The 144,179-nt window shown below is 37.1% G+C and overlaps 3 protein-coding genes across 5 annotated transcripts; all 3 read left to right on the forward strand.

Annotated features, from left to right (window-relative positions):
- The first annotated feature begins 8,243 nt into the window (after positions 1–8,243).
- Positions 8,244–27,089, forward strand: DUSP19 (dual specificity phosphatase 19). The gene is made up of 4 exons (XM_044242494.1): positions 8,244–8,661; positions 14,513–14,559; positions 20,817–20,969; positions 25,972–27,089. Exons 1-4 carry the CDS (start codon positions 8,436–8,438, stop codon positions 26,209–26,211), a joined length of 666 nt encoding a protein of 221 aa, XP_044098429.1. The 5' UTR covers positions 8,244–8,435; the 3' UTR covers positions 26,212–27,089.
- Positions 27,090–27,106: 17 nt separating this feature from the next.
- Positions 27,107–32,664, forward strand: LOC122902661 (tigger transposable element-derived protein 1). Of its 2 annotated transcripts, XR_006383838.1 has the most exons (3): positions 27,107–28,883; positions 31,069–31,144; positions 31,242–32,664. XR_006383838.1 is itself a non-coding variant. In XM_044242495.1 (2 exons), exons 1-2 carry the CDS (start codon positions 27,107–27,109, stop codon positions 31,080–31,082), a joined length of 1,791 nt encoding a protein of 596 aa, XP_044098430.1. In that variant the 3' UTR covers positions 31,083–32,664. The 2 variants fall into 2 exon arrangements, 1 of the variants encoding a protein (XP_044098430.1); XM_044242495.1 differs by having other exon boundaries at positions 31,069–32,664.
- Positions 32,665–50,269: 17,605 nt separating this feature from the next.
- On the forward strand, positions 50,270–86,001 carry NUP35 (nucleoporin 35). Of its 2 annotated transcripts, XM_044242496.1 has the most exons (9): positions 50,270–50,378; positions 53,635–53,805; positions 56,860–56,987; positions 59,381–59,447; positions 78,085–78,226; positions 81,000–81,069; positions 82,521–82,649; positions 83,703–83,867; positions 85,347–86,001. In XM_044242496.1, exons 1-9 carry the CDS (start codon positions 50,339–50,341, stop codon positions 85,422–85,424), a joined length of 990 nt encoding a protein of 329 aa, XP_044098431.1. In that variant the 5' UTR covers positions 50,270–50,338; the 3' UTR covers positions 85,425–86,001. The 2 variants fall into 2 exon arrangements, with proteins under 2 accessions (XP_044098431.1, XP_044098432.1); XM_044242497.1 differs by lacking the exon at positions 83,703–83,867.
- The last annotated feature ends 58,178 nt before the right edge of the window (positions 86,002–144,179 follow it).

The following is a 144,179-nucleotide window of genomic DNA, read 5'->3' on the forward strand; positions in this document are numbered from 1 at the left end:
AATTTTTCAAAATTATTTTTTTTGCTGTTACAATGGAAATCTACAAAAATGGGTAATAGACTATTTTGGGATCATTGTTCAGAAGTGCATTTATCTTAGAAATGGTTACCATGGAGATGAACACATGCTGTATGACTCTACAGCTTGTGAGTTACCAGTCATCTATGCTACTAAGACATAAATAGCCATACACACAGATACATGCACACCAGCCCATGCACACATGCACCATGAAGTCCTACTGTTCCTCTCTTTTTGTAAAATAATAATAAAACTCCATGCAGTGCTGATCTCTGATGGTGAAAGGACCTGCAAACTCTAGACATTTTAAAATGTTGTGTTGTATAAAGACATAAAATCACTTTTTAAAAACACTGTAACAATAACCTTAATCAAGCATAAAGATTAATAACATACTTAACATATAAAACAAATAGTGAGGCCATACGTCCTAGATAGCATTCCTCTTTAAAGTAGAAATGCAAAAATAAGGAAGTACAATGGGGTGACTAGCTGCCTCAAAAAGTAGAGCACATGACTCTTGGGGTCATGAATTCAAGTCCCACGTTGGACGTAGAGCTTACTTAAAATATATATATATATTTTTTTAAATAAGAAAGTAAAAGAAACCCAGAGTATATTATTAAAAATTTATTAAAGCTATTGTCCTAACGCATTTGATAGTATTAATAATTTATTAATATATTATTAATATTAATGACAGTTATTAATAATAGTGATAATATTAGGGCAGAGTTTTCTGGCTAGTCTTTCTCTGTCTCTCTTTCCTTTTTTTCATTTGTTTCCTTCTCTTTTTTTGGTTTTGCTTTTCCTTCAATAAATACAATTTTTAAGATGCTTAAATTCCCAAGACACAGGCCAATTTTGGAGATCACAAAGGTATATATATAAAAAACATATATAATTATAAATAATCATTTATTTATTATTTATTAAATAACATATTTATTTATATTAAATAATAAATATTAAAATAATAATTATTATGCTATAATATAATGTTATAATGTTATAATATATAATATATTAATATATAATACTGTACTGTTGTATATAATAATATAACATTATATTATATTAATAAATATTAAGTAATAAATTTATTATTTATTATTTAGATATTAGATATAATTATTAGAGATATATAATGTCTAAATAATAAATAATAATTATATGATAATATGGTATATAATAATTATGTAATCATATATCTATTCATATATAATTATATAACCATATGTAGATTACATAATAATTAATATTATATGTATAGTATATTTTATATATAATACAGATATTCTATATTCTATATAATATATAAATACTTTTTTTAAAAGATTTTATTTATTTATTTGACAGAGAGAAATCACAAGTAGATGGAGAGGCAGGCAGAGAGAGAGAGGGAAGCAGGCTCCCTGCTGAGCAGAGAGCCCGATGCGGGACTGGATCCCAGGACCCTGAGATCATGACCTGAGCCGAAGGCAGCGGCTCAACCACTGAGCCACCCAGGCGCCCCAATATATAAATACATTTTATATGGTAACTATATTATATATTATATGTTATATATAATTATGTAGTGTATGATTATATAATTTTTATTATAATAATACATTATATAAACTATAAAGTATATATGTTATTATATATGATATTTATTATATATTATATTTATTTATTTATTTTTAAAGGAGAAAGTGGGGGAGGGGCAAAGGGAGAGGGAGAGACGAAATCTAAAGCAGTCTCCATGCCCACTGTGGAGTCTGACATGGGGCTCAAGATCATGACCTCAGTCAAAATCAAGACTCACTCAAAATCAAGACTTAACTGATTAAGCCACACAAGCTCCCCACAAACTTGATTGAAGTTAACTTGTTTTTATTTATTTTATTTATTTGTTTACTTTTTAATAATGGATATTTTCTAATCTTCAAAAAACAGGAGAAAGGATAGTGAAATTAACCTCTCTCCCTCATAACCAATACCTAGCTTCGGTACTTACTGACCACAGATAATTCTGTTTTATTTATAACCCTCCTTCCTCCATCATTTCAAATCAGTTCCATTAGCCAACAAGAAAACATCATCCTCCATAATTTGATTTTTCAACTTTTCTTGGAAACTTCAAAGGTCTCTTTGTGAATAGGGTACAATATGAGACCCTAAATTTAGTAGTGTAAGTAAGAATGATTAGAACTAGAATAATAAGTCTTCCTTGAACATTCAAACATTGAATACACTGATGATTTAGCCACATTTAGCTTTGAAGCACTGCTGGACTCTTTTTTTTTTTGGTAAAGATTTTATTTATTTATTGAACAGGAAAAGAAAGAAAGCATGGGAGAGAGCACAAGCAAGGAAGAGGGGGCAGAGGAGAGGAAGAAGCAGGATCCCCACTGAACAGGGAGCCCAATGTGGGGCTTTATGCCAGGATCCTGAGAACACAACCTGAGCCGAAGGCAGAGAGACGCCTAACCAACTGAGTCACCTAGGCACTCCTGGATGCTTTCTTGGGTAAAAAGAATCTTTTCTTAGGCAGCATAGTTAAAATTCTTAGTCTAATTAGTGTATATGTACTTAAAGGAAGAAATGAACCTTGATTTGTTTTATAGAAACATAAGAAATACACATTAAATAAACAAAACAAAATGAATTTTTGCTTTTTTTCCCAAGACAGCAATTTTGACATATTCGATTAGTAGATAAATACTCTATACTTGCTAAAAGAGCATGCAATAGTTGTATGGTACAACTATGGAACACTACATCATCTTTTACAGTCTTTCCATAAAAAATGGTCATGTAGAGTTTCTCACTATTTGCTCCTCTTTTCAAACTGAGGCATCATGTAGTTTTAGAGCTGGGGTATATTCTTCATTTGAAAAATTAACAAAATCCAAAACTGAGATCAGCAGCAAAAGATCTAATATAACCTTTATTCCCTTTCTTATTCTTATTTTATTATTTTTATTTACTTATATGTTTTTACTTTTACAGCCCTAATACAGTAATATTAGACTCATTGCAGATATGCCATAAATACTTGTTGGTTGATTTGTTTCCTAGTAATAAGGTTTTGAACCACAAAAGTGGTACAATAATGAGAATCCACATTCCTGCCATGTTACTGATTTCAAAAATTACAACAAAACCATATTTTTTGAGGAGAGAAAAGAAATTGATGAATCACAGACCTGTACTACTGAAACAAATAATACACTATATGTTAATTAACTGAATTTAAGTTAAAAAAGAAGTTATTAAATTAGTGACAGATTATTTCCACATAATGTAGGAAGAGTTCAAGTACTGAAAAGACATTTATAAAAGTGTACAGAAAATGTGATATTCTTTCTATCTGTGTGATTACCAATTACAAATATGCAAAAATAAATTTAAGATGATAGAAAAAAGTGTATTACAAAGAATTGAACTCTAAACTTCTAAATTATATCCTAAACTCTCTTTCTCCAGGCTTTGAAAAGATCTCACTTGTTTTGGACCCTGTGAGATCCTTAACTATTATATTAGCTCTATAGCCATGTATATATAAACAAAAAATCTTATGTAATCAAAATGCTCCAGTAACAAATTCATACAATAGGCATTGTATCTGTAAAGAAAATTTGCATTCAAACTTGTTTCAGTTGAACTGATTTTTTAAAAATATCTTTAAAAGCTTGCACAGGGAACAGTGCCATAATCACGAGAGAAGTTTGGATTTTCTCTGTATTTATTTCAGCTTACGTCTGCACATTCTCAGCAAAGTGCAGAATTGAGACAGTTAACTCAAGCCCCACACTGTAATGCAAAGAAGCTTTTTTATTATTTACTGATGTTTTTGCCCATGTAAGTCATATCTGAATTACTTAAGATTGCATATTCCCATGATGATTTTATTATATAAAATGCCTGAATGTGTTATGTAGTGGGATGAATGTGGGCATTGGGATCCAACAGATCTGAGATTGAATACTAGATCTATTGCTGGCCAGTTCTTTGCATTTCAATTACTTTATCTAAAAATGGGATTTTTGTGAAGACAGGAGATAATACTTGGAAAATGCCTAGTACAGCGCTTGGTATAAATACTCTAAATCTGTTAGAAGGAGAAATTATACAGGGGGCACAGGAACATATTCCAGGGTGTATTCACAACACATTTTCCCTTTTTGCCCAGCCCAGGGCCCCTTAGTCCCTGTAAGGATGTGCCCCCTCTTTCAGGATAATTCTTTATCAGTCACGTCCCAGCAAAGACAATGCTTTCTCCATGGATGAAATGCTGCTGAGTTCTCCCTCTGGCCTCAATCTCATAACTTTTTGCCTCTTCTGTGTCTTCTACCAACAGTCTAGTCCTGAAAAATTGGTGTATCTCTCAATTCCTCTGCATCCAGGCTAACTATGTGAGCCCTTAAGTATGAGATTTGCCTTTAAAGAACTTTTTGAAAAATGACGTAGTGAAGTGGAACAAGCATTAACTATTAAATCAAGAGACCTGGGATCACAAGCACTGTGCCATTAGAAAGATCAGTTTACTTCTCTGGACCTTGGTTGTTGTTCTGTAGAAAGAAGGGCTGAGCTGGGTAGAGTCAGTGAATAGAATCAATGCTTAAGTGTCCAATGTTACTGCAGGCATGTTAGTATTATAGTATAATCAGCAGGGACTGGAGCTATCAATGAGAAACCAAGAATTCTGCCTGTCCTCTGTGGAATAATGTGGTGCAAGAGCATGGGCTTTAGTGTAAAGGTGGAATTGTATTCAGCCTTGCTATTAGAATCTTACAAAAAAACCCTAACTCTGTGACCGAAGGCTAGGTCCTGAAGTTCCAAATTAATTGTAACTTTCTTTAAAAACATACTAGATATTATCTACCTCATTGGGTTGTCATGAGGATTGAATCAGGTATTATTCATACAGTGCTGGGACATAGCATCTGTTCCTGTTAAGGAGGTCTTTAAAGCCAGTAACAGTGCTCATCTTCATCTTAATCAACACTACCAGCAGCATGTGACAGTTGATCACACTGTCCTCCTTGAAACACATTTTTCATTTGTACTCTCTGACTTCTCCCTCCTTTTTCCCTCCTATCTTCTGGACCGCTCCTTCTTGGTCTCCTTTGCTGGATCTTCCTCATCTTCCTCACTCCTGAATGAGGGCATACATCAGGCTTCTTTAGCAGTTTTCACTACTAGATCATCACATTTAGTCTCATAGCTTAAAAGACATCTTTAGACGATTACTCCAAAATTGACACCTCTGGCAGAGATTCTTTTTATGAAGTCCAGATTCATATGTGCAGCTGTGCACTTGACATATCTATTTAGTTGATTAATAGACATATTAACATGTCCCAGACTGAACTTTTCATCTCCACATCACCCCATATGTGCTAAATGGCAAATCTTCTCATTAGTTGTTCAGGCCAAAAATCCTTGTAATTATCCTAAGCTCCTCCACATTAACCTGCTAATAAAATCTCTTGGCTTGTTTCTTATATATATATCTAGGATATGACTACTGATACTTCTCCTTCTGCTGCCACTCTAGCCCAAGCAACTGTCTACTCCCACATAGCCCCCTAACAAATCTCCCTGCCTCCATTTTATCCCCTCTCCTCACAAGCAGCCAGAAAGATCCTTCTGCAGCCTAAGCATAATTTCATGTCATTTGTCACCGATTGGGTTTCCCTGGAAGCGGACGGAGGTAGGGTTCTGGCATGCAGGACTTATTTAAGGATTGTCTTTGGTATCGACTTTTGTGGTAATGAAGGGAAGGATCAGGATTGGGCAGACAAAGAAGTCAAGAGGGTATGCATGACCAGTGACGGGCTTGGCCAACTGTATGTTGGACTTTAGAGCTACAGTGCCCTTCAGAGTTGTTTCAAATTGGGCGAAGACGGCCAGACCTTGATGCTTCCTTATCAGTCAGTCACAGATATGGTCTATCCTGCGAAAGGTACAACCAAAGGCAAGGCAGCCCTCTGCGGTGGACTGTCAAAAGCGCTCCTAGACAACAGGCATTCACTGAAGGGGCATCCAGGCAGCACAACACAGGGTCCATCTTTTCTCCACCCGTTTCCCCCAGGGGCTTCCCATGTTACTTGGGATAAAACCAAAGTCTTTATCATTTTTCTCTTGACCTCATCTTTTCCCTCTCTTCCCTTTACTCACCCCTAGAAGTCACATTAGCCACCTGTTAAGCTTCTTGTGTATCTCCATCTCTTTCCTCCCACCAGTACAATTCTGTTTCAGCACTTGCCATTTCTTCCATCTGCAAGGTTCTTCTCCCAGATGGCTGAGAGGGTCTGGTGCTTGAACTTTATTCAAATCTCTGCTCAAATTTCACTTTATCAGAGGGGCCTTCTCTTACTGGCCCATAGCAAATAGCATACCGTCCTTTCACTTTGTTCCCTTATTTCACTCAATTTTTCTTTTTAGCACTTAAATCATGACCTAACATGGTTATATATTTATTTATTGTCTGACCATCTGCTCCCTCCACTTGGATACAAGCTCTATAAAAGAGGAGACTTTTATTTTTTTACTCAGTGCTATATCCCCAGTGACTATGACAGTGACTGGTACAAAGCAGATACTTAACAAATATTCATTAGCTCTAAGTTTTGGGGAGTTGGGGCACTATTTCAAAGAAAGTAAGAGCTAAGGCATTGGAGTAAAACAAATCTAGGTTTTATTTGTAGTTACAAACTTAGGAGCTGTTAAGTATCGGATATATTATTTGCTTTCTCTGCATCTGAATTTGCTCATTTGTAAAATGTAGATGATTATAATACTATATTTGTAATAGACTTGTTGTGAGATCAAATGGGATAATGTGTAAAGCATCATTAAGCACCTGATGGATAGCAATGAGAATCTAAAAACTGCCTGCAAGCAGAATTCCTGGCAAGTAGGAAGAGCTCAATAGTTGACAGTTTTTATTGTTGTATGATAAACATATGGAGTACTGTGTGGTTAGAATTGATTTTGATGAACCTGTGATTGTTTAAATGGGTGCAAATAATTTCTTCCGTTCTTCTTTTTAGAGCATCTTGTAGATAGCCTGGGCTTATATTTCACTGTTCAACAGGGAGAAATATGGTTTATTATTTTTTAAAAAAGATTTTATTTATTTATTTGAGGAAGAGAGAGAGCGAGCGAGCCTGACAGAGTATAGGTAAGAGGGAGAAGCAGACTCCCCGCTGTGCAGTGACCCGGATGTGGGACTTGAACCTGGAACTCCAGGCTCATGACCTGAGTCACAGGCAGTTGATTGACCAACTCAGTGACCCAGGCGCCTGAAATTTGGTTTCCTCCTACATCAGAAAACTTCAAAACAACAAAAATTCTGAAATGTAGTGCAACTTCTTCACTTTATACATATGTAAACATACATTATGTGTAAGACCATTTAAATTGCATTTCAAGTGAGGTAAGGAAAATTCGCATTTAATCTTGTGATTTCTTTTGCAAAACAAACCGTTCTTTTGTAAGCAGAATTATCATTCCCTAACTGATCTGTTTTATAAATGTTTATGTCTGCGTACCCGTTTCTCTGAAACTATATGGAAGACTTGAAGAAACGCCTTACAATGGTCGTATGTTCACTTCACAAAGGACTCCACCCGCTGCGAAAACAGGCCAAAAGAAAAAATTAAAACAGTTCCAAGCTATCCTCAACCGTATGTAAGAACTCAAAAAAATTAAAACGAAAACGCACTTTCGTGGGTTTATCTCACAAACTGGAACAAGCATTTACACAACAAACGCTCTTGCTAGAAATGGCAGCAAGAACACGCATAAAACTACTTTCGAAATCTACAGCACCCCCGCACAAATTCTATAAGCAACAAACCAAAAAGAGCCCCGCGAAACAATCCAGTTTATACTAACACTTGTTCTTCCACTAAAAGCAGCTGCTATACTTCCTTCAACCCGTTTGGTTATGGTCACAAGTGACGCCAATCCAACATAGCCAGAAAATGACTGCATTTGAGAGCGAGGAAATACCCGTCGTCTCTCCAATTACGTCTTCTATTTTCCCCTGCATGAATAATAAAGCTAGATTTAAGCAGCAACAATAACAAACTCTAAGCAGATTGTTGGAGTCGGTGGAAATAATGCAGATTTTCGGCTGACCGGAAGAAGAAACAGCAACCAATCGGGGCTCGCTTCTCAATGGCCAATTAAACTTCGCCTTACTTGGTCGTGCTGAAGGGAAACGGACCTGGAAGTCTTTGTCTCCGGTGTGTGGCCGCGATCCCTTGGAGGGGATTGAACACCTGAGGCTCTAGTTTTTTTTTGTTGTTGTTTTTTGTTTTTTTTTAATCTGACGGTGAAGGCACAAGCAGTTCCGGCCTTTTCCAGTCTTGGCTGGATTTGCTTGTATTTTGTTCTTAGCCACTGCTCATGTAATGCACTCCCTTAACCAGGAAATTAAAGCGTTCTCCCGGGATAATCTCAGGAAGCAATGTACCAGGGTGACAACGCTAACTGGAAAGAAAATTATAGAAACATGGAAAGATGCCAGAATTCATGTTGTGGAAGAAGTAGAGCCGAGCAGTGGGGGTAGTTGTGGTTTTGTGCAGGATCTTAGCTTGGACCTGCATATAGGTGTTATTAAGCCATGGTTGCTCCTGGGTGAGTATATCGATTTGGCATTAACTTATTGATTCCTTTTAGCGACATTACTTTATCGGTTTTTTGTTTTTCCCCCAAATGTGTAATATTCTTTTCTATCAGCTATTCTGTTGAAAAGCTGAAATGTTTCCTTTTTTAGATTTGGAACTTCCATTAGCTGGCTGGTGATGTTTCTGCCCCACAATATATCCATAAGAAGCATGGATTCTAGTACCACATGGCACCTGGCATATGGATTTTAGAACTTCTTATCCTTTTTTTTTTTTTTCCCCCGTCTCTGGAGGATGGCATGTTAATGTTGTATGTTCTTGGATTATAAATGGATATAGCCTTTAAAATCATCAAATTAGAAAGAATGCTTTTATTAGGCAAAACTGTAAATAGTAAGGGTTAAGGGTATGGAAAAGTTAGTACTTGAAATTGCCGAATGTTTGTTTGCTGCCTCTGCTGTTACAAATCATGGAATGCATGCCTCCTATAGCCACTTCTATCGAAGTACCTGGTTTTGGAGTGTTAAGGAGAAATTGTGTTTTCATTTCATAGCTATGAATTTGATAGTTTGATAGTGAATTTCTTGTATTAGGAAGAATATTGTTTCCCTACATAAAGCACGGTTGGCAAATAGTAAATGAAGCAGTTATGAAAAGCTCAAACTTGTTAGCTTGGCAAGAATGTGGCATGGCATTCTTTAAAAACAAAATTAGTGTGTTCAAGAGGATTTGAATTATTTTTCATTTGTGAATAGAGAAATTAAGACTTGGAAAGATTAATGATTTGCCAGTATTTATGCAGTCAAGCCATTCTTTTTTTTTTTTTTTAAAGATTTTATTTATTTATTTGACAGAGAAAGATCAGAAGCAGGCAGAGAAAGGAGGAAGCAGGCTCCCTGCTGAGCAGAGAGCCCGATGTGGGGCTTGATCCCAGGACCCTGAGATCATGACCTGAGCCGAAGGCAGCGGCTTAACCACTGAGCCACCCAGGCGCCCCAGTCAAGCCATTCTTGAGTAGAAAGAACACTGAACTGGGAGTCAGAAATAGCCAGGTCCTGTTGTGAAGTGCACAGTAGCATCTTTTAAAAAAAAACTCGGAAGTAGAGATTATCAGCTCCATTTCACAGATGGGACCTGAATTTAACAATAGTCAAATAATTTGCACAAGGTAACACACCTAGTAAATAACAGAGCTGGATGGACATCAAGCTCAAGTCTGATCCACTCCTGCCCTGCATTGTCGTTTAGACTTCCTCAGGGAGTCCAGGTTTTCAGTCCTGCTCTACCTCTTGGTAGATAAACTAGCACAAGTCATTTGTTCTTTCTGGTCCTCCAAGAAACCACCTGTAAAACTAAAGTAAAGTTGTCTGTTTCTCTCTTAGGTTTATCCTGAGGTGGTGAAAAGTTTCTGAAACAAATTAATTGCAAGTATACATATGAGTTTTTATTGTATTATGTATTACATGAATTGCTACATGAGATATCTTTCATTTTAAATAAATATTTCCAACAAGTTTCTGAAACCCCATGAAAATCAAGGGATCATTTAATTAGTCTAAAGTTTCACCCAGGACTTGCACACCATTTCTAGGAAAGAAAATACGCCCAGGCACATTTTTCAGTTATATGGCTTCCATTGTAGTAATAATGATTTAAAATTCTGTTGTAGAATTTTAAAATATCATTTCACTCTCGTGAACTTTGTTTACGATTTTTTTTTTTTTTTATCTAGACTTAATCCAAAGTGAGCTGATCAAGGCAGTATTCTCATATTGGTATTGGAGCCCTTCCCAGAATCCTGGGAGAGTTCTGGGAGAGATTTCTGAAACTAGACCTTATATGGTCTCCTCTCTGGACCAGGAAATGGGATATTTATTAGGTACACCCTCCTTTCCTGTGAGAGGTAGATGGACCCTTTTCTGCCTAGTTACAAGTGCCTTATTCTTGAGGGACGCATGAATGATTACATCTTAAGTTCTTCCACATGAATGATGCAGGGGTTTTTTCTGACCAGACTGAGTTTCTCTCTGGAGATGGGGGGATTGTTTCTAGGTTACTTCAAAGAGCTTCCTTTATCTCTTCAAAGCAGCACAACTTCCACCTAGGACTATATAAAATTAATTTTTGTTTTCTGTAGGGAATAAAGAAAATGAAGCTGTAAAACTAACCTTTTTCAGTTATCTCATAAATTCAGACCAGCTTCTGCATTTCAAAAATCTTATCTAGGCCCTTGAACTATCAAACAAGTTGACAAAAAGATCGTAGCATTTTTGTCCTAGGCTTTTAATATTATATTTCTACAACAAAATAACTAGGACTTTTCTTAAAACCAACTTACTTTGTAAAAGTAGAAAATTTCATTTCTCTTGGGTAGTTGAAAGGTACATGTATTATTTGTCATATATATATATATTCTGTTAAGAAGTCCCAACTGGTGATATTTGAGGTCCTCTCTTCAATTCTAAGTGAAAATCTTAGAATCTTTTATAAGGGTATGGAGAATTTTTGATATCTAGGAAGCCCCGTATTCTTGGGAGGTGATAATAAATTAAATTTGTTTAGCTCTTTTATTTTGTGTAGTTCTTCCGCAAATATTCTTTTACTTTATCCTTATAGTAATTTATGCTCCTGTGTTTATTCACTTATGAATGCACACTCCTACAAATTTTCTCAAATAAAACATTTCTCTTTTGGATATCATTTCTTTTCCATTGCAATAATGGTTTGTTTTTGTGATGATGGCAATAGTGATTTATAAAAAAAAAAAAAAGAAAAGAAAGAAAATAGTGATTTATAAATTAAGACATACTACCTCAGAATTTATACAATAATTAGTACTTTCATAAAAAGAATCTCTTTTTAAAAAAAATATTTTATTTATTTATTTGACAGAGAGATAGCACAAGTAGGCAGAACTGGCAGGCAGAGGGAGAAGGAGAAGCAGGCTCTCCACTGAGCAGGGAGTCTGATGTGAGGCTCGATCCCAGGACTCTGGGATCATGACCTGAGCTGAAGGCAGAGGCTTAACTGACTGAGCCACCCAGGTGCCCCCATAAAAAGAATCTCTTAAACAGTAACAGATGATATGTATATTATGACGGCAAAATACTATAAATACCTCTTTATATTTCCATAAGAATCCTTGGCCAAATAATGAATATTAGTGGCTTGTAAGTATCAATGTAAAAAAAAAAAAACAAAAACCTGTAAATTGTTATTATTAGCCCTCTTTGTTTAATTATTTCCTTATACATCAACTTTTTAATTATTTTCAAAACTATTCATACAGTAAAAGTACTTGGTATTTAGTTTTATGAGTTTTAACACAATTATGATTAATGTAGCACTGTTAAAATAGTAAAATTCTTAAAATTGATACTTATTTTTCAATCTCAAGGTAGTTTATAAAAGAATAACGTTCTACTTTTTCAGAAAAAAAAGGAACACACACAAAAATAATACATTGTCAGGACACCTGAGTGGCTTAGTTGTTTAAGCATCTGCCTTTGGCACAGGTCATGATCCCTGGGTCCTGGGATTGAGCCCCACATCAGGCTCCCTCCTGTGTGGGGAGCCGGCTTCTCCCTCTCCCTCTGCTGCTCCCCCTGCTTGTGCTTGTGTTCTCTCTGTCAAATAAATAAATAAAATCTTTTAAAAAACAAAAAAACAACAAAAAACAATTGTCATGATATATGATTTATAGTATTTATTTTTTAATGTGTCTTTCCAATAAAAGTTCAACACAGGACTCTAACACAAAGCAGTCACTTAAAATTGGAGAAAAGCTGATGTTTATATCTAGAATTTAGAGAGAATTAACTTGAACTGTAATACTACCAAGTAATAAATGAAACGTACAAACCAATGACCTGAAATCTATTTATGCTGACTAAAATTGTTTCCCCACCTATTAACACTCATAATTTTCTTATTGTTTGAAAAGGCAGAGCATACAAGTTGCATTTATTTGGCCTCAAGGATACTAATTCTGTTTCAATAGAGTTCATATTCTGGAAGTGAGTTTCAAAATGTAGCAGCCAATTCTGAAATGTAATCAACCTGTTGTGTTTGGGGTGTGTGTTTAATGGAAATGATTGAAGTATCCAGCTGTGATAAATATAATAAAGGCAATCTAGTGTTAAAGAATTTCATTCATGCATGCTTCCTTTTTTTTTTTTTTTCCCTCTTTAAAGAAACAGGCAGAGTAGAATTAATTGTTATTTAAGAGAGTATTTACATTTAATTTATTTGAAGCCATTTCCCCCCTGGAGATGGTTAGAACTTCCTGCATAAAATTGAACAATTATTTTTTAAAATTTTTAATTTAAAAGATTTTTATTTATTTATTCGACAGACAGAGATCACAAGTAGGCAGAGAGGCAGAGAGAGAGAGGGGGAAGCCGCACCCCCCCCAGCCCCCCACCCCTGTGCAGAGAGCCTGACAGGGGGCTCGATCCCAAGACCCTAAGATCATGACCTGAGCCGAAGGCAGAGGCTTAACCCACTGAGCCACCCAGGCGCCCCCAAAAATTATTTTTTAATTATGAAGTATTTCAAAGGTATAGACAGTTAAAGACAATAATATGACAAACAACTATGTATTCAGCATCCAGCTTTTAACAGATGTTAATATTTTCATAGGCTGACATTTAGGAATAAACTTAAATGTAGGCTCAGTAAGGAAACTGAGTTTCAGATTACAAGGAGACTACTGGCTTTTCAGCTACCTAAAATCATAATAGAGGCTGGCAGATTCCTTCGGTAAGGTAAGAAAAATATTGTGCGTGGAAATGGATCCTAACTTAGGAAAGAAATTCTTAAAATCTTTAAATAGTAAATGTCCTATTTTTCAGTTTCAAATTGTTTAACTCACTTTAACTGGTTATCTCCTATTTGGACTTGCTTATTAGCTAGAGTCCTTTTCCAGGTTTGGTAGATCTGGAGAGCCAACTTTGACAGGAAGAAATGGTAAAAGAGGGTAGCCCTATTGGTACACGGAATGTGGCTAGAATTCATAGACCAACAGTGTTTGCTCTAAGCTATTGGGTATTCCCAAACCAAATGGCATTAAGTTTTTTTGTGGATGGCTTTTTAAATATCCTTTCTTAAGTTACAAAAGAAAGAAATATTTATTGTAAAAAAATATAAATTAACATACAGAAAAAAATCACCTGTAATCCCACTGTAAACATTTGCTCTATGTTGTTCTTTACTTCCTGTCCATTTTTAGGCATTTACATATTGTTTGTTTTTATAAAAATAGATTTTGTAACCTAATGGTATCACCACCTAATATATTGAGAATGTATTTCCATGCCATAGATACTCTTCTGCAATTTCCTTGTATTTTATTTTTTTAAAAATATTTTTAAGTAAACTCTACCCCCAATGTGGGGCTTAAACCCATGACTCAGATCAAGAGTAACATGCTCTACCCACTGAGCCAGCCAGGTGCCTGTGCATTCTCATTTTTTATTTCTTCTTCTTTTTTTTTTTTTTTTTTTAAGATTTTATTTATTTCACAGAGAGAGAGATCAGTCACAAGCAGGAGGAGTGGCAGAGAGAGAGGGAGAAGCAGGCTCCCCGCTGAACAAGAAGCTAGATGATGTGGGGCTCTATCCCAGGACCCCAGGATCATTACCTGAGATGAAGGCAGACACTTAACCAACTGAGCCATCCAGCTGCCCCACAAGATGAACATTTTTGAGTGAATATTTCTAAATTGCCTTTTAGAAGGTTGGATTGAGGTCCTTCCAAGTTGCATATTTAAAATAAATAACTAATAGAATTGCAACAAAAATTAGTTTAAAAAGTTAGAATGATTATTTTATGTTCAAGATGATATGATTTATTTCTTATAGGGTCACAAGATGCTGCTCATGATCTGGATACCCTGAAAAAGTACAAGGTAAAAAAAAAAATGCTTCAGATCTGGCACAATGGATAAGAAGTATTTTAATTGTTACATTTATTCAGGAAACTATTAGTCCATATCAGACTTGGGTTTTTTTTAGATTTATTTATTTAGTTTTAGAGAGAGCACAGGGAGGGGCAGAGGGAGAGGGAGAGAAACTTCGGTAGACTCCTCACTGAGTTTGGATGTGGGGCTTGATCTCAAGACCCTGAGATTGTGACCTGAGCCAAAACCCAGGAGTTGGATGCTTCATCAACTGCACCACCCAGGGGCCCCCACTTCAGAGTTTAATTGATAACATTTTTGGCTGTCATTTTAATAAAGTTGCAACAGTTATTGTACCTAATTAAAATGTGTGGATTTATAATCTGTGTTTCCAATTTTATATTCTCTCTGTCCTTTCATGTATTCTTATGAACCGGATTTCGAAGCATGTTTTCTTTTTAGATTTTTATTTATTTATTTATTTATTGATTGATTTGTCAGAGAGAGAGAGCGAGCGAGCACAGGCAGACAGAATGGCAGGCAGAGGCAGAGAGAGAAGCAGGCTCCCCGCTGAGCAAGGAGCCCGATGTGGGACTCGATCCCAGGACGCTGGGATCATGACCTGAGCTGAAGGCAGCTGCTTAACCAACTGAGCCACCCAGGCATCCCTCGAAGCATGTTTTCTTACCTCTATTTGTGTAGTTCCTTTGTGTAGGATAGACTTTCCTCTTTTTTTCTTGTCCAAGACCTACCCATACCCGAGTCCCAACTCACATAATCACTTCTTCCCCAGTGCTATCTTTTCCCACCCTCAACTATGTGATTTATTATTTCAGAATTTACTAAAAAAATTTCAGCCATCTATTTTGTCAAACAGTATTTCAGCATCATGGAGTTGCTGTGGTTTGTAGAATGCAAGAGGTTTTTAGTCACATGAAGCTTATGATTTGAGAGGCATAGAGGGAAGAAAGACAAATAAGCAGCTTTACTCCAGTGTATTTTGTGCTTTGATGGGGAAATGCAGGTGCTGTTGCAGAGCATATGAGATGATGCCCTTTGTCCATGTTTGTTTGGATTGGGTTGGGGATTATAAGATCAGGGAAATCTTCCTGGAGGGAATGATAACTGAAGTTGGCTCAGAACGGCATGGGGAGGGAGCAGACAGAAAAGTGTTCAGTTAGGAGAAATGCTTTGTTTGGAGGCCCAGAAGAGAAAGGTCAGTGCTTTCAGAGACGGAAAAAAAAAAAAAAGTTCAGGAGCGCCTGGGTGGCTTAGTCGTTAAGCATCTGCCTTTGGCTCAGGTCATGATCCTAGGGTCCTGGGATCGAGCCCCATATCAGGCTCCCTGCTCAGCGGGAAGCCTTACTCTCTCTCTCACCCCCCTGCTTGTGTTGCCTCTCTCCCTATCTCGCTCTCTTTCTGTCAAATAAAATCTTAAAAAAAAAAATTAAAAAAAGAAAAGTTCAGTAACCCAGGAATTAGAGAGTGAGAAAGAAGGATACCAAGAAACAAGGCCAGACATGTAAGCAAGAGTAAGATCATTAAAGTCCATGTAAACCAGAGTAAATGCTTTGGACTTTTCCAGAAGTCTTTGAAATTCTTTACCCAGGGGAGTAATAGGATCAAATTTGCAATTTGAAAAGTTCTTGTCAGAGGCATTGTGGAAAATAAATTGGAGTGTTGCACAAACTAGTGTGGAGAAACTAAGTTAGGGGGCAGTTGCAGTAACCGTTATAACTGCCTGACAATAGAGATAATGGCCTGGAATTGCATACGGTTATGAGAATTACTGTATCTCCTAATAGAATCCATCTTAGATGGATTAACATAAGTAGAATAAGTTTCAAAGTCTTGTTTAGTAAGTTAATATTTCTCAAGGAAAAAATGAAAAATTAAAGAACTGATAAATTCATTCATTGGCAAGTGTTTCATGATCTATCCCCTCTTAGGGTACACCAATTCAAATTTGCTTTCACCCTGGTGATGTGAATCAAGCAGCTGTTTAAAAGATCCCTCTGAGGGTGCCTGTTGGTTGATTCCCTCTGTTGGCTCACTTGGTTAAGTGGCTGCCTTCAGCTCAGGCTGTGATCCCGAAGTCCTGGAATTGAGTCCCATGTTGGACTCCCTGCTCAGCAGAGAGCCTGGTTCTCCATTTCCCTCTGTTTGCTGCTCTGTCTGCTTGTGCTGTCTATCTCTCTGTCAAACAAATAAATAAATAACGATTTTAAAAATTAAATAAAAGACCCCTCTGCCTCTGTACATGTGACCGTTAGAGGCCTAAAAGAATCAAAGGTAAACTGAGCAGCTTAGTTGAGGGTTTATTGAAAAATTTAGTGATTTGGCAAAACTAGATTATTCTCTTAAATGCATGGCACATTTCGAAGGGATATTCTAGGACTTAAGTAAAGTGCTATAATTAATAGAAATTCTCTTACGGAGGATCATTTCAGAAATTTCAATAGGAATTTCATTTTAATGTTTGGATATAGTAATAGTAGTTGTTTTATTGGTAAGGTATCCAAGTGCCTGGTGTGTGCCCTTTAAAGCACTGTGAAAGATGGAAGGTTGAGTATAACATAAAATATTCCAAGTTACTTACTGCTGCATTGTTCATAATAGCAAATCATTGGAAACAACCTATGTGTTCATTGATAGTGAACTGTTTAAATAAACAATAGTGTACTCTCACCTTAGAATACAGTATAGCTATATAAAAGAACATCAGGAGAAGGGTCTGTAAATACTGATATGAAAAAATCTCCAGGATAAATTTAAGAGAGAAGGGAACCCAAGGTGTTGCCTTTGTGTCAGAAAGGGAATACATTATTTGTCTAAAGATGCTCTAAAAGATCTACAAAAAACCAAAAAGGTGGTTACCATTAAGGTGGGAGATAATGGAGTAGATAGGGACATGGTGAGAGCAAGATTTCTTTATGTTTCTTTTTTATAATGTTCTGATTTTTTAACCATTTTCAAAATACAGGATTTATTAAAATTGGAAATAAGAATGCCTAAATGTGAGGATTAAGTGTGATAACTTATATCCTGGCACATACTAGGTTCTCCATAAGGGGCTATTACTGTCCCTGTTGCAGAAGGCTTCCAAGAGCAATCACTGTTAGGACCTCCATAACTACATTTTGGAAGTATGCTTAGAAAGGGTTTTAGACTGGATGCCTATTACCACCACCACCTGTGACCTAGTACCATTCTTTTTAATCAGAACTAATCAATACACATGTAAACTGCATTTCCCAGCAGTTTCCCAAACTCCCCAGGCATTGGTAATCCACAGTATTTGTAAAGCACTTTTACTTTTCAGCAGGTTTTCCCAAGATTGTCATTTGTTTTTCTCCATAATCCTGTGAAGATCTATAGATAGTGAGAGGTGTATGTGTTTGCGCTTGTGCATATATATATGCACATGAATACATCCATATATAAAATTCCTCATTCCTGGTTTTTTGGGAATGTACAATACAGTTGTAAAGACAAGGCCAACACATCGATAATGTAAAACATTGGAAGCTGTTACATAATTAAGGGCAGAATCATAATATAATGCTGGTCAGAAGTGTACTGGCTGTGAGTGACTTGACATAGATAGGACTTCACTGGGGAAAACAGAAGGACATTTCAGACTTTATCTTCTAAAAATATTTTTACCTTTCTAGTTTCTCCTGTCTCCTTATTTAAGAGTCTTTCTTGAGTAGACATATGAGATGTTTTCTGTTTTTCTTCCACAAGGCAGTTAGGTCAGTAAATGGCCTATGGCCTGTTTTCATAAGGCCTAAATCCTGGGTTGGGAAGCACAGAAACCCGAGTAAGGAAAGAGAACGTGTATAATGCTTTAGGGGGGTCTCTGGAATCTGAGGGCGGAAAGTAGCTATACTGGAGAATAGAACGCCATGCAAGATGGTGCTTCTCTCCCACAGGCATCATGGCCCCTCTCTGCAAATCTATTATTATTTGGGAGCAGAAAATTTTCAGCTTCTTTGAGCACTTAAAAGAAAGTGGCTATCTTATAGCTATCAAGTTTGGGGATCAAATAATTTGGTTAGTCTTGTTTAAGTTGGGTGTCTGCCTGAATGCAGTCAGCTGTACTAGGGGGAGGAGTAGGGCACTGTCAGAACCATATCTATGAGAATAGTAGGGGCAAGAGAGGTAGAGCTGGACACATAGTCTAAAATATGTGTGAAGTACATGAAAATACGGAGATCAGGCAAAACCTAACACCCATGTTGAGAGAGAGAATAAGAACAGTGAAGCATGTCATAACAAGAAACAGTGCCTTATTTTCCTGATCCATTTTACTTTTGGAATCTTTTAACTGACTTTCCACATGGCTCCTTCCATATGCTTGGTAGGCTGTAGAAAAGGAACTCAAATGCACAGATGGAGTAGAAGTTTGCTTTTGTGTATCATTGGAAAGAAAATCTTTCATGACCATCCTTTCAACCAGACTCATTCACTGGAAGCTCTGGGTTTGAGGCCCTATGGCATTGACATCTTTTAAGACCTCACTGAGTGGGCGCCCGGGTGGCTCAGTGGGTTAAGCCATTGCCTTCGGCTCAGGTCATGATCTCAGGGTCCTGGGATCGAGTCCCGCATTGGGCTCTCTGCTCAGCAGGGATCCTGCTTCCCTCTCTCTCTCTCTGCCTGCCTCTCTGCCTACTTGTGATCTCTCTCTGCCAATTAAATAAATAAAATCTTAAAAAAAAATACCTCACTGAGGGCGCCTGGGTGGCTCAGTGGGTTAAGCCGCTGCCTTCAGCTCAGGTCATGATCTCAGGGTCCTGGGATCGAGTCCCACATCGGGCTCTCTGCTCAGCAGGGAGCCTGCTTCCTCCTCTCTCTCTCTCTCTGCCTGCCTCTCCATCTACTTGTGATTTCTCTCTGTCAAATAAATAAATAAAATCTTTAAAAAAAAAAAAATACCTCACTGAGTGATTCAAATGTATAGCCACTTTTTAAAATTAACATATAATGTATTATTTGTCTCAGAGGTGCAGTTATGTGAATCATCAGGTTTCACAGCAATCACCATAGCACAGATCCTCTCCAATGTCCATAACCCAGTCACCCTATCCCTACCTTCCCACCCCTGAGCAACCCTCAGTTTGTTTCTTGAGATTGAGAGCCTCTTATGGTTTGTCTCCCTCCCGATCCCATCTTATTTCATTTTTTCCTTCCCTACCCCTACTACTCCCCACCCTGCCTCTCAAATTCCTCATATCAGAGAGATCACATGACAATTATCTTTCTCTGATTAACTTATTTCACTTAGCATAATACCCTCTAGTTCCATCCACATCATTGCAAATGGCAAGATATCATTTCTTTTGATGGCTGCATAGTATTCCATTGTCTGTATATACCATATCTTTTTTATCTGGTCATCTGTTGATGGACATCTAGGTTCTTTCCATGGTTTGGCTATTGTGGACATTGCTACTATAAACATTCAGGTGCACACGCCCCTTCAGATAAATACCCAGTAGTGCAATTGCTGGGTCTTAGGGTAGCTCTATTTTCAACTTTTTGAGGAACCTCCATACTGTTTTCTGGTGCGGCCACTCTTGAGAACCATCGTATTTATAATGAATGTGAAGGGAAATTGGGAGATAGTTACTGAAAGGGAATTGTGTTATTGATATACTTCCCTTATTCAAGTTTTTTATATGGCTATTCATTGATTTTCCCAACAAATATTTTAGGTGCTTTCTGTGCTCAGGTCACTGCTCACTCACAGTGCTTACTTTTTTTTTTTTTTTTTTTTTGACTCAGAGACAGAGAGAGATCACAAGTAGGCAGAGAGTCAGGCAGAGAGAGAGGGGGATGCAGGCTACCCGCCGAGCAGGGAGCCCAATGCGGGGCTCCATCCCAGGACCCCGGAATCATGACTTGAGCCAAAGGCAGAGGCTCAACCCACTGAGCCACCCAGGTGCCCCTCACAGTGCTTACCTCTATAACAGTGAATAAACCAAACATGGTCCTTACCCTCTTGGAGTTTCTAGTGCCATCAGGAAGACAAATAATCTCAAAGTGGGGAGAGCTATAATTAGGGTGGGTAGAGGGTGCTATGGGAATACAGAGAATTAGCACTTCTGGTGAGGGAGGTATCAGAGGCAGCTTCCTGCACATATTATTCAAGTGACTTATGCTTAAATTGTTTATCCTTGTTACAAATCTCAACATCCCATTCTCTTGCCTAATATTAATTCATAGCTAAGTTTTTAAAAATCATCTTTTTTTTTCTCTTTAAGGTGACTCATATTCTCAATGTTGCATATGGAGTTGAAAATGCTTTCCTTGGTGACTTTATATATAAGAACATTTCTATATTGGATCTGCCTGAAACCAATATCCTGTCTTATTTTCCAGAATGTTTTGAATTTATTGAACAAGTGAAAATGAAGGTAAGTTTTGTTTTGATCCATAGTTCTTCAAAGGCAAAAATTTTAAAATACAAGTCCATTATTCAATCTTTATAATGAATACATAGAGAATCACTATGAAATTTCCCCCCAACAATCTTTTTTTTTTAAAAGATTTTATTTATATATTTGACAGAGAGAGATCACAAGTAGGCAGAGAGGCAGGCAGAGAGAGAAGAAGGGAAGCAGCCTCCCTGCCGAGCAGAGAGCCGGATGCAGGGCTCGATCCCAGGATCCTGGGATCATGACCTGAGCCGAAAGCAGATGCTTTTACCCACTGAGCCACCCAGGCACTCAGAGATACTTACTTTTAACATTAATTTCTCATCTTCCTATAGCTTCCTGAGAAATGGTAGGAGATAAAATTCTCCACTTACTGAATTTTCCTGTGTTTATATGTACTTAGATTTCCTTCGATGGTTTATAACTACCTGCTGTCTGACCACTTCGCAAGATAATCAGATGGAGTATGGGATGGATGCTGCTGTAGTTCTTTCAATGTATTTATGAAGATTAATTTGCATTTTTATGGGTGTGGTAGGGATAGTGAATTTATGCATTTTTAACAATAGAAAATTATAGGGTGCTCTAAAGACTAAATGTGTATTGCTTTATTGAGATTATATGAAAATGCTGATCAGAAGCTGTCCATTGGTTCTCTGATTTTAAAAGACCAACAGATAATCTCCTACTTCAGCTTTGGTAATAGATCCAAGTTAACACTGGGCTTCTAGGTTGGCTGTTACCAGTCATTATACCTTGAAATGAGATCACTTTTAGTTAGTATATAATTCTTACAAAGTTTATGTGACATAAGTAGATGGGAATGTAGAAGCATTTACAGAGAAAAGTTAACTGTCCTGGGGTACCTAACAATTAATGACACTTAACATCAGAATCCAGCTTAGTTGAATCTGGGTAATGATTTCCCTTCTACCTTTTCTCCTTTCTTTTTTTTCTTCCCTCGCCCCTCCTTCTTTATATTTAGTAAAATTTACTGAATGCTTTACATGTCCAGCACTGTTCTAGGTGCTTTCCTTTAGATTATCTGGAAGATATAAATCTATTCAACTCTTGTCATTCAGCTTTATTTAGTAGCGGATATTTAGATAAAAGAAGAGGAGGAGGGTTTCTAATTCAAGGCCTAATATTGGCCAGTGTTTTCTCTTATGAAAACCTTTATAAAGTCTAGATTATAACATTCCATTGTGTCAGTTGTGATAGTGTGAAAAATAAACATGATCATGTTTCTCTATTAGCTGCTTCTCTAAGGAGATGTGGAATATGCCTTAAATGGTAAAAGAAAAATGTAGGCATCATCCATATGCATATTCATATTTGAAGACATGTACATGTTGCAAGTAAAATGTGGAAAGGGTAATAATTACAAGTTTCCTTTTCTTGGGTTTCCTAAAAAAACAGAACCCGAGAAAAAGATTAAGAGCTGGTGCTTCATTTGAAAGAGGAATCCCTGGGCAGTGAGAGTGGGAAGAAAGGGAGGTGACTCAGGAAAGGATGGGAAGCTGCGAAAGGATGATGCATTTCCCTTGCTCAGCACGACTGCACAGGGAGCTGCCGGTGAAATAGTTGGGTGCTCAGCAGGTGTACCTCTTTTGCTACTGAAGTCATTCCGGCAGGGAGGACAAAGAAACTGCACCACTGTACAGACATTGGGAGGGAGAGAAGAGAGAATTCATCTGGCTCTCTGTCAGCTCCTGTTCTACACGATCAAACTTTGCCCACGGGGAGGTAACTAATACCACAATTCCAAGTTACAACAATCCACTCCTTTAGCAGCTGCCTTGAAGCCAAACTCAGTAGACTGTGGTCTGACTTTTCATCCACATTCAGAAGCAGCAGGAGAGTCCAGAACTCAGGGCCTACTTGTTTATGCAGAGACCACCACAGGGGAAGAGCCAGGCTTCTTAGGCAAGCAAAACTCATCAGGCCTAAGGGGAGCAGTTGGCCAAGAAGTGGAGGCAGAGGTGGAGAAGCTTAGGGTCCATGACATGATGGCACCAAGAGAATCTGAGGAGGTACCTAAAATGTTTCTGCTATAAGATGTATTAGAATTCCATAATCTGTTCTAATTTTCTCAAGCATTATGTTTTATACTGCAGTCCTAAACTCAGCCTATATTTCCTTGCCCTGAAAACTCTTTGCTGTTCAGAGTAATACATACTTAGTTTTAGCAATAGAATTCTTGAATTTTTTTTATTTTTTTCTAGAAGAGATCCTTTCATAACTTTCCCTGTTGTATGTATAGGTTTTATTAAATGTGATTACTCAGTGAATTGAGTGTCTTAAAACTACCTTTCTAGGCCCTATACTTACTTGTTTTATCTTTTCACATTCAGCTGCCAAAAGGATTCTCTTCTCTTTTCCCATGTCTTTTCTCATTGTTTTCTCTACTTGTAAAACCCTATTGTTTGGTTTCTCTGCCTTTCCTCTATCTCTGCCTCATGCATTATTTGTTAGGTTTTTGCATTAAGAGACAGAAATACACATGAGAGGAAAGTAGTAGGGTAACCTCTAAGCCTTAAGAGTTCTTTTATGAAAATTTACTTGACTCCCTATTTTTATGTGCAGAAGGTTTTGTTAATATTGAAAAGGTGTATTTGATATTCCATGTTTACTCTATTATTCATTTTATGTGATAAGATTTTAAAAACATGATGTAAGTAAACAATGTCATTGTAGAAAAATTTAAAAATATAGATAATTAAAAATTTACTGTCCTTACACCGTGTAGACGTAACTACTGGTAATATATATATATATGTATATATATATATATATATACATATATATATATATATATATATATTTTAACATTTGATATCAAAAGACTCCTTTAAAAAAGACCTAAACTTGGCTTGGTTTATCTGTCAACAAATATTAATTACTTATTCTGAGAAGATATGAGGGAAACATACATACTACTGCCCTCACAGAGCTTGCAGTCTAGTTGAAAAGTTACTCACAACAGCATGAGAACAAAGAATGCTTGATAAACTAGAAATACTTTAACATGATTTCTATCTGCCCAGAGCAAAATGATGATTCAGATTTTTAAGAGAACACTTTTTTTTGGAAATGAAAAACAAAATTAATTTATTTGCTTGGCAAACATTTATGGAATATCTACTATGTGCCTAAAACTGCACTAAGGGCACAGCATACAAAGATGGCTAAGGTAGTCCCCTGACCCCATCTCACTCAGAAAGAGACAGACTACTTAGAACAGAACCCACTATTAGCTAGACCAAGAAGTGGAGCAGAGGTCTTCTAGGCAGAGGACAATAACTGGTGTAAAAGAAAAAGTTTCTTTATAAATTTTCAAATTATTACTATTTTGAGTTATAGAAAGGGGATCAAAAGCCAGTAACTTTCCTGAGAATACTTAGGTCAGATACTTAACTCACTGAGCCACCCAGGAATACTTAACATTATTAAACATGAGCCGACCATGGATATGGTATGTAAGGCTGAAAATAAAGCTTGTTTCATTTGCAAAGACATATTGTGACTCAAAACTGATGACTAGTATGTAGTCAGGAAATATTAAAAATGACATTGAATGATATCTCTTATTTAGTTTACAATTTTAGGTTTCTTTTGAACATCTTATTTGTTTTGAGATAAAAGAAGTTCCTTACTAGTTTTCATAATTTACTGTAATATGATTTTTAAATGCCTTTAATCTCATAAAAATGAGCTATTATACAAAGTAAGAAAGTTGCATGTATGTATAGCGAGTATTGGTGTTAGCCCGTCCTGTACAGAAACAGTTAAAATTTGGAAATAATCATATATATAAGAAAACAATTGAAATTGTCTTTTTGATATGAGGATTTTCATAAGATTAACTAATTTTATTGTGAATCATTTGGTTTTCTTGAAATGAGAAGCATTTGTAAGTTTATTGCAATAGATTAGGAAAGGAATTTTCAACAGATATTTAATTGTGAGAAAACTACCTTGCAAAAGTGAAATGATCCTATGAGTCATAAATATGGTATTGTTAATATATGCTTTGGGTAGAGACTTAGTTTAGGTTTTATTTTTTCCCCCTTACCCTGTTCCAATCTTTCTTTTGTGTTGTACCAAAAGAAGAATCAGAAAATGAAGTAACTAAAATGTCTAATTCTGTAAGGTGTGCTTCCAGTTCACTTCATTTTGCTTAGATAATTAACTTTTTAAAAGCCTGAGACAAGGCAGCCTGATGAGTGCTTTTCCGTCGGCTCCATCATTTCATTATTAATGCAGTATTACCCCCTCAGCATTGGTCTTGCACTGTGTCCCTTTTCACATGTAAAGTATCATTTGCAAGTTATCTGAGACATTTTTCATTTATTGACCCGATGCTAAAGTATCTAGTTGCCTTTTCTACTTCACATTGTCATGAGCTGTTTGTGTCATCATTTTACTACCTCATAAATTTAACTTTTTTTTAAGTTACTCCCTTCCAGAATAAAGTATATCCAAGGGTAGAAAAGTTTTTCCTTTCTGGTCATTTTACACATAGATTGCCAAGCCAGTGACACTGGTTTCTTTGTAGGAACACTGTGTGCCTATGATGTTTGGGTCTTTCTGTTTAGTGTTATGACTATGGTTTTATTTATTTCTATACGTATATTACCTGTGACTTTTCTCTTATTTATGGATGTGTATCTCCTAACACAGGCTTTTACATATACTTTACTAGATTACTTCAGTTTGATAAAAGATACTTTTTCAAAATTCCAAATACATTATCAAAACATTTCAATCCCTGGGGGGTAGGAAGAAAAGTTTTTTGATGGATTAATTGATTTTTTCCATTCATTGCTTATAAGGAATTGTGTTTTGGTAATTGAATACATTGAATCAAACAAATTGATAAAATTAGTATTTTTATAATTTCAAGTAGCATAAGAATGTACGAATGATTTAATAACCTTTCTAAGTGAATAATGGAGATTTTTGATTGGTTTTATTGCAGGATGGAGTGCTTCTTGTTCATTGTAATGCAGGAGTTTCCAGGGCTGCTGCAATTGTAATAGGTTTCCTGATGAATTCTGAAGAAATTTCATTTACAAGTGCTTTCTCTTTGGTGAAAAATGCAAGGCCTTCCATATGTCCAAATGCTGGCTTCATGGAGCAGCTTCGTACATACCAAGAGGGCAAAGAAAGCAATAAGTGTGACAACATACAGGAATTAGAAAGGGGTGACAGTTCATAAGTTACACTCTGGCAGATAAAGGACAATTGTAATTTCTGAATTAGCCCCTATAGCCACCTGTCCCCTTTTTTGAAGAGTAGACAGAAAAACTTCCTTTTGTCTTGTGTTTTTCAAGTGGAAATGAACGTTAATTGAGTGTCTTGAGCTGGTGTATAAACACATTTTTAAATTATATCATGTTTTCTTTGGTATTGTGATTCAACAGTTCTTTAATTTGCTAAGAGAAGAAGATATATTACCAATAATTGATTTCTGTAGAAGAAAAAGATTTACATTCAAAATCTTTATTAGAGCATGAAAAGATTTTTCTATTCCAGCAACTGTTTCCATGAAGGAAAAAATTTGAAGCACTACCTGACTTACTATTTCAGAGGGAGGTAAATTTCTTTGTAAAGAATTTGAGATTAAAAATTAATATCTTAAACCTCCCAAAAGAGATAACTCAAATCTGCAGGTTAATACAGTATAGGTATACTATACAGATACAGTATACCTTGTTTTATTGAACTTAACTTCATTGTGCTTCACAGATGTGTGTTTTACAAATCAAAAGTGGTACTTCTGCATCAAAGAAGTCTATTGGCACCATTTTTAATGAGAGCATTTGCTCACTTAGTGTCTCTGTGTCACGTTTTGATAATTTTCAGTCTTTTAAACTTGTTCATTATAGTTGTATTTGTTATGGTGATCTGTGATCAGTGATCTTTGATGTTACTATTGTAATTATTTTGGGGTGCCACGAACCAGACCCAGTAACAGTGAACTTAATTGATAAATACTACATGTGTTGTGACTGTTCTACCAGTTGGCCCTTCCTCCATCCCTCCCTCTCCTCGGGCCTCTCTACTCCCTGAGACACAACAATATTGAAATTAGGCCAATTAAGAATCCTACAATGGCCTCTAAGTGTGCAAGTGAAAGGAAGAGTCGCATGTCTCTCACTTTAAATCAAAAGCTAGAAATGATTAAGCTTAGTGAGGAAGGCTTGTCAAAAGCAGAGATAGGTCGGAAGCTAGGCCTCTTGCGTCAAACAGTCAGCCAAGTTGTAAATGCAAAGGATAAGTTCTTGAAGGAAATTAAAAGTGGTACTCCAGTGAACACACGAATGATAAGAAAGCGAAACAGCCTTATTGCTGATATGGAGAAAGTTTTAGTGGTTTGGATAGAAGATCAAACCAGCCACAACATTCCCTTGAGCCAAAGCCTAATCCAGAGCAAGGCCCTAACTCTCTTCAATTCTATGAAGGCTGAGAGAGGTGAGGAGGCTGCAGAAGAAAAGTTTGAAGCTAGCAGAGGTTGGTTCATGAGGTTTAAGGAAAGAAGCCGTCTCTATAACATAAAAGTGCAGGGTGAAGTAGCAAGTGCTAATGTAGAAGCTGCAGCAAGTTATCCAGAAGATCTAGCTAGGATAATTAATGAAGGTGGCTACACTAAGCAACAGATTTTCAATGTAGATGAAACAGCCTTATATTGGAAAAAGATGCCATCTAGGACTTTCATAGCTAGAGAGGAGAGGTCAATGCCTGGCTTCAAAGCTTCAAAGGACAGGCTGACTCTCTTGTTAGGAGCTAATGCAGCTGGTGACTTTAAGTTGAAGCCAATGCTCATTTACCATTCTGAAAATCCTAGGGCTCTTAAGAATTATGCTAAATCTACTCTGCCTGTGCTCTATAAATGGAATAACAGAGCCTGCATGACAGCACATCTGTTTACAACATGGTTTACTGAATATTTTAAGCCCACAGTTGAGACCTACTGCTCAGAAAAAAAAATTGCTTTCAAAATATTACTGCTCATTGACAATGCCCCTGGTCACCCAAGAGCTCTGATGGAGATGTACAGTGAGATTAATGTTGTTTTCATACCTGCTAACTCAACGTCTGTTCTGCAACCCATGGACCAAGGAGTCATTTCAACCTTCAAGTCTTATTATTTAAGAAATACATTTCGTAAGGCTATAGCTGCTGTAGATAGTGATTCCTCTGATGGATCTGGGCAAAGTAAACTGAAAGCCTTCTGGAAAAGATTCACTATTCTGGATGCCATTAAGAACATTCGTGATTCATGGGAAGAGGTCAAAATGTCAACATTAACTGGAGTTTGGAAGAAGTTGATTCCAGCCCTCATGGTTGACTTTGAGGGGTTCAAGACTTCAGTGGAGGATGTAACTGCAGATGTGGTAAACATAGCAAAAGAATTAGAATTGGATGTGGAGCCTGAAGATGTGACTGAATTGCTGCAATCTCATGATAAAACTATAATGGATGAGGAATTGCTTCCCATGGGTGAGCAGAGAAAGTGGTTTCTTGAAATGGAATCTACTCCTGGTGAAGATGATGTAAAGATTGTTCAAATGACAACAAAGGATTTAGAATACTACATAAACTTAGTTGATAAAGCAGCAGCAGGGTTTGAGAGGATTGACGCTAATTTTGAAAGAAGTTCTTCTGTGGGTAAAATGCTGTCAAACAGTATCTCATGTTACAGAGACATTGTTCGTGAAAGGAAGAGTCCATCAGTGAGGCAAATTTCATTATTGTCTTATTTTAAGAAATGGCCACAACCACCCCAACCTTCAGCAACCGCCACCTTGATCAGTCAGCAACCATCAACATCAAGGCAAGACCCTCCACCAGCAAAAAAATTAAGGCTTTCTGAAAGCTCGGATGATGGTTAGCATTTTTTAGCAATAAAAAATTTTTTAATTAAATTAATTTAAATATTTTTAAATTGAGATATAGACATTGTTTCTTTAAAATATAATGCTATTGCACACTTAATAGACTACTGTGTAGTATAAATGTAATTTTTATATGTATTGGGAAGCCACAAAATTTATTTGACTTACTGTTGCAATATTTGCTTTATTGTAGTGGTCTGGAACTAACCCACAATATCTCTGGTATAGGCCTGTATTTATATAGTGGTTACAGTATTCACAAAGTTTTTATGTCCTTTCATGAAAATGTACTGACTTTTCACTTTTAACTTAATTCTATGGCCTGTATTTATTTTTTATTTTTAAAACTTTTGTATAGATGTTCTGTCTTATGTGATGTGAGCTTATGCTTCTTTTGGTGATCTGGTCTCTTATGTTTTTCATATCCTGGGTCCCTAGGCTTCTGTTTTTGGGTTATATGTCATAGTTTTTGGACTCCTTGGATCTGTGGGAAAATATTTTACACTGAAAGATCATGCTTTAGGTATGATTTATTCAGCTCTCTTTTCTAGTTTGGTATTCTACTAGAGAATATATTTTTAAGGAAAGAAGAGTTAAGGTTTTGTATGAAAATTTAAATACTTTGTTAGAAAGCCTAAAATGATTTACAATTTTATCTCTGGCTAGAGGCTTTGAATAGTTTTCTTTTCTTTCTCTTTTTTTAAATTAAGTTTCCATATTGGCAAGGCTAAACTCTGTACATTATAAATTTGCTTAAAGATATTATTTGAATTCTTCAGAATAAGGTATACTTAAAATTACAGTAATTAAGATAGAATTTATTTAATAGCTTTCAGATAGTCTTTCATGACTTAAAAAATTTCATTGCCATCTAGATTTTATTAAGAAAGTCTTGAGCTCTTCTTAAATACACATTATAGAAAGCAAGCATATTCCTATGTGGAAGTTGGAAAGTGCACATTGAGTACCTCTATGTATTTGAGACATCCTGTCATCCTGTCAAGGATGCCATCACATGCAAAGCTATGAACTTTGCTTCTCTTGAGAAGTAGCATAAACGTATGTAATCAACCTATAGTGAGCTCTTTGAAGCAGACCAAGGAGATAGAATCTTAAGAATCTTAAGAGGCTGATGTGTAATGTTGTCTTTATGGTCAGTATTGCTGAGGGTTTGCTAAGTGAACCTTTTTTATTCACATGAAAGCATTTATTTCTTCTGCTAGGTGCTCTTTAGTTTTTAGCCATTAAATATGATATGAAGCCTGACTAGAGCTTGTTCATAATGAATAGTATATTATTTATGTTTCTGGTTTGTGTGCTTAGTTGTTGCCTGTAGTTATCTGGCTATGGGGCAAACACTTAACTTCCGTATCATCTACAGAAGTACTTTGAACATCAGTATTGTTTTATCTTAAATGATAGTAATTGCTGTATCTAAAATAGATAAATAGATAAGTGAATTTAATGCAGTCTTTTAAATTAGGGGTACTATATAAGGCAATGGTGTGTCATATATATATATATATATATATACACACACATACGTATATATACGTATAAAAATTACACACACAGTATTTTTCTTGTGTGTCCCATGGATATGTCACTCTGTCAGACCTAGTTATAAAAAGAAAATTGTTTAATTTTGATCCTCTGTCTTTCATTTTGGGTGGCTCAGTTGGTTGAGCGGCTGCCTTTGGCTCAGGTCATGATCCCGGCGTCCTGGGATCGAGTCCCGCATCGGGCTCCTTGCTCCGCGGGGAGCCTGCCTCTCCCTCTGACTCTGCCTGCCACTCTGCCTGTGCTCGCTCTCTCTATCTCTCTGACAAATAAATAAATAAAATCTTTTAAAAAAAAATGTAAAAAAAGGGCGCCTGGGTGGCTCAGTTGGTTGGGCAACTGCCTTTGGCTCAGGTCATGGTCCCAGAGCCCTGGGATCGAGTCCCACATTGGGCTCCCAGCTCCATGGGGAGTCTGCTTCTCCCTCTGACCTCCCCTCTCATGCTCTCTCTCACTCTGTCTCTTTCTCTCTCTCAAAATAAACAAATAAAAAATATTTTTTAAAAAATGTAAAAAAATATATATATACCAAATATAGGTCTGTTTTGAGGCGAGGAAAAATGTTTCAAGGAGCTTTTGCCTCTATTTTAAAATAGATTTTTCTACCATTTTTAAAGGGAAGAGGAAATGAAAATATCAGTTGCTTTTAAACATTGAAAAGAAATCTAGAGTCTTCTTAGCAAGCTGAAAAAAGTGAGTAGAACAAAGGTACTATAACATAAGATAAAATTATATTTATTTGAGGTTAATATTTTTTTTAATGTTTTGCTAACCTTGTGCTTTATTATAGGTTTGTGATTACATATAATTTGAGTTGAAAATCCAAGAAGTATTTAAATTTTTGGAAGACCGAAGAAATATTTTTCTTAGGTTTTTTTTTCGGCAAAATTTAGACCATTATACTAACTCAAAGACAAAAATTTCAGGGAAAATGGAGTGTGGTATTTAAAATTGTCATTACAGTTTTACTTTTGCATTCCTTCTTCCCTTTTGAACCTGATTGAAATATATGAATATAGAACTTGGAAGGTATTTTTGCATGTGACATAGGGAACTTACTGTGATTCTGATGGATAATTTCAGTGGTGGTGGGGAAATTTTCTGAATTTGTCAGTGTGATTATTAGTAACTCAAATGGTTCAAATATATAAAGTCCCCCTCAAAAGTAACTTCTCCAAATATTCAATATGTAGCAAATACAAGTCAGAGTATTGTTTTACAGTATTACTCTGAATTAATGAATTAACACCTTTATAAGCAAAATTGTAAAAGAACAGAAATACAGCATAATGAATTACAGGTTAGGGGCCTCAAATCTCCACATAGTCAAAACTCCATGTATAACTTTTGACTCCTCCAGACTCCCCCAAAAATCCATGTATAACTTTTGACTCTCCTAACTCCCCCCAAAATCGATGTATAACTTTTGACTCCCCCAAAACTTAACTACTAATAGCCTACAGTCGACGGAAGCTGTATTACCAATAAGGTAAACAGGTGATACATTATGTACTGTATTCTAACAATAAAGTAATCTAGAGAAAAAATATTAAAATTATAGTGAAGAGAAAATAAATTTATGGTACTGGACTGCAAAAAAGTCTGCATGTAAAAGGGCCCATGTAGTTGAAACTCATTTTTTTCAAAGGTCACCTGTATTTGGTTTGCTAGGTGAGTCTAAATAATTTTGTGCCCAAAGGATCCTGAACATATTTAGTCACTCTAGTTATTTAAGAATTTAAACAAGAAGATTTTAAAGTTATATATTCTTACAATACATATAGGGGCATTTAAAGTTAACAAATTTATGGTTTTTTCCATTGATATACTTTTAAGAATAACTTAAAAAGTTTTCTATTTCAAGTGACTCTTTGACCTACTTATTTTGTATCTGTATTTATAATGTACCCTTTATTGTTTCTAGGTATTGATATACTTTAATAAAAAATAATATATTTACTATTTTCTGCTATTAATATATGTATTTCTTTGAGGTTATTTTAAAAGATTTACTACCTATTTGTTGTCAAATTCTGGGTTAAACCTGTTGGCAAGACACAAAATCATACATTTTGGAATATAAGTTAGTTAAAGGCCTGTGGAGATTTGTTGTGGCAGCTGCTTCAAGAATTGAAAAAGTAAAGTAAGATTTTATAATTGACATTACTGTGGATGAAATGGCAGAATTCAATAAAACATTCTAGTATTTTAAATCAAGAGAATATGCTAAATTACTCTTAAACTACTGAATATTCTAGACAGCATTGAGATTATTTGGACACAGTCTGGCTCCTACTTCCCATGTTCACCCATTATTCTCTGACCTCATTGCTGCTGCTTTCTCCGTAACTCTGCTTCAACCACACCAGCCTCTGCTGTTGCTTGAAAATGCATAATCAAGACTCCACAACATTACCAGCATTTCCCTCTACCTATAATACTTTTCCGCCCAGAAACATCAGATCTGTGCTTGTGTTAACTCTTCCTAAGCCTTCTCTGACCATCTTAACTCAAAATTAACCCCCTTCCTTTTTTTTTTTTTTTTTTTTTAGGATTTTATTTATTTATTTGACAGACAGAGATCACAAGTAGGCAGAGCGGCAGGCAGAGAGAGAGAGGAAGGGGGAAGCAGGCTCCCTGCTGAGCAGAGAGCCCAATGTGGGGATCTATCCCAGGATTCTGAGATCATGACCTGAGCCGAAGGCAGAGGCTTTAACCCACTGAGCCACCCAGGCGCCCCCCCCCTTTTTTTTAAAATTTCTTTTCAGCGTAACTGTATTGGTTGTTTTTGCACCACACCCAGTGCTCCATGCAATCCGTGCCCTCCCTAATACCTACCACCTGGTCCCCCCAACCTCCCCCACCCCTGCCCCTTCAAAACACTCAGGTTGTTTTTCAGAGTCCATAGTCTCTCATGGTTCACCTCCCCTTCCAATTTCCCCCAACTCCCTTCTCTTCTCTAACTCCCCTTGTCCTCCATGCTATTTGTTATGCTCCACAAATAAGTGAAACCATATGATAATTGACTCTGCTTGACTTATTTCACTCAGCATAATCTCTTGCAGTCCTGTCCATGTTGATATAAAAGTTGGGTATTCATCCTTTCTGATGGAGGCATAATACTCCATAGTGTATATGGACCACATCTTATCCATTCGTCCGTTGAAGGGCATCTTGGTTCTTTCCACAGTTTGGTGACCGTGGCCATTGCTGCTATAAACATTGGGGTACAGATAAAATTGCCCCATTCTTAATATTTTTATCTCCCTTTCCTGTTTTATTTACTGCATGCCCTAATTATTACCAACATTCTATATATTTTACTTTGTTGTTTTTCCCATCAAAACTTGGGCTCCTGGGGCGCCTGGGTGGCTCAGTGGGTTAAGCCGCTGCCTTCAGCTCAGGTCATGATCTCAGGGTCCTGGGATCGAGTTCCGCATCGGGCTTTCTGTTCAGCAGGAAGCCTGCTTCCTCCTCTCTCTCTCTGCCTGCCTCTCTGCCTACTTGTGATCTCTCTCTGTCAAATAAATAAATAAAATCTTTAAAAAAAAAAAAAAAACAAACAAACTTGGGCTCCTGAACAGGGCAGAACCAGTGTGTATTCCACTGTAGTCTTTCAAAAATTGCTTGTTAGAAGAAAGGGCGGGAGGAAGGAAGGGGGGAATGTGATGCATGTTGTTGTGGTAGTTTAATACTAGCCACTGCAGGTTTCGAGTCAAGGTCTGGCAAATGGGCCACACCGTGCATCAGTAGCCACATCTGATAGTGCGTGAGGGTGACAGTTTGGAATGATAGGTCTGAAACATGATCCACATGGGACTCTGAGCAGCAGCAAATGTGAATACCTTTTACCTAGGGTAAAGTCTTCTCCCAAAATGATTTAGAAATCAAGTCATTAGCAAGCGTATTCAATATATGGTATTTTGCATTCACTCATGATATGGAAACAATGGTTTAAGTGCCAGTTATCAATCTACTATCTCTCAGCTCTAAACCCACCCTTCATTGCTTCTGCAAAAAGGAGGATGGACCACTGAAGGATTTTTTTTTTTCTTTGACCACTGGTATGATGCTGAATTTTGTCAGTGGAAGGCACTGTGTTAGAGAGACCTTCGGCTCAGGTCATGGTCCCAGGGTCCTGGCATTGAGCCCAGCATTGGGCTCTCTGCTCAGCGGGGAGCCTGCTTTCTCCTCTCTCTCTCTCTCTCTCTCTCTCTCTCTGCCTACTTGTGATCTCTGTCAAATAGATAAATAAAATATTAAAAAACCGTAAATAATACAATCTGCTTTTATTCCTGTTTTTTTTAACCCACTCTTCCACTTGCATGTCAGCAGGGCAGGAAATGTGTCCCATTGCTTGCACTCTCCAAGCTCCCATTCTCTTTCAGTAGTTCAATTCTCATAAATTTGTGAATTACTTAATAATCATTGTAATTACTGCTGTGCAACTTCATGAACTCTGAGGGGTAAATGAAAACAGATAATGTCTTGCCACTAGAGATTTGTGTATATATACTTTCTATAAAAGCAAATGTATTTTTTTCTGAAATAAGAGCCTGAGCTCTGAAGTCAGATTGTCTTAATTTGAATTTCTACTCCATTGCTTACATGGGTAAGTTAACATCTCCAGTCCTCTTCATTAAGTTGTTTCAAAGATGGAGATAATATAAGCTAATCTTTTAGCACAGTACCTGGCACATTGTTCTCAATAAGTATTAGTTACTATTATTAAAGTAGTAAAAGTGTAATAGTTACTGGGGTTGGATCCAGGTGGCAGCTTCATCTGATAAATCTACTCCCTTAGAATTGACTAGAAAGAGAGATAAATACATAAGTTTTCAAGAGCACAGGAAAACAAGAAACACTATCACCAGTGGAGTAGAAATTTTGAGTAATTTCTGAGTAAGGATAAAAGGAACCACAAATCATGTATACTTAGGTCTTCTATGGAGATGGAATCATTCCAGAACTGCGCCAAGCTGAGACTATGAATGGTATTTTCTGGGGAGAGTGTGTTGGTATGGGCTGGGAGGTGAGTTGGGCATTTGGCATTTGGCCATCCCTACTTTTTTTTTCTTCTTCTTCTTTTTTTAATGTATTTATTTGACAGAGATCACAAGCAGGCAGAGAGAGATAGAGAGAGAGAGAGAGAGAGAGAGAGGAAGCAGACTCCCCTTTGAGCAGGGAGCCCAATGTGGGACTTGATCCCAGGACCCTGAGATCATGACCTGAGCCGAAGGCAGAGGCTTTAACCCACTGAGCCACCCAGGCGCCCCGGCCATTCCTACTTTTGCTGAAGAATAGCAGTGGAGGCCTTTAGCCACTAGTTAAAACAGGGATGTAAGTGCTTTGCCTGGTGAAGCAGAGAGCTACTGAGAATACAGGAGCATTTCCTCTACCCCTATCATTAAAAACAAACTCTCCAAATGCCCACCCCCCGTAGTAATCAACATCATTCAATAGTGTGATTTTCACACAAAAAAAGACAAATAGATCAGTGGCACAGAGTAGAGTACAGAACAGCAGAACCAGGTATATGTGAGTATGACTTTTCTTGTTTTGGTCACCGATAGATGCACTAGGGTAACTCTAAGTTAAATGCTTATCAGGAGCCACATCACATTACTTGGAGTCTCATATTGCACCTGTAATTATAATTTTTTTGATCCTGCTTTTTTTTCACATCTCCATCTTGCATGTTTTTGCCCCCCCCCCCAAGTAGAATTGAAAACTTGCGGGGTGGAGGGGAGATGGCTTACTCAAAAAGGAATTAAAGATAATTTAATAAAGGATCAATTTACAAAGGTGTAGACAGAGGGAACATTCAGGAGATGGAAAAGCACCTTGAATCTAGCAATAGTAGACAGCCATTGCAACCTCTTGGACAGAAAGTGGAGTGGTTAAGAGAAGTTCCCAGAACATTGGAAAACTTGTAGCCATGGAGAGTTACTGCTGAATAGAAGGGAGCAGTGGCCTTAGGTGGAGGTGCACAGCCATTGTCAAACTGGCCTGATGGGGAGGGAGCCCTGGAAATGCATACTGTACTTCTCTTTCCTCCCCTCCTCCGATCCCTTCCCTGTGACTTCAATTGGCTAGCCTCAGCTGGAAGCAGGAAGTCACTGGAACCCAAGATGGCACAGTCTTTATATATAAATCTTCTGAGGTACAGAACAGAAAAACATAAAAAATCTGTAGGTTCCAAGAGAGAATATCTAGCATACTAAACACTGCAAATCATTTGGGATCCTGATTCTGCCACCCACCACATTGTTATTTTTGGTTTCATAAAATCTGTGAACTTGGTAAGAATGCCATGTCTGACTTTATTCAGGTTATTTACAAAAAGGGTTGATTGCCTAGGATAGAGCAATTATTCATATTACTACCTATCATTAGACATAGCTCTCTCAGCTGAATTTTCTTTTTAAGTTAATCAATCATTTAAACAACTGTAATCCATCCCCTAAGTAAATTCTTTTGTATGGTGTACAAGGCTAGTATGTTTGTTTGTTTTTTTCTCTGATGCCTAATGTTTCTCCATCCAACAACCTGATAATTCCATCACTGAAAGAAGTAGCTCTTTATCAGCTATGATTTCCTAAACGAAAGCTTTCTCTGGTGTATCCTTTTAATAAGTGCTTAGAGCAAAAAGATTTATAAATTTTTCCCGGGATTCAAAAATGTATGATTTCACATAATAATAGCTTTTTATGTATAATTTACAACATTCTCCTTTAACTTTAAAAAAAACCCTGATATGATAGAGGTGCCTGGCTGGTGGCAGTTAAGCCTCCAAGTCTTGGTTTCAGCTCATGTTGTGATCTCAGGGTCTTGAGATAGAGTCCTGAGTCAAGCTCCAGACTCAGCGGGTGTCTGCTTGGTATTCTCCCTCTTCTTCCTTTGCCCTCCCCCACCCACGTCATCTAAACTAACCAATTAACTAATGAACTAAATAAATAAGTAAACTGAGATAATAATTGACTATCTTCAGCTGTATGGCACTCTCACAGCATGCCTCAAATATGACTGATCTGACTTTGGGGACATCATTAGCAGTTTTTCTCAGTACTTTTTCAACATGTAAAAAGAACTCATTTCATATTAGGGGCTCCCCTGTGGACTCTATTTTCTCATGGAACAAATATTTATTGGTCATCTGTCACACACCAGACACTGTTCAAGGCACTGGAGATACAATAGTGAGCAAAACACAAAAATTCCTGCCACTGTGGAGCTTACAATCAAAGTAATATCATTAAGTAATAATCAGATATTATCCACATTGATCTCTTAGCCTTCTGCTGGTGAGGTTGTTTACTATTTTAAAATGCCTGAACCATGGAGCCCTTTTTCTTAGAAGTAGACAAATTGTCAAAAGTCTTGGCCTGAAAGGGCAGGATTTTCTAAGGATCTGAGAACACAATTACTCCTGGCCCTATTAAAGTAAACAGCAGCCTTTAGAAGGCGTATTAAAAAACTCCTCCTTACCAGCATCTTCTTACAATGGTAATATCAATTAATAATGAAAAAGTTTAAAGAAAGCAATTTCCTGGTAATCATCACCAGGAAAAATTTTGTCTACAGGCACCAATTGTGTATTCTTTTCATTGTAAGAAAAGGTCCCTAAAAGTCATAGTTTTGTTTGTTTCAAGTTTTAATTTAAATTCTAATTAGCTAACATAGAGTGTAATATTAGTTTCAGGAGTAGAATTTAGTGATTCATCACTTACATATAACACCCGGTGCTCATCACGACAAGTGCCCTCCTTAATCCCCATTGCTCATCTAGCCCATCCCACACTCACCTCCCCTCCAGCAACCCTCAGTTTGTTCTCTACAGTCAAGAGTCTGTTTTATAGTTTGCCTCTCTTTTTTCTCCTGTGTTCATCTGTTTCGTTTCTCCTCCTTGAAAAGCACAAACTACCACAACTCTCCCAACATGACTAGATCATTTGAGTAAGTCTATAAACCATTTGGGAAATTGAATTAGCAATTTAAAAGCTGCTGAAAAGAGAAGTCTCTCAGACCAGATTTTCTTTCTTTTCTTTTCTTTTCTTTTTTTTTTTTTAAAGATTTTTAAATTTATTTTTGTGAGAGAGAAAGAGAGAGAGTGTGTGAGAGAAAAAGTGCAAGACGGGGGAAGGGCTGAGGGAGAAGCAGACTCCCTGGGCTGAGGGAGAAGCATTGAGCCTGATGCAAGACTCTTCCAGACTTGATCCCAGGACTCTGGGATCACGACCTGAGCCAAAGGCAGATGCTTAACCAATTGAGCCACCCAGATGCCTCCCCACCCCCGCCAAGATCAGATTTTCTTATAAAACTTCACTGGAGAATTCTACTGAGTGTTTAAAAAGGAATAACAATAACTCTACACAATTTCCTCCAGAAAATAGAAGAGGAGAGAAAACTTCCCAATTCATCTTATGGAGCTAGTATTAGTCCCATACCAAAACCAGATAAGGACAGTGGACAAAAAAGAAAGAAAACTACAGCCAATATCACTCCTGAAATATGAATCCAAAAATCCTTGACAAAATATTAGCAAATAGAATTCAGCTATATAAAAAATGAATTATATACCATGATGGAGTGGGGTTTATTTCAGGTATGCAAACCTGGTTGAACATTTGAGAGTCAATCAGTATATTCCACCAGATTACCAGGCAAAGAAGAAAAATCACATGATCATGTCAGTCAGTGCAGAAAAAGTATTTGACAAACTTCAACACCGACTCAGCATCCTCCCAGAAAAATAAAAAAAAAAAAAAATGGAGGATCTTCTCCACTTGATAAAGAGGAACTACAAAAAATCTATAGCTAACATACTTAATGGTGAAAGTCCTCATGCTGCTGCTTCTTCTCTTTTAAAAAATTGGCAACAAGGCAAGGATGTGCATTCTCACCACTCTTCTTCAATATATTGCTTCAATTTCTACCCAGTGCAATAAATCAAGAAAAGGAAATAAAATGTTTACAGATCAGAGAATAGAGAAGAAATAAGTCTTCATTTTGCAGATAGTACTGCTGTCTACATAAAAAATTCCAAAGAATCTACAAAACTACTAGAATAAGTTAAAGTTCAGCAAGGTTGTAGCATACCAGATAAATATATAAAATTAACTGTATTTCTACACACTAGCAATGAACTAGTTACCAAATTTTGGTTACCAAATTTTGGTTACCAAAATTTAAAAGGCAATACCATTTATAATCACTCAAAAAAAAAAAAAAAAGAGAGAGAGAGAGAGACAGAGACAGAGACAGAGAGACTTAGACATAAATGTAAAAAATATGTATAGGACTTCTATGCTCAAAATCTCAGAATGCAGATGAAAGAAACTGAATATCTAAATAAATGGAGAAATATACTACGTTCATTGATTGGAAGATTCACCATAGTAAAGATGTCAATTTTCCCCAGGTTGCTATACAGGTTTTGTGTAATTCTTATCAAAATTCTAGCAAGCATATTTAATAGATATAAATAAGATTACTCTAAAATGTATATGGAAAGGCAAAGAACAAGAATAGCTACAACAATTCTGAAAAAGAATAATGTATGCTTATTTTATAGTGATAGCAGTACTTATCATATAGCCATAAGACTTACCTTACAACTATAGAACAGTAATCAAGATTGTGTGGTATTGGCAGAGAGATAGACACATTGATCAATGGAACAAAAAAGAACAGAGAACCCTGGAAATAGACCTACAGAAACACACTTAATTGACTTTTAACAAAGTACTTAAAGAAAGATAGCCTATTTCAAAAAATTGTGCTGGAGCAATTAGATATCTGGATTTCCATAGTTTAAAAAATGATCTTTGATGTAGTGTAATACCTTCAACAAAATCAATTCAAAATGGAGCACAAACTTAAATGTTAACTATAAAAATTCTAGAATAGAAGAGAATCTTTGGGACCTAGAGCTAGGCGAAATGTTCTTAGACTTGACACCAAACTTAAGATTCATAAAAGGAAAAATTTATAAACTGGAGGTAATCAAGATTCAAAATTTTACTCTGTGAAAGACCTTATTAAAAAGTTGAAAAGGAAAAAGAACGTTGAAAAGGTAAGCTATAGAGTAGAAGTAAATATTTGCAAATTATATACCCAACAAAAGACTAGTATACAGAATATATAAAGAACTCTTAAAAGTCAGTAGAAAAAAATCCATGAAATTAGAAAATGGGCAAAAGATATAAAGAGACATTTTACTGAAGAGGATATACATATGGTAAATAAGCACACAATAAGATGTTCAACATCATTAGCCATCAGGGAAGTACAAGTTAGAACCACAGTGAAATATCATTACAACCCTATTGGAATGGTTAAAATAAAAAAGTGACCACATAAATTCTGGCAAGGATGTGAAGAAACTGGATCACTTACATGTTGCTGGTGGAACTGTAAAACGGTCCAGCCACTCTGGAAAACACTTTGGCAGTTTCTCAAAAAGCTAAACATGCAACTATTGCAAGATCTCGAAACTATAATCCTGGTCATTTTCCTCGAGAAAGACTATGTTGGTTAGCACAAAAACCTGTACATGAATGTTTAGTGCAGCTTTATTTGTAATAGCCCAAACTGGAAACAACCTAGATGTTCTTCAGTGAACAAATGGTGAACTATCATACCATGGGGGTAGTGCTTCCATACCATGGAACACTATGAAGCAATAAAACGAAATGAACGGCTGACACCCAAGACAACCTGGGGGAACTTCCTGAGGGTTATGCTGAGTGAAAAGCCAATCCTCACATGTTGCTCACTGCATTATTTCATTGATATAACATTCTCAAAATGACAAAATGATAGAAACAGAGAACAGATTAGTGGTTGGCAGAGATAAAGAAGTTGGCAGCAGAGGGAAGTGGCTGTGGTTATAAAAGGGCAACATAATAGTTCCTCCTGGAACTGGAAATATTTTGTGTCTTGATGTATAAATGTTCAATATCCTGGTTGTGACATTGTACTATATAGTTTGGCAAACGTTACCATTGGGGTAAACTGGGTACAGCATATATGGGAACTCTCTGCATTACTTTTTACAACTTCCTGTAAATCTGCAAATGTTTCAAAATTAAAAATTTCATTTAAAGAACATTAACAAAAAGCCAGAGTACCTGATCTCATGGGAGTGTACAATCTAGCTGAGGAATAAATATTATTTCAAACATGAAGTGTGATCTTGTCTAGTTTTACAGGAAAGCTCTCCTAACTTTTTTGAGATCAGTTGTAAAAGGTAAGTAGGTGTTAACTTACTGAGGGGGAGTGAGTTGTTGGAGATTTTCCAAAACCAAAGGAAGAACACATGTAAAGACCCAGGAAGGGGAAGAAGCATGGTACATTAATGGAAAGGAGGCTGAGTGGCCAGAGCAGTGCACAAGACGAGATGAGATAGTATCTGATGAAGCTGAGCCATTAGGCCAGTCAAGTAGAAGCTTGTAAGCAAGCACCTTTCAGATTTTGGTCCTTTGGAGCAGTGGAAACACCTGGAAGACTTTAAGCAGGAGAGCAACTTGTTCAGAATGTTGTTTTAAAAAGGCATGGACGGGCCTGGAAGAGATTATGCTGAGGGAAATAAGTCAAGCAGAGAGAGAGTCAATTATCATACGGTTTCACTTATCTGTGGAGCATAACGAATAGCGTGGAGAACAAGGGGAGATGGAGAGGAGAAGGGAGTTGAGGGAAATTGGAAGGGGAGGTGAACCACGAGAGACTATGGACCCTGAAAAACCACCTGAAGGTTTTGAAGGGGAGGGGGGTGGGAGGTTGGGGGAACCAGGTGGTGGGTATTAGAGAGGGCACGTATTGCATGGAGCACTGGGTGTGGTGCAAAAACAATGAATAGTGTTACGCTGAAAAGAAATAAAAAATTTTAAAGAAAGGCTACTCTCAATGCATTGTGGAGAATGGATTAGGGAAGAAAAGCAAGAGCAGTCGGGAAGCTAAGTCCAGTATCAGATGATAAAGCTGGGATTTGGTTACAGCAGTAAAAACTGAAAGAAGTGGGGGCACCTGGGTGGCTCAGTGGGTTAAGCCTCTGCCTTCGGCTCAGGTCATGATCCCAGAGTCCTGGAATCGAGCCCCACATCAGGCTCTCTGCTCAGTGGGGAGCCTGCTTCCCCTTCTCTCTCTGCCTGCCTCTCTGCTTACTTGTGATCTGTCTGTCAATAAATAAATAAAATCTTAAAAAAAAAAAGAAGTAGATACATTTGAAAGGCAAAATTCATAGGTCCTGACATTGGATTGGTGTTGGAAAGAGGTTGTCAAGACCATTTCAAGGTTTCAGGCTTTTCCAGCTAGATAGCTGGTGGTGTCTTTCTCTGAGATAAATATTCATGTTTTACAGAAAAGATCTTGAGTTCGGGTTTTTATATTTGATTTTGGGGTGTCTTTGAAATACCTAGGTGCAGATGTCATAGAGGCAATTGGATATATAAATTTGGACCTCAGAGAATGATCTGGGTTGATGGTATGAATTGAAAGTTGTGGAGGGAATGGACACAGACAGGTGACATCACACAGGGAAAGAGTTTTGAGTAAGGCCAGACCACAAGGGGACACTGGGTGGCTCAGTTGGTTAAGTGTCTGCCTTCAGCTCAGGTCATGATCCTGGGTTCTAGGATCAAGCCCCCTGGGATCAGGCTCCCTGCTCTGCGAGGAATCTGCCTCTCCTTCTGCTCCTTCCCCTACTCCTGCTTTCTCTCTTCTCAAACAAATAAATAAAATATTTTAAAAAAATCAGACCACAAGATTGAAACTTGGGGAACAAAAACATTTAAAGGCTGGATCGAGAAGGATGAGTCAAGAAAAGCAACTTAGCCATATGATCTGAGAGGTAGGAGGAAAGCCAAGAGAGTATAATATGAAAGAAACTAAGGAGAATTTCAAAGAGTATTTAATGTGAAGTAATGTTGTTGAGATTTATTTAAGATGAGGACTGAAAATGTCTTGGGTTCAGTTTCATGGAGTTCTTTGGTGACCCTGGCAAGAGCTGTTTAGTGGGCTAATGGAGAAAGAAGCCTAATTAGTTTATTAAAATCTGTGTAATAAGAACATTAGGATAAATTTCAGTTATTGAATATATATTTTATATATATATCATTAGGTATTACATATGAGGTAGTTACTATTATTTCCACTATTCAGATAAGAGAGCTAACTTTTAGAGATTTTAATATCACATACTATTATTTAAAATCAAGATATACTCCTGTCCTTAACGAAATGCTGGTTCTCTAATTGAAGACACTGTCAAGTAAGAAAAGATTTATTTTTCCATTGATATTTTTTGCTCACAGTTTTTTTTTTTACATAAACTGGGGCAAAATGTATGACCTTCAAACATCTTACAATTTAGGCTTATTGAATTAAAAAAAGAATTTAATTAGGGAAAATGTCAAACACACAAAATTGTAGAAAATAGCATAATCAATTACCCATCAGTAATTATCATCCTATGGCTTTTCTTGTTTAAAGGATACCTTTAGCCATTATGCTCCTTCCCTGCTCTTGCCCTCACTGCCAGACAAAGTTGCCCACTATAAACTTACACAGGGATTTCAAATATCTGATTAAATCTACATGATAGTTCAAACATAAAAGCAGGGAATAAAACTGCAACTGAAAGTTTACATGAGTTTTTGAAAAATACACCTTATTTTTCACAGCAAATTTCCCACATGCCCTCTACCCATTTTGCCCTCCCCACCTCTCCCACCAGAACGGTATATTTGTTATGACTGGTGAACCTTCAGTGGTACATCATTATCACCTAAAATCCATCATTTATATTAGGGTTCACTCTTCCTGTTGTATATTCTATAGCTTGAAATAAATTTGTAATGGTATGTATCCACTATTATGTATTATACAGGGTAGCTTCACTGCCTTCAAAGTCCTCTGTGTTGCACCTATTCATCCCTCTCTCTCAATGTTATGTAAATTTTGATATTACTCTTGCACTTCCAAAAGATGCAAGGAACCATTTAATTGATTTAAAAACAACAGATAAACCAGCTAAACTGATGCTTTCTGACATTTGACTGCTTCCTTTCTGTCAGTTGTTTACTGTAATGAAATGATAAGACAAAACCCATACATTTCTAAATTTAATAGTTTATTTTTAATTTATAAAGACATGGCTTTGGTGGTTATTTATAGAAATCAGATAATGCAAATAGTAACTAATAGATTTGTATTTTTCTAGACATGTTCCCTACATCTTAAACATCACAAATGTCTCTTGGAGATCACTTGTCCTTGGGCCCTATGAAGTCATGGTTCCTCTGTGTGCTTTATGTGACATCACAATCTAAGTGATCAGCAAACCATGCTACACCAGCCGCCAAAGGCTGAGATGAAAACATGAGTGATAAGATGCTTCCTCTCCTTGCTTTCTTTCTAAAGGTGATGAACTGTCCTATTCTTAAAGTTTTCCTAAGGGTGGATATCTTTTTTTCTTCATTTAATTTAAAACAGTTGTTTGTTTTTATTTTTAGAATAGACCGAGTGTGGAGCTCCATTGGCGCAATAGGTTAGTGCGTGGTACTTATACAGAATAGACCGAGTGTGGGGCTTTTAGGAGAATGACCTTATGCTTACATATAAATTCTGCATATTGATAAACATGAGTAGGTACTGAGGATTGAGTATATATGATGTATACAAAAGCAGTTTGGCTGTGAAAGTATCAAATATATTGAACATAAATTTTGAGATTTCCCATATTTACTTCTAAAAAATTTGTTTTGACTTTAGAAGAAAGTTGAAATATACATAATGCCCCAGTTCTCCACCCAAGGGTTTCAGGGGTCACCTGGAGGTGTGGCAGTCCGTAGACAGTTTAGGGTACAAGAGTCTGAGTTAGTGGATCTCATATTCTTCCCATTTTTTTCCCCACCAGAGCAGTTCTGTTGTATGTAGTAAGTATCTGCACAATACTTCGTTTAAAGAAAGGGTTCCTATTACCAATTTGAATATCAGTAGTCTATAAAAATAGTACTTTGATGAAGTCTTATGTCATCAGCGGGCAGACCTCAGGGAACCATGAATCCAGAATAGAAGCAGGGAATAGTTGTTCCACTTTCTGTGAAATTTTATTTAGTATGTTTAGAAAGGAAAGCAGGAAAACAAGTATTGGAATTAAGATAGCAATATTCATGTATAGAAGAATACAGTGACACATGCAATATTGTTAATGATTATAGTTTAATAAGAAATATAAAAAAGTAAAATCATGCCACACCAGTCATTTAAGATAATCCAAGTTATGATAATTTCAATTTATCAAAAAAAGTTAATTCAAACTATAAACTTCATTTTATAATATAAATAATAAGCATATATAATAAAGGTGCAAAATTATGATTTAAAAATCTGAAATCTTACAAAATTGTATCAAAATGTCAGATGATTAAACTTTATTTAATGTTTATTTATTTAGAGCTCATTCATCATTTACTCTTTTAATATGTTTCTCATTAACTTTTCTAATATATATTTACTGAAAATTGATGGAAATACAGAAAAAAAAAAGTTGTGATCCCTATCTTCGAAAAAATCCATCTATTGGGTGGGGCTGAAAAGAAAACTTACAAAACAAGTATCTTATAGAAAATGAGTTGGAGAAATAATGTACTGGACATTCTGAAAAGGAATGATGACTGAAGGTTGGCACGGCTGGGGCAAGCTTCATGGTGGAAGAGAGGCTTGGGCTGCTACTTGCATAAAGAACAGGATTTCATAAACTGGGATGGAAAGTAAAGAGGGACTTCTGTGATCAAGGAATAAAGTGCAAATATCTTTCACAAGAGTTTGAAGTTTCGCCAAGGGAGAATTGACTTAAGAAGGTTAGAGTAAAAGGACCTGATTTTTGAAGCCAGAGTTCTCAATCACTTTGAGGTGAAATTAGGATTAAAATATGTATTTCCTTTAAGGGTGCCTATTGCAACCTCTAAAAAAGATGCTCCTACCCTCCTGTCTCAGGCTGCTTTGTCTGTTATGAGAGAATACCATAGACTGGGTGACTTATAGAACAGACATTTATTTCTCATAGTTGTGGAGGCTGGGAAGTCTGCGATCAAGGCACTAGCAGATTTGGTGTCTGGTGAGGAGCTGCTTCATGGTTCACAGATCACAGTTTGTTCACTATATCCTCACAAGGCAGAGGTGGGGGGCATGGTGAGCTCTATGGGGTTCTTCTTTTTTTTTTTTTTTAAGATTTTATTTATTTATTTGACAGAGAGAGATCACAAGTAGGCAGAGAGGCAGGCAGAGAGAGAGAGAGGGAAGCAGGCTCCCCGCTGAGCAGAGAGCCCAACGCGGGACTCGATCCCAGGACCCCGAGACCACGACCTGAGCCGAAGGCAGCGGCCTAACCCACTGAGCCACCCAGGCACCCTGGGGTGGTTCTTATAAGACAAGGAGTCTTATCTATGAGGGCTCCATCCCATGACCTGATCACTTCTCAATAGTTCACTTCCAAAAACCAGCAGGTTGAGGGTTAGGATTTCAACATTTGAATTTGGCGGGGAGAAAAACTTTCAGTCTATAGTATCTTACACTCTGAGATTCTGGTTTTCCCTTTTCTTTTTTTGCCCAGGTGAGAATGTATGTATTGGTTGGTATGTGTTGCATTGTGAAGCTTATGGATTTGAGGATAAGGAGGCTACTGTAGGGAATAAGAAGTCAGAGCTTTTGAAGATCTGGGTGAGATGTACAAAGAAGAGAGTATTGGGTAGTGGTATGTTAGATTTGTGGGAGAGAACAGAAGGTAAGGAAATGTTAAGTGTTGACCACAATTGCCTAAGAATTGAGGAGGCAGAAAAAATAAGAGAATGTTTGATGGCAGGGAAAGTGGAAACCAGAAAAAAGCAAAGTGGACCAGGCACCTTATTAAGCATAACCACCTTTTAAGTACTGTTTCTATTTTACAGAAAATAAAATCCGGAGATATTCAATACAAATCCAAGTAATAATATAGGATTTAAGTGAGCAAGTTGGGCTCTGAATTCAAGTCTGTTTGACCTTAAATTCTGCTTTAACATGTTACAATTTTAATTTTGGGTTTCTAAGAAACTAAAAAAAAAAAAAGGGACAGGTGGAATGGGGCTGGTTTTAGGGGTAAGATGAGTTTGTTTTTGAGGTTTGATATGCTGGTAGATTTTTCAGAAGCATCTAGAAAAGGGGCACCTGGTGGCTCAGTCGTTAAGTGTCTGCCTTCAGCTCAGGTCATGATCCCAGGGTCTAGCGGCTTCCCCTCCTTGTGCTCTCTGTCAAATAAATAAATAAACTCTTTAAAAAAAAGCAAAGAAAAGTAGCATTTGGCCTTAGAGAGTGGTGGGGCATTAACTGCCAGATGAGAAGAGAGGCAGGACCAAGTTTTGACTAACAATAATAATTCCAGGTTAGAATGAAATGGAATCAGATACAGAAAAGTTAGGGAAAGAGGAAAAAGTTTTAAGGAGAAATAGGAAGTGTAGCATCACTAAAATAGGAAAAAATACTTGTGTTGAGGGAAATATTGTCAGAGCTTTTAAATACTGCAGATGTCAAAGAAATGGAGAAAGAGTTGGGGTCAGTGGTTTCAAAAGACGATTTACACAGGGGCCAGTGTGTAATGAATTAACAACCAAGTTGGAGACATTAGGGAAAAAGATCATCTACTAAAGTCTGTAGACCTTTCTTTTGAAATCTTAAAAAAAAATAAGAATGTGAGTGAAATTAGTGCATGGTGTCTAGAAGGAGGAACAAAGTCTAGGGAAGGTTTTTTGATAGGGCAAACTGGGCATCTTTATAATTTGATAAGGAAAGAGCCAGATGAAAGGGTAGAAGATTGAAATGCAAGTGAAGAAGGGAAAATGAATTTTTCTTAAAAAACAAAATACAAAAAAACCCAAGTTTTTAATTGGAATAATAAATAACACCTATGATCAACCACTAAAATGTTATATAGAATAAGTTAAAGGCCATTCTTAAGCACTCCAGTCTACAAACCCCTCTCCTATTGCATCTTCCCTGTTAACAGGTTAGTACAAATGTATGTTTTCCAACTTTTTCCTTTATTTAAGTAAGCATTCTCCCACCCCTTTGCACATGTACCCAGATATTCTTTTAAAGAAATGAGGTAAAACGATTTCATATCCCTTCTTTCAGAATATCAATTATGTAGATTTTTCTTGGTCAATACACACACTCATCAAATACATCTTATGCTTTTTAACATAATGTTCTTTGGTTTGGCTAGATCACAATTTATACAGAAATTCCTTCATTTATGAACCCTTCTTGGTACCTTCATTCTAAAAAGGGAACTGGTGGGTGTGTTGGGCTGAATGATAGCCCCTGAAGGTATCTTCACTCTAATCTCTGGAACCTATGAATGTTACCTTACATGGCAAAAGTGCTTTGCAGATATGACTAACGACTTACTCCAGTATAACTGGATATTGAAGTTAGGAGGTTATCCTGGATTATCTCAGTGGAACCTAAATATAATCACAAATGTCCTTACAAGAGGAAGGGACAGGGATAGTTTACTGCAGAAGAAGTGCATGTGACACCTGAAGCAGAGAGAAGCAGTGTCAGGGAGACAGAAGATGCTATGCCACTGGCTTTGAAGGGGGAAGAAGGAGCTACCAGCCCAAGGAAAAAGATTTTCCCCTGGAGCCTCCAGAAGAAACCAACCTTGCTGACACCTTGATTATGCCCCCATAAGACTCATTTCAAATTTGTGGCCTCAGAACTAGAAAAGTACATTTTTATTGGTTGAAGCCGCCAAATTTGCCCTAATGTGGTATGGCCTCATCTGAACTTAGTAACATCTACAAAGACCTTATTTACAAATAAGGCCACATAAATAAGTACTGAAGGTTAGACATTGAACATACCTTTTTGAGGGACACAATTCAACCCACACACCTATTAAAAAAAAAAGTAAATTGGTTTTAAGTTTGGTTTCTGGGAACTTGCCAGAAATTAAGTGATGCTGGAATTTTTATTGCCTTACTCAATTACAATATTCTTGCTGGATTTGGGATTTCAGGAAATCCCAGAGGAAAACAGGGAGGGAGGATGGGTGGATATTTAGAGGACAATGAGTTTGTTAAAATACATACATATAGCATATCATTTTCATAAAGTTAACAAAACTAAATATATTTTTGCACACACAGATCTAGAATGTGAGTGTGTTTGACCTATATTTGAAGACCCTCTAAAGAAAAGCAGCAAAGTAGGGGGAAGATAGAAGGAGCACATAGTGTGGTAGGTTCACGTGTGTTCATTATTAGCCTACATTGTTGAAAATCTTTTCTATGTATTAACATGTAATAAAACAGCATATGCATTATGCTTAAATTGTGCCTCTATAACAACGTTTTTTAAAATAGCATGGAGACGGTAGGAAATATAGTTTGAGAACGGTACTCATATACTAAGCCAGAAATCAATACTGAAGAGCGGCACCACCTGCTTCATTAAGGTAATTCTTCCAGGTGTAACTTGGAAAAGCTGACAGATGACATGGCACTGGGTAAATTCACGCTGATTATAAAACCATGAGTAAAAGAACTTGTGCTTCCATGAAAGTCAAGCACCAACACTTCAGGAGGCGCACAGCGCCCGCAAAAGCATTCCCAGAACCATCGTTACCACCGTGCTACATCACGCTCCCCGTTAAAATCTTGTTGGAAATGCACTGTGCGCGCAGACACTCGCCCCATTCCAAAATGACGGCTGCGGCGTCCACAATACACAGACTGCGCAAGTCCGGAAGTTACGCAACCTCATAAGGCAGCGCGCCCTTACCCGTGGGGAGTTTCCGCCATTTTTGAAAATCGGGAAGGTCTGGGGCCAAGTGTAGTTACTGCTGCGATGGCAGCCTTTGCTGTGGAACCCCAGGCGCCCACGTTGGGTGAGTGAAAAACTGCTTTTTCTCGCTGGCGGCTGAGATCCACGCTGTAGATCTGGGAGCAAGCAAGACTAAAAGCCAGTAGTCATCAGCCTCTTTGCCAGTTTCAGTCGCGGGGACGAGCGCCTAGTTCACCCCCAAGTTTCTAGTTGTCCCTTTGCTCAGGGCGTCGCCACGCTGCAGCCAGCGAGGCGGCTCCGGGAAGCTGCGGGCTCTGCGTAGGGTGTGGGAATGACTGTCGAGTGGTTACTACGCCGTTTTGTTACCCCCACACGCGGGTCGCCCTCGACCTGCCCATACCTGAGTCGCTCTGGGTGCTGGGACCGCGATATCCGGGGAGGCTTCGGTCGGAAGGAACCGACCGGCTACACGTGGGTGGGCGGTGCCCTGGAATGTGGTTACAGTTTACCGTTCTTTGGTCACCTGGGCTTTTAGTTCCTGTTTGATTCCTTCCCTGTCCTGGGCCTTGTAAAAGCATTCTGTTATTAATAGAAACTTGAACCGTGCGACATTTAACCCGTTGATGATAGCAGTGGAGATACTGGCTAGTATCTCCACAGTTCGTACCATTTTCCCGCCTTTATCTTGGGGAAGTGACTTTATAGGAGGTCTTTTCCTCTAATCAGTCACGTAATGAAATTTTAAAAAACTTCCCATTGTTAACGGAGAGCCTTGCTGAAAGTGTTGTTGAAAAAAAAACCAAAAACGGGATGTTTTGATGAGCGGGATGTCGATTTCCTTTTTCTTTGCCGACTCTTGGCACTTGTGGGAACCGTCAACATTTTTAGAGAAGAATATTGTCTGCTATCGTAGAGACGCATTTGAAAATTAGGCTACAACATTCTGAGCTTGGAAAAGAGAGCAAGCGCGGTATATATGTTTGTAGAATGAGTGTTTTTTGGTTTTGTTGTTTTTTAAGGTTTGAAGGATATTTAGTGCTTGCCATGCGTTGTGCAAAATGTGTCTTTTGAGACTGGAATAACTTGAACTGTTGTAGTATTAGTCATAAAAAACGAAATGTATAATGTCAGCGCAGACGCCCTGCTGCCTTTAAACTTATGTACAGATGTTGGTCTAGGTATTTATGTTTTGTTTTGTTTTTAGAGAACAGGAGACCATTCATTTCCAGTTACAAAGTTTTCTACTCAACAAAACATTTTGGAGTGCATAGTTCTTGGGGCTGCAAATGTGAATAAACTTGTCCATGTTTATTGCCTGGTTAGAAATCTGACATTTGCTGGTATTAATTGTTCAAGTCCACATACTGCAGGTATTGCAGGTGAAGAATAATTTTTCCAGCTCCTAATGTTATAATTAAGGGTTACTTCAGCAAACGTGCTACCTTAGTTAGACCTAGGGCTTATCATTTTATTTTATTTTTTTTAAAGATTTTATTTATTTATCAGAGAGAGAGGGAGAGAGAGCGAGCACAGGCAGACAGAATGGCAGGCAGAGGCAGAGGGAGAAGCAGGCTCCCTGCCGAGCAAGCTGCCCGATGTGGGACTCGATCCCAGGACGCCGGGATCATGACCTGAGCTGAAGGCAGCTGCTTAACCAACTGAGCCACCCAGGCGTCCCGGGCTTATCATTTTAGATGTACAGACCATGAAATGGAATTTAAGACTTGCAGGATCCATTGTTCTAGTTCTCCAAGTGAAATTTAGACTGAGGGGTGGTTGTAACAGGGGATTAAGACCTCCTCCTCACTCGGGGTGTTTTCTAAGTGTATCACAGTATATATATATCAGAACTTTTCTTGACTTAATTCTTCTTAAAATTGCCCTATATGTTTTTTTCTTTCGGGTGATGGGAGAATGAGGTAGTTGGTGGTACCTAGAACTTTGTATTTACTACTATAGATTTCTAAAGATCTGTTCAGAATATGCTTTTGTTTAGACTTCTGGTGCTTATGTTCTTTGGAAATATGTAATAGTAACATAGTAACATAGCAGTTTAAAATAATTACAATGTAGTTACAGTTCTTCACAACTTATTTCATAATTTGCTTTATTTTTTCATGAACTACTTTGCCTTTTTCCTCTTTTATACACTTGCATTGGCATTGTTAACATCTAGGGCTACATCATGAGGAAGGATAAATAATTGCATTTGGATAGCAAGAAACAAATTTTTGAGGCTGCTTAGAAATCAAGGAATAGTTAACCATTGTAATAAATAATACATCAAATGTTTGACCTTTCTGAGTGACATGAATCACATTCAGGCTTGTCACACAGTTGAAAACTTAAGTTTTCGTAAGCAAAAATTGCAAACTGCATTTACATTTTAGTCACTTAGTTTTTGCTATTCTAAGATACTCTTAGAATAATAATAACTAATGTTGAGCACTTACTGAATATTAGGTACTGGGTCAAGTGCTATATTTGCTGTAATTCTAAACAAAGCTCTGTGACTGAGTGCTAAACTGCCATTTTGGCTAAGAGACTTGAATCCAGGTCTCTGACTCCAGGACCCATGTTTTTCTTACTGTGCTATTTTACTCTGTTAGAGTAGGTTATAGCCTCCTTATCTTCATGGTGAGAATAATAATACCTACCCTCTAAATTGTGAAATTAATTTTGAATTGATGATTGTGAATTATCAGCTCTCTTTAAATTGGTTTTATGTTGGGGAGACTTTTGTTGATTATTCTTAACTTTAAAATTATTTTAAAGAATGATCCAAAAAGTAAACTTTCCAAATTTTTCAATGTTTCTTGGTTGGGATGCTAGTCATTACTATTATTTCATATGTGCTATAATGTGTGCATGCTTTTACTTTTATTACAAAAATGATTTACAGTTTTTGTTTGTTGGAAGAAAAAAATGGGACATATAGCAAGCTAAACCCATTGTGTTTGATTTGCTAAGAGTCTGTGTAAGTAACTAGTGCACCCTGCTCTTGTTTTTGGTGGTTGCATGGAAGAAGCTGTCCCAGAAGTGGAAAGAAGTTATTCTGTATGTAGTAAGAATTTTTTTAAGATAATCCAAAATTTTTCCATTTAAAAATAACTGTTGATTCTTAAACCTGTGAAATAATGTAAACAAGAAAAACTGACAAATTAATATTGTTAATAAAAATACTTTTACATTTTTATAGGAATAATTTTTTATTAGTTTTTAAAATAATAAATCCAACTATGGTTCTGTAATATGTAAGGTTTGATTAAATTCTCAAAATTATTTATGCCAGATTCTTGCATCTTTTTGTTAGATAATGTAACTTTAAGGTCCTTTGTTTTATTTTTTGCTTCATTTAGGATCTGAACCAATGATGCTAGGTTCACCAACATCTCCAAAGCCAGGGGTTAATGCCCAGTTCTTACCTGGATTTTTAATGGGGGATTTGCCAGCTCCAGTAACTCCACAACCTCGATCAATCAGTGGCCCTTCAGTAGGAGTAATGGAAATGAGATCACCTTTACTTGCAGGTAGGTAAATTGCTTAAAATAATTTTATGGTACTATTAATACATGTATTAGAATTTTAAAAAGAGTAATGATACAACATTCAACCTTATTAACACATTTATTAATTAAAAAGATTAAACAATGTCTCTATTTAAAATTTTTAGATTGTTGGATTAGAGGTATATAAGTAGTATAAGCTACTATAATTCCAGGAACCACTCATTAAAACTATGTGTATTACATTTCATCCAATTTAACATGCCCTTGATTGTAAAACTCACTGTTATTTAAAGTACCACTAAGAAAAGCACCAAATATGATACAATGCCAAGATACCATTTTTTGTAAATTATCCATATCAGTATGTTAAAGTATAGAGGGCTGGGGAAGAAATATGGTCATTTAACTTTAACTGAATAATTTAATGCATTTAAATGATTTATCTTAAATACGATAATAGCAAATATTTTGTCAAAAGAACTGTAATTTGTTTTTTGTATTGAAGGATAATCAGCATATTAGTTTGCTGTATTAGTTTCATGGTACAATATATTGAATTGACAGTTCTACGTATTAGTGTGCACAGCTAGGGTAGTCGCCATCTGTCCACCATACAACGTTATTACAGTATTATTGACAATATTCCTTATGCTGTATTTTTCATCTCTGTGGCTTGCTTATTTTATAACTGGAAGTTTGTTCCTCTTAATCCCTTTTATTTTGCCCATCCTCTCACTCACCTTCCCTCCGGCAACCAACAGTTGTTTGTATTCAAGAGTCTGGTTTGTTTTATTTGTTTGGTTGTTTTATTATAGCTTCCATGTATATGTGAAATCATGGTATTTCTCTTTCTCTAACTTATTTCACTTAGCACAGTACCCTCTAGGACCTTGAGAGATAAATGGATAAAGAAGATGTGGTATATGTACACAATGGAATATTACTCAGCTATAAAAAAAGAATGAGATGTTGCCATTTGTGACAATAAGAAGTGTAATTTGTATATATGAATTCTTCATCTGGTCATAGTGATTAAGATTCTTACCTTATTTAGTTAAAGGATTTATTCTACAAGCTATGGGGAAGTTCTTTACACAGAATTTGCAATTATTAGCACAAAATATTATTACCTAAATGCAGCATGTATCTTACATAACTCCTTTAGCAAAGAAAGAATTTAAAAGATAACTGAAGTTTTGACTATGAGTAGTGAGAATTAGCTACAGAAATGGTTGAATTCCAAATGTGAGCCAAGATCCTTTTAATGGATGTTTAAATGGATGTCTTACTTTGATTGTCCTTCAGGTATTGTGTGGTTTAAAGTGGTTTTTTATTATTTTAAGATTGATTAGGGATAAATTATATTTGAAGTGATTGACTTAACCTTTTTCTGGGTAGGTTTTTGTTTTTTACACAGTTGGCGCTCAAACAATGCAGGGGTTAGGAAAACTGACCCCCTGAACACTTGAAAATTCTCGCATAATTTTGACTCCTCCAAAACTTAACTACTAATAGCCTACTATTGGCTGGAAGCCTTTCCAATAACATAAATAGGTGATTAACACATATTTTGTGTGTTATATGTATTATAAACTAACCATCCAATCAAGTAAGCTAAAGAAAAGAAAAGGGTATTAGGAAAATCATAAGGAAGATGGGGTGCCTGTTTGGCTCAGTCAGTTGGCTGTCTGACTCTTGATTTTCGCTCAGGTCATGATCTCACAATTCTGGAATTAAGCCCCTTGTTGGGGTGTATGCTGAGCGGGGAGTCTGCTTGAAGATTCCCTCTCCCTCTCCGTCTGCCCCTCCCCCGTGCTTACACACTTTTTCCCTTTCTATCTCTAAAATAAGTAAGTCTTTTAAAAAAACCATAAGGAAGAGAAAATACATTCGCAGTACTGTACTATAAAAAATCTGTGTATAGGTGGACCTGTACAGTTCAAACTTATGTTATTCAAGGGCCAGATGTATATTTTAAATGTATTTTGGGGGCACCTGGGTGGCTTAGTCGGCTAAGCGTCTGCCTTCTGCTCAAGTTATGATCTCACTGTTCTGGAATCAAGCCCTGCATTGGGCTTCTTGCTCAGCAGGAAGCCTGCTTCTCCCTCTCCCATTCTCCTGCTTGTGTTCCCTTTCTCACTGTGTTTCTCTCTGTCAAATAAAAAAAATAATATCTTAAAAAAATGTATTTTTATTGTAGCTACTATATATTGAGTACTTATGAGCCAGGCAGTATGCCGTGCATTTTGTGTTACTTTCATTCTTTTTGTCAATCTTAAAGGATAGGTAGTAGTATCCCTGATTTTCAAAATAGGAAACTGAGGCAAATGCAATAAAGAACTTGCTTAAGTCTATTTGTTAGTAAGTGACAGAGCAGGATGTTAAAACCTAGGTCAGTCTTGTTTTATAGCCTCTACTCTAAATAACTTGTACTATACTATTTAAGCTCAGACATTAAGTCATGACAGAATCTGGGTTGTTTCACTGTTTTGCATTGCTGATTCTCTGACTTATAAAGACATCTTTATGTCCCCCAAAGTTGATCCTTTTCCTACATATTTATTATGTACTTAAATATACTTCTATTGTGAGAAACATGAATGGGATCTATTTAATTTTGGCAGTCAAATTCCACATTAGGGCATTATAATTATTCAAGTGTATACAAGCTGGAACTGTTTACCTGCTTTCAAGTGAGAAATAAGATCAAGTTTTATGTTGAAATGTTAAGGATTTTGTAGAGTAAGCAAAAGCTGTATGTATTTACTAAAAACTAAGATTTTTTTTTTTCTGAAACCTTTTATTCATGTGCAGTTTTTCAGTCACTAGCATTGGCATAATTGGGACCTTGTTAGAAATTCATAATCTCAGGCTGCACTTCACGTGTTTTGAATCAGACTCTGAATTTTAATAGGATTCCCAGGTGATTCTAAGTGTATTAAAGTTTGAGAAGCCCTATGAAACCAGAGTTCAAGTCAATATTTTTAAAATATAAATGAAAAAGAATCTTACCAGAAAGGTGGAAGGTTTTTTCTCACTTGAGGTTTGTGTTGTGTTTTTTTTTGTTCATTGTAGGTGGGTCACCACCACAACCAGTTGTACCAGCTCATAAAGATAAAAGTGGAGCTCCACCAGTTAGAAGTATCTATGATGATATTTCCAGCCCAGGACTTGGATCAACACCTTTAACTTCAAGAAGACAGGTGACAAACATACCCCTGTTTATTATCCATAATAATTTGATGTTTTTATGTGGATGCACGGTGAGGATCAGTAATTTAAAATGTTTTTCTGAGGTCTGCTTTAGTGTAACTGTGTGGCAGAGAATAAGCATTAAGGACATTTATCATGGAATCTACTTAAATTGTGTTTACTGTGAAATATACTTAAAAATATAATGGAACACCAGATTATTTTCTCATATCAGTAATTCTATAGTTCTGATCTTACAGGTTCTGATCTTAATATTTTAGTTGATCCTTAAGGTGAATTTGTGAAGTAGCTATTAATGAGGTTCATTTAATCATTGAGGAAACTAGGACATAGAAAGCTTAAGTAATTTGTCAACTACTCTGGTGGAGCCAGGCTTTAAACCCAGGCAGTCTTCAGTCTAGAGCCAGTGTTGGAACAGCCATGCTGTGCTAACATACTGTGATTAACTCTTGATTGTTAGTTGAAAGGTAGTATGGATTTTTTCTTTTAAGTATGAATTTTAGTGGTGTGTGTAGTCTCAAGTGTTCTTTCACTATTGTGCTTAGCAGGACTTAAAACAGTGTGTCAGTTAAACTGATAAGTTATTTGAATAAAGACATTTCTGCTGTTTGGTTTGAAGAAATGTTTTGTCTTTCCCTAAACCAAATATAGCATAGTTACTGGAACGTTTAAGAACGATAGGAAACATCTTTCAGTACATTTTGACTATTTATAGGCTTGCTATGCCTAGCATACTATGCCTACTTTTTAAGCAAAGCAAAATTAATTCATTGTGTTAAACACATTACCTTCTCTTTACAACACTTAAAACTGCTCTGCTGTCCCAACATAGTAGCCATTGGCCAAGTGTGGCTGTTAACACTTAAAATGTGGCCAGTCCTGTACTTAATTGAGATATACTTAAGTGTAAAATACACACCATTTTGAAGACTTAGAAAGAATGAACCACTTCACTTACTTTTTAATGTTAATTACATATTGAAAGTGATAATTATTTGGACATACTAGATTAAATAAACTGTACTTGTTTTTACTTACTTAATGTGTACTATAAAATTTTAAAATTACTTATATTGCTTGTGTTATATTTGGGCAGTGGTATTCTAACTAAATCAGAATATTCTGGCCTGGGATAGTTTTTTTTTTTTTTTTAAAGATTTTATTTATTTATTTGAGAGAGAGAGACAGTGAGAGAGAGCATGAGCGAGGAGAAGGTCAGAGAGCGAAGCAGACTCCCCATGGAGCTGGGAGCCTGATGTGGGACTCGATCCCGGGACTCCAGGATCACGCCCTGAGCCGAAGGCAGTCGTCCAACCAACTGAGCCACCCAGGCGTCCCCTGGGATAGTTTTCTAAAGGTTGTCAAGTAAATCTGATGTTTAGTTTGATAAGAGAACCACTGACTTATAAATTCATGCTGGTTTTCATTACTTCTTTGATGACCAATGAAAACAAAGGTAGTTTACAGTTATTGCTATGTTCAAAATATTTAAAAGCTTGTGCCATAATTTGTAGAGAATGTGTTTGACCTAAAGGTTGGTAGGAATATTATTATTAAAGCCCAAATTAGTTTTGCCCCCCCCCCCACCGAGGCTTTGCTCAGCTTCTTTCTAATCATGAAATAAACTGGCATTAAGAATTGAACAATAATATAGTTTGTATCTCTTAACATTATTTCAACATTTGGTTCTGGTTGTTAGATAATAGCCAGATTTTAGATTTCCTTCGTTTAGTCAGTTTTCTACAAAAGAATCTATATTTGTATATTTACTTCTAGAGAAAGAGCCTCTTTTTAGTCTTGATTAGATATTATTGTCTTTGTTTATAGAAGGACTTTTAATTGTTTAATCTTTAATTTTCTCACCTTCAGAGGAATTAGTATTGATAGATTTCCTGCTTTGTTACGTTCTACTAGTATAGACAGAGATATGCTGTCTTTATTATATGGACTGATTTGAATCTGTATTATCTCATGGTTTTTAAATGTCTGTTAAAAATAAGATTCTGCCCTCTTTCCGTTTTTCTGTATGAGCTTGGTAATTTGAAGATTCACCATGCTCTCAGTTATTTCAAATACTATACCTTAGGAACTAAAAACAAATAGCAAAGTTACTTTCTACTAAAAATAGTGTCTTTATCTGATGTAGCTTATTTTAAACAAAGAATGTGCTAAAGGATCTAGTATATTTTAGATTAATACTGGTCAACTTAAAAAGAAAAAAGTTGGAGTACTCTTAGATTGTGAACTAATTAGAGGCATCTATAGTACTTGATAGACATGCCGTTCGTTATCTGTTGAATGAGACCTTTCAGCAATTACTGTGTTATGGTTATGTTTAGAACTTTGTGCTTTTACTTTAACACTTCATTCTGTTTTCATGTAGCCAAATATTTCAGTAATGCAGAGTCCTCTTGTTGGAGTTATGACAACTACTCCTACTCCTGGAACAGGTAAATAATGCTGTTTAACATCAAAGACTTTTCTCTTTGAGATAATAGAAGACTTTGTTGATAATTGCCAAAATTTTTTCTTTTATATTTCAAGTTAGGAGACTTTCTTAAATGTTAGTAACTTCATTCAGAGGGAAATACTTTGTATATTGGGTTTTTTAAAATTCTTTTTCTGAATTTATAGGTAGGATGTGATATTCTCAAAATATTAAGAGAGTTTTTAGAAAAGTACATTTTTTTTTTTTAGATTTTTATTTATTTAGAGAGAGTGCACACAAGAGTAGGGGAAGAAACAGTGGGAGAGGGAGAGAGAGAATCTCAAGTAGACTGCATGCATGGAACCTATTGTGGAGCTTGATTCCATGACCCTGAGATCATGACCTGAGCTGAAATCAAGAGTCAGCCACCCAGGTGCCCCCCCACCCCAAATACACACTTAATAGTGTCTCCTGAATTACTAAAAGCTGTAATTTAGAAAAGAGATGTTGCAATTGGGAAGAAAAGGAATACAGAGACTGAGGAATAAAGGTGTTTTGAAAGCTGTTAATGCATACCTCTAAATCTAAATGTCATTAACTGCAAACAGCTACTGATTATATGTAGCTTTTCTTTAAGATTAATGCTATTTTTATCACCATCAACATCATTAGCACACCCTTCTTACATATTCATATAATCTGTCAAATGTTCACTCAGCAAGTATATGAATACATACATTCATGGAACCAGGAAAACTGAACAAAATAGATAACCCTTGCCTTTGGAGCTTGCATTTATTTAGATAATTTACATTTATAGATAAAATGAATTGTAAAGTTTGTTAAAAGGTGATGCATTTTATGGGGGAAAATTAAGCAGAAAAAGGGGTGTCAGAGATTATAGACTTAAATAAGGTAGTATATTAGTTTTGCTGTCATAACAAATTATTACAAACTTAAAAGTGACTTAAACAATAGTTCTAGAGGTGAGAAGTCTGAAATGGGTCTCAGGGGGCTGAAATCAAGGCATCGGCAGGGCTGTATTTAGTTTATGGAGACTCTGGGGGACAATCTGTTCTTTTTTGCCTTTTTCTTCTTCTAGAGGTTACCCATATTGTTTCTTTGCTTGTGATTCCCTTCTACTTCTTCAAAGGTAGCAAAACTTTGCATGTCTTTGGTCATTCCTCTGCTCTCACCCTTCTTTTAAATACCTTTATGAATACTTTGGGCCCTTCTGGATAATCCAGGATAATCTCCTTATTTTAATAAGGTCAGCTAATTAGCGGCCTTAATTCCATCTGCAATCTTAATTGTCCTTTGCCCGTGTAACATTGCTTATTCCCAGGTTCCAGGGATAAGAACAGGGACATCTTTGGAGGCTATTACTCTGCTTCCTGTTGAAAGGTAGAGGAAAAGTAACATTTGCTCAGAAACCTGAACTAAGTAAGGGAGGTAAGGACAATGTTCTGGAAAGAGGAGATAGCAAGTATAGAGGCACTGAGGTGGGTGTATGTTTGGGGTGTTCAAGGAGGCTAGTGTGAAATGGAGTGAAGGGTCGAATAGTAAGAAATGAGATCAGGAAGATAATGGGGGACCCATAGTACAGGGCCTTGTATGTCATGTATCAACACAACTTTACCCAGGAAAGGTGGAAAACAAATAGGTTGAAACTGCTGCTGTAGTGATTACAGACTTTGGGGTGAGAGGCAGGGTAGAAGCAAGGAGACCGGGTAAGAAGCTATTACTGCATTACTCCAAATGAGGGACAAGGCAAGGTGGGAAAGGAGAAAAAAAGGAACAACAGTAAAGATGGAACAGAAGAAACAAGAGCATGATGGTAGATCTAAAATAAACCAAATCTACAATTGTTAAAAAGCAAAATGTACTGAACACTCCAGCAAAAGGGAAATGTCATCAGAATGGATAACAAAAGCAATATCCAGTGACAAGTTAGATCTTTTTATCTTCTAGGTTCAGGTTTTTTCTAGCAGTCTAAATCTTCATTGGTGGCAGTGTCCTTATAGTCACTTGTCGGTAGATTTCTACTATCAGTTTGATTAAAGCTGTGTAGGCTTTTTCTGTTAAGTACCTCAGATTTCTTCTAGGATCCACCCACTGACTGGTTTCAAAGCCACTTCCATGTTTTTAGGCATTTGTTATAGCAGCACCCCCCTTGTATCAGACTCTCTGTTAGTTTTACTTTGCTGCTTTATCATGGATTTAGTAGCTTAAAACAATACAAGCTTACTATTTTTTTAAGATTTATTTTTAAGTAATCTCTATACCCCTTGTGGGTCTCAAACCTAAAACTGTGACATCAAGAGTCTCATGCTCTCCCAACTGAGCCACCCAGGTGCTCACCTTCCCCTCCTTTTTTGAGATTTTAAAACAATACAAATTTATTATCTTACAGTTTCTGTAAGTCAGATGTCTGAGCACAGATTGTTTCTTTGCTTTAGAACTCAGGTGTAAGTAGAGCTGTGTTCTCTTCTTGATGTTCTGGGGATGAATGGACTTCCACACTCATTCAGGTTGTTGGCTAAATTTACTTCCATGTGAAAGTAGGACTGAGGTCCCTGTTTTTTCTCCTAGCTGTTGCTGTTGCTTGGAGGTATTTCTCAGCTTCTAGAGGCTGCCATTATTCTTTGGCCTGTGGCTCCCTTTCCATCTTCAAAGACAGCTGTGGCAGATCAAGATCTTTTTTATATTTCAGTCTCTCTGACCTCACTCTTAGGTTGTATCTCTAACTTTTCTGTCATCGGCTGCTATTAAGGGTTCTTTTGATTACCCTGGGCCCACTGGGATAGTCCAAGGTAATTCCTTATTTTAAGATCTAACTAATTAATAACTTTCATTCTATCTACAAGGACCCTTCTTGGTAGTACCTGAATTAGTGTTTGAATTACCAGTGGAACCAGGGGACAGAAACTTTGATGGGATATCTTTAGATTTCTCTCTGCCACCTATATCATAGTGAAAATCTAGGTTTGTTAACGTCAGTTTCAGTTACATATGTGAGGTGGAATGTTCTGGGGAATTAGTCCAGGTTTTAGCAGTTGTAATCTGGTCATACAAATAGGTAGATGACAGTGCTGTTACCTGACTACTTGCTACAGTAGTGACTATTCAGTTATTTAACTGAGTCAACAAATGATCCCAGGGACATTGAAAATGCAAAAACATAAGTGTTAAGTAATGTATGTTATGTTTTAAAGGATCTCTTCGTTGTTTGAAGAGCATACATTATAATATTGTTGTCAAGTGGAAGAGGACATGATTAAAGTTAATTAAACATCCTTTTGTTATCTTATTTTTTCTAATAGTGTAACTTCTATGAGATTCTTTTATTTTTAGAAATTATATGTGAAAATAAAAGAACCACAGTAGGAAAATACATGTATCATAAATTGGCCACTGGGAGCCACTGCTGCTTCTACTTTGAGGTTGAAGAGTTTATAGAAAGTCTTAAGGGGCGTAAGTGAAAAAGAATATTTTTTGAAAAGATATGATGGGCATGAGGATCTATCATATATTGTCAGTAGTAAGCAAGAATTGGGAAAAGGAGTTAAGAAAATTGAAGGGAAAACATAGACTTTTTAGAGCTTTTTTTTTTTTTTTTTTTTTCTTTTTACAAGCTCCTACAGTGTTAACCAAATGAAAATTTCTTATGTAATTTGTAAATTTTAACTTTCTGAGATTGGCGGCTTTTATAAAGAGATGTCATGGGATTTAATGACATGACTTATTTTATGCTTAGGTGTTTGTCCAGTAAAGAGTTTGTTTTAATTTTGTAGCTGATGTTAAAATCTTTTTAAAAATCTTATTTCTGTTGCAGGGAAACCTTGGTCATATGACAGAGTGGTAACTCTAGATTAGAGAATCAGAAACTCTTTTCAACCATGGCCTGTTTGCCCTATTTCCCCTTCCTCTCCCCTCAGTTTTCTTCTGCTACTATTTAAGTATTCCTCTGCTTTTTACACTCTTTTAAATTTTTCTTAATTTTTTTTGAGAAATTCTTTCCTGTATTTATCAGTTGTCTTCTCAGATGGTATACCAATTTTATCTACTGAATTAGAGTCCTTATTTTAGCACATTGTTAATAGATTAAGTGTGATATTCAGATGATAGCCCTTTCTGACTGGTTTTGTTGATGCTAGGAGCTCAGAGTTCTGCTAGTGTTCTCAGAAAGGAAGGAAGAGAACTAATTTATCTGTGAGGGACCTTTTCACGACAATTCTTTTTCTGATCTGGGTTGGAGACTCATTGTATGTGCTCCTGTACAGCTCCTTCTGCTTAGCTCCTGTCTTTCTGCATTACTAGTTTATGAACTCCTTCAGGACAGATATTCCTTCTGTTTTTTTTCATTATGTACACATCACAGAGCTGGTTATAAAGGGACCTCAGTAAGTATTTGTTAACTGAATAGATTGATGAATGTAAGTTGTAGTCAGTTGAGTAGTGGCTGCGAAATGAAATGTCCATGTCCTAATCCCCAGAACCTCTGTGGTTAAAACAAATGGTTAAAGTCTTGAGAGGAGGAACTCCCAAGGAAAGCTAAGGAGTTAAGGAGAGAGAAGACTGGGGAGAATGTAATCCTGGTAATTTCCTAGGTAGTCCCTAAGTCCAGTTACTAGTGTCCTGAACGGGACAGAGATTCGATACAGACCTGAGAGACAGAGAATAAGGTAATGTGAAAATGGCAAAGATAAGAGTGTTGTCAGAACAAGCCAGTGAACAACAAAACATGCCTGCAGTAGTAACCAGAAGCTAGGAGAGGCAAGCAATGGGTTTTCTCTAAATGCCTTTGACATACATTTGACCCTGCTGAAAATTTGCTCTATCTTGGACTTCTGGCTTTCAGAACTGTGAGAGAATAAATTTCTGTTGTTTTAAGTCACGCAGTATGTGGTAATTTGTTATAGGAGACACAGGAAACCAATATATATGTATATAATGTTTGGACGCAGTGACATCCCAATACCAAAAGGAGGATTGGAATATCTATGTGCAACTTGGCTTGACATAGTTTTTAAAAATATAATTAGGGGTGCCTGGGTGGTTCAGTCAGTTAAGCGTCTGCCTTCGGCTCAGGTCATGATCCCACAAACCTGGGGTCAAGCCCCACGTCAGGCCCCCTGCTTAGCAGGGAGCCTATTTCTCCCTCTCCCTCTGTTGTTCTCTCTGCTGTTCTCACTCACTCTGTCAAATAAATAAAAAAATTAAAATTGTAAAAAAAAAAAAAATATATATGTATATATATATATATAAATTAGAATAAACAGTAATCTGGGACGCCTGAGTGGCTCAGTTGGTTGGACGACTGCCTTCGGCTCAAGTCATGATCCTGGAATCCCAGGATCGAGTCCCGCATCGGGCTCCCAGCTCCATGGGGAGTCTGCTTCTCCCTCTGACCTTCTCCTCACTCATGCTCGCTCTCACTGTCTCTCTCTCAAATAAATAAAATCTAAACAAACAAACAAACAAACAAAAAGAATAAACAGTAATCTTATTCCAGAGTGCATTAATTTCAGATGCTACTGAAACAAATTATCGCAGATTTTTGGCTTAAAACAACTCAGATTTATTATACTAAAATTCTGGAGGTCAGAAGTTCAAAAATGTTTTTTCGGTGTGCTAACATCAGGGCATTGGTATTTTTTTTTTTTTTTAAGATTTCATTTATTTATTTGCAAGAGAGAGAGAGAGAGAGAGAATGAGAAGGGGCAGGGTCAGAGTGAGAAGCAGAGCAGAGCAGGGAGTGGGATATGGGATTCAATCCTGGGACTCCCGGATCGTGACCCGAGCCAAAGGCAGTGGCTTAACCAACTGAGCCACCCAGGCGGCGTGGTAGGTTCTTTTTCTTTCCTGTATTCTTTTCTGGAGGTTCTTGGGGTGAATCTCTTTTCTCTTTTCCAGCTCCTAGAGTTGTCCATATTACTTGGGGCAGAGTTCCCTACCATCTTTGAAGCCTATACTAGCCAGTTGGACCTTTTTTATATCACTCTTGGATATCACTATGGACCTACTAGGTTAATCTAGGATAATCTTCTCATTTAAGATCAGGTGATAAGCAGTCTTTTTTTTAATTTTTAATTTTTTAATTAACATACAATGTATTATTAGCCCCAGGGGTACAGGTCTGTGAATTGTCAGAGCAGTCTTAATGCTATCTACATCCCTTATTTCTTTTTACCATGTAATGCAATGTACTCACAGTTACTGGATATTAGGATGTGAGCATCTCTGGGAGATTGTTTTCTGCCTACCATATTGACTTTCAAAAAGTTAGTCACCAAAATTTATTTACTTTCATGCCAGACTAAATAGTACCATTGGGTGGTGTTTAGTTGTGGTGCAGATGATATTTTATATTTTAGTCAAAACAATTTAAAAGCAAATAGTTTTTAAAAATCAAACAGTTACTTAAAAACTTACAATAAGGTGCAGCATTCTTTATTCCTCCAGAACCAACCAGTCCATATCTTTGAGCTATTCTTTAGGAATTTACCTCCATTTATCTAAATGAGAGGTATTAGTTTCCTGTTGGTGCTAAAACAAATTACCACTAATTTAGTGGCTTAAAATAACTCAGATTTATTCTCTTTTAGTTCTAGAAGTTAGAAATCCAGAATCACTGGCTAAAGTCAAAGAGTTGATAGGCCCAGTTTCTTCCAGAGGTTCTGGGGAGAATTCATTTTTTTTTTTTTTTTTTCCTTCTAGCTTCTAGCAGTTACCTGTATTCTTTGGTTTGTCGCACCTTTTATCTTCAAGTGTATCTCTCCAGTCTGTTTCTATCATCATATCACCTCTCTATAGTTAAAATCTCTCTCTCTTTCCTTTAGTAAGGGCACTAGTGAGTATATTGGGGACCCAAGTCATCTAAATGATCTTGGAGAATCTTCCCATTTCAAGATTGTTAATCAGATCTTCACAGTCCCTTTTGCCATATAAGGTCAATATTCACAGGTTCCAAGTATTAGGATGTAGTCATGTTGGAGGTCCATTACTCAGTCAACCATGTATGATTATGTTGCTAATTGATTTTCAGTTTCCAGTATTGGTGTATTTATTTTAAGATAATTGGAGATAATCTGTCTTCTTTCGCACACATTACTGAATATAGTTATATCAGACTTTATTCCTTTGTCAGTGTTTGTGACTATATAGACACTTTTATGCTGAACCAAATAGTATTATTTATTCTTTCTCTAAAATTTTTATTTCTCTTTAAGTTAATAATTTTTTTCCCGTTCGTCTGATTTTTTCTGTGCCATCTGCTCCCTTTATTTTAAGCACATGTTGTTGCTAAGATACATGTCTGGCTTTTTAAAAATGCTCAAAGATAGTTTCAAATACTTTTTGTTTTGCTTTAAACTTCTCTCTCTTAACCTCTCTTTTGGATGTTTCCTGTTTCAGCATGGTATACAACTATCATCCTAGGACTTGTCTTAGCAAATTTCTAGAGTGGAGATTTTTCCCTAGGTGATATGCTTTCTTCTTTCTCAGTTTATTTCCTCATGTTGGTGAGGAACATATTTGAGTAGCTTTCTAAGAAAGCTTGTGAGAGAAATGAAATTTAAGACTTTGTATCCGAAATGCTTTTTTTTTTCTTCCTGTCTTCACACTGGATTGCTAGTTTGGCTGAGTATAGTATTTTAGTTTAGAATTTTAGAGGCATCATTCCATGTTTTTTTAAGCTTCTGGTGTTTTGTGGAAGTCACATGTGGTGATGATTTCTTAGACTTTGTATGTGGCCTGGTTTTGAAAAATGTAAGATCTTTCTATGGTTAGTGTTCTCAGTTTCACACTCAGTGCCTTGGTGTGGGGCTTTTTCATATGTTTTTCTGGGAAATTAATTGATAGAGCCTTTAAATCATGACACTTACCTGTAGTTCTGGGAAATTTCCCTGTGTTTGGTAATTACTCTTCTGTTTTTGTTGTTGTTTTCTGTTTCTTGAATTCCTTTTTCTTGTGAGCTCTGCAGAGATTTCTAATTTTACTTTTTCTCCCTTGCATTGTCTTTTATATATATATTCTAGTTTCTGGGACATGTCTTTAATATCAGTTTCCAACTTCTGTAATAATTTTTTATTTTGCCATTTTAAATTTCAAAGAACATTTTTGTTGTTTCAGTTCTCTGAATGTACTTAGAAACATAGTATCCTTTTCTTGTTTTATGGGTAAAATATCTTAGCAGTGAGATTTATGTTGGTTTTTTAAAATTCCTTCTCATTTTGCCTTTTTCCTTCTAGTTCGTATTTTTTTTCTTTTTTTTTTTTTTTCAGTATTCTTTCTTTCTTGAGGGGAGTATATTTAATGAGACACTAAAAAGGTACTTGGAATCTGTGTGTGTATGTGTATCAACATTGTCTGGAAAATGGAATTGGTGGCTCTATTTTGTCTCTTACTGGATTTTACTGTAAGAGGAATGAACAGTCAACTAGATTTTTTGTTGGGAAAGTCTCTGATTTCAGCATATGTAGGTCTTTTTTTTCCTTCGAATTTAAATTTTCCCAAAGAAGAGTTCCTTACATTCAGTCTTTATGTCTAAGCAGGTATTCTGAATATAGAAAGGGAAGAAGTCCCCTTTTTAATATGCAGACTTCACTTACTTAATTTCCATACAGTTGTTCTCTACGTGATTGGACTCACTGGGTCCTGAGCCAGTTAGGTTTCCTTTCTTCAGATACTAAATTCTTGGTCTCTTGGGAGTGAAGTGGTTGAAAGGTAGTCATCTGGCTGCCTAAGATGAGGAGGGGCCTGCCATATCATTCCTTTTATATACACTTGAAACAGGTTTTCCTTGATTTCAGCCAGCATTCTCTTTCACACCTTCCACGTTCTTGTGTTCTCAAAACCTGAGACTTTCTAGAAGGACTATCATAGGGTGTCTGACACGGCTTAGGGATGAATGCAAGGGCTCATTTCACGGTGTTTGATTGGTGTTGTTTTATCCATTGTTTAATACACTCTTGGGTACAATGAGTTTGTTATCTAAAAAGTCTGAGGAAAGATTCTCCCCCAGATTGCCTGTACTTCACATGCCAGTTGCAAATTCGGAGGTCCCCAAGACTGCCCTCCGTTCAGACCAGTTGGCTATAAATGCAGGGATTTCTCAAACCTCTTAAGGTTTGATAATTCACTAGAAAGACTCAGATCCCACTGAAAGTGCTATGTTTAAGGTTACAGTTTTATTATAGCAAAACAGTATAAATTAGAGCCAAAGAAAGATGCATAGGGTGAAGTCTAGGAGAATTCCAAACATGAAGCTTCCATGATGTGTTACTCTCCTAACATTATTATGTGGTGCTTATACATGCAATATTACTAGCTAGGCAAGATCACTGAAGCCTTCATGTCCAGGGCTTTTATTGGAGTTTCATAAACATGATTATAAACATAAACATGATTGAGTCATTGATGAAGTAGCTAAAATCAGTCTCCATTCCCCTCTTCTGCCTACAGGTGGGATGATAGCATGTGACTCAAAGCTCCAACCAGAATCACATGGTTGGTCTTTATGGTGTGATCTGTCCCCAGCCTGAGCCACCTTGTTAGCATAAATTATCAAATGCTCTTGAGAGGTGTGGGTGAATAACAGAAACACTCCTGTCTCTGTGAAAATTCCCAGGGTTTAGAGGTTACCTCCAGAAACTGAACAAAGGCCAGAACTCTCTTTGGTCTGAGGCCAAATTCTTTAGTACACATTGTGCTACTTTGTTTCATGGTAGAAAGGAATCTTTTTTACAAGGAATCTTTTCCCCAAGTTTTATATGCCATGTATCTGTTTATGTTTTACCACTCTTTTTATCCCTTGTTTTCATTTATGTTAGTGACCTATTTTGAAATAATTGAATATATTCTTTAATTGAAGACATTTCATAAAGGCTAATAAGGTCTTTTGCCCTCTACTTCAATTTGATCTTTATGGAGGGTGTTTGAATAGTGATTTACCAAGGGAGACACATTATAGTCCCAATTTGATGTGGTTTGATAGGTGCACTTTATTTTCATCTTATAAAGCTTAGCATGTGGGTACCAGAAGTCTGATTGAAAGGAAGTAAAATCAGGGGAGCAATTAAACATTAACAAGGTGGGGGGCAATTATGCTAAAGTTATGTAAATAGTTTTAGATTATGTATAAGTAATTACATTTTCAGAGTAGTTGACAGGGCAAAAATTAGATTGCTTATTCGTTTGAGACTTAATTTTGATTTGTTTTATTTTTAAAGGTCATAATGGTTGTCTCATTTTGAGCTTTCATTTAATTTCTTGCTTGAAGGTTATTACATGATGTAGCATTACTAAATTTAACATTTTTAATGGTAATACACAACATAAAAAATTGGAATTGGCTTTAGATTTTATATTAAAATGCCTTTTATTATCTTTTATATGTTAGAGGCATGTCTTTGTAGTAGGAACTAAATTTATTTAGGAGTATCTTTCGTGTGCTTTTGCTTATTTCCTAAAGGTATAGTTGTTAAGTTAGTTGATAGGCAGACAATTGTCAAAGTAGTATGTTCCATTTTAAATTGGCCTCATTTTATTTTATTTTATTTTTTTAAAGATTTTACTTATTTATTTGACAGAGAGAGATCACAAGTAGGCAGAGAGGCAGGCAGAGAGAGAGAAAGGGAAGCAGGCTCCCTGCTGAGCAAAGAGCCCAACGTGGGACTCGATCCCAGGACCCTGAGATCATGACCTGAGCTGAAGGCAGCGGCTTTAACCCACTGAGCCACCCAGGCGCCCCTAAATTGTCCTCATTTTAAAAATACGTTGTGCGGGGGCACCTGGGTGGCTCAGTGGGTTAGGCCTCTGCCTTCGGCTCAGGTCATGATCTCAGGGTCCTGGGATCGAGTCCCACATCGGGCTCTCTGCTCGGCGGGGACCCTGCTTCCTCCTCTCTCTCTCTCTCTCTGCTTGCCTCTCTGCCTACTTGTGATCTCTCTCTGTCAAATAAATAAAATCTTTAAAAAAAAATACGTTGTGCGTCTGAGCTGATGAGGAAAAAGAATAATTGTTAAATGTATCATATCATGTATGTAGTTTGATTTTTTTTTCTATAAATTGTAGTTTGTTTCTTAAACATGAATTTGGTTAGATAAATCTGTAAGACCAGTGTAATATGCTGAGATTCCATTTCCTTCTTGTATATCTTTTTGTTTTCTCTAGAGTTAATAATGATTACATATATTCACTTGCTGATTGCTTTTATAAAAAATATATGAGTATTCATTTTTCAAGCTTTCTGGCTACTGAGCTGTTTTTTGTTAACCTGGTTACTTGATGACTGATCGTAAGCAGTTAGTCTTGAGCATCTTTCCTTGTTTTCTAGTGGTGCCTAAAACAGTGTTCTGCATTAAGTAGATGCTTTAATAATGCTTTTTTTTTTTTAATAATTTTTTAAAGTTTTTTTTTTTTAAAGATTTTATTTATTTATCAGAGAGAGAGAGGGAGAGCGAGCACAGGCACAGAATGGCAGGCAGAGGCAGAGGGAGAAGCAGGCTCCCTGCCGAGCAAGGAGCCCGATGTGGGACTCGATCCCAGGACGCTGGGATCATGACCTGAGCCGAAGGCAGCTGCTCAACCAACTGAGCCACCCAGGCGTCCCTAATAATGCCTTTAGATCTAAGGTGATTGAAACCTATTTTTTTATGAAAGGCTACGTTACTAGGTTAAATTAGATTAATTATGGTTTTCTAAATTTGAGTCCAAATGAAGTATATGGATTCAAGTTGTATGGCCTAATAAAGAGTGAAGAATTTTCCAGTCTTTAGGTGACTGTATTTTTTTCTTTTTAGTTAGAATCACGTGATTGCATTATAGTTTTTACTTAATTGATATCTTTAACTTTTGATCCTGTTGAGGGTATAGTTTTGATTTGGTACCATCTGGAGTAGAGAGTTGGACATCATTCCTGGAAGTCTTTTAGATTTGACACTGAATATAGTTGTGCCTTTAATGTAGAAGAATGGTTGTACCAAGTACATCTTTTATATTGATGTTCTTTATTGTTAAAACAGTTAACTTTTTTGAGTTCTTATCTACCACTGTTCTGTTTGGTATTGGAGTAACAGTTAAGTCTTACGGATATAATAACTAAGGGAAATTTTATTACAAGTTTGAGATACAGTTGACATAAAACGTGTAAGTTTAAGATACACAGTGTGTTTATCTGACCTACATATATTACAGAATGACTACAGTGTAAGCTTTCAAGTATATAATATGGTATTACTAACAATAATCTCCATGGTGTTCTTTACCTCCTCAGAACTTATTCATACTGTGACTGGAAGTTTGTACCCTTTGACTAACATCTCCTCATGTTGTGCAGCCCCCGGGCCACAGTAACCACTACTCTTACTCTGAGCCTTTTCTTACATTCCACATAAAGTGAGGACTTTTTTACATTCCACATAAAAGTGAGATCATACAGTATTTGTCTTTTCTTTGTCTGACTTTCTTCACTTAACATCATGCACATCATCCTCGGGGTCTATCCTTGTTTTGCAGATGGCAGGATTTCCCTCTTCTCATGGCCGAAAAACATCCATGGCATATATGTACCACCCCTTCTTTATCCATTCATCCACTGAAGGACACTTTGATTGTTGCTGTATCTTGGCTATTGTGAGTAATGCTGCAAGAAACATGGGAGTGCAGAAACCATTTTGGGATCTTATTTCCATTTACTTTGGAGATGTACCCAGAAGTGGGATTGCTGGATCATATGGTAGTACTATTTTTAATTTTTGAGGCACCTCCATACAGTTTTCCATAGTGGCTGTACCAATTTATATTCCCACTAGCAGTGTATCAGGGTTTCCTTTTCTTCAAATCCTTGACAGCACTTAGTGCCTGCTTTCTCATGATAGCCTTTCTAAAGGGTGTGAGGTGACATCTCAGTGTGGTTTTGATTTCCATTTCCCTGATGATTAATGATTTTGAGCACTATTTTTGGTACCTGTTGGCTGTATGTCTCTTCTTTGGAAAAATGTTACTCATTTCCTCTGCTGATTTTTTTTTTTCTTTTTAACAAATCACTATTATTTTTTTTGTGTGCTGTTTGACTTGTATGAGTTCCTTATATATTTTGGAGAGTAACCCCTATCAGATACATGGTTTACAAATATTTTCTTCCATTCTGTATGTTGCCTTTTCATCTTGTTGATGATTTTATAGATGGCTTTGATAAGTATGGACTTTAACAATATTAGTTCTTCCTATCTGTGAACATGGGATATCTTTCCATTTGTTTGTCTTTAGTTTCTTTTATCAAAGTCTTGTGGTTTTCAGTATACAAATCTTAAACCTCCCTGGTTGATTTTATTCCTGTGTTTTGTATTGTTCTTGATGGTTTTTTTAAAGGGGATTGTCTTATTTATTTCTTTTTTAGTTATTTTGTTGTTAGGCTATAGAAATGCAGCTGATTTCTGAATGATTTTGTATCCTGCAACTTTATCGAATCCATTAATTAGTTTTAAAAGTTTTTTGGTGGAGTCTTTAAGATTTTTCCATGTTTGAGATCATTTTATGTGCAAAAAAAGTTTTGCAGCTTTCTTTCCAATTTGGATGCCTTTTATTTTATTTTATTTTATTTTATTTTATTTTTTTCTTGCTTGGTTGCTCTGGATAGGACTTCAGTAATATGTCAAAAGGAGTGGCAGGTGGGCACCCTTCTTCCTGATTTTAGAGGAAAAACTTTCCACCTTTCACCATTGAGTATGATGTCAAATGTGGGTTAGACATAATATGGCCTTTTAAAATTACCCTCCTATACCCAGGTGTTAAGCATTTTTATCATGAGAGGATGTATTTTTGTCAGTAGTTTTTTTTGCATCTGCTGATGATCATCTGATCTTAATCTGGCTTTTGTGTGAGAAAAATGCCTGGCCTTATAAAATGGAAATTAACATTTATTGAACCTCTTAAACATGCTCCTTCAGTTATTCAAATTATGTTGGATAGGTGTTTTTTATATATACATATATATATATATATTGTGTTCCTCATATATAGAATGCAGAAGGTAGGTTATATCTCATAGAATTGCTTTTAGTATTAAATATGAATACATGTAAAGAACCTGTACGAGCACCTTGAATGTAGTATAAGTGCTCAGTACTTGTTAGCAATTATCATTGATATTGTTATTGTTTTTATTTTTGTGGTAATATTTGGGAAGTGAGGTTCAATTACTTGTTCTAGTTGTGACAGTAAGTAATAGAACTACATGTGAACTAACTACAAACCCATTTGCTATCTTCCCTCTCATTTTCCCATAATGCTATCAAGGTGAATGATTAGTTCAGGGCTAGCAACACTAGCCTTCTGCCATCCAGTCCAGTCCTCTTCTGGGCTCCTAACACAATCTCCTGTTGCTTTTCAAAAAAGCAAGATGTTATACTCCTCCTCCCCCATACATTAAAAGATACTTTTATGTATTTCTGTAATTCACTAGCAGTTGGAACATGAGGATCTAAAATAAAATAATAACACGGAGGACATTGGGAGATGGAGAGAAGTGAGTTGGGGGAAATTGGAAGGAGAGACAAACCATGAGAGACTGTGGACTCTGAGAAACAAACTGAGAGTTTTGGAGGGGAGGGGAGTGGGGGTTGGGTGAGCCTGGTGGTGGGTATTAAGGAGAGCATGTATTGCGTGGAGCACTGGGTGAGGTGCATAAGCAATGAATTTTGGAACACACACACATAAAAATAAAATTAAATATAAAAAAATAAAATAAAATAATAATATACCAAAATAAAATTTGAGGGGTTGCTTAGGTTTTTTTTTCTTCTAAAAATTTAGTTTGAACTTTTGAGTGTTGTATCTGGAGAGTAACTTGACTGTCCAATACTACTTGGTTGTGGATTAACAGTGTGTCACTGTGACTTGTCATTGAATATGTTTGTTTGATAAGAGAAATTCTTTTTGTATGCTTCTGAGAAAATCATTCTGTATTCATAAATAGGAAATCAATGAATAGGAAAACTCACTTGCCCTTTTTAAATCTCAGCTTTGGATGTGAATAGCTTTATTATGCATTTCCTAATAGCAGTTCCTGTTACCTCTCATTAATCAAGCATTTTTAAGGTATATAGGATATACTCAACCCAGGATCAGCATTTACCAAAATATGAAGGTAAAATGTGGTAATTATAGGAGATTTGGGATTGAATAAAGTTAAAAATATTTCTTTATTCAGTAATCTTTCAGAGTTTTTACATGAATTGTAAATATCCCATCACGATAATATAGTATATGGCCTTTTATAAAACTTAACACAGTAGCTTTATATCCCCCCTTTTTTGCTTTTTTAAGAGTGTGCTTTCAGAGCTCCATTCGACTACAAACACTTTGAAATGATTTAGGTTGATTTTTCAACTCAATTGGGAATTCAGGACAAATGACTAGGCAGCAGATACGTAGAATGTATTGAGCAGAGAGCCTCTAAAAATCTCTAAACGTGGATTGTGAATCATGCACAACGCCTTGTAGTTCTTAGAGTTTTTAGTTTCAGGGTCCTTAATACTCTTAAAAAAAAAGAAAAAGATTTATTTATTTGTTACTTTAGAGAGAGAGTGTGTGGGGAGAGGGGCAGAGGGAGAGAAAGAATCCTCAAGCAGATTCCTTGTTGAGCACAACTCCTGACTCAGGGCTTCATTTCACCACCCTGAGATCTTGACCTGAGCTGAAATCAAGAGTCAGATTCTCAACTGACTGAGCCACTCAGGTGTCCCTTGGGTCCTTAATACATTCTTAAAAATTGAAGCCCAGAGCTATGATATTTACCGTATCAGAAATTAAAACTATTTTATAGTATTATTCATTTGAAAATAATTTGTTTCCAATAAACATAAATAACCTTTTTTTAAAGTAAAAATAACTTTCTATAAGAAAAGATTCTCATGAGAATAGTGACATTGCTTTGTGCTTTTTAAATTTTAATGTCTTGCTTAAGATAGAGCTGAATTCAAAATTTCACTTAATTTTGGAATTACTTAATAATTGTGGAATTACTTAATAATTGTGGAATTACCTAATAGTAACATGGAGGACAGTAGGAGAAGGAAAGGAAAAAGTGAATTGGGGGAAATTGGAGGGGGAGACAAAGCATGAGAGACTGTGGACACTGAGAAATAAATTGAGGGTTTTAGAAGGGAGGGGGGTGGGGGGATGGGTCAGTCTGGTAGTGGGTATTAAGGAGAGCACATATCGCATGGAGCACTGGGTGTAGTACATAAGCAATGAATCTTAGAACACTGAAAAAACAAAATAAAATTTTAAAAAATTCCTTAAATTGGGGCGCCTGGGTGGCTCAGTGGGTTAAGCCGCTGCCTTCAGCTCAGGTCATGATCTCGGGGTCCTGGGATCGAGTCCCGCATCGGGCTCTCTGCTCAGCAGGGAGCCTGCTTCCTCCTCTCTCTCTGCCTGCCTCTCTGCCTACTTGTGATCTCTCTCTGTCAAATAAATAAATAAAATCTTTAAAAAAACAAAAACTTAAAAAAAATTCCTTAAATTGAAAAAAAATGAGATAAAGCTGAATTCTCCTGTCTGCTTCTGTATATTTAGTCTCCATTGATTGAATCGCATTAAGTATCCTCTGGAAGGGTCCACTAGTCCACTATATACTCGTGAGAGAGTGAGGATATAAAGGCAAATGAAACCTTAAATGACTATGAAAAACATTTTGACTTGCCTGGTTCCATGAGAGGGGTCATCGGGAGCTCTGGGTCTCCAGTGCACACTGTAGAACTGCTCCTATAGTAAATAAGTGTTAACTAGAATTGTTTCCTAAGAGCTCATACTTCAAATTTGGATGGCTTAGATTGGAATTCCAGCTGCCATCCTGGACATTATATAACATCCCCTGTTTCCTAAAATTGTTAAGTGGAGTTATAATAGGACCCATCTTATCGTTAGAATCAAATAAAATTGTACATGTGAAAAATGATTTACTCTTTTTTTTTTTTTAAAGATTTTATTTATTTATTTGACAGAGAGAGATCACAAGTAGGCAGAGAGGCAGGCAGAGAGAGAGGAGGAAGCAGGCTCCCTGCTGAGCAGAGAGCCCGATGCGGGACTCGATCCCAGGACCCCGAGATCATGACCTGAGCTGAAGGCAGCGGCTTAACCCACTGAGCCACCCAGGCGCCCCAAAAAATGATTTACTCTTAATAAAATGCTGTTTATTCAAGATTTTTGTCCTGTTACATCACTTCTGTTCACAATTTTCCGTTGACTTCCCAACTCATTTGAGGTGAAATCCAGAAGCTTTATTTATAGTGGGTTACAAAGTTCTTTTTTCAATCATCTGACTTCTTGTTAGCTCTCTGTGTTCATACACTTGTTTTGACCTCAGATGCCCCTCCTCACTGTGCAAGTACTGGTTTTCTTACTGTTCATCAAACACTAGTCATATCCTTTCTCAGGGCTTTTATATATATTATCTCCAGTAACATTTACTTCTTCAGGTACTGGCATGTTTCTCATCCTCCATTTCTATTGGGGTTTGGTTTAATGGCATCTCAGTGAAATCTTTTTTTTCATTTAATTCTTCCATGCATGATAATATATATACTTCCTGTCTCCCTTCTCTGCTCTATTTATTTTTCTGTAGGAGTTTCTGTTTTCTAACATACTTTATTTGTTTTTCTCTCTTCCACTAGAATTTAAGTTCTGTTAGAGATAGGTGGGGTTTTTTTGGGCTGGGGGAGCATTGACTAACATGTTCACTTTTTTTTTTTTTTTTTTTTGTTAAGAGAACATGAGCTAGGATGGGGAGGGACTGAGGAATAAGGAAAGAGAATTCCAAGCAGGCTCTGTGTCCACCATGGAGCCCATCATGGGGCTTGATCTCACCACCCTGAAATCATGACGTGAGCTGAAAACAAAAGTCAGATGCTTAACAGATTGAGCCACCCAGTTTTTCTGAAAAAAATATTTTTTGTTTGAGTGAATTATTACTACTGAAAAGATGAAAGAATAATCTCTGCTTCTCAGAAATGTGTGGTCTCAGTGGGACAATGCCTTTGAAATAAAATGAACATGTAAAGCATTTGGCTTGACATTTTGGACATGTAGCAGTAATCATTAATTGGTAGCTATTATTGAAGGATAAGCAAAGAAAGAACAGAACTAGACATTTCAGATAGAAATGACCTGAATATAAAAGAAAACTGCATTTACATCTCAGGAGCTAGGGTAGATACTTTTAGGGGAACATTGAAAAAATAGGTTGAAATTATATTTTGGAGGCCAAGGCATTTGGATTTTTCTGTAAGTAACAAGTTACTGCATATTTTTAAGGAACTGGTGCTGTGATGAAAGTGGTAGGTTTGGAAGATGAATGCAAGTAGAAGTCCTTGAGGTTGATTTGAGATCCTTCTTGTGTGGGCTTAACTGGAAATTAAAACATTAGCAAATTTATAATAAAACTTCTGTAAAATCATAAATGAGGCTCAGTTATTAGTGAGCTTTGACATTGTATGGTAATATAAAATTATCATATGGTTACAGTTGTATATTTTGAACTATATATGCAATTGCCAGTTTTTAATGTACTTTTTTAATTTAAAACTGAGAGCTTTGATTTAAAATAAGTCAAGAAGTTTATATTGGTAACTAACTTACTAAATATACTAATATAGGACAAAGTGTGTTTAGTCCAGCAAACATTGGTCAACCACGAAAGACAACATTATCTCCTGCACAGTTGGATCCTTTTTATACTCAAGGAGATTCTCTGACTTCTGAAGATCACCTCGATGACACTTGGGTGACTGTGTTTGGGTAAGGTTTCAGTATCATTTACCTTTCCAAAACAAAAAAGGAACCAAAAAAAAAAAAAAAAACCTGTCTCCAGCATTTATAATAAACATACCAAAAAAAAAAAATGGGCGGGGGGATTGCACAGCAAATGCTCATATACCTACCACCTGACTTCTACAGTTGTTAATATTTTATTTAAATTCATTTTATCTTCCATTAATCATCTTTTTTTGTTGGTTCATTTCAGAATCAGTTGCACACTTCACTAGAAATTAATCACCCTGACAATTCAGAGTGTGTATTATTACTATTATTTTTTTAATTTTAATTTTAATTTTTTTTTTTTAGAGAGAAAGGGGGAGGGACAGAGGGAGAGAGGGAGAGAGAGTATCTTAAGTGAGCTCCATTCTCAGTGCCGAGCCTGATGGAGGGCTCCATCTCACAACCCTGAGATCATGACCTGAGCTGAAATCAGGAGTCAGACACTTAACTGAGTCTCGCAGGTGCCCCCAGCATGCACATTATTAACTAGTGTTCAGTATTTGTATATAGTTCTTTTTAATTACTTGTTTGCCGCTTCTCTTATTCTTTTCATTTAAGCATATTTGCTGGGTAATGGAACAAGATTGCCTCTTTAGACTTAGGAAGCTTCTTTCTTTGTAGTGGTTATTACTCTGCTTATATTGGACTTAACCAGTTTGGAATTATCAAATTGAATTTCATTTGTATGTGTACATACAGTGTCACAAGGTTGGTACTTTATAGTTACAGGATACTGAGTATTAATAGAAGTTGTACATGACAGCCCTGGATGCATTCAGAATGTGTATTATTACTATTATTATTTTAATTTTAATTTATTTTTTTTTTAGAGAGGAAAGGTATAGGATTTTAGATTAAGAAAGAGTACTTTTAGGCATTTGGAGATCATACTGCATCATCTATAGATGAGAAAACTGATTAAGTGATTTATTCAGAGGTTTACATCTAGTTATTAGTAAAGTGTCAGCAAAAAACCTTAGGTCCTTTGATTTTTAAGCTGTTATTGTTCATAACATACTATGTAAGGTTTGTTTCTGAAAGTGTGAAATGTCATACTGATATTGAGTCTTACTGTATTTAGTTTTGGGGTAAAAAGTATAAAAATAACACATGAACTTCTTGAAGAACAGTGCTTAGTAAATGTTAGTGTTATATATTCAGTTTTTTTAAAATTTAAAAATTCAAAGGAATGTGTAAGAATCTACAATGAAAACTTTTCCTTCCCACTTTTTTACCCAGCTACAATTTTTCTCCCCTTTAAGGCAATATCTACCACCTGTTGTTGTGTAACCTTCCAGAGAGATTCTATGTGTTATTGATCCTGTTATGTAAAAAATTGGGATTTTTACGTCTCATTCTCCAGAAAGCCCATGCTTAGCTCATATTCTCTCATGATGTGGCTATGTTTTTGAGTTTGGATGTCCACTCCCAAGTCTGTTTTTGAGGCTCAGTAGTAATGGTGTCACTTTTAAGATTCTTCAGTATTTGGATAAATTACTTGAAGCTCTTCTGCTAGACTTTTTTTGTTTTTTAATTTTTAAGATAAACACTTTCCTGCCTATGAATCTTCTGTTTGTTTTATGTTTTAGTAAACCTCTATATGAGTTGGATTGCAATAGCTGAAACGTTTTCTTCTAAGGGATAAAATATTTTGATCATTTATAGGGTAGTACCTCTAAAATATGTATGTTCTTTCTTTGATAATTTAACTTTTTTCCTGTTGACTCAGAGTTATCATGAAATATCATTCATTGTTTTAGGTGGTGCTTTTGTAGGTTATTGGAATATTTCCATTCACAGTGGTCCTAGAGTCTTAGAATTACATTTTATTTTTCAAGCACCTCCCTCACTTGCAACCATTATTTTTCTTTCGTTTTTATTTTCTTAGCTCTGCTTTGTAGGCACTTAGCCTTATTTGTTGCTTTTCTTTGAGGAAAGAAATCTTATATCCAAACATATGTAACATAAAATAAAATTTCAGTCCTGAATGCAGTATTTTACTCACATACATTTTAATATGTGGAATTTCTCATCTATTTTTGTGACTCAGATTTGTTTTCCTTAGGTTCTTATCCAGGGTCTCAATAACTAAAGCAACTGGTTAAGGAAACTCCAGGTTTTCAATTTAAAATAGGCTTATTGTTTGGACTATAAAATTAATGTCTGATAAAATATTTAAACCATATAAAACTTTATAAAGAAGAAAATAAAAATCAGAGTTTTCTCAGATTTTTGGCTATTAAAACCTTGGCAACCATCCTTTTAAATGTTTCTGTACCATTGATACTGGTACTGACTTTCATTTTTGTTTCAGAACTAAATTTCTGAATTCTCAGTTGGTGCTCAGTATATAACTATATAATTTAAAATTCTTTTCCTTTTAATAACTGTAGTATACCTCAGTATTTCACACACATACACACATGCTCACACACCCTTGTAAAATATATACAGAGCTGCAACATTATAGTTCTTTCCTGTGTGGGGTGGTAAGGGCAGTGGGAATGGAATTTTAGAGATTTCATAGATGGAATCTGAGGATGGAGAATGGCTGAGTCAAAGCTAATTTTAACATACTTGCTTTTGGGTGATAAGCAATAACAGATTTAACTGTAGGGGGGAAACAATGATCAGGGATTTCCTATTAATATTCTAGTCTGTTAGGGGAACTTACCTTGAAACAACTTACAAGTATGGTAATTTCCATTTGTATTTATTATGGAAGTTGACTCTTTGGACAACTCTTTTTCAGGTTTCCTCAAGCATCTGCTTCCTATATATTATTACAGTTTGCACAGTATGGGAATATCTTAAAACATGTGGTAAGGCTTACTTCTTTTCAGTTCAAGATTTAGTCTGAAGAAAAATAAGCTGTGAATTGAGGGAAACTGCTGTTGAATATTGTCTGCTTTTTCCAAACTTTCTCTTTTTTTTCTTTTTTTTTAAGTTTTCATTGAATACATGTGTTGAAGTCTAGAAGGCTAGAAGTTGCATAGTAGTTGATAAAAAGGGATAAAGAGAGAAGATAAGCAGGAGAGTGAGAATTTCAGGCTCCACCTTCCACACAACACCCCCCCCCCCGCTGTTTTTTTTTTTTTTAAATAGTTTCTTAACTAAAATTTTTTTTAAATAGTTTCTTAACTAAAATTATGCCAAATATTACATTACTTTCTTCCAGTATGAGCTTGTTTTATTGGAGATAAAAGAAAAGAGAGAAGTTCCTGATTTACAGAGTTCTTAGGGCTTTTTTAGCTTCTAGAGAACTTTTTTGAAAAAGAATCTAGCTTGCTTTACCTTGTGTATAACAAGTTATAAATAACAAATCTTTCTTCTGTTACCAGGGATTGACTTACTTCGATTCCTACAGAAAATAAGATTGATGAATACAATTTTTAAAAACTTGATAATGAGTGTTAATAAGCCCTATTTGTAAGCAACAGTTATCTTTTGAGAATTACTTTACTTTTGGAGATATTTGCAACATACCCTTTTTTTTTTTTTAAGATTCTATTTATATATTTATTTTAGAGAGAGAGCACAAGCTGGGGAAGGAGCAGAGGTAGAGGGACAAGCGGACTCCCTCTGAGTGTCGAGCCCCACATGGGACTTCATCCTAGGACCCTAAGGTTATGACCAGAGGCAAAAACCAAGAGTTGGATGCTTAACTAACTGAGCCACCCGGGTGCCCCAATATTTGCCACATATTCTTTATAGTAGAGAATTGGGAGCTAGGTAGAAATTACTGAAATTGTTTAATTGGGGGTGTGCCTGGGTGGCTTATTTTGTTAAGCGTTTGCCTTAGGCTTGGGTCATGATTCTGGGGTCCTGGGATCAAGCTTTGTGTCAGGCTCCCTGCTCAGCAGGGAGTCTGCTTCTCTCTCTACCCCTGCTCCTCCATCCCGCTCATGCTCTCTCTTTTTCACTCACTCTCAAATAAATAAAATCTTAAAAAAAAATTAATAGGGTTTTTGTTGAATCTTAGCATACAGCTTATTATAGGACATCTTTTTTTAAAAAAAGATTTTATTTATTCATAGAGAGAGGGAGATTACAGAGGGAGAGAGAGAGGGAGAAGCAGACTCCTTGCTGAGCAGGGAGCCCAAAGTGGGGCTAGATCCCAGGAGCCTGGGATCATCACCCAACTGAAGGCAGATGCTTAACTGATGAGCTACCCAGGTGCGCCTATATTTTCATATATTTGTATCTTTTAATAGGATTCATTTTTTAGATTTTATATATTTTTTGTTTTAAGAGGCAACTTCATTCTTTGCAGATGTCTAACACAGGAAATTGGATGCATATTCGTTATCAATCTAAACTGCAGGCCCGGAAAGCCTTAAGCAAAGATGGGAGGATTTTTGGAGAGTCCATCATGATTGGTGTAAAGCCATGTATAGATAAAGTAAGTTATTACTGATGTAAGGAATATAAACTTAATCTCTATGAGGAGCACGAGTCTAAGCACTGACATTGACGGTTATGCCACTTTGCTTCACTGTGCCCCTTTTTCTTCCGAAATGTGATGATGTTATAGTACTGTTTTCATGTGAAGCCAAAGACGTAGTCACAAGATTTTAGGATTTAGAGATAATCCTCACCAACCCCCTCATTTTACAGATAAAGAGGCCAAGGGTTCCTAAGTAACTTACAGAGTGGTTAAAGGTGAGACCTAGATTTTAGGTCTCTTCTCATTCTCCTGTGCAAAGCAACATCAGATTCTTTAAATTCTTTAAGGGCTGCTGTTTCATAACAAAAGATTTCACAGGAATGGTTAACAAAATTAATTATTAAATGGCTGAAGCTTTTTATTAGTCATTTTTATCTTAAAATACTTTTAAAAAAAATATACCTATAAAATAATATTTAGCACAATTTATGCTTCCCTTTGTGGCTTATAAAATCATGATCATTCTTAAATAACTATACATAAACTTCTCTACTATGTATCAGGCATTGTGCTTGGTGTTTGTATACACACATTAATGCACAAAAGCGGGCATGGCTCATGTTCTTACAATCTGTGGTGGCCATGTAGTTATGTAATTACTATATTATGCTGTAACAGGTGTTTGTAGAGGCTAGAGGAGAATCTGGGATTCCTGGCTACTAAGTAACACTGGACTTTAGTCCTCCATCCACCCCAGGATTTCCTCAAGATTTTCTTCCCTGTGTTTTTTTTTTTTTTTCCTCATAGTATTTTTTAGAAGATTTTTACTCTTGTGAGTGTCTAGTTGTCCTGATCATGTTTGAGGTCATTGAAGTGAACTTTGGCTGAGTATTGTATCTCAAATACTAGCTAAGAAGCACGTACTGTTTTATCAAGGCTAAAATTGAAAGATTAATTAGATCAAAGAATTTATGCTCTTTTTAATAAAGTTTTCTTTTTAATTAGGATGCAGTAGTGATAACATACTACATTTATAAACAGAGAAGTTCTTTATCTTTATTTCTCCAGAGTGTTATGGAAAACAATGATAGGTGTGCTTTATCATCTCCATCTCTAGCCTTTACACCACCAATCAAAACCTTAGGTACACCAACCCAACCTGGAAGTACTCCTAGGATTTCTACCATGAGACCTCTTGCTACAGCATACAAAGCTTCTACTAGTGACTATCAGGTATTTTAAGAATTGAATAAAAAAGATATACTTCATTTATATATTTATTTATTAAACAATATACCTTAAAGGGTGAAGTGCCTAGCATGTTTAGCCTTCTCATTGGATTGATTTGTATGCCATTTAATATTTCTTACTGAAGTGAGTGCCTTGAAGAAATACCTATAAACTTTGCATTCTTAAATTTCCCATTTTAAAAATTAGAATTTTGGCCAGTTGAAAACTTACATTAAATTTTGTAAAAAATTACTTTGCCATTATTTAAAGCATTTTGAGAGTTTTAGTTTTCTCTAAGTTGTATTTGCATACATTAAAAGTTTCTCTTGTGAACATCTCTGGCATGAGGAAATCTTTAAGACCCCTTTAAACTGAAAACTAAATCTAATGGTACCACAAAAGAAGAACTTCAGGTTGGAGTAGCTGTGGTTGTCAGAGAAACCACTGACCAGCTCCCATTTCAAAATTTCTCATTTCAAAAAGTTTAAAGGAAAAGTTCATTGCATTCATTGAAGAATGATGAAAGTATGACTCTCATTCAGTATGTTGTTATTGTCCCCTACTAAATTAACCGGATTCTGAACTTGCCTAACCACAGACATTGGTCCTGAAACAGCAAATAAAACACTTCATGCTTAAAATGACAAGCACTGGCAAATTTAGTCTTTTGATTTCCCTTGAAATTTAGAGACTTAGAACTGGTTTTTTTCCTTAAGTTTTTTCTTTTCAACCGTATTTTTTTTTTTTAAGATTATTTATTTATTTATTTGACAGAGAGAGGCACAGAGTGGGAATACAAGCAGGTGGAGCAGGAGAGGGAGAAGCAGGCTTCCTGCCGAGCAGAGAGTCCAATGCAAGGCTCGATCCCAGGTCACTGTGATCATGACGTTTGAGCCGAAGGCAGCCACTTAATGACTGAGTCACCCAGGCGCCCTCAACAGTATTTTATTTTTATTTTATTTTATTTTTTTTAAAGTAGACTCCATACCCAGTGTGGGGCTTAAAACTTACAGCCCTGAGATCAAGAGTCACTTGTTCTGCCCACTGAGCCAGCCCAAGTGCGCCTAAACCAGTATTTTAAAATCCTTATTTCCTGTGGGTGTCTGGATGGCTCAGTCAGTTAAGCATCCGACTTTCAATCTCAGCTCAGGTCTTGATCTCAGGGTCATGAGTTCAAGCCTTATGTTGGGCTCCATGCTGGGAATGTAGCCTACTTAAAAAAAAAATATATCTCTTGTAGCTTTAATGTTGTTTATTCAGTTTTCTGATACAAGGAGTAGATGTAATTTATCTTGCCAAAGGAATAAGATTTAGTCCTTTAAAGCATAAGGATGTTCTAACTAAATCCATATATTAGTCCTTAAATATACATTTCAGTACTACAAATGCATTTAACTGTTTGGCTCTTTTAAATTAGCTATTAATCTAGAATTGACTATGATCCTGAGGAAAATTTAACAATTATGTGTGTTTTTTTGATAGGTTATTTCTGACAGACAAACGCCAAAAAAAGATGAAAGTCTGGTATCCAAAGCAATGGAGTACATGTTCGGCTGGTAGCATAGTACAAGCTCAGAGCTCACCTACCGTGGAGGAGGCTGCTGCACTAAAACAGCAGAGTACTGCTGGCTTCCCTTTGGTTAGTTGTATAACCACTCAAGGCAGTACTGGGTAGCTATCTCGTACTTTCTTTAGAAGCCTTTTTCTTTAAGGATACAGCATATTTGTAGCTCGCACTTTAAAAGATGCTTGAGATACGTTTTAAAGAAACAAAAAATCCCTGGAAACAGGATTTTGTGCTTTCTGTGACAGTGCATGCTTAAGCACAAAAACTCAGCATTGATTACTGTAAATTATCTAATTGAATTTGTGGTGAAGCCTTGTAGTCTTCATGAGTTGGTGGGGTGAATTTCATGAAGGGTAACTGGTACAGCTCCTTTGGACGAGACACAAAGATTATAATAAATAATTTGAATTATGGTCTTTTAATTTAGGTAGTATTTAATATTTTAATTATCCTTGTTTATGTATGTCCTGTCGTAGATTGTCATCCTTCAGAATTCTAAAACCAAAACAGTCTTTTTAAAAACTTACTAAAGTTTCTTGATAATAAACTTTGTCAATTATACATATTGAACCTTTTTTGTAAGTGATTTATTTAAAAAAATTTGAAGTGTTTGCTGAAATAGAGGAAATATGAGTCTCCACATACTTGTAATCTAGCTTTAATAGTGATGTAACCATTAGTATTTTGGCATTTGTTTCTTCTCTCCCCTTTTTGTTTAAAGCTTGTCTCAGATACAATGTCATTTTAATCTAAATACTTGAGGAGATATCAAAAAAGAACGATCCCACTTATAACTGTAGTATCAGTATCGTACCTAACAGAATTAGTAACAGTTTCTTAGTATCTGATGTCTAGTCCATTTAAAAATTTCCCAGTTATCAGGGCACCTAGGTGGTTCAGTCGGTTAACTTTTGACTTCAGGTCAGGTCATTATCTCAGGGTCCTGGGATTGAGCCCTGCATTGGGCCAGCCAGCAGGGAGTCCACTTGTCCCTTTGCCCCTTTACCAGTTTGTGTCCACGCTCTCTCTCTCAAATAAATAAAATCTTTAAAAAAAAAAAATCACAGTTATCTCCAAAACGTATTTTTGGGTGGTTGGTTCAAATCAATGTCAAGAGTAGACGTACATGGTTATATTTGGTTTGTGTGTGTGTGTGTGTGTTTAAGGTTTATTTATTTGAGAGAGACAGAGCAGAGGGAGAAGCTGAAGGAGAGGGAGACAAGCAAACTCTCTGCTGAGTGGGGATCCTGATGGGGGGCTCAGTCCCAGGACCCTGAGATCATGACCTGAGCTGAAATCAAGTCAGATGCTCAACCAACTGAATTACCAGGCATTCCTGGTTGTTTTGTTTTTAAAGTATCTTGAAATCTAAATTAGTTCTTGCTCTTTTCACACCATGACTTCTTTTTTTTTTTTTTTAAAGATTTTATTTACTTATTTGACAGAAATCACAAGTAGGCAGAGAGGCAGGCAGAGAGAGAGGAGGAAACAGGCTCTCCATGGACCAGAGAGCCCGATGCGGGGCTCGATCCCAGGACCCTGGGATCATGACCCAAGCCGAATGCAGAGGCTTTAACCTACTGAGCCACTCAGGCACCCCCACACCATGACTTCTTGAAGGAACTGTGGAAGTTGCCTATAGAGTCTCATAGACTCAATTTGGTCGATTGCTATTGTGTTTAACTTGTTCTGTCATTTATCCTATATCCTAAAAGTTGGATCTAGAGAGGATTAATTAGGTTCTGATTTCTCTTGTCTTTTCTTTTTTCTTTCTTTTGAGTAATAATACTTGATAGTATGATAGTAATGGAATGGTGCTCCTTATATTTAATCAGAGGTATTTAATTCTGGTTGTCTCACTTTTTACTAAGGCTCAAATTGGTCATTGGGTACATAGGCAAAAGCCTGACACCTTTGTTGGAAAAGTCCCCATAACTTTTTCGCATTATGTTTTTGAAAATATGCTTTAATGATATTTGCCTGAGTCATTTATTTCATTAAGGTTTGCAAAAGGAAGATTTTCCAAATCTATTACTTCTGTTGTATTATTGTTCTGTTGTATTATTAGATGGAATTCTTTTATATTTAAAAACCTTACTCCAACCATTAGGGCTGTTTGGTTACATGGAATGTATTCATGCCAGAATGGCAGGATAAATATTTCATTCTTTCCTCTTATCATTTTTCAGAGTAATTATTGGTACTGGTAACTCTAGTTGGTGTCCAGTGAGTTAAATGTTTTTCCCTTAGTGTCACTAGACACAGCCTTTTTTTTTTTTTTTAAATTCACTCTTTTTATCACTTGTAGTCATTATTCTTTTATTCAAATTATCACGCTTGGCCAGTAAAACCTCATCAAGCTGGCTCTTGAGTGAAAAGGAGGTTTTTAGTTGAAATAATATTTACTCATAGTACAGGTATCTAAGAGTAATATGCATCTTTCTTTAACTTTAATACATCTTTACAAAGAATAAAATAGCACATTGTATGGGAAGGTATTCATGTGTTTTTTAATAAAATCACAGGAAACTACCATTGAAGATTTGTATACTTCTGTGAGGTGAAGTGTGATACTAAGAGATATACTGGCATGGTAAAAATCCATTGACTGTTATAATTATAAAGTATTTTTCTTCTGATATGTAACATTGAAGTCTTTCTTTTCCAACCTAAAATAGGATTATATTTTATATCTTACATACAGTACCCAGTTTTTCAAGGTGGAACTGGGTGCTAAAGCCCATTAAACTCTTGCATTTGTATTTGTGTTTTACGCATTTTTGTAAAAAGATTATAGTTTGTTTGTTTTGTTTTGAGAGGGCATTTTATTTCTGTAGACCTTCATGGAGCATGAAGTTTGCTTTCTGACTCAAAGTACTTGTTTTCTATATTGATTTTGTGTAAGCCCAATATTGTATTACCTGTCTTTGTGTCCATTTCATCGTTGACTTAAAAAGAACTAGAGAAGATATAAATGTATCAAGTTATATGTCCATTAGATCTCAATTTTAAAAAATGATAAAAACAGCAAAACCAAAACAAACAGAAAAGGGCCAAGAAAATATCAGAAAGCAAACTGCCATATTTTTCAGTACTACAAAACACAACAGAAGTGGATACTGAGAAAGCTAGAAAAGTTACCCTGAACCAGGCCTCTTCCTCAACATTCAGAAAAGCTGATTTCATACAAAAATAAGTAACATGGGGGCGCTTGGGTGGCTCAGTCGTTGAGTATCTGCCTTTGGCTCAGGTCATGATCCGAGGGTCCTGGGATCGAGCCCCGCATTGGGCTCCCTGCTCAGCGGGAAGCCTGCTTCTCCCTCTCCCACTCCCCCTGCTTGTGTTCCCTCTCTGGCTGTGTCTCTCTCTGTCAAATAAGTAACTTAAAAAATCTTAAAAAAAAGATTTTCTGTTAAAAAAAAAAGTTGTTAAAGTTGTTATAAAAAATGGTTTGTAAGGAACAAAGCATCCTAAAGACACTGAATACCAGAACAGCATGCCCATAATAGGCCAGAACTATGACTTATTATTTAAAATACTTAAAATTAATTTGAATATTAAAATATTTAAGAATGGCTTCTAAGATGTTTTGAAAGTGATACAAAGTATGAAAGAATACCAAAAATTAGAATTTCAAAACTTGAGAAAGTACTAGAAATAAAAGGAAAAATAATTTGGAGGTGAAGACTAAACTAGGATAAACACAAAAGCAGGCAAACAGCAGATAATATGGGAAATAGAATGTCAAAAAGTAGAATGGTTTTATAAAAAGGATTCATGGGAAAGTGACAAATTTTAGAGATTAAAAAAAGAACATATATACAGAATAAATTATATGAGGAATACTTTCCTCAAAAAAAAAAAATACTCGGAGCTACATATTTATTAAAAGAACACCCTGCCTACCTGCCAGTGTTCTCTTATGTAAAACTTTGGAATTGGCTATCTAGATAAAAACAGCAAGTGGCTTAGAAGCACCACTACACCAGGAGAAAATAATACATTTAAGATACTTGTTGGAAAAAACTGTGAACAAAATATTTTATTTCTAACAAAACTGATTTTGAAGTGTAAAGATTACTTCTCAGACATCAATTTGCAGGAATTCAGGAGACATGTTTTCCTTGAGCACTTCCAGGGAAATGAACCAGAGAATGTCCTCAGATGAACTAAATAACTTAGAGGATGTTGACGCAAAGTCAACATTAAATTTGACATGACATCGCCACCAGTCTGCTGACTAGGTTCATTGCTTGAAGTTCAACCCACTGGGTGAACTTTCCATTATTGTCCTTCGTGTCTACTCTGTCTAACATGGCAGCAGTCAGTGTTTGGTATATAGGTGTCTGATCCATCTGTGAATAAAACCTGTATTTTTCCTTCCCGTTAACTGATGGTAGTGAACTCTTAAGTTGTAGATTGTGAATTGAGGAGAGGTGTTAGTATCTTGGAGGTAAGTGATGTGGGTTTCTGGGCCACATCATGACACTTGGCTGCCTGTGGTCCTGCTTGGCCCCCTCCCTGAGTGTCCCATGAACTGCTGTCATGTTGGCTAGGCTGGTGGCTGGTGAATCTGATACTGATCTTACGATGGGCTGCTCTGGTCACCTGGTTGGTTCACTATGTAACTGATGCTTAGTTACAAAGTCACTTGTGGTGCCTAATCTCACTGGGCCCCACTAAAATATTCAAGTCACTTAAGGAATAGTTTGAAGCATTTTCTCCATCTATTTTGTGTTGTCTCAGTCCAGAAGGCTACCAGGTGCTCTTTTTTGTCTTTTAGTGGTGGGAGAAGGAAGGTACAATAATTTTTCCTTTAGAGAGCGCTGTCTTGGCATGTCTCAGTGGTAGAACTTCATACCTGCACCAATGTGGTAAAACTGAATTTTTGTGCTTTACCTCCCACCCTCTGGCATATATTTATTTGCCTTCCCAGGATGTCTGAGTATTTGCACTTACTTCTTGCAGGTTTAATGAACAAGATGCCGTCGATGCACAATATTTGAATGATTGAGTTCTCTGACTATATATTGTGATTTGCCCACTGATATGGGCCAGGGTTCCATTTATTTGTGGGTTCATCAGTGTCCCTTTATGGCCCCATTCTAACAGGAACCCTGAGAGCATTTGGGCTCATCAGCATTATCTATAACCTTGTATCTACTAGTCCTTAAAATATCTGGGTTATTTCCCATCGGTGCGTTTTTTCGGTCATGCTTTAAAGTAAAAATAATCTTTTTGATATAATTTTCAATTTAATACTTATTTTCTTGACTCAAGGTCCTTACATTAATTTTAGTAAACGTTCTGATAATGTGTACAGTTCAGATTACTTAGTACTAATTGGTTAATTAAAAACTAGTGGTTAAAAGTTACTGGAATTTTAGAATTTGCATCCTACAATGATTAGGAGCATGGATTTTGGAGTAAAACTTAATCGTGTCTACTAGCTACATGATCTTGGACAAGTAACATTTTTGTGCCTCAGCTTCATCATCAGTAAAATGGTAATAATGATAGTGTCTTCTTCATAGGGTTGTTAGGATTAAATGAATAAATACAAGTAAGTCGTTTAGAACAGTGCCTGGCGTGTACTAAGAACCCATTAAACATTAACCATCATGAAGTAGTTAGCAAGATCAGTTACTATGCTTGCTAATTAGCCTCATTTTTTAAAAAAAAGTTATGTGTGGGGGTGCCTGGATGGCTCAGTGGGTTAAAAGCCTCTGCCTTCAGCTCAGGTCATGATCCCAGAGTCTTGAGATCCAGCCCCACATCGGGCTCTCTGCCCAGCAGGGACCCTGCTTCCTCCTCTCTCTCTGCCTGCCTCTCTGCCTTCTTGTGATCTTTGTCTGTCAAATAAATAAAATCTTAAAATTATGTGTTGGATTAAAGATGCCTTCAAATTTTTGACATTCTTCCCCGCTGAGAGGCAGGATCTATTTCTCCTCTCCTGTGTAGGTCTTGTGTTTTGTTTTTAATATAAAAAAAACAATATTGTACAGGGAAAGTGATGTTATGCCAGTTTCACAACTAGTCTATAGTTCACAACTATAGCCAACTAGCCTATAAGACGACCGGCAGCTTCTACCTTGGTCTCTTGAAGTCCTCATTTACCGCCATAAGAAGGCACCTTACCCTGCAGGACAGAGATGGAGAAGACCAGTGGAGTGGAGAGGGACCCAGATAAGTCCAACCTTCCAGTTGCCGAAGGCATCAAGTATGTGAATGAGGCTGTTACAGACCCTGCAGCACAGCCCAACTGCCAGGTCATGTCACTGAGAGCCCATTCACATCCCATGGAGCAGAAGATTTATCTAGCCAAGCCTTGCTTGAATTCCTGATTCACGAGGTTGTGAGATATCATGAAATGGTTGTTTAACTAAATTTTAGGGAGATAAGTCTTACAGCAACTGAAACAGAAGGTGAGAACACATAAATATCTCACCTAAGGGGCACCCGGGTGGCTCACCAAACTCTTGTTTTCAGCCCAGGTCCTGATGGTCAAGGGAATAGTCCCAAGTGGTTGTGGTAGGGCTCGGCACTCAGCAGGGAGTCTGCTGGAGATTGTCTCTCCCTTTCTGCCGCTCCCTCTCTAGTGTGTGTGCACTGGCACTCTCTCAAATAAATCTTTTAAAAAAGTCTCACCTAAGATTGCATATATATATACTGATAGGAATAGGACAGAAACCCAGATTCTATAGAATGCAATGTTGAATTACAGTTTATTTTCTTTTATATTTAGGTTATTTGTTTTTAAGTCATTTAAATTTAAGATGCACTGGAGAAGTTTTTAATCAATCTCCTGGGTTACAACCGCAGCTCTAAAATCAACTACCATGTAAAAGAATATTTGAAAAGAAAGTATTAAAAACAATAAAAAACCAAATGAGTGAATTATTTTTGGACATACAAAGTTACTAAAAATTTACAATGAACAAAGTATCTCAAATCACTGCACACAATTGTTAATGTGAATATTTAAACATCAATGTTTTCTGAGTTCTTCATATATTATGTTTGTGCTGGCTAGCCCTTAATTAGGCATTACCATAGGGGAATTCTTGGCAAAAAAAAGTCTCCACGTTTCTGCAAACTGGGAGAAATCTCGGTATTGTGTGCTGGAGTCAGACATGGACACTGGAGAAGGACTTGGGACTTTTTTTCTAAGATGGGTCAGTGAAATAGGTTTCTTTAGAGCCTTCGGGTCACAAATTACCACGTTATTTCTTGATGAATTTGTGGAACAACTTTCTGGTTGTTTCTTATAAGTAATTGCTAATTCTTACCCAAAGAGTTTTTGAAGTGGAATTTAAATAGATTTTCTCTTGTTGAAAATAATGTTTGTATTCCAAGTACTTCAGAAACATTTAACTCAAATTACAGATGTACCTCCATCTTGTGGTGACTGTCAGAAGTGTCCAAGGTGAAGAAATTTTAGAAAAGCTGGAAGATTCGATTAAAAGCAATTGCTAAATTTAAGCTTTTGGGAATATTGACAACTTCTTTACATCTTCGTTCCTTTCTGACTTTTTTTTTTGAGCCTTGGTGTTAGTCTTACTGCACATATTTACTTTTATCATGAAGATCAAAAATGTTTTTGGAGGGAATGAACATGTATAAATAGATCATTAAAGATTATTTATTTGACAGAGAGAGATCACAAGCAGGCAGAGAGGCAGGCAGAGAGAGAGGAGGAAGCAGGCTTCCTGCTTAGCAGAGAACCCGATACGGGGCTCGATCCCAACACTCTGAGATCATGACCTGAGCTGAAGACAGCAGCTTAACCCACTGAGCCACCCAGGCGCCCCAATAGATCATTTTTCAAAGTTTCTTTTGAGCCAAAATAAATAGACACCAAGTTATTTCATTGATTTTAAAAAGGAAAAATTAGGAGGCACCTGGGTAGCTCAGTGGGTTAAAGCCTCTGCCTTTGGCTCAGGTCATGGTCTCAGGGTCCTGGTATCGAGCCCCGTATCGGGCTCTCTGCTCAGCGGGGAGCCTGCTTCCTCCTCTCTGCCTACCTATGATCTCTGTCTGTCAAATAAATAAATAAGTAAAATCTTAAAAAAAAAAAGAAAAATTAGTATCAAGGAAATTTAACTCAGTATTTCTAGCAGCTGTACTACAGTTTATATGACCTACAAAAAGTATGTAGTACCTGTAATCCTACCAATCAATATTTGGAAAACTTCTTTCAACAACCAAGTCAAATAATAGTTGAGCTCTTAATATGTTCTAGAGCCTTGGCTTATACTGGAGGAATAAAGGCAGCCGAACTAACATCCCAGCAGAAAGAAAGAACGAAATAATCATAGTAGATAAGTCATAGAGTAAGTAAAAGGGTAATAGGTGCTATGGGGAAAAAATGGTCAGAAATACTGGAGTGTTACACAGAACTCATGGGAGACCTCGTTGATAAGGTGAGATTGGAGCAGACTTGAAGGGGATGAGGTTGTTAGGGTGGAATTTAGGGAAGAACATTCCAGGCAGAGGGAAGAGCAAGAACAAAGGCAGGAGTTTTGCCTAGTGTGTTAAAAGCATAGAGGAAGCTAGAGTTGAGTGACCAAGGGGGGAGAGTAGTAGGGAAATAGATGAAAGGTAATGAGGGCTCAGATTGCACTGGATCTTCTAGACCTTAAAAAAGATTTTGACTTATTTTTTGTAGTAGTCAGAATAATGACCCCAAAAGGTGTCTGTATCCCAATCCCCAGAACATGTGAATATGTTATGTGGTAAGAGTAACTATGCAGGTAATGATTAAAGGTATGGCCCTTGACAACAGGTACATGAAAGGATGCTTACCATCACTAATCATCAGAAAAATGAAAATCAAAACCACAATAAGATATCACCTCACACCTCTTAGAATAATAACTATTATCAAAAACACAAGAAAATAACAAGTGTTGGCGAGGACATGGAGAAAAGGGAACTCTAATGTACTATTGATGGGAACATGAATGTATGCAGCCACCATGGAAAACAGAATGAATTCCGTTAAAAAAATTAAAAATAGAGCTATCTCATGATCCAGTAATTCCACTTCTGGGTATTTACCCAAAGGAAACACAAACACTAACTCAAAGAGATATATGCACTCCCATGTTCATTGCAGCATAATTTACAATAAACAAGATTTGGAAACAACGTAAATGTCCACCAGTGGATGAATGGATCAAGAGAATGTAGTATATATACATGATAGAATATCACTCTGCCATCATAGAATGAAATCTTGTCATTCGCAACAACATGGATGGCCTTGAGGGCATTATGCTGAGTGAAAGAAGTCACACAGAGAAAGACAAATACCATATGATATCATTTTATACATAGAATCTAAGCAAACAAATACAAACAGGAGAACAACAACAACAAAACCACGCTCATAGATAACAGAGAAGACATTGGTGGTTGTCAAAGGGGAGAGGTGTGGGTGGGGTGGCAAAATGGGTGAGGGGGGTCAAAAGGTACAAACTTCCAGTTGTAAGTCATGGGATATAATGTACAACATGGTGCCTATAGTTAATAATGCTATAATATATATTTGAAAGTTGCTGAGAGTAGGTCTTAAAAGTTCTCATCAGAAGAAAAAAATTCAGGGGTGCCTCGGTGGCTAAATTGGTTGAACATCAGACTTGATTTCAGCTCTGGTCAAGATCTCACCGTCATGGAATGGAGCCCCACGAGGGGCTCTGCACTCAGTGCTGAGTCTGCTTGAGTCTCTCCCTCTCTCTCTCTGCCCCTCCTCTTGCTCGAATCTGCTCTTTCTAAACAAGTATTTAAAAAGAAAAAAATTGGGGGTGTATGTGTCTGGGTGGCATAGTTGGTTAACTGGCTGCCTTCAGCTCAGGTCATGATCCCCAGAGTCCTAGGATCGAGTCCCACATCAGGCTCCTTGCTTGGCGGGGATCCTGCTTCTCCCTCTCCCTCTGCCTGCCGTTTTGCCTCCCTTTGTGCCGTTTTGAGAGTGTACTCTCTCTCTCTCTCCATTAAATGAATAAATAGAATTAAAAAAAAACTTGTGACTGTGGTGATCATTTCATAATACATTCAAATATTGAATCATGTTGTATACGTGAAACCTGTATATTAATTGTACCTCAATTTAAAACAAGAAAAACAAGCAACATCAAAAGGGTATCAGTTAAAGGTGGGAAGATTATCTCTGATTATTCAGGTGGGCCCTATCTAATCGTATTAGCCCTTAAACTCAGAGGAGGCCTGCCTCCACCTAAGCCAGAGTCCCTTGAATTGATCGAGTCCTCAGCTGACAGCCAGCTGGGAAATGGAGACTTCAGTCCTCCAGCCTTGCAAGAAACTCAATTCTGGCAGCAACCTCAATGAGCAAGGAAATTCTCTGCAAGAGCCTCCAAAAGGAAGCACATCCTTGTTGACTTCTTGATTTTGCCTCATGAGATTCTAAGCAGAGACTCCTCCCAGCCTCCAGACTTCAGACCTGTGAGAACTGTAAGATAATACATTTTGCCTTGTTTAAGACACTAAATTTGTGATAATTTGATTTAGCAGTAATAAAAAACTAAACATTCTGAGTGAAACGAAGGTATTGGATACTTTTTAGTACAGAAGCATCGTGATACAGTTTGTGCCCTTTTTACTAATTATGTAGATTTCTGTGGTTTCTTCACAACATAAGTGGTTTTTACCATCAGTCTGTCACTAAGGGTAATTACCTTTCACTTTTGGTTGTTGAAAGCCCAGTAATTTATATCCGTGACATAACTTTGGTAGTTTGAGAAGACTTTTATACTTTCCAAATTTCAGCATTAATATATATCCTCCCGCCCCAGGAAATCCAGATTAATATGGTCTGGAACAATTAAGTGAATTTAAAGTTATTCCACTCATTTAGGGAAAATGATACCTATTGTTTGTAGCAAAGCCCATCTGAATCATCTCTAAAGTTAATTTTAACCCTCTACTTCCATTTTCCCCTCTTTTTTACATGTTCTTCAGACAAGCTAAGTCCTTGTTAGAAACAACATACTAAAGGGGCGCCTGGGTGGCTCAGTGGGTTAAAGCCTCTGCCTTCAGCTCGGGTCATGGTCCCAGCGTTGTGGGATCGAGCCCCGGATCGAGCCCCCTGCTCAGCGGGGAGCCTGCTTCCCCCCCTCTCTCTGTCTCTGCCTGCCTCTCTGCCCACTTGTGATCTGTCAAATAAATTAAAAAGAAACGAAGTACTAAAGGTTAAGTGAAGGATAAAAGATACTTAAGATTGTCTTTAAGCTTCTGTTTTCAATGTTTTTTTTTTCTCTTTTTTTTTTCCAATTTATTTATTTTCAGAAAAACAGTATTCATTATTTTTTTACCACACTCAGTGCTCCATGCAAGCTGTGCCCTCTATAATACCCACCACCTGGTACCCCAACCTCCCACCCCCCCGCCACTTCAAACCCCTCAGATTGTTTTTCAGAGTCCATAGTCTCTCATGGTTCATCTCCCCTTCCAATTTACCCAAAAGCACATACCCTCCCCAATGTCCATAAGCCTACCCCCCTTCTCCCAACCCCCCTCCCCCCTGCAACCCACAGTTTGTTTCGTGAGATTAAGAGTCACTTATGGTTTGTCTCCCTCCCTATCCCATCTTGTTTCATGGATTCTTCTCCTACCCACTTAAGCCCCCATGTTGCATCACCACTCCCTCATATCAGGGAGATCATATGATAGTTGTCTTTCTCCGCTTGACTTATTTCGCTAAGCATGATACGCTCTAGTTCCATCCATGTTGTCGCAAATGGCAAGATTTCGTTTCTTTTGATGGCTGCATAGTATTCCATTGTGTATATATACCACATCTTCTTGATCCATTCATCGGTTGATGGACATCTAGGTTCTTTCCATAGTTTGGCTATTATGGACATTGCTGCTATAAACATTCGGGTGCATGTGCCCCTTTGGATCACTACGTTTGTATCTTTAGGGTAAATACCCAGTAGTGCAATTGCTGGGTCATAGGGCAGTTCTATTTTCAACATTTTGAGGAACCTCCATGCCGTTTTCCAGAGTGGTTGCACCAGCTTGCATTCCCACCAACAGTGTAGGAGGGTTCCCCTTTCTCCACATCCTCGCCAGCATCTGTCATTTCCTGACTTGTTGATTTTAGCCATTCTGACTGGTGTGAGGTGATATCTCATTGTGGTTTTGATTTGTATTTCCCTGATGCTGAGTGATATGGAGCACTTTTTCATGTGTCTGTTGGCCATCTGGATGTCTTCTTTGCAGAAACGTCTGTTCATGTCCTCTGCCCATTTCTTGATTGGATTATTTGTTCTTTGGGTGTTGAGTTTGTTAAGTTCTTTATAGATTTTGGACACTAGTCCTTTATCTGATATGTCGTTTGCAAATATCTTCTCCCATTCTGTCAGTTGTCTTTTGGTTTTGTTAACTGTTTCCTTTGCTGTGCAAAAGCTTTTGATTTTGATGAAATCCCAAAAGTTCATTTTTGTCTTTGCTTCCCTTGCCTTTGGCGATGTTCCTAGGAAGATGTTGCTGCGGCTGAGGTCGAAGAGGTTGCTGCCTGTGTTCTCCTCAAGGATTTTGATGGATTCCTTTCTCACATTGAGGTCCTTCATCCATTTTGAATCTATTTTTGTGTGTGGTGTAAGGAAATGGTCCAATTTCATTTTTCTGCACGTGGCTGTCCAATTTTCCCAACACCATTTATTGAAGAGGCTGTCTTTTTTCCATTGGACATTCTTTCCTGCTTTGTCGAAGATTAGTTGACCATAGAGTTGAGGGTCTATTTCTGGGCTCTCTATTCTATTCCATTGGTCTATGTGTCTGTTTTTGTGCCAGTACCATGCTGTCTTGATGATGACAGCTTTGTAATAAAGCTTGAAGTCTGGAATTGTGATGCCACCAACTTTGGCTTTGTTTTTCAATATCCCTTTGGCTATTCGAGGTCTTTTCTGGTTCCATATAAATTTTAAAATTATTTGTTCCATTTCTTTGAAAAAGATGGATGGTACTTTGATAGGAATTGCATTAAATGTGTAGATTGCTTTAGGTAGCATAGACATTTTCACAATATTTATTCTTCCAATCCAGGAGCATGGAACATTTTTCCATTTCTTTGTGTCTTCCTCAATTTCTTTCATGAGTACTTTATAGTTTTCTGAGTATAGATTCTTAGCCTCTTTGGTTAGGTTTATTCCTAGGTATCTTATGGTTTGGGGTGCAATTGTAAATGGGACTGACTCCTTAATTTCTCTTTCTTCTGTCTTGTTGTTGGTGTAGAGAAATGCAACTGATTTCTGTGCATTGATCTTATATCCTGACACTTTACTGAATTCCTGTATAAGTTCTAGCAGTTTTGGAGTGGAGTCTTTTGGGTTTTCCACATAGAGTATCATATCATCTGCGAAGAGTGATAATTTGACTTCTTCTTTGCCGATTTGGATGCCTTTAATTTCCTTTTGTTGTCTGATTGCTGAGGCTAGCACTTCTAGTACTATGTTGAATAGCAGTGGTGATAATGGACATCCCTGCCGTGTTCCTGACCTTAGTGGAAAAGCTTTCAGTTTTTCTCCATTGAGAATGATATTTGCAGTGGGTTTTTCATAGATGGCTTTGATGATATTGAGGTATGTGCCCTCTATCCCTACACTTTGAAGGGTTTTGATCAGGAAGGGATGCTGTACTTTGTCAAATGCTTTTTCAGCATCTATTGAGAGTATCATATGGTTCTTGTTCTTTCTTTTATTGATGTGTTGTATCACATTGACTGATTTGCGGATGTTGAACCAACCTTGCAGCCCTGGGATAAATCCCACTTGGTCGTGGTGAATGATCCTTTTAATGTACTGTTGAATCCTATTGGCTAGTATTTTGGTGAGAATTTTCGCATCTGTGTTCATCAAGGATATTGGTCTATAGCTCTCTTTTTTGATGGGATCCTTGTCTGGTTTTGGGATCAAGGTGATGCTGGCCTCATAAAATGAGTTTGGGAGTTTTCCTTCCATTTCTATTTTTTGGAACAGTTTCAGGAGAATAGGAATTAGTTCTTCTTTAAATGTTTGGTAGAATTCCCCCGGGAAGCCATCTGGCCCTGGGCTTTTGTTTGTTTGGAGATTTTTAATGACTGTTTCAATCTCCTTACTGGTTATGGGTCTGTTCAGGCTTTCTATTTCTTCCTGGTTCAATTTTGATAGTTTATATGTTTCTAGGAATGCATCCATTTCTTCCAGATTGTCAAATTTGTTGGCGTAGAGTTGCTCATAGTATGTTCTTATAATAATTTGTATTTCTTTGATGTTAGTTGTGATCTCTCCTCTTTCATTCATGATTTTATTTATTTGGGTCCTTTCTCTTTTCTTTTTGATAAGTCTGGCCAAGGGTTTATCAATTTTATTAATTCTTTCAAAGAACCAGCTCCTAGTTTGGTTGATTTGTTCTATTGTTTTTTTGGTTTCTATTTCATTGATTTCTGCTCTGATCTTTATGATTTCTCTTCTCCTGCTGGGCTTAGGGTTTCTTTCTTGTTCTTTCTCCAGCTCCTTTAGGTGTAGGGTTAGGTTGTGTACCTGAGACCTTTCTTGTTTCTTGAGGAAAGCTTGTACCGCTATATATTTTCCTCTCAGGACTGCCTTTGTTGTGTCCCACAGATTTTGAACCGTTGTATTTTCATTATCATTTGTTTCCATGATTTTTTTCAATTCTTCTTTAATTTCCCGGTTGACCCATTCATTCTTTAGAAGGATGCTGTTTAGTCTCCATGTATTTGTGTTCTTTCCAAACTTCCTCTTGTGGTTGAGTTCTAGCTTCAGAGCATTGTGGTCTGAAAATATGCAGGGAATGATCCCAATCTTTTGATACCGGTTGAGTCCTGATTTAGGACCGAGGATGTGATCTATTCTGGAGAATGTTCCATGTGCACTAGAGAAGAATGTGTATTCTGTTGCTTTGGGATGAAATGTTCTGAATATATCTGTGATGTCCATCTCATCCAGTGTATCATTTAAGGCCTTTATTTCCCTGTTGATCTTTTGCTTGGATGATCTGTCCATTTCAGTGAGGGGAGTGTTAAAGTCCCCTACTATTATTGTATTATTGTTGATGTGTTTCTTTGATTTTGTTATTAATTGGTTTATATAGTTTGCTGCGCCCACGTTGGGGGCATAGATATTTAAAATTGTTAGATCTTCTTGTTGGACAGACCCTTTGAGTATGATATAGTGTCCTTCCTCATCTCTTATTATAGTCTTTGGCTTAAAATCTAATTGATCTGATATAAGGATTGCCACTCCTGCTTTTTTCTGATGTCCATTAGCATGGTAAATTCTTTTCCACCCCCTCACTTTAAGTCTGGAGGTGTCTTCGGGTTTAAAATGAGTTTCTTGGAGGCAACATATAGATGGGTTTTGTTTTTTTATCCATTCTGATACCCTGTGTCTTTTGATTGGGGCATTTAGCCCATTAACATTCAGGGTAACTATTGAGAGATATGATTTTAGTGCCATTGTATTGCCTGTAAGGTGACTGTTACTGTATATTGTCTCTGTTCCTTTCTGATCTACCACTTGTAGGCTCTTTCTTTGCTTAGAGGACCCCTTTCAGTATTTCCTGTAGAGCTGGTTTGGTGTTTGCAAATTCTTTCAGTTTTTGTTTGTCCTGGAAGCTTTTAATCTCTCCTATTTTCAATGATAGCCTAGTTGGATATAGTATTCTTGGCTGCATGTTTTTCTCGTTTAGTGCTCTGAAAACGTCATGCCAGCTCTTTCTGGCCTGCCAGGTCTCTGTGGATAAGTCAGCTGCCAATCTAATACTTTTACCATTGTATGTTACAGACTTCTTTTCCCGGGCTGCTTTCAGGATTTTCTCTTTGTCACTAAGGGTTGTTAATTTTACTATTAGGTGACGGGGTGTGGGCCTATTATTATTGATTTTGAGGGGCGTTCTCTGAACCTCCTGAATTTTGATGCTCGTTCCCTTTGCCATATTGGGGAAATTCTCCCCAATAATTCTCTCCAGTATACCTTCTGCTCCCCTCTCTCTTTCTTCTTCTTCTGGAATCCCAATTATTCTAATGTTGTTTCGTCTTATGGTGTCACTTATCTCTCGAATTCTCCCCTCATGGTCCAGTAGCTGTTTGTCCCTCTTTCGCTCAGCTTCTTTATTCTCTGTCATTTGGTCTTCTATATCGCTAATTCTTTCTTCTGCCTCATTTATCCTAGCAGTGAGAGCCTCCATTTTTGATTGAACTTCATTAATAGCTTTTTTTATTTCAACTTGGTTAGATTTTAGTTCTTTTATTTCTCCAGAAAGGGCTTTTATATCTCTGGAGAGGGTTTCTCTAATATCTTCCATGCCTTTTTCAAGCCCGGCTATAACCTTGAGAATTGTCATTTTGAACTCTAGATCTGACATATTACCAATGTCTGTATTGATTAGGTCCTTAGCCTTCGGTACTGCCTCTTGTTCTTTTTTTTGTTGTGAATTTTTCCGCCTTGTCATTTTGTCCAGCTAAGAGTATATGAAGGAGCAAGTAAAATACTAAAAGGGTGGCAACAATCCCAGGAAAATATGCTTTAACCAAATCAGAAGAGATCCCAAATCATGAGGGGGGATTTCTCCCCCCTCACGATTGGGTGAGGGATCTCCTCTGATTGGGATCTCCTTTGATTGGGATCTCCCAATCTCTTCTGATTGGGATCTCTTCTGATTTGGGGATAAAAAGAGGTTCAAAAAGAAAGAAAGAAAAAAAAGAAAAAAAGAATTAAAAAGAAGATTGAATTAAAAATTCAATCAAGAATTTAAAAAAGAATTAAGAAAAATAAAGATTGAAGAGATTAGGATCTCTTCTGATTTGGGGATAAAAAGAGGTTCAAAAAGAAAGAAAGAAAAAAAAGAAAAAAGAATTAAAAAAAAGATTGAATTAAAAATTCAATCAAGAATTTAAAAAAGAATTAAGAAAAAAAAGATTGAAGAGATTAGGATCTCTTCTGATTTGGGGATAAAAAGAGGTTCAAAAAGAAAGAAAGAAAAAAAAGAAAAAAGAATTAAAAAAAAGATTGAATTAAAAATTCAATCAAGAATTTAAAAAAGAATTAAGAAAAAAAAAAGATTGAAGAGATTAGGATCTCTTCTGATTTGTGGATAAAAAGAAGTTCAAAAAGAAAGAAAGAAAAAAAAGAATTAAAAAAAAGAAAATGAATAAAGAAAAGTATAAAAAAGAAAAAAATATATATATTAGATAATCTAGTTAAAAAACGTTAAAAAAGAAAAGGGTAAAAGTTATAAAAAAATTTAGCAGAAGAAGAGAAAAAAAAATGAAAAAGAAAAAAATTAAATTAACTGCAAGACTAAAAAATCACAGGCAGAAAGCCAAGAGTTCCGTGGTTTGTTTTCTCTTCCTCTGGAATTCTGCTGTTCTCTCCTTGGTATTGAAACTGCACTCCTTGGTAGGTGAACTTGGTCTTGCCTGGATTTCTTGTTGATCTTCTGGGGGAGGGGCCTGGTGTAGTGATTCTCAAGTGTCTTTGCCCCAGGCGGAATTACACCGCCCTTACCAGGGGCCGGGCTGAGTGATCTGCTCGGCTTTGCTTTCAGGAGCTTTTGTTCCCTGAGCGCTTTCCGTAGAGTTCCGGAGGACGGGAATACAAATGGCGGCCTCCTGGTCCCCGGCCCGGAGCAGCCGAGAGCCCGGGGCCCCGCTCCCCTGTGCGCCCTCAGCGAACAGCTCCTAGTAACTCGCGTCTGCCTAACCTCCAGCCGCGCTCCAAGCTCACCGAGCTTGCGACCGGTTCAAGGCAACTCCGAGCTGCGAGCTTACTGTCGGCTCTGTCTCTGCAGCCGGCTTCCCCGTTCCAATAACCGCAAGCTCTGCAACACTCAGACACCCCCGATCCTTCTGTGACCCCGCGGGACCTGAGGTCACGCCGACACCGTGTGGGCTTCGCCCCGGTTTAGCCTCCAGAGCGATGTCCCTCAGCGGAACAGACTTTTAAAAGTCCCGATTTTGTGCTCCGTTGCTCCGCCGCTTGCCAGGAGCCGGCCCCTCCCCCCGGGGTCTATCTTCCCGTTGCTTTGGATTCACTTCTCCGCCAGTCCTACCTTTCAGAAAGTGGTTGTTTTTCTGTTTCTAGAATTGCTGTTCTTCTTCTCTTCCATCTGCCGATGGATTTGCAGGTGTTTGCAATCTTTAGATAAGCTCTCTAGCTGATCTCCTGCTAGCTGAGGTAGTCTCAGCCTGCTACTTCTCCGCCATCTTGACTCCAAGATCTGTTTTCAATGTTTCTTAACATTTGGATATATTTTCTACAGCATTCCATTTTGGTTGTCTCAAGCAGAAACAGACCAGAAGTTTAATAAATCAATCCTCAGTAAATAACTATTTGTGTTCTAGGTTGGTACTGAACAGTAGCTCAGTACAACCTATTTCCATTCGAGGCAGCACACTGTAGTGTGGGACCAAAGAGCTTCTCCAATCAGCTATGGATAAGAAGTTGCAGCTCTTGGAGGACCGCTGGGCCTACACACAGGAAGGCCAAAAATGGGACTTAGCAGTTACTAATAGAACGTTCCTAAAAGAGGTTTCCTCAAAATTATCTGTATTTAGTATAGTATGGATATTGATGGAAGCTAATCCTCTGTTGTGCTTCTGTGTTTCAAAATAAATTTACCAACTCTGTGCACTGGAAGCCACTAGCTTTAAAAAATAACTTAAGTGATAGAATTAGAGGAGTATTCTTAGGGAGAAATTCCCATGTCCCCGGAGATACAAGAGTGTAATTCTCTCTCTCTCTCTCTTTTTCTTTTTTCTTTTTCTCTTTCTTTTTAAAGTAAAATGCTGGGCACGATGTATATGCTGCTTTGACACTTCTTTCTAAACAAAAAGATGAAGTTACTTTAACTAAGATTAAATTCACTTATGCATTGTAAATTGTACACATTAAGGCAATTGGTTCTGTAAGTATCAATAAAGCCTGTTCACTTTAGCATAATGCAGAGTCTGAAAGCAACAAGTACCTATTTCCACTGAAATCCCCACCCAATGTAACTTTGTCAGATTTAAGTTAAAACTTTTAAAATATTAATGATGAATATTATGATCAATTTAGGAAAGAAAATTAGTACCATAAGTTTTGAAATATTAATGATGAATATTATGATTAATTTAGGAAAGAAAAGTCGGTACTAAGAAATGCTGAAAACTAGGCAGACAGAGGGCTTATAACATATAATGTAAACTTATTCATCATGAGTTTAGAAGCTTCACCCTGGAAATTTATTTGTTGGGCGACCCACTCTTTTTTCTTGTGATTCAAGTAGGTCCTATTCTACTTCTTCAAATTAAACTTCATACACTTGAAACTAATATAATACTGTATGTTCACTAAATGGAATTAAAAAAGACTTCAGTAGGGTGCCCAACTGATTCACTGTTAGGGGCACCATGATTTACCTGTGCCAAAGATAATCTATGTCAAACTATTCTGATTACTGCTTTGGCTTTACTATGCATATGATGACCATCTCCCCTTTGTTTTTCTCAATAAACTTGGCCCTATCACTCTGCTTTATTGCATTCAAGGGCCCGGTTCCATGGCAGGAGCTTCCCCTGTCTTTCCTGATTTACAGCAAACAGCCATCATGGAGCTTCGAGGATCCTGGGACTCCCGTTATGAATGTATATTGCACAGCCTTCATGAAAAGAGTGTCCTCTAGACCCTCGGAAATGATATGGTTAGGGGGCAGATGGACTAGTTTTATATGATAAATTCACTCTGGCATTCCAGTCTACCTCCGCCTTGGATATCTTCCTCTTCCAATTCATAAAAGTATTGTCTGGGACCAATGGGAGTTGCTGAGAGACTTTCTGGGTGTCCATGAGCTCAAAGATTTTTTTTCCTAATGCTAAGACATCGTCTTTTCCATTCTTTTTTTTTTTTTTTTTTTTAAGATTTTATTTATTTATTTGACAGAGATCACAAGTAGGCAGAGAGAGAGAGGGAAGCAGGCTTTCCACTGAGCAGAGAGCCCGATGTGGGGCTCGATCCCATGACCCTAAGATCATGACCCCAGCTGAAGGCAGAGGCTTTAACCCACTGAGCCACCCAGGCGCCCCGTCTTTTCCATTCTTTCTTTCTTTTTTTTTTTTTTTTTTAAAGATTTATTTGACATAGAGAGAGAGAGATCACAGGTAGGCAGAGAGGCAGGCACAGAGAGAGGGGGAAGCAGGCTCCCCGCTGAGCAGAGAGCCTGACATGGGGCTTGATCCCAGGACCCTGAGATCATGACCTGAGCCGAAGGCAGAGGCTTAACCCACTGAGCCTCCCAGGCGCCCCCGTCTTTTCCATTCTTAAATGAATGTGCAGAGGAGTTTTTCAGAGGCTACACGACATGTGATGATAATATCTCTATGGTGGCTTTGGAATATATGATTGTGTATTCTTGTGTTTAAATTGTTTTAGGGAGATGTTCCCAGTAATTTCTAAGAGTGTAAAGGGGTCTTGAGACTAAAAAGTGTGAGAACCAATGCCTTATAATATCTCAAGGAAGTTCTCATTTCAAATTCATTTAGTGTGAGCAATCTCTGGTTTTATAGGTTTTTCTCAATTGTGTCTGTATTTTTAATTTCATAGATTTCTGTCATATTTATTATATTTTTGTTTGCTTTAGTTTTAATTTGTTCTTTTTGTGGTTTCCTTTCAAAAATATTTTATTTTTAAGTAATCGCTACTTAAAATCCAGCGTGGGGTTCAAACTCACAACTCGGAGATCAAGAGTCACATGCACCACCGACAAAATCAGCCAGGCACCCCTCTTTTTCTAGTTTCTTAACGTAGAACTGAAGTGACTGATTTTTAAATCTTTCTTCTTTTTAAAATATAGGTGCTTAATGCCATACATTTTTCTGTAAGCACTGCTTTAATTGTATTGCATAAATTTTGAAATACTGTATTTTAATTTTCATTTAGTTTAAAATATTTTAAAAATTTCTCTTGAGACTTTCTCTTTGGCCTATGAGTTAGACATGTGTTGTTTACTTTTCATGTATTTGAGGGTTTTTCAGATAACTTTCTATTATGATTTCTAGTTAGTTCTGCTAGGGCCTGAAAATGTACTTTTGTGATTTCTATTGTTTTAAATTTGATGAGGTTTGTTTTATTGCCTAGAATATGGTCTATCTTATTGCAAGTGCTATATATGCTATATACAGAAGTATGCAGTAATTGGGAACTGGCCTTAGAAATGGCATGTAAAATGGTAGATAGATCACAAAAGTGCCCATTTTAAAATTATTTTTTATTATGTTGTGTTAGTCACCATACTGTATGTTATTAGTTTTTGATGTAGCGTTCCAAGATTCATTGTTTACTTATAACACCCAGTGCTCCATGCAATATGTGCCCTCCTTAATACCCATCACCAGGCTCAACCATTCCCCCCAACCCCTCCTTCTAAAACCCTCAATTTGTTTCTCGAAGTCCACAGTCTCTCATGGTTTGTCTACCCCTCCAATTTCCCCCCCTTCATTTTTTCCTTACTTCTCCGAATGTCCTCCATGCTAATCCTTATGTTTCACAAGTAAGTGAAACCATATGATAACTGACTTTCTCTGTTTGACTTATTTTACTTAGCATAATCTCCTCAAGACCCATCTATGTTGATGGAAAGTTGGGTATTCATCATTTCTGATGGTTGAGTAATATTCCATTGTGTATATGGACCATATCTTCTTTATCCACTTGTCTGTTGAAGGGTATCTTGGCTCTTTCCACAGTTTGGCTATTGCAGACATTGCTGCTACGAACCCTGGGATGCATATGGCCCCTCTTTTCACTACATCTGTATTTTGGGGGTAAATACCCAGTAGTGCAATTGCAGGATCATAGCATAGCTCTATTTTTAATTTTTTTGAGGAAACTTCACACTGTTTTCCAAAGTGGCTGCACCAACTTGCATTCTCACCAACAGCGTAAGAAGGTTCCCCTTTCCTTTCCTCCAGCATTTGTTGTTTCTTCCCTTGCTAATTTTTGCCATTCTTACTGGTATAAGGTGGTATCTCAATGTGGTTTTGATTTCAATTTCCCTGATAGCTAAAGATGATGAACAATTTTCATGTGTCTCTTAGCCATTTGTATGTTTTCATTGGAGAAGTGTCTGTTCATGCCTTCTGCCCGTTTTCTGACTTATCTGTTTTTTTGGGTGTTGAGTTTGAGGAGTTCTTTATAGATCTTGGATATCAGCCCTTTGTCTGTACTGTCATTTGCAAATACCTTCTCCCATTGCATGGGTTGCCTCTTTGTTTTGTTGAATGTTTGCTTTGCTGTGCAGAAGCTTTTGATCTTGATGAAGTCCCAAAAGTTCATTTTTGCTTTTGTTTCCCCTGCCTTTGGAGACATGTCTTGAAAGAAGTTCCTGTGAAAAATGCCCAGTTCTTTACTTTATGTCCATATTCCTTGCAATGTGACTTGACAGTTCCTTGCATTACACAGCGGGGTCTCTTTCTCTATGTCCTTAATCTGGGGTGGCTTAGCGAGTTGCTTTGGACAATGAAATAAATGGAAATGAGAGTGTAAAAGTCCCAAGTTTAGTCCTTAAAATGCTTGCACTCTTCTCACTCTCTTGCAACCCTGCCATCACCGTAAAAGCAAGTCTGAGTGAGCCTAATGGAGGAAGAGAGAGAGAAGGTAGAACAAAGCCAAGTTATCCCAGGTATTTAGAATCAACTCAAGCCTGGCCCAGATCAGCAGGACCTCCTGCCCGACCCATAGCTGACTGCAGAGGTATGAGGCTAGCTGAGACCAGAACTGCCTAGCTAACAACAATAAATAGTTCTTATTTTAAGATTTTATGGTTTGGGATAGCTTATTAAGCACCATTATTGTGACAATTGATCATTGATAGTACACCAACCCTCAATTTGGTTACTCAAAGTATGTTTACATGGAAACATATGTAGACACTAGAAAGAAGACTTACAAGGACTTTTCCCCCCGTTTTTCAAAGATTTTATTTATTTATTTATTTATTTGACATAGAGAGACAGATAGTGAGAGAGAGAAAGCACAAGCAGGGGGAGCTGTAGGCCCGCAGAAGAAGAGGGAGAAGCAAGCTCTCCGCTGAGCATGGTGTCCAGTGTGGGCCTCGATCCCAGGACCCTGGGATCATGACCTGAGCTGAAGGCAGAGGACTAACCAACTAAGCCACCCAGGAATCTTTACAAAGACTTTGGTAATTTAATTCAAGGTATCACAAATTTTGTGGTAACAAAACATCATTTTCCCCTCAAAGGCACATCTCTCCCTCATCTTACCTTTGGTCACCTACCTCAATAAAAAAGATATCCTATTCAGTAATGCTTCTAAAAATAATATATGTCTCCCCAATAGAGACAAAGACTGCTTAATAATTAAGAGTCTGGGCTTTGGGGGTAGAGTCTTCCACTCACCAGCTGTACAATCTTGGGAGAGGATATTAATGTCTATCATATGGGACTGTTGAAAGAATTTAATGAATTAATGTATATAAAGTGCTTAAGATAATACCTGATAAGTACTATCAGCAAGTTCAAGCTTGTTCAGCAAGCTCTTAGTATTAAGTGCAGATTTCCTGTTGGTGGGAAATTATAACGCTTATGTCCTTTAAAAAAATTATAAAGAGGTAGTCTTCAAGAAATAATTTCAGGGCACCTGGGTGGCTCAGTGGGTTAAAGCCTCTGCCTTCAGCTCAGGTCATGATCTCAGGGTCCTGGGATCGAGTCCCGCATCGGGCTCTCTGCTTGGTAGGAGCCTGCTTTCTCCTCTCTCTCTCTGCCTACTTGTGATCTCTCTCTGTCAAATAAATAAATAAAATCTTAAAAAAAAGGAAATAATTTCATTAGTGAGTTGGAGAAATCTTAATTTCTTGAAATATTTTATTCCTTTTCTAATCTCTGCACTCAAAATGCTACTTAGACTTGCTGGTAGAGAGTGGCGAGCAGGCAGGAGATAAGGAATAGCTCTTATAGATCTGTACAAGGAGCAAATGTACATTCTGTTAAATGACCTAAAACAACTTCCTTTAGTGGTTTTAGAACTAGAGAAGTCTGAAGTTGGCAATTCTGTGACTGTACAAAAGAAATATGAACCCATACAGCTTTAAAAACATTCTTGTACACTTATCATGATGAAATAAAATAGAATGAAATTAAATGATAAAAAATAAAAACATCCTTAAAAGTTTACTTTTGGCTCTTTGCTGGGCATAACGCTAATTATCTTACCAATCAGCTGTAAGGTCCTTTATATCTTGCTAAAGATAGTGATTTTTGAGGCTCTTAAAATAGTTATATTTATGTTAAGCTTGACAGATACTGCGTTAACCTTTAAGAAAAAAAATCTGTGTAATAGAGATATTTTTCCAGAATGGGGAAAAATATTCTAACAGGGATTAGAATGGGAAGCGTCAGAAGAAAATAGAACTATATTATGTAAGTGTGTGTCTATATTTGTACTCTGCGTTTTCAAAAAGCATTTGAAGTAGCTTCTAAAAATATATGCAGTATAATAGGATGAAAATCATTTAAAGGGAACATCAGTTGAAGAACATAGGCAGGAAATCATTTTCTTCCTTTATGTGTCCCCCTTTTTTGTTTTTTTCTGCCTGAGAATTAGTTGCATAGAGTAGAAAGTCAGGCGTTATGTGAAAGCTAGTATCATCAGTTTCGTAATAAGGACACTAGATACTAATGCTGGTAAGTGGCAGCTGACCCATTTGGAGGTTGAACTATTTAAGAAAGCAGAATTTTCAGGACTAAAAACTCATATGGATCTATAGATATCAATATAGATATTATATTATCTATGTATCCATCTATTTACTTATGTAATTTCCAGTTAGCTTCAATCCACTTATTAGTCTTTGGGAGCGAATTAAATCAGGGCAAAGGGTTGGGGAATTCTGTGATCTCTTACAGAAGGATGCATATTGCTAGTTAAAGTGCTCGGTCATGTCTTCCAAATAAAAGCTTCCTTGGGGCAATGCTGGACAGAAACTATGATTAATCTCATACTGCTTAGTAACAGCGGCAAAAAAGGCATTTACTTAATGAGGAGTCTCAAAAAGATTTTATTTTTTTCTTTCAATAAAAAGTATAAAATTTTCCACAGTAAACACTATCTTAGAAAATTTAAAAATGAGTATCTAAATGGGCTCACAACTAAGACATCAAAAGCAAATGACAAATTCATAGGAAAGGAGATTTTGACGTGGTTGCTTCCTAATCTGTTTAATGTTAGTTTCTGAAGAAGTGAAAGTCCATCTTAAAAGGAGGGATTTTGTAGGTGGTGAAATTTGGTCTAGGGTTCATAGGAGTACACTTGAAGAAATCAAGCCTAGGAAAACATACACAAACAGACTCCAGTGGTAACTGTAATGGCTCAGATATCATACAGTATCTCTGATTTAGGAACATCTGCTCTAGCTCATGATTTGCAAGGATGTAAGTGTTACAGACTAATGAGGTGCAGAAGGGCCCAGGGCACCTGAGTGAGTCCATCTTGAGGACAGAGCCAAAGCACAGAGCTGAAGCCTTATGAACCAACTGGGATGTTGGATTAATAAACCTTCATTTGGAGATAGGCAAAGAATTTTATTTGGCAGAAATCTTGGTGGACGGGTCTCTCACGAAAAGTGATCATCTTGGAACATAAACCCTTATCCTAAGGGGTTGGAAAGAAGGTTTGTAATTTGAAAATGTACAGGGACTGTGGAGTAAGTTTACTAATGGCCATGTACTGGGAGGAGAGAGAACTGTCGAGAGGAATTTTAGGCAACCTTCTGTGTGATACGCTACTTAACACTCACCTGTACTACCCTTTTCAGGAAAGCAATGGTAAATATGCGGTTTTTCAAGGCATCTGGCAATGCTTTTTTTCTTTTTTGTTTTTGTTTTTTTTTTAATATATTTTTGGTTGATAAACTGAAATAAGATTTCTGGAAGGCCACCTGTATTTAGGTTAATGTAGCCTTCTTAGCAGCATTCAAATTAGCATTTTTGGGTCAGGGACTGTTTTATTTAACTCAGTATCTTCAGTTCCACATAGAGTACATAGCATAGAGTAGGTGTTGAATGAATGAATGAATGAATGGGAGTTATTTCTGATTTCAGATAGATTATCAGAGAATCACTTGCCTCTTAGTATTTCAACACATAACAAAATTTGTTCTCTGAAATTATTTAATACTCTTCTCAGGGTTTTAGAGAGAATAAAACTAGTCAATTTGAACAGTACATTTCATTTATAGCTTTAAATTGCTTGATTGTCTCCTTACCTGATTTTTCTGTTCCTTGACCCTCTGCTTTTCCTCACTTTAAACTTTTCTCCATGAAGAAATGACCCATTCTTAGGGATTCAAACACTTCCTCCCCATGGTTGATTTTAATTCCTGTATTTTTGGTTTAGTACTCACTCAAATTCCAGTCCTCCTGCCGAACATTTATTTCTACCAGGAGTCCCCACCGTTACCCTAAACTACACATTTGGAAATGCAGCTGTATCATCTTTATTTGCAAATCAGCGAGTCTTACCAATTTCTTTCCTTCCATTTTCCCATTCTTCTAGGTCTGACACTTGGATGTTATTTTTGGTCTTATTCCATTGCCTTTATTTTCAAAATTCAGTTAGTCAAGGTCCTTTTGACTCTTGTCTAGAAATTCCCTTAATATCCACCAATTATATTCTGGTCATTATTGATTGTTAAACATGTGTTGGCTTCTGTGTTGGCTTCTTAGAAGCTAGATTATAAACTCCTAGAGAACTGAAAGCAATATTTATTTATTTGAGAGAGAACATGAGAGGGGTAGGGTCAGAGGGAGTAGCAGACTCCCTGCTGAGCAGGGAGCCCAATGTGAGGTTCAATCCCGGGACTCTAGGACCATGACCTGAGCCGAAGGCAGTTGTTTAACCAACTGAGCCATCCTATAAATTGTTAAATTTTTAACAATTTAAAAATAGTTAAAAACAATTTTAAAAAAACATTTCCCATTCATGAACTAGTATAACAACATTTGCATTTATTTAGTAGATGTTCACTAAATACCTGCTCAGTTAAATAGAACCCAGGACATTGAAATGTGTGCTTTCATTGAGTAGGAGCCCCTCATCCCAGAGAGTTAGAAATGGAGATTGAGGGCAAGAACCATTAGTTATTTTTAAAGTTCATTAGGGCATTTATAAGAAGATGTGAACTTCATAAATATAAATAGTTTTGTCATTAGATTAGAAAATATTTTCTAAAATCTTCCTTTGCTCAACGTGAAGTAAAATAGCAGAGGGGCACCTGGGTGGCTCAGTGAGTTAAGCATCTGCCTTCAGCTCTGGTCATGATCTCATGGTCCTGGGATTGAGCCCCACATCAGGCTTTCTGCTCAACATAAGTCTGCTTCTCTCTCTCCTTCTGCCTCTCCTCCCTGCTCATGCTCTCACTCTCACTCTCTCTCTCAAAAATAAATCAATAAAAATATTTTTTAAAAAAGCACAAAATCTTAATAGAAACATTCTCCTAATAAGATATAACATAAAAACTATAATAAAATATAAGATTTGGGGATGTTATAGACACAACATCATTAAATTTCTCCTACTATAAAATTTAAAACTTAAAAAAATTTATATTTGTTTATCTGTTATAAGACATCTACACAACCACCTGACCATTCTACCTAACCTCCAATATATTTGTAGATGAGCCCAAAAGAGCCCATATTCTCAAATCACAAAAATACATTTAGCGCAAATAAATTGATTTCCTTCTTCACAAAACAGCTCTATATGATTAATGAATTAGCCTATTAAATTTTGAACTGAAGAGGAACAATCAATGGATTAAATATTTTTGATCCCTTAGGTACAGTGTTAACTCTCAGAAAGCCTCTTTGGTGAAGCGATGCTTCCATGTTTTCAGTGTGTTTGGAAAAAGATAAGTTCTCAGTGAGGTTGTGGTACATAAGTATTAATAAGCACTGAATTCCTAGCAGCACTGGCTGTCAAACCTGTGTGTATTAATGTGAATTAATGAGGTTTCCTTCTCCCAAGAGGAAAAATAGGTTGTTACAGGTTAAACAATGATGAGCAAAACACAGGCAATGTCAGTTTGATAGAAAGCCTTCAATTTAGAGGAGTGACCTTTAAAAGGGAATGCACAAATAATCTCAACATAATCACTTGCTATAATATTTTGGGTTTACAGTTTAGATGGCAATAAAGCATATTTATGTATTGATTTGGTTTTTAAAAATTGTGCCTTTTGAGAAATCACCTCAGTGTAGAAATAAGGCAAAATTTACAGTGATGACAACAAACATGAACAACTAAAACAATCATGGAATGAAAAATGCTTTGAAAAAGTCACCCTTTTAATGACAACTATTGAGGAGAGTCAGGGATTTTTAATGGTTCCAAATTACACAGAGCAAGCAGAAAGTAGTTGTTGGGATGACAGGGTAATACTGCAAGGCTACTCAACCAATACATTTTCCATCTTAGTAATCCCCAGTTCTAAGTTCACCTGGGGCTTCCATTATTTAGAACTATGCCAAGAGGACTCTCATCACATATTTTCTTCTATAACAGTAAAAATAACCCTTCTATCATTCAGACTGAGAAGTAAAGTTTAGTACCTGAAAGAAAAAGGAGGAATTTGTGCTCTGGAAGACTCTGCCTGAAGAAAAGGAGAAAGTCTGTTTCTATTGGTCTCAGAATATGAAGGAAAGAGGTAGTCAGACACAGGTGTCCTTCTTCTGGCTGACAAATTCACAAGACAGCCAAAAATAGACTAGCTTTTTTCCCTTTCTCTTTTGGAATGTTGGTATGAGGCTGCCATTTAGGGTGGCTCGTGTGTCCCCATGGGTGGTAGCAGTGTGGGAATGGTTGATGGAGGTGGCTAGAGAGATGAGTCTGAGGCAGCATTCTTGGCTCCCACAGTCCAGCTGTTTTCTGGAAGGGATCTTGCTGGGAACTTGCTGCAGTGGTGGGTGAGGTTAGACACTTATGGGACCTATCCCCAGACCCCATGAGGACATGTGCTCAACAAGCAAACCTGGATTGTGGGTTCAGTCACTGCCAGTTGAGTGAGGTGGAGGGTGGAGTCTCATCAGGCTATGACTGAGCAAAGAAAACAGACCTTGTATTCCTCAGTCACACAATTTGGTATCCTCGAGGGTCACACCAACCATCAGCACAAGGATGGCAGGCTACTTGTACAGGATAATCCCCTGAATTTGGTAAGCTTTCCTATACTCCAGTACCAGCTTGGGAAGAGGAGGATGAGAAGAACAGCTCTGATAGGGGGTTAAACTTTGAGTTGATTGCATTTTTTTTTTAATATCATAGAGTCTCTTTAAATTGAAACTGTTTATTGGCAGTTTTGAGATAAATCTCTGTCCTCTCAATTTCCTCCAGATGGGAGGAAATAGTAAATAAGTTATAGAAAAACATTAAATGAGTTATAGAAAATTAAGGAGCTATGCTTTTCTTTGCTCATTTCGGGAGTAGTATACGTTTGAGAATTTGCTGGTGAATCTGCTGTAACCCTCCCTACTGCCTGCCCCCCACCCCCACTCTTCAACTGATATCCTGGCTTTCTTTCTCACTAAGAAAATGGAAGGAATCTGAAGAAAACTTTCACATGTTTCCATCACCATGTTTTCTCACCTACAAACTTCTGTGACTATCTACTCTATTTTCACTTCTGTACCTATAGAGAAATTGTCTGATCTTCCATCCAAAGACAAACACTCCTGCTAGGGCATTAGATCCTGTCTCTTCAGGCCTACTATAGCATTTCTTGCTTCTCTTTTGAGTCATCCATTCTGCCCCTGCTGTGAATTATTCCATCATAAAATAACAAGGTATTCTTTCTGTCCTGCCTCAGATTATAACAAATTACCATAGACTGGATGGCTTATAAAACAAACATTTATTTCTCACAGTTCTGGAGGCTGGGAAGTCCAAGGTTCAGGTGCTGGCAGATCTGGTGTCTGGTGAGAGCCCACTTCCTGGCTTGTAGATGGCCATCTTCTTCTTTGGTCTTCACATGACAGAGACTGGAGGGAGACAGAGCGAGATCTCAGAGTAGTTTCTAGCAAAACTTCTCAAATGCCTCCAGTTTCTTTCTTCCCGTTCTTCTTAAACCCACTGCCATGTGTTTTCATCCAGAATCTTCCGCTGAAACTGTTCTTTTGAAGGTAACCAACAACCTCCATGTTGCTAAATGCAGTAGCTAATTCTCTATCTTAGTCCGCTTTGACTCGTCAACAGCATTCGGCACCACTGATCACCTCTCCTCTTTCTCTTACTTCACTGGCTGCCCTTTCTCAGTCTCTTCTGTTGGCACCTCCTCATCTTTCCAACTTCCCAATGTGGTGCGTGGTAAGGGCTCAGCCTTGCATTCTCTTTTCTAGCTACACTTACTCTTCTTGTGATCATGGCCAGACTCATGATTTTTAATATCATTCCTATGCTGACATTTCCCAATCCTTTTATCCAGTATGAAGCTATCTTCTGAAGTCCCAACTCCTGTACTAAATTGCCTATTCATCAACTCCACTGGAATGTCTAATTTACACGTAGACTTAACACGTTCAAATGAAGCCTCCTCCTCAGTTGATGATAACTCCATCCTGTGGTTGTTCAGGCTGAAGATCCATAAAGTCGTCCTTGACTACTCCTTTTCTGTCACAATCTAGACCAAACCCACCAGCAAATCTGAGAATCCTGCTCTTTCTCACTACTACCACCACTGCCGTCACTAGTTCCACCATTGTGTCCCTAGAGTCTATTTTTTTTTTAAGATTTATGTATTTATTCATTTTAGAGAGAGAAAGAGAGAGCATCTCCAGCAGACTCTTTGCTGAGCATAGAGCTCAACACAGGGCTCAATCTCATGACTCAGATTATGACCTGAACTGAAATCAAGAATCAGACGCTTAACCTACTAGCCAGCCTCCCAGGTGCCCCTAGAGTCTATTCTTAACCCGAGTGATGCTTTTGAATGTGAGGTCATGATGCTTTTCTGCTCAAAACAGTCGGTAGTTCCCTGTGTCCCTCAGAGTAAAAGTTAAAGTTCTAAATCTGGTTCACAAGCTCCTATCTAGTTTTCCTGTCTTTTCCTCCTGACCTCTTTACCTCACCTACTATTGTCTTCCTTGCTTACCCTGTTTAGCTACAATGGTCTCCTGTTTTTCCAAAATACTAGGTACATTCTGAACTCAGGGATTTTGCATCTTCTGTTCCTCCTGTATGGAAAGCTCTACCTTTAAAATCTGCATGCCCCAGTCTCTTGCCATATTTGTTTTCATTTTTCAAATGTTACATTCTCAGTGGGGCCTTCTCTAACTACCTTATTTAAAATTACAGTCTCTACTCCCTAACCTGGCATTCTTTAGCCTTTCTCTGGCTTTGTTACTCTTCATAGGTTTTTATGACTTTCTAATATCTTAAGAAATTTATTTTAATTTTTAAAATTTTATTTTAATTTTTAAAATTTGTTTATTTGAGATAGAGAGAGAGAGGGAGCATGGGTGGGGGGAGAAGCAGGGTGAGAGGAACAAAACAAGCTGACTCTATGTTGAGTGTGGAGCCCCACTTGGGGCTCAATCTCATGATCTTAAGATCGTGACCTGAGCTGAAAGCAAGAATCATATACTCAACCCACCAAGCCAACCAGGCATCCCTATTTATTTTATTTTTAATAGAGTGTACTTTAATGTTGTGTGAATGTGTCTAAGAAGTAGAGGTTGACTGTAATTTGCTAAAGATAGAATATTCAGTTCACAGCTAGACAAGGGCAGGATTGAGTACATTTAAAAAGAACTCTGTTATCTGGGACAGTATGAAGACATATAAAATTTGTTTCGTGGGCAGTTTTTAGAGGAGAATCTCTAGGGCATCTGAGGAATACCATTGGTTTTTATAGAGTAAGACAAAAAGTGAGAGACCTTATGCAGAAACTTATGTTGTCTTCATTCTTTCTAGGTTAATTAAATTTGTATTTACTACAAATTTAAGTTTATTGTGCTGTTCTAGGAGAGAGAGGAGAGTCCCAAAGAAGCCTATGTTCCATTTTATTAGTGATACTATGCTCTACCTAGACCAGGTTTTGTGAGACAGTGAGGACTGATGCTAACTAAGACTTACCAAATGGTTCTTGAAAATTATTGTGGATAAGAATCACCTGGAACCAGCTGTGGGGTTGGAGAAGCTTGTTAAAAATTTCCAAAAAAACCCCTATTTATTTCCAAAAAAAAAAAAAAAAAAAAAGCACATTTCCTGGTTCTACCATCAAGTACTCTGAATCAAAAGGTTTGGGGGTGAGGTTTGTGATCTGCAGTTTTAACCAGCTGCTGGGGGGATTCTGACATAGGTGATCCATCTGGCTTCCTTTGTGAAGCAGCACCCCATTGATTATTATTGTAATAGTACCTTACATTGACAGAAGAAATCAGAAAGGAATATGTAGAGAATGTTATGTTTTTGTAGAACACAGGAGGATTTAGGGATCCAGATGACATTCTTATTTCTTCTTTATGTTGGTGATTATTTTTTAAATTTTTTTTTTAAAGGAGATGAGGAAACTTAATAGCTGAGGACATTAGTAACATCAGGTACCTGGACTTCACTTCCTGTATCAGTGTTTATAAAATCACTGTGATGAAATCCTAGCAAGAGATGAAGTTTTTCACAAACACCAAGAAAATGTGTTTGACTGAAGATTAGCCCTTGATCAGAATCAATATTTGTGACAGAGGGAGAAATTTCTGAAGAAGACCGTGAAGTTGGACATGATGTAGTTTAAGAGAATTATGCCATTTAATAGCCGTATAATGGAGAGTATTTGTGAAACAAAGCATTAGGCCTTTTCTTTGGTCTGAATGATTTATAACAAACATGCATTACTTTCATAAGTAAAATATTTAAACAAATACACGGATAACTCAGAAAATGGGCACTGGCTACATATCTGGTCAAGCTGATCATTTTTGGATACCTGAAAATTATCTAAGTTTTTGCGAGTGGCTCCATCCTGGGCCTGGACATTTATTTCAACACACCGTTCCTCAGATTTCTTCAGCTTAAAATATTTAACATGCCAAGTTTCCATACATGGGGTAGCATGTCCTGAGCCCTGACAGAGGCATTTTAAATATGGAGGCTCCCTATCCCATCTAACCAGCCAAGAAAGCACACTTCTTACCCCAACTAACTAACTGATTGACCCTAACAAGTCACTCAGTGTACTCTCTGGACCTCTGTTTGTTCATCCAAGAAAGCGGATTTTATAATCCACTTGGATTATAAAATGGATTATATAATCTGTTTAAATCTCATACCTTTAAAACAAATCTATGAAATTGAAATAAGTGCCTTTAAAATTAATTTTCAGTTCAGAGACAGAGCATTTCCATTGACAATCAACTTCTAAAATATATAAATTTCATTAAAATGAGGCTATTGGATATAAAAATTCTATTGTTTTTTAAAAATAGTATCTATATATTTTGCTGAAGTGGTTTTTTTTTTTTTTTTTGGCTACAGGTTGTTAGCTTGTTGGTTTTGAATTTTCTATTACGCTTGTGAACACTACTCAATTCTACATATATCCTTTGTATTCCCATAAAACTAAACTAAATGTATGTCACTTCTCATGTAGGAATGCACAAACAATAAACAGTATATAGCCACATATTTCAGTAGATTAAACTGAACTGAAATTATCCCTCATGCTGGCACTGTAATAGGCTATTGATCTCAGATCGCATTTTTCTGTTTCTTTATAATTGAATTTTGTTCCCAAATGAAAGAGCATGTTCATTTTCAGATTGCATTTAGTGAAATAAAAACTGCATCTGGGATCAGTTTTATCATGTGCTCAATGGAGGACTAAGCCTTTCATAAAATTAAGTATGGAACACAGTGGCTATTAAAAAAAAAGTATACCACCTTCTTAGAAGAGATTTTTTTCCCAGAAAAGCTAAATTTTGGATCTCAACTGTTTAAAAAATTCTGTATGATTTAATCCAAAAATTAGAATATATGCAAAACTATAGAATTTCTCCCGATGAACAGCTACTTATGGAAGATATGTTGCAATTATATAACTTAACCCGTCTATAGGAACTGAAAGAAATTAAGATCAAAGGAGATAGGACAGATAGTTTGAAAATAAATTGGAGAGATCTTATTTAAGTATGGGTGCCTGAGTGGCTCAGTGGATTAAGCATCTGGCTCTTGATTTCAGCTCAGGTCATGATCTCAGGGTCATGAAGTTGAGCCCCAAGTCAGGTTATAACTGGGTGTGGAACCTGCCTGGGATTCTCTCTCTGCCACGTCTTCCTCTTTATTTTTATTTTTTAAAAGACCTTTAACTAGAAAACAGTTGTCTGCCAAAAGTAGAGATAGCTTTCCATCTTACTCTAGACTTTACATTGATTTTTGAAATAACAATAAAATGGAAATTTTAGGAGGCTAAGAAAGATCATTCAAAGACTTCCTCCTGCCCCTTGTTCTCTATTGAATACAAGTGTCCCAATAATATTCAGATTTTAATCACACTGCTCTCAGTCCTCTACCTAAATGAAGGTGAGAGTCTTCAACTATCCAAAAAGTTATGCATGCCCAACCTCTTAGTTCACTCAGTATTGATTGTGTCATTTTCATCTAACAGCTTGTAGAGGGTACTGGGTTACTACTGAAACAAAATGGGGCATTTCTGACCCTTTCTCTTCTCTCGGGTCTGGGGGTGAGTAAGAGGAAAAGAGAGAGAGAGAGAGAGAGAGAGAGAGAGAATACCTGTGGTCAAGATTCAGTTACAAAGCATTTATGCTCAGGACTCCCACTGTTCAGGCATAGGGAAAACTTCCCTACTTCTCTTGTTCTAAAGTCTTTAACGTTGGATGCTGTGACAGTGGTGTGTTGTGGTGTTCACAATGTGACCAGAGGAAACAGTGAGTGAGAGGAAAGACAAGTGAACTTACCAAAGTCTTCCTGTCCACGTGAATGCTGGGTCTCATAGTGCCTGGTGTCGTTTTCTTGTCTCCCTTCATGTGTGGTTTGGAGGCATGCATGAGCTAGTGAAGTATTCTTGATGGTTATACATGGTTGCTGAGGAATGTCTAGAGTGATAAACAATTTGTTTTATTCGTAAACACAATTACTGGGTATTTACATTAGATATACTATACATTAATTATGACACCACACTGACAACTAGATGGCTATTTAAGGGTAGAACTGGGAATGGTTTTACTTTTCCCAAGTACTGAATAATATTGATTAATATCAATAACTGTAATTAATTATGGTTATTAATTAAATTTAAAAATTAAACTACTGACTTTAAATAGTTCTGATTTTAAAATTGACTCCATTAGTAGTTTTCACTTAATTTTAAGAGACAGTTTTGAGTATTTTAAGAGAAAAACTATTTGAAAATATGTCAGTAATAATATTTCAGTTTTTAACATTCACTTTAACTCATGTTTTTATACAAATATATATACATTTGAACACTTTGAAAAATATTACAATTACTTCTTAATTTTTAAAAAAATTTTACTTATTTATTTGAGAAAAAGAGTGCACAAGCAGGGGGAGCAGCTGGCAGAGGGAGAGGGAGAAGCAGGCTCCCTACTGAGCAGAGAGCCAAATGCCGGCTTCATCCCAGGACCCTGAAGTCATGACCTGAGCTGAAGATAGACACTTAACTTACTGAGCCACCCAGGCACCCCTATTTACTTTTTAATTCTTTAAGTTATTGGGGATGAATATGTCACGATGGTGATAAAAATAGAATAAAAATAGGAAAAAAATAGAGTCTTACTTTTTTAAGCACTTCCCTCAAAAGTGAGGCCCAAGAAAGAAGAAAATTAGAGGGGAAAAAAAAAAAAGAAAAAGAAAAGGAATAGAAAACTTACAAAGAGGCAGTCTGCTTACATTTTTAAAAGCTGGAAACAAAGGAAACGTTCTTTTGAGTATGACTCACATAAAAATCATGAATAGGACATGATGAATTAATAAATTTAATAAACTAATGATGACTTAACTATTGATCAAAATAAGGAAAACAAGCAAGAAAATTTTTCTCGGACGCCTGGGTGGCTCAGTGGGTTAAGCCGCTGCCTTCGGCTCAGGTCATGATCTCAGGGTCCTGGGATCGAGTCCCGCATCGGGCTCTCTGCTCCGCAGGGAGCCTGCTTCCTCCTCTCTCTCTCTTTGCCTGCTTGTGATCTCTCTCTGTCAAATAAATAAAATAAAATCTTTAAAAAAAAAAAAAAAAAGAAAATTTTTCTCATCAAACCCTCAGCTTGGATAGGTCACATGAAATTCCCAAAACATCATATTCTTAACTAAATAAAGATGTAATTACTGGTTAAAAGATGAGAATGTATGTTAGCTTCCATTTGCACTTGTGATGAATGGTAGATCGTTCTTCCTTTTCCATTTTCTCTGAGCTCACTCCTTTCAGCTTGTCTCTCCACACCCCACTGAAATGACATCAGATGAGGTTCCTTGTCCTGCACTTTCCTAATTCCCTGGTCAGTTCTAGTCCTGTCTTCCTTGACCCTCAATTGCTGCCTTCCCCTTGATACACATATGTGTTTCTACTAGGACAGCAGACTTTGTTTTCTTCCAGTCTTATCAGTTATTCCCTCTTGGTCTCACTTCAAATGTCCAAAATGGAATGCTGATACTAACCCCAGAAGTTGCTACTTCGTTGGTTTTATCTCACTTTGTGATAATTCTATCCTTTTGGTTGTTCAGGCCAAGCAACTTGTAGCCGCTTCTTGACTTCTCTCATTCTCTTATACTCCTCATCTTGCTTATCCCTCAGTAAATCCTGCTAGCTCTATTTTCAGAATGTATCAAGAATCCAATAAGTTGTTGTTGTTTTTCTTCTTCTTTTTGAGTACAGTCGATGCAAAATGTTACATTAGTTTCAGTGGTACCACTTAGTGATTTGACAAGGTTATACATTATGTTCACCACAAGTATAGCTACCATCTGTTCCATGATATCGCTATTACAATGTCATTGACTGTATTCCTTATGCTGTGCCTTTTATTCCCAGAATTACTCATTCCATAACTGGAGGTCTGTATCTTCCTCTCCCCTTCACCCATTTTGCCCAGCTTCTCACCCCTTGCCTCTGGCAACCATCCAGTCACTTCTTAATGTCTCTGTTGCTACAACTCTGTTCTACCTCACTGTCACCTTTCCCTGTTCTAGACTCCTGCCTTGTCCCCTGTTTCTACCCTTGCCCTCTGTGGAGGTTTAAAGTATATTCTCCAACTCTGAGTCTTCAAAAGGTAGAGCCTAATTCCCTTCTTCTTCAGTATGGGCTGGATTTAAAGTCTTGCTTCTAATGAATAGAATAAGGCATGAGGGACAGTGTGCAGCTTCTGAGGGCGGGGTCATTGAAGACGTTGTGGTGTTATCCTCTTTCTCCTGGATCACTTACTCTGCGGAAAATCAGTGGGCATGCCATGAGTACACTTAAGCAACCCTGCGAAGAATCCCCGTGGCAGGGAACTGAAAAAATCTCTTACCAACAGCCAACAGGGAACTGACACCTTTTGGCAGCAACTGTATGGGTCAGCCATCTTGGAAATGAATCATCTGACCTCATTTGAGCTTGGAGCTATAGCCTCTACTGACATCTCATGACGATAACTTCATGAGAGACCCTGAGCTAGGATGACTTAGCTTAGCTGCTTCTAAATTATTGACCTATAGAGACTGAGAAACTGTAAATGCTTGTTGTTTTAAGTTGCTGTGTATTTTGGAAATTCATGTAGAAATAGATAACTAATATACCCTCCTTTAAATTGCTCTTAAAATAGCAAGCCACAGCAGTTCAATGGCTCCCCACTTCCCTCAGGGTAAAATCCAAATTCTTTAATAGCAGCTGTGGACTGAATGTTTGTATCCTCCCAGAATTCATGTGTTGCTCTGTCCTGAGTATGCAAGCATAAATTAAACACAGTTTAAAGGAAATCATAGTTTAATAGGAGGGAAAGTCAGCAAATGGTTAATAGGAGACGGGCTAGGGTAGTGAGAGCAGTGATTAGTTTACAATTACATGTTAAATTAAAGGTACTTTTGGGATATCCACGGAGAGATAAATGGGTCTTGAGTTTATAAGAGATTTCTGGGCAAGATACGTAAATTTGGTGTTACTCTCATAAGGAAGTAAATGAGGTCACTCGGGAAGAATGTACACAGTGGAAGTTAATCTAATTTTGTGCACTATTTACAGAGGGAGGGAGAGGGTGGTAACTATAGGGACTGTTGACAAATATTCACATTCTTTTCCTTCTGGGCATAGAGAAGTATTTCATGTCTCTGGCCTTTGAGAGATTATGGCCATGCGACTAGCTCAGGTTAATGGAATATGAGCAGAAGTGATGCATGTCACTGGCCTGCGGAAGCTTTAGGAGGCAACGCATGAATCAACTGGCTCCCTTCTTGCCGTGATGATTATGAAATGTGTTGAGATGCAGCCTCTGTACCCCTGTCTCCCTGAGTAATTATCAATATCCAAGGCTCTCACAACCTGCCCGAGACTTGCCACGTAAGTAAGGAATACTCTCTTTTGGGGATACGCCACCCAACTCCTTGTACCGCCCAATAACCTCGTCGATCCTCCTGATACCTCGAGGGCTTTAAGGGAAGGAGACTTTCAGGGAGATGAAAAGAGAATGGTGGGAGGTTTCAAGAGGACAAAGACAGCAAGTATTCATTGCAAGACAGAGACTGAAAAGTGTTCCTTTGGCATTTAGGAGGTCAGTTGTAATTTTAGTAAGTTACACGATATGAAGAAAACAGTCCCTTTGACATGGTTAGCAGCTGAAGAAAAATGACAGGTCTGGGCTGTAGTAGAAGTGAGGGAGGCTTTTGCTCTCACATTTCCTTGCTTCTCATTTAATTCACAAACATCAGCAACTGGCATTGATCCCATCAGTTTTTGTCCCTTCCCTTTTCCCTGCTCATTTTGAACTTCTGTACCTCCGTACTCTTTCCTTTGTCCCCTCCTTGCAGCCTCCGTCAGGCTTCCTTGAGATTTGATCACAGCTTCCTCCATCCTTTCTCAGTGGAACTTCTTCTTCTTCTTCTTTTTTTTTTTTTTAAAGATTTTATTTATTTATTTGACAGAGAGAGATCACAAGGAGGCAGAGAGGCAGGGAGAGAGAGAGGAGGAAGCAGGCTCCCAGCTGAGCAGAGAGCCCGATGTGGGACTCGATCCCAGGACCCTGAGATCATGACCTGAGAGGAAGGCAGAGGCTTTAAGCCACTGAGCCACCCAGGCACCCCTCTCAGTGGGACTTCTTAAAACAGAGGCAGGTAATTTCAATTTGCACTTCTTTACCTCTTCAGCCCACAGCGAACTGATGTTTGACCTCGTAAGTCTACTGAAATGGCTCATGCCAAGGAGATTTTTCATGAAAACCATATATAATTAGTTTTTTCTGTTTTACTTCCTGCATGAATCTCTTTAATTTTATATTTTGACACAGTGCACGATTATTTGCTGAGTAGTTCATTTTGTATTAGCCGAAGAGAAAATTGAACCTGTCAGTCAAACTGCACGGAATAAGAAATAATATATTTTTGTTAGCAGTAAACAGAAAGTTGTACAATAAAAATGTTTTGTGTCACTTGAAGTATTACCATTGGTTGCAAGTTAGGAAGGTGGGCAAAGTGTTTTCCTGTCCTTGTTTATTTTGGTGGGGACTTTGATGGCAGGCAACGTACCTTTTATTTATTTTTTTTCCCTTTTGACTTACACAGTACTTGAACACAAATATAATGAAGGCTTTTTCAATTTGAGACTTCCCTATATTAATGCAATAATATGACAGATTTTTCACAGACATCTCCTCATTTAATCCTCAAACAACTTTTGAAGGGTATTTAATTCCCCTCCCCCATTTACAAATGAAGAAACTGAAACTCAGAGAAAAAGATAAATGGCCACATTCACATTGCCACAGGTTGTGAGTATGTGTTTGCTCAACTCGAGCCTTTCCGATCATGATTTAGAGGTGTTTCTACAATGACCCAGCTACCTGAGTGCAGCACATGTACACATGGAACAACAGAGGTACAGTGTCTCTTCAAAGTAAATCTATTTCTTAAACTGACATTTTTGTTAAAACATTACAGGACCACACATTTTCCATAACTTAAAGTTATGTGGATGCCTTATCAAAATGTTACACATTGAATGCGTTTAGATATTAAATGGGCATAGGCTGGCAATTAGGAACCATCCTACACTCTAATAGATACCCTTTCACCTCTCTGTTCCGAACAGATACGTTTACGTTATCCCTAACATAGAGATGACTGTTTAATTGTCTTTGGCAATGAGAGGAGGTTAAAGAAGTTTGCGTAGAAATGGTGAGAAGAGCAATTGGATACGATTGTTATCTTAAGTCCCAGGCTGTTGATTTAAGTTTCAGTGCATCCTGAAATATTCATAGCAAAATTTGGGGGCACCCTGGCTCATTTATCTGTGTCTGTGAGTCTACGGGACACCATCTGTAAGGCTGATATATAGCCGATAAATGAAAATGTAGGCTTTCTGGATACTTGTAAGCGTTAAAGTACCAGATACGTGAACAGTTGGATTCAGAAGTCTGGCTTTGCCTTTCCCAGTTCAAATTTATATTAGTAAAATCCTTTTCAACATCAGCCTCCTTGAGAATAGGCACAGACTCCTGGAAATGGTCAAGACAATAAGATTAAGATTAATTGGTAGAATAGGAAGAATAGGAATTCAGAGAATTTGGTTCTAGAAGGGAACTAGAACAGGTAAACAGGATGAGCAACCACTTATAGGAATAAAGAGAATTTTTTAGTTTCAGGCATATCCAAACTGGGGAAAGAATGAGGTGGTTTGTTTTGTTCTGTTTGTTTTCCCAGAAATTAAGCGCATAATCAAATCTGGAGCTGTAAAGCTAGTGTGTGTGTGAGACGGTGAGGCTGCCTGGCTCACTAGTGTGTGGGTAGGTACAGTAAGGCCAGTTGCAGAGGCTGCTGTGGGTGTGGAAATGCATGTTGAATGCAGCAAATTGCTGTTGAAGTTTCTTTTTCCCCCCAATTTTATTTAGGTGTAACTGACATACAACATTGTGTAAGTGTAAGGTCATCCTACCACATAATGATATTATGGTATGATGGATATACTGATATTTGATATATGTTGATGCATTTATATATGTAAATATAAAATGATCACTACAATAATATAAGTTAATATCCATCACCTCACATAGTTACATACTATTTCCTTGCAAGGAGAACTTTTAAGATCTACTCTCTTAGGGCGCCTGGGTGGCTCAGTTGGTTAAGTCGCTGCCTTCGGCCAAGGTCAGGATCTCAGGGTCCTGGGATCGAGTCCCACATCGGGCTCTCTGCTCAGCAGGGGGCCTGCTTCCCTTCCTCTTTCTCTGCCTGCCTCTCCCTACTTGTGATCTCTCTCTGTCAAATAAAAAAATAAAATCTTAAAAAAAAAAAAAGATCTACTCTCTTAGCAACTTTCAAATTAACTATCGTCATCACGCTATTCATTACATCTGTTTGGCCTGATCCTGGGGTGTGGATGTTGAAGGAGGTAACCTGACTCAGGGTGATCAGCTACTACTGTTTTACAGAATTTTGAATTTCATCCTTTAGTAAAGTTCCTAAAAAAATTCTTTTTTTTCCCCAAAAATTATTCTTGAGAACTAACATGTAGTTGTCAAATATTTGTTTTGCTAAGGAGTGATGTTAAGGGGAAAAAAAAAACAACAACAAAAAAAACAAAACTAAAAGAATAAAAAGTAAATGGCCACATGCTATCTCCAAAATTTCATAAAGGAATCAAATTTTAACATCAAATTAGTAGAAAGGATACTTGCCCAGAGCCAAGGACAGAACTTTAAAATGAATCCACTTGGTATTATTAAAGACTTACTGCATTGTTCTTATTTTCTCTTGTACCTCTAACACTTTGTTCCTGGCCTGCCTGTCTCCTCAGACTGATGTCTGAGATTCACTGAGCTAAGAGAATATTATCATTATTCAGGAGTAAGATGATGAGAATCTGGGGAAGGAGAAGAAAGAACAGTGAAGGCAGGTAGATGATGATGAAGAATGTGGTACCTGGTGACAGATTGAATGTAGAAGATAAAGGGAGAGAGTGAAAGATACCTTCAAAATTATACTGCGACTGGGTATCATTTTTAATAGTTGGTATTACACATAGCATTGCCTTAATTCATCTCATAAATTTGACACCTGAATATGACATCCTTTGGGATGTTCTATCAACAGATTGATGTCTTGCTGTCTTCTTTATCTGCACCAGAAACCAGAAATGCAACGTACCAAACGTATAAAGATCGTGTTTTTATTAGTGATCAATGGGTTAAAATATTTTTCCATCTAAAACCAAACTGATCTTGGGTAGGATTTTAAAGGAACAAGGAAGTTGATTTTAAAGGAGATGCAAAAGTTCACTGTAATGAATGACCATCATGTTGTCCTATTAAGCTTTCAAAAAATTCTTGAATGATTACCAGGATTCGTAGAGCTCATTAGTGATGTTCAGTTCCTGACTCTGAAAATCACTATTTAGCTGCCAGGTTTTACCATTGTAGAGTTTCTGTTTGTTTGTTTTTAAGATTTTATTCATTTATTTGAGAGAGAGAGAGAGAGAGAGAGAGTCAGAGAGAGCACCAGAAGAGGATGGGGAGAGGGAAGAGAAGCAGGCTCCCCGAGCAGGAAGCCTGATTTGGGGCTCAATCTCAGGACCACTACCTGAGCTGAAGGCAGATGCTTAATGGACTGAACCATGCAGGTGCCCCATCTTTTCCTTTCTCAATAGAATGATGGGTCATGATATAAGTAGAGGTATCAGAGTTGTTGTATTTGTAGAAAAAGAGCAAATGTGCTTTGTGGTTTTGGAAATTACATTTCCAGCTTACTCACAAGAGGGTACCTTGTTTGGGAAAGAAGGTAAATTCTTTCAAGCAGGAGAGTTCTTCAAAAATAGTTAATGGCAAATGTGTTCTTGGCCCAGTCTTAACCTACAGCATTAATTTAAGATGTTCTTAATTTATGTTTCTGGACTTCTTTTAAATGTCAAACTTTAGAAAGGCTAAACTGGCTCACCCCTCTGCTAGGAAATAGCTAGTATTGTCTTTGCTGCAGGGCATTCCAAATGAAATTTTGAGGTTTATTGAAAAATGTTACCAGTTCACTTATTATACAAGAGCTTGGAATGTGAATGTCTGAAAGAAGAAAAAATTCAATAAATGGCTGTGGAGTTACTTGCTGGAATTCACAACATAATAGCAAGAAAAGGTTTGCTGCCTTGATCGTAAAGGAAATGAGTCATTTAATTTTACCCTTAGTGCTGGTATCTACTTTCAGCACTCAGTAAGAAGTCTGCATGCATTTAAATAACTTAAACAATTATTAAAAGAAAGTTGCAAGAAATAAGTGACATTTATTTTAAAAGGAGACTGGGTTCAAACTTCTAGGGCTTTAAAATTTCCATAAGAGCACATTCCAGTTCGGAAAAGGATTTAGTCACAATTAAAGGGATTTCAATCCCTTAATCCCTTTGTGAAGGAAAAGAATAAAATGTTAATGTTGATTCATATTAGCACTTGTAACTGAAAAATTTATTATACATTGTAAATACTTATGACCCCAACAGCTATTTGATTTACAAGTTAGGTATTGAAATGTAATGAAACACTTTCTACTGATCTGTAATCACTGAAAGAGCAATATGAATCATCCTTCAAATAAAAATACTTGCTTTTTTAACCTTTCCCAAAAATGTTTCAAAGTAAAAGCATGCCTCTCTGTTTTGTCTAATGTCTCAAGACCTTTACTCATCATCTTGAAGGTGATTATTTTCTAGGTTGATCCTAGCCTTGTAAGATAGAGCCTTGATCTATCTAGAGACTTAAATATTTTATTGAGTCAGAAAATAAATTTCAAATTATGCAATACTGTTTTACCTAGAATTATTACATTATTAAGAGTAAATATCTTATTAAACTCAAGAGGGAGCCACAAAATGGATAAGCGCCACAAAATGGATAAGCAAGATTTCTAAAGGAGGTACCGGGTGTATGTAAAATAACTAAGAAAAAAATGAAAGTTAATAAAATGGGGCAGTTAAATCATGTAAGTCAATAAAATTTATATTAAAATGACCTTGCAAATCTTAAATTTTCCCAGATGGCCATATGGAATTGCTATTATTTGATTATTTGATGAACAAAACACGGGGGATATCTGAGATTTTATTTAAATGTACTTAAAATTTGTATGGGTTATGAAGCAGTTATGGTTTTGGAGACACTGTTCCAAGTACTCATATTTGCTAGCTGTTGAATCCTCACCTCTCCACCATGATCAGGAAATCCTAGTTTATGCCCATTTAAAAAAAATATTTTATTTATTTATTTGACAGACAGAGATCACAAGTAGGCAGGGGCAGGGGGGATGGGGAGCAGGCTTCCTGCTGAGCAGAGAGCCTGATGTGGGCTCCATCCCAGGATCCTGGGATCACGACCTGAGTTGAAGGCAGAGGCTTTAACCCACTGAGCTACCCAGGTGCCCCATGTCCATCTTTTAGACGAGGAAAGTATGATACAGAACTCCTAATGGACATATGCTGTTGAGCAGCTGTGTGGTCTTGGGTCTGAGTCACATCCCCCTAAGAGAATTGGATTTCATGGGGGCAGCTGGGTGGCTCAGTCTTTAGGTGTCTGCCTCAACTCAGGTCATGATCCCAGGGTCCTGGGATTGAGTCCCACATTGGGCTCCCTGCTCAATGCTCCCTGCTCCGGGGTCCCTTCTCAGTGGGAAGCCTGCTTATCCCTCTCCTACTCCCTTTGCCTGGGTTCCCTCTGTTGCTGTGTCTCTCTCTGTCAAATAAAATCTTTAAAAAAAATTAGATTTCATAATAACTTCTTGTCTCCTGTCACGAGAAAGTGCTGTAATTTCATTTGTCTCTGGATTGTTCTTTCTTCTCATTTTCAGAGTTCTCATCACTTATGCCTGACCACGCTATTGTAGTCTCTCAGTTTTGTGAATCCCGGGCATCAGTCTCAGGACTTAAGCTGATTTGTGAGGAAATTTCAGCACCCACTCTCTTAACCTACTGGATACAGTTCTGGGTTTCAAAAAATGGTTCATGTGGGACAGCAATTATTTATATAATGCTGTGGGAATAGTTACAGTCATTCAAATAGCACTTACAAGGGCACTTTGTAATCTCCAGAATGTTCTCCCTGCATCTGTTCTTGTTCCCTCTATTTTGTTCTCTATTATATAGCGGCCAGAACTACTCTTTCAGAGTGTAAATTAGATCATGTCATTTTCTTTCCAAAATGCTTCCAAGCTTTCTACTGTACTTAGCATAAAATCGCAACACCTAACTCAGGACTACAGGACTTGGAAAAACGCATTCCTATCTATTTCTTTCATCTTTTCTTGGGTACCTCTGTCCTTTTGTTCCCTCAGGTGCTCCTTCCCACAGTCCTTCCTTTGCATTCTTTCTAATGTTGACCTCCTTAGCTCCTTTGTGTACTTCCTGTCTCACCTTTCCAGGGAGGCACTGCTTAACTCACCCCACGTCACCCCACTCAAGTAGCCCCCCCTGCTATTCTCTCTGCATTCAGTTCTTTTCCTGAAGAGCCTCACTGCAGTTCAAAAAAAATTCTTTACTTTTGTTTGTCTTATGCATCAAACTGTAAGCTCACCTGGGACAAGCACGGAGTCAGTGTGCTTTGTTTGCCAGTGCGTTTTCAGTACTTAGTGCAAACTCATGAACATAGTGGGTGTGGAATAAATATGTGTGGGAGATCATTATAATCTTTTTTTTTTCCAATTTATTTATTTTCAGAAAAACAGTATTCATTATTTTTTCACCACACCCAGTGCTCCATGCAAGCCGTGCCCTCTATAATACCCACCACCTGGTACCCCAACCTCCCACCCCTCCACCACTTCACTCCCCTCAGATTGTTTTTCAGAGTCCATAGTCTCTCATGGTTCACCACCCCTTCCAATTTACCCAAAAGCACATACCCTCCCCAATGTAGATCATTATAATCTTATGTATTTCAATGTATTACTATGATGTCAGCAGAAATATAAGCCTTAATAAAGATTTCTAGAGTCCAAATTTGAGGTGAGTTAGAGACAGGGAAGGCAAAAGTCTCAAAAATGGTAGGAGGTGGGACCTTATCTTTGCGAGGACTGAACTTTGTACTGCTGTCCCATGATATTTCTACACACATGCTTTAAACAGGGAAGAAATGGGAAAGAAAATGATCTTAGAAAACAAACGACTTATGCCTAGGCAAAAATCAGTCATGATAGGGAAGGGGATCAGAATGTGCCACATCAAAATATGCCACTTTTGCAGGAGAATTGTTTTGAGTTGAAGGCGATTATGAAGCAATAAAGGCAGAAGGAGATCTCTGCCTTCCTTCTGCCTCATAGCAGGATGTACATTTCCCTTTGTGAAGATATTCCCTGTCCCTTCCTTTATACCAGGATGGGGGAAAACAAACATTATTACTGGAGACAGAAAGTCAGCACTGAGTTGGGTCCACACAAATAACGCTTACTACAATTACCTTTATCTTCCATTAGTTTCCCCCATGTATTTACCTCCACACAATTTACCAACCCTAGGAATCCCTTTTCTTTTGCCAATTCTCTATAAGTGTATGACTCTTTGTTAAAATGGTATATAAGCCCCATGGGTATAAATACCCCTTTCATTTTCTTCATTTATTTTTTTTAAAAGATTTTATTTATTTATTTGGCAGAGAGAGATCACAAGCAGGCAGAGAGGCAGGCAGAGAGAGAGAGAAGGAAGCAGGCTCCCTGCTGAGCAGAGAGCCCGATGCGGGGCTCAATCCCAGGACCCTGGGATCATGACCTGAGCTGAAGGCAGCGGCTTAATCCACTGAGCGACCCAGGCGCCCCTCTTCATTTCTTTTTTATGAAGATCTCTATGCACATACAAAAATTAAAATATTAATATCAAATAAAATTGGTATGCCTTTTCTTCTGTAATCTGTCTTTTGTCAGTTTAGTTCTCAGGTCTCAGGTACCAAACTTAAGAGGGTAGAGAAAAAGTTATTTCCTCTCCTACAATAGTAAGTCTTAGATAAGCTCCCACTGCATAAACAGAGTTATGGCTCTTGCTTTCTTTTCTTTTTTTTTTTTTTAAGATTTTTTTTTTATTTACTTATTTGACAGAGAGAGATCACAAGCAGACAGAGAGGCAGGCAGAGAGAGAGAGAGAGAGGGAAGCAGGCCCCCTGCTGAGCAGAGAGCCCGATGTGGGACTCGATCCCAGGACCCTGAGATCATGACCTGAGCTGAAGGCAGCAGCTTAACCCACTGAGCCACCCAGGCGCCCTGGCTCTTGCTTTCTTGATGTGGTGATGAAGGCCTCTTGCCTGAGAACCATAACTTTGAGACTTCTATTTTGCATTGTGTTAAGAACATCCCAGCTGCATTTCCTTACTATGTTACATAGGCTGCTTTGCCAGGACCTTCTGGACTTGTGCTTTTTGCCTCTTTCTTTTGCCTAACAGGTATTTGCAGCTATTCAAATTTAGAATAATAGAAATTGGCTAGTGGCTATCCTATTGCACAGTGCAGATATTGAACACAATCATTATTGCAGAAATTTCTGTTATATAGCGCTACCTTTACGTTGTTCTAAAAGATTCAAGTCGTAATTAGAAAGGCTTAGATAGCTATATTGCTTTTTTGACATTTAAATGACAGTCTGGGGCACTTGGCTAGCTCAAGTGGTAGAGCGAGGGACTTTTAGTCTCAGGGTTGTAGGTTTGAGCCCTATGCTGGGTATAGAGATTATTTAAAAATAAAATCTTTAAAAAATTAACAAATGACATAGTTACAAAAGATCAGCCAATGGAAGAATAATCCATATTTAATTGTCATATACTTTTGAAAGATAATGAAATTGTTAAGGTATTAACTGTCTGTGCAAAGCACTAAGGAATAGGAATTGTTTTGGGTAGAGTTTAAGACAGAGGAGATGATATGAATGTAGAGTTCAGAGGAATGGGAAATCAGGGGCAGATGTGTCAAGCCAGGGTTGTTTGCTGTCCAGCCTGGCCAGGCAGGTGTTCATTTCCTCCCATGCCATTCCTGACCTCCCGAGTAAAAGAGGGCTTTTGGAAGACAGCTGGTTTTTTTGTTTGTTTGTTTGCTTGCTTTTTATTTTATTTTATTTTATTATTTTATTTTATTTTTTCAGTATTCCAAGATTCATTGTTTATGCACCAGACCCAGTGCTCTATGCAATAATGCCCTCTTTAATACCCACCACCAGACTTACCGAACCCCCCACACTCCTCCCCACCAAAACCCTCAGCTTTGTTTCTCAGAGTCCACAGTCTCTCATGGTTGGTCTCCCCCTTCAGTTTCCCACAACTTACTTCCCCTCTCCGTCTCCTAATGTCCTCCATGTTATTCCTTATGCTCCACAGGTAAGTGAAACCATATGATAATTGACTCTCTCTGCTTGACTTATTTCACTCAGCCTAATCTCTTCCAGTCCTGTCCATGTTGATACAGAAGTTGGGTATTCATCCTTTCTGATGGAGGCATAATACTCCATTGTATATATGGACCATATCTTCTTTATCCATTTGTCTGTTGAAGAGCATCTTGGTTCTTTCCACAGTTTGGCGACTGTGGGCATTGCTGCTATGAACATTGAGGTACAGATGGGTTTTCTTTTCACTACATCTGTATCTTTGGGGTAAATACCCAGTAGTGTAATTGCAGGGTCATAGGGTAGCTCTATTATTAATTTTTTTTTCAATTTCCATGAAAGTTATTCTCTTTTTTAAATTAATTTATTTATATTCAGCATAACAGTATTCATTATTTTTTCACCACACCCAGTACTCCATGGAATCCATGCCCTCTATAATACCCACCACCTGGTACCCCCAACCTCCCACCCCCGCACAACTTAAAACCCCTCAGATTGTTTTTCAGAGTCCATAGTCTCTCATGATTCACCTCTCCTTCCAATTTCCCCCAACTCCCTTCTCGTAACTCCCCATGTCCACCATGCTATTTGTTATGCTCCCTGAATAAGTGAAACCATATGATAATTGACTCTCTCTGCTTGACTTATTTCACTCAGCATAATCTCCTCCAGTCCCATCCATGTTGCTACAAAAGTTGGGTATTTATCCTTTCTAATGGAGGCATAATACTCCATAGTGTATATGGACCACATCTTCCTTATCCATTCGTCCGTTGAAGGACATCTTGGTTCTTTCCACAGTTTGGCGACCATGGCCATTGCTTTTATAAACATTGGGGTACAGGTGGCCCTTCTTTTCACTACATCTGTATCTTTGGGGTAAATACCCAGGAGTGCAATCGCAGGGTCATAGGGAAGTTCTATTTTTAATTTCTTGAGGAATCTCCACACTGTTCTCCAAAGAGGCTGCATCAACTTGCATTCCCACCAACAGTGTAAGAGGGTTCCCTTTTCTCCACATCCCCTCCAACACATGTTGTTTCCTGTCTTGCTAATTTTGGCCATTCTAACTGGTGTAAGGTGATATCTCAATGTGGTTTTAATTTGATCTCCCTGAGGGCTAGTGATGATGAACATTTTTTCATGTGTCTGATAGCCATTTGTATGTCTTCATTGGAGAAGTGTCTGTTCATGTCTTCTGGCCATTTCTTGATATCATTGTCTGTTTTGTGTATGTTGAGTTTGAGGAGTTCTTTATAGATCTTGGATATCAGCCCTTTGTCTGTAGTGTCATTTACAAGTATCTTCTCCCATTCCGTGGGTTGCCTCTTTGTTTTGTTGACTATTTCCTTTGCTGTGCAGAAGCTTTTGATCTTGATGAAGTCCCAAAAGTTCATATTTGCTTTTGTTTGCTTTGCCTTTGGAGATAGATCTTGAAAGAAGTTGCTGTGGCCAATGTTGAAGAGGTTACTGCCTATGTTTTTCTCTAGGATTTTGATAGATTCCTGTCTCACACTGAGGTCTTTTATCCATTTTGAGTTTATATTTGTGTATGGTGTAAGAGAATGGTCAAGTTTCATTCTTCTACACATAGCTGTCCAATTTCCTAGCACCAATTATTGAAGAGACTGTCTTTTTTCCAGTGTATATTTTTTCTTGCTTTGTTAAAGATTATTTGACCATAGAGTTGAGGGTCCATATCCAGGCTCTCGTCCAAGTGTCTCCACTTGTCTATGTGTCTGTGTTGGTGATCACAACTTTGTAGTAAAGCTTGAAATCAGGCAATTTGATGCCCCCAGTTTTGTTTTTTCTTTTTCCTGATTAAAACGATTCAAAGTATAGGGATAGAGGGAAAATTCCTCAACTTTGTAAAATCTATCTATGAAAAACCCATGAATATCATCTTCAATGGGGAAAAACTGATAGCCTTCCCTTTGAGATCAGGAACAAGACAAGAATGTCCACTCTTGCCATGTTACTCAAAATAGTTCTGGAAGTGCTAGCAATAGTAATCAGACAACAAAAAGAAATAAAAGTATTCAAATTGACAAAGAAGAAGACAGCTGTTTTGACTAAGATCTAGAAGGAGTAATAGTTTTTCATTCTACAAGATTGATCTAGGTATTGTGTGGTTGACAATGCTAGCCGCACTTACTCTGGCTTAAGAAATGAGGCTAAATGGAAACAAAATGCTGTATCTTTTGTTTGGCAGAATTTTGCTAAAGGAAAGCTACATTGAGGTTAAATGATTTTAACCTGGGTGATTTCTTCCAGCAAAATCTCAGCAAGAGCAAACAAGGTTGTTACATCATTCTTTTTTTTTTTTTTTAAAGATTTTATTTATTTATTTGACAGACAGAGATCACAAGCAGGCAGACAGGCAGGCAGAGAGAGGGAGAGGAGGAAGCAGGCTCCCTGCAGAGCAGAGAGCCCGATGCGGGACTCGATCCCAGGACCCTGAGATCATGACCCGAGCCGAAGGCAGTGGCTTAACCCACTGAGCCACCCAGGCGCCCCGGTTGTTACATCATTCTAAGGGTTAGGTTATATGAGTGGTCCAGTTTGCTTTGTGTAAACATTTACAAAATTCTTGTTGAATGACTGGTCTGTTTTCCATTTGTAATTCTACTCAGATTTTTCCCCTCAATGACTGTTCAGTGAAGGAAATTTTCACCGTGATGACTCTGGAGAAGTGATATCATTTTGGACAATGATTCTTCATATTTTTTTTCCCTTATGTAACTTGTTCACTAAAAAATACAGTAAATAAATACACTATAAAAATGACAGTACAACATTAGGACAACATTATGATTTCAGGCAAAGACATATTTGACAATTTACTTGACATAACAATTTCTATTCAGAGGTTTTCATATGGAACACATTTGAATTGCCTGCCATGTACAAATGAATCCAAATCATTTTGTTTTGCGTGTGTAGGGAAAGGAAAAATATTTTTTCTCTTTCCCCTTCCAGGTTCTCTGGCAGGGACACTATAAATTAGATTGATAAAAGACAAATTAACAAGAGAAAAACATAGCAGTTTATTTAATATGAGTTTTATGTGACACAGGCGTCTTCATAAAGAAATGAAGACTGGAAGAAATGGTTGAATCTGAATGTTTTTATTAGGCTTGATGAAGAGTGGAAAACTGTGGAGAAATATGATAGGACAAAGGGTATGAGCAAAGACTAGAAAACCGGGGGAAACATAATTCTGTTTGGATTCACCTCCATATCCTCCATCTTTGGAAATAAGGGTGATGCTTTTCTCTGGGAAATATCAAGGGCATCTCTCCCATGAGAGTTTCTTGACCTGCTTCACATGAAAAAGGAAGGTCAGAAAGTACTTCCTACATGTGCTCTTTCTCAAATTCCTTCAGTTTAAAATATTCAACATGCTAATGTTTTGTATTTTAGGTAATGTGATCCAAACTTCCTTTTGCACGTACTCTAGAGAGAGAGATGAAGTTTTAGTATTGACCTGTGAATCTTCGTCTGTTGTGTCCTCCTTTACTTAGCTTATATTTTGCCCCAAGGGTATTTTTCAAGGATATGATTTTATTTTTAAGTGCAAAATAGTTATGAGCCCCCAAATCTGAAAGATTGGTGAAGAAAACTGTTTCAGAAATAAGGAAAAAGTCAAGTATAATAACAGTGGATTTTATAAAAAAAGCTGTGTTTACTTTCAAATTGCTATTTATTACTTACATAAACATGTTTTCATTCAATTGATATATTTTTCTAGCTGTGAGAATGATTTGAGTATTTTGTATTGAGATCAAACACATCACAATTTTCTTATTAAACTTAATGGAAACAACTTTTTTTTTTTTTTCATTTAAAAGCTCTTTACTTAACTGCAGGGTTTTCAAGCACTAATGAAAATCATTAAGCAAGGAATCCGTGTACTTGAAAAATAACACTTTGATTGGGACACATAATGACTAGAAGACCCTGCAGTTTGAGAAGTCATCACTGTAAATGAGAAGTCTTGACAATTTTGTTGTTGTTTCTGCCCAACATTTTAATCTGAGTTGAATTCTTTCACCATAAAGCTATCAAATTTCCTATTCCATTTTTCTATCTGCTACTTCTCATCGACTCAGACAAGAGAACAAGTTAGGAATGTCCCCACCTTTGCTAAATTTACATTGTTCTTACTCCAATCCCCTAGCATTTATGAAGCAATTCAGATGGCTGAGATTCTCCTGTTATTCTCCACATTTTAAATGATTCATCCTAAGTCCTTATTTTCTATGGGTTTAATCAGGAATGAGTTTTGTCTGGAAGCTATTTCCACTCTCAAGAACTCTTTGATATAAGACCAAAATGCTTTTGAAGAATCTTTTGCTATTTCTCAACTCACTTGTTTCTTAACATCTATTTCTAAAAATGACACCAGGACAACTTAGATACCATAAAACTACATATAACTATATTTGTATATGTAACTATTTATAAATATATCTATGATGATATGTGTTAATGTATGTAGTTTTCCTTTCTAAAATTTTTAGGCCATATTTTCTTTTATTTTTTTAAAAGATTTTATTTTTTTAAGTAATTTCTACACCCGACATGGGTCTCAAACTTATAACTCTAAGATTGAGTTGCACCCTCTACTGACTGAGACAGTCTGGCACCCATCAGCCATATTTTTAATATTGCATTTAAAGAATCCTGTTTAGTGCTTCTAATATATGCAAATACGTCTCTGTAAATTTTGTTTACTGAGCTGGATTTTGAGGTGCTACATAACTTTGAAGAACTTTTTATTGTGGGTGAATATGAAATGTGCTTGCTTCTCCATATGTAACTCTTCTTATACGCACAGAAAGAAAGTTTTATTAGTCAGGAGTAGTGGTCTTTTGTTGTGGTCGTTTATTTGCACTCTCTAATTCTTAGAGAATTCTCTCTAATCCTTAAGGAGAGGAAGACAAAGAGAAAATCTCACTCAGTTACTTACTTGACTGAGGAAGAAAGTTAAAAGTTAACGACTAATAAGATATACACTGGCTTCCCGGTCATAGATTGCTGAATAGCAATTTTTTTTTTTTTTTTGGTCTCAAATGTAGGACATCATTAATTTTATAAAAAATTATTTTAATCAATGATTGTATCCCATTGCCTTGTACAAAATAAGACTTTGATAAATATTGATTTTTTGACTTATAGAAACTTATGTTATCTACTTTAACAGGCATTTTATTCATTGAATTTATTTTACATAGTGCTATGAAGGACATTAGTGAGTATTACAATTAAATTGTGAACACCCTGTATCATAGTACCATAAATACATTTCTTAGGTTTAGGTTTCAAAAATGTATCTTCAGGTTTTTTTTTTTTCCCCCATCTCTTTTTTTTAAGTTTTTATTTAAATTCCAGTTAGTTGACATACAGTGTAATATTCATTTCAGGTGTATAAGTAGTGACTCAGCACTTCCATACAACATCTTGTGCTCATCACAAGTGCATTCTTTAGTCCCCATCACCCATTTAACCCATCCCCCCACCCTCCTCCCCTCTGATAACCCTCCATTTGTTCTCTGTAGTTAAGAGTCTAAAAATATGTCTTTAAATAATTTCAGCTGATTTATTTCTGACATTACATTTTATTTGGGGGCATTTTAAAATGTAAGAGCTTGGATTTTAAGTATTTGGGCTGTGCCTACATGAGTTAACTAACTAAATAAGGGTACAAAATACTTTGGCTTTAATGAGTAGCTTTAGATTAAAACACACCTATTACTAGGAAAAATGTTTTCAACCTAGGCTTTGGTGATTTATGTTGCTGAATTATGTTTCGTTTCTACATTCTTTCCTTAATTGTCATTATATTGTTATGTTCAGAAAACAATATTAACTGGCTGGTTAATCATGTAAAGTATCTAAGGTTTCCTGTATTTGTGGTCATAATTTTTCAGAATTAGCTCTTTTAAAAATTCAAGCTTATTCAATAATAACTGTTAAAATTATTGTATCATTAATTCTAGTACAGTTTTATACTAAAGAAAGGATTTTATTTGACTAAAATTACTTAAACTTATACATGATAAATTATTTATAATAAAGTATAAGGGACTGTTATCCAAACAAATAAAAAAACCACAGATAGGGTGCCTGGGTGGCTCAGTGGGTTAAAGCCTCTGCCTTCAGCTCAGGTCATTATCCCAAGGTCCTGGGATTGAGCCCCGCATCAGGCTCTCTGCTAGCAGGGAGCTTGCTTCCCTGCCCTCTCTCTCTGCCTGCCTCTCTGCTTACTTGTGATCTCTGTCAAATAAATAAACAAAATCTTAAAAAAAAAAAAGCCACAGATGTTTATTGAACACTTGACATGATACAGGCTTACATTCTAAGAATAAAATTATTTTTATTGTTATTTCCTTAAAGACACTTGAACTGTCATTGTGTAATATTAAGAGACTTATAGAGGCGTACCTGGGTGGCTTAGTCGGTCAAGTGTCTCCTCTGCCCTCAGCTCAGGGGGTCCTGGGATCCAGCCCTGTGACAGATTCTCCTCTCAGTGGGGAACCTGCTTCACCCACTCCCTGTGTGAGCTGCTCCCCCTGCTTGTGTACTCTATCAAATAAATAAATAAAATCCTTTTTTTAAAAAAGAGTTTTATAGAATATGAACATCTTCTTTCGGGTTTAAAAAAAAGAAAATCAGGACTCTATTGCCTGTCTTCTACAAGATAAGGGAAAAATGGGAGGAGGGATTTGACTTTGAGTTAAGACCAACTGGGTGTTTGTTACATGCTTTCTAGAGTAAATCTCATATAATTTTTTCAATAGCCGTTTGAAGTAATTATTAACTCCATTTTACGCAGGAGAAAACTGAAGTTCAATATGGTTACTTAATTTGCCCAAGGTCATACCATTAGTAAATGGTGGAGTCAGCATTGGAACATAGTGTTGTCTGACACCATGTTTTTTACAGCTTAGGATGTTACCTTCATTCCTTAATTGTTGAAAAGGGATCTTTAAATTATCTTTTGAGGGGCACCTGGGTGGCTCAGTGGGTTAAATTATCTTTTGACAAAACATAATGTCATTTTAGTTTCATATAGTAAAAAGTTTACTTTCTAAGAACTAACCCAAAACTGGAGCCTTGAGAGACTTGCCCATAGTTTGCTGTATTACTCTCCTATGTGTGGGCAAACAAATCTGGAAAGAGTAACTTTTTGCACTTACTCTGTGAAATTCTTTCACTTGTGAATTATCATTATAAGATGAAAATTTGACTTTATAACTAGTAAAACAATTCAACATGCATACAGAGTTAAAAACAAAAGAATTGTTCTTGGTTTCATATGAAGACATACCAACTTTATGATAGTCAGACCAGCTTAGAAATTCATTAAAAGTTGGTATTGCTATTTCTACTTCCAGAAAGTTGGTAGAAATTTTCCTGCTAGAAATGCTGGAAAAAATGTCACAAAATGTTATTTTATTATCTGCATGGATGAACTTAAAAGAGTATAAGGGGGGACACCTGGGTGCTCAATTGGTTAAGCATTGGCCTTCGGCTCAGGTCATGATCCCAGAGTCCTGGGATTGAGTCCCACCTTGGGCTCCTTGCTCAGTGGGGAGCCTGCTATTCCCTCTGCCTGCAGCTCCCCCTGCTGTCTCTTTTTCTGAAAAATAAATGAATAAAATCTTAAAAAAAAAGTATAAGGGAAATCCTTAGGTGCTTAAGCAAATAAGTACATGAGCATCAGATGGGTACAAAGAGGGACTATGTGACAGCCTAGAAGAGGTATAGAGACTTGGAATTGATCACCTACTGAGAATAGGCCTTGGGGTCTTGAGATGGAGATTTGAAGCCTGGACCCATGCATAGAGCCCTGACTATGCTTTAAGAGAAAGGACTGAAAACATCTACCCATTAGGGTAAAAGCTGATGAGATAAAAAGGAAAATTATCTCTTTTTTTGGGGGTGGGAGAAAAAGTTTTTGTGAGACATTTAAACTTTGGTCTATCCTTCAAATGGATTTAGAATTAAGTTATAGTATCCTGATGGCTTAAGAATTTCTAAAAAAAGAAATTATATAAAAATGTGTCCAAAGCTATAACATGTTGGGCACCTGACTGAAGGAAAATAAAACTGCTCAGGAAAAATATTTCAATGACCCATCATGCACCATATTTTCTTGGGGTTGAGATAAGGAGGGAGAGTCTTGCTTAAGAACAAGATTAGAAAGAAAGGTATATAGGGCAGAAATTATTATCTATTGTTCACTATTATTATCTCTTTTTCACTTCTACTGCCCAGCAAGTAGAACTGTGCCTGGCGTAGATGTACCCAATATATATTACTAAATGACTGAACACACAGGAACACACACACACACACACACACAAGAAAATGAGGAAGTCAGACCGACTCAACAAACAAGATTTATCTAAAAACTTGAGATAATAGTGCAAAAATTTGTAAAAACTTATAAAACTAATAATTTAAAAGATATGAAAATGGAAGCTATTGGAAAATAAGATATTTATGAAGGAAGAGGTAAAACTTAAAAATAGGATTCTTAGAGATAAAAATATATAGTCACTAAATTTACAATTTGGAGAGTAAGTTAAACAATAGCTGGAGAGAAAATTAGCAAATTGGAAGACAGATTTGAGTAAATAAACCAAATAATTACAAAAGAACAAGAAAATGGAAAATAAGAAGGTGAAAGTAGCAGACATTGAAGATAATGTTCAACATACATTTAACTGCATATCCAGAAGGAGAGCAAAAGTGATGAGTTAGAGAAAATATTTGAAGGTATGATGACTGAGAATTTAGCAGAATTAATGAAAGACACAAAGTTTTGTTTTTAAGAAGCACAATTAGTTTCAAATACAAAAAGTAAAAATGAAATGCTGGAATACCAAAAATGAAATTATGTTAAAATAAATCAGTAAAAAAAAAGGTAGAGTTACCATTAATGAAATGTGCCATATATAAATGTGTGGATGTAGGACAGTTTGTATCTATTACCACATTTTCAATAGCCACATATTTTTAAAATTGCTTTGGCAATATTATTTGTCCTATGAAAAACATTTTCAAACAAATTACTTAATGAAGCTCTGATTAATGAGTATTAAAAATTATTATAAAAACTTTCAAATATGAGGGGTTCCTGGGTGACTCTTGATTTAGGCTCAGATCATGATCTCAAAGTTGTGAGATTAAGCCCAATGTGGGGCTCTGTGCGGAATGTAGAGTCCGCTTGGTATTCTCTCCCTCTGCCCTTTCACCCCTACTGCCTTTTCTCTGTCATGCACACTCTCTCTCAAAAGGAAATTTTTAAATAAGGAAAAAATAGGAAAGATAGTTTGAGAAACTCACTATACCCTTCATTCATATTATTGGCATTTTGACACATTTGCTTCAACTACCCTCCTCCCTCCCTACTTTGCAGATTTAGTTTAAGTATGTTCTACACATAGCATCAATTTGCTTTTAAAAGAAAAAAGAAGTTATATTCTCACAGTGCCATTCTCATAATAAACATTGAAAATAATTCTTTGGTATCATCTAATAAACAGTTCATAATTATATTTCTCCATTTTAAAAAAATCTCTTTACACTTTTTTTTTTTTTTAAAGAATAAAGATTCAAACAAGTTTATGCATTTGGTATTTGTCTCCTTAAGTGCCTTTTCATATAAAGTCATCTCCTCATTAGCTTTCTGCCCATGTCATTGACTGGAGGCAAGTGCCCTGCAGGTTTCCCATGTTCTGGATTTATCTATTTGCTTTCTTTCAATTTCATAATTGTTCCTCTTTTCCACATACTGCCTGTAAATGAAAGTTAGTGCTAGCAGTTTGATTTGATTCACATTCAACTTTTTTGGCCAGACTATTCCCTGGATGGTCCTTTATGTTTCCTATTGTATCACCTGCGGATGCATAACATCAGATTGCCCCACTTGTTATAAAAACTGAGATGGGGGTGTCTGGGTGATTCAGTCGGTTAAGCCTCTGCCTTTGGCTCATGTCATGATTTCAGGGTCCTGGGATCCAGCCCTGCTTCAGGCTCCCTGCTCAGTGGGGAGTCTGCTTTTCTCTCTCCCTCTGCCCCTCCTCCCTGACTAATGCTCTCTCTCAAATAATTAAAAAATTTTTTTTAAAAAACTGAGCTTCATCAGCGATTTCTGGTGGTGACAGCCT

The sequence above is a fragment of the Neovison vison genome, chromosome 3, assembly GCF_020171115.1.
Source record: "Neovison vison isolate M4711 chromosome 3, ASM_NN_V1, whole genome shotgun sequence".
NCBI classification, from domain to species: domain Eukaryota; kingdom Metazoa; phylum Chordata; class Mammalia; order Carnivora; family Mustelidae; genus Neogale; species Neogale vison.

Excerpts from the sequence above, each read along its gene's own strand:
- NUP35 (XM_044242496.1), top strand. The coding sequence starts at position 50,339 with ATGGCAGCCTTTGCTGTGGAACCCCAGGCGCCCACGTTGG. Across the intron at positions 78,227-80,999 it reads ACTTGGGTGACTGTGTTTGG|GTTTCCTCAAGCATCTGCTT; the intron begins GTAAGGTTTCAG and ends ACTCTTTTTCAG. Across the intron at positions 82,650-83,702 it reads TAAAGCCATGTATAGATAAA|AGTGTTATGGAAAACAATGA; the intron begins GTAAGTTATTAC and ends TTATTTCTCCAG.
- DUSP19 (XM_044242494.1), top strand. The coding sequence starts at position 8,436 with ATGCACTCCCTTAACCAGGAAATTAAAGCGTTCTCCCGGGATAATCTC. Across the intron at positions 14,560-20,816 it reads ATACCCTGAAAAAGTACAAG|GTGACTCATATTCTCAATGT; the intron begins GTAAAAAAAAAA and ends TTTCTCTTTAAG. Across the intron at positions 20,970-25,971 it reads TTGAACAAGTGAAAATGAAG|GATGGAGTGCTTCTTGTTCA; the intron begins GTAAGTTTTGTT and ends GTTTTATTGCAG.
- LOC122902661 (XM_044242495.1), top strand. The coding sequence starts at position 27,107 with ATGGCCTCTAAGTGTGCAAGTGAAAGGAAGAGTCGCATGTCTCTCACT.